At 41.2% G+C, this 144179-nt stretch overlaps 6 protein-coding genes across 8 annotated transcripts; 5 read left to right on the top strand and 1 right to left on the bottom strand.

Annotated features, from left to right (window-relative positions):
- Positions 1 to 7605: 7605 nt before the first annotated feature.
- On the top strand, positions 7606 to 25065 carry sap130a (Sin3A-associated protein a). The gene is made up of 21 exons (XM_083767774.1): positions 7606 to 7691; positions 8297 to 8431; positions 8552 to 8820; positions 8946 to 9113; positions 9467 to 9593; positions 9804 to 9919; positions 10007 to 10131; positions 10628 to 10778; positions 11012 to 11102; positions 11796 to 11900; positions 12100 to 12241; positions 13208 to 13314; positions 13834 to 14127; positions 14222 to 14399; positions 16122 to 16220; positions 18155 to 18522; positions 19086 to 19334; positions 19549 to 19674; positions 21477 to 21580; positions 22024 to 22137; positions 23000 to 25065. The coding sequence occupies exons 2-21, from the start codon at positions 8320 to 8322 to the stop codon at positions 23156 to 23158; spliced, it is 3204 nt and encodes a 1067-aa protein (XP_083623900.1). The 5' UTR covers positions 7606 to 7691; positions 8297 to 8319; the 3' UTR covers positions 23159 to 25065.
- A 12187-nt stretch (positions 25066 to 37252) lies between these two features.
- Positions 37253 to 77089, top strand: myo7ba (myosin VIIBa). The gene is made up of 44 exons (XM_083766352.1): positions 37253 to 37378; positions 38357 to 38541; positions 38954 to 39075; positions 39327 to 39469; positions 39577 to 39690; positions 39795 to 39948; positions 40443 to 40519; positions 40614 to 40733; positions 41339 to 41481; positions 42801 to 43011; positions 43362 to 43497; positions 43643 to 43812; positions 43974 to 44114; positions 44242 to 44400; positions 44808 to 44900; positions 45012 to 45106; positions 45712 to 45796; positions 45891 to 46109; positions 46617 to 46826; positions 46942 to 47154; positions 49375 to 49452; positions 50104 to 50222; positions 50540 to 50666; positions 50759 to 50878; positions 63063 to 63236; positions 63634 to 63861; positions 64413 to 64580; positions 65863 to 65980; positions 67743 to 67881; positions 68038 to 68201; positions 68406 to 68587; positions 68938 to 69053; positions 69524 to 69689; positions 70563 to 70705; positions 72226 to 72381; positions 72835 to 72940; positions 73408 to 73518; positions 73635 to 73722; positions 73904 to 74013; positions 74974 to 75159; positions 76040 to 76156; positions 76392 to 76475; positions 76691 to 76810; positions 76924 to 77089. The coding sequence occupies exons 1-44, from the start codon at positions 37268 to 37270 to the stop codon at positions 77008 to 77010; spliced, it is 6108 nt and encodes a 2035-aa protein (XP_083622478.1). The 5' UTR covers positions 37253 to 37267; the 3' UTR covers positions 77011 to 77089.
- Positions 77090 to 78614: 1525 nt separating this feature from the next.
- On the top strand, positions 78615 to 86345 carry gpr17 (G protein-coupled receptor 17). Of its 2 annotated transcripts, none has more exons than XM_083767445.1 (2): positions 78615 to 78819; positions 83537 to 86345. In XM_083767445.1, exon 2 carries the CDS (start codon positions 83549 to 83551, stop codon positions 84566 to 84568), a length of 1020 nt encoding a protein of 339 aa, XP_083623571.1. In that variant the 5' UTR covers positions 78615 to 78819; positions 83537 to 83548; the 3' UTR covers positions 84569 to 86345. The 2 variants fall into 2 exon arrangements, with proteins under 2 accessions (XP_083623571.1, XP_083623572.1); XM_083767446.1 differs by having other exon boundaries at positions 78615 to 78823.
- A 669-nt stretch (positions 86346 to 87014) lies between these two features.
- inpp5d (inositol polyphosphate-5-phosphatase D) lies at positions 87015 to 102495 on the top strand. The gene is made up of 27 exons (XM_083767261.1): positions 87015 to 87324; positions 88132 to 88195; positions 89884 to 90019; positions 90654 to 90777; positions 91301 to 91441; positions 91865 to 91955; positions 92305 to 92382; positions 92484 to 92561; positions 92667 to 92790; positions 92892 to 92998; positions 93380 to 93482; positions 93837 to 94033; positions 94999 to 95116; positions 95611 to 95707; positions 96079 to 96217; positions 97129 to 97237; positions 97465 to 97553; positions 98736 to 98817; positions 99285 to 99374; positions 99481 to 99591; positions 99686 to 99765; positions 99853 to 99940; positions 100374 to 100520; positions 100874 to 100937; positions 101037 to 101267; positions 101401 to 101873; positions 102031 to 102495. Exons 1-27 carry the CDS (start codon positions 87185 to 87187, stop codon positions 102075 to 102077), a joined length of 3348 nt encoding a protein of 1115 aa, XP_083623387.1. The 5' UTR covers positions 87015 to 87184; the 3' UTR covers positions 102078 to 102495.
- Positions 102496 to 106576: 4081 nt separating this feature from the next.
- Positions 106577 to 111507, top strand: smx5. Its single transcript, XM_083766289.1, has 5 exons — positions 106577 to 106617; positions 106878 to 106945; positions 107136 to 107166; positions 107263 to 107322; positions 110700 to 111507. Exons 1-5 carry the CDS (start codon positions 106615 to 106617, stop codon positions 110823 to 110825), a joined length of 288 nt encoding a protein of 95 aa, XP_083622415.1. The 5' UTR covers positions 106577 to 106614; the 3' UTR covers positions 110826 to 111507.
- A 7387-nt stretch (positions 111508 to 118894) lies between these two features.
- Positions 118895 to 126652, bottom strand: bcl6aa (BCL6A transcription repressor a). 2 transcript variants are annotated; one of them, XM_083768215.1, is made up of 9 exons: positions 126600 to 126652; positions 124249 to 124420; positions 123912 to 124133; positions 122818 to 123786; positions 121817 to 121992; positions 121506 to 121673; positions 121243 to 121373; positions 120300 to 120437; positions 118895 to 120194 (listed from the first exon to the last, which is right to left on the bottom strand). In XM_083768215.1, the coding sequence occupies exons 1-9, from the start codon at positions 126628 to 126630 to the stop codon at positions 120051 to 120053; spliced, it is 2151 nt and encodes a 716-aa protein (XP_083624341.1). In that variant the 5' UTR covers positions 126631 to 126652; the 3' UTR covers positions 118895 to 120050. The 2 variants fall into 2 exon arrangements, with proteins under 2 accessions (XP_083624341.1, XP_083624342.1); XM_083768216.1 differs by lacking the exon at positions 126600 to 126652 and adding an exon at positions 126217 to 126259.
- Between the last annotated feature and the right edge of the window lie 17527 nt (positions 126653 to 144179).

Genomic DNA, 144179 nt, shown 5'->3' with positions numbered 1-144179 from the left:
AATGCACCACCTGTCCCTGAGATGAACTAGGTGTGTAAAAGACTGGTTTATAATAATACTGTATAAAAGGAGACTGCCACCACCCTTTTTCACATAGGGACTAGTGAGGATATCAACAATGTTACCCAAAATTTACTCCCCACCCCTGTAGATTAAATAGCCTGAAGAACAAAATAGGTGGTTAATGTATGTTTTGTATTAATAATCTAAAGCCACAAAGGATAGCTGGCATGGCCAGACTAATATCAGATGTAAACAAGTGTAATGCTTAATTGGGTCGTCCACTCACAGTTAACAATCTTTGTATTGTGCTTGAAATGTACTGTAATTCTGCAAACTGTTAATCGATCAATCAATCAATGTGTCTGGTTTCCAGGCTAATATGTGACTAGTAACTAAAGTTTTCAAATAATAGTAGTGGAGTATGTAGTGGAGTATACTGTAAGTATAAAGTATTGAAAAATGGAAATACTCAAGTAAAGTAAAAGTAACTGTAATCAGGTACAGTAGCTACTAAATGCACAGTTACTTTAGTTTCCACCACTGCCACCTTTGCAGCATAGACATTAGTCTAGGAGGGAAATAATATCCTTGGTGAAACATTTTAATCGCTTCTTGGGGTGAGCCGCAGGAGTTCACTAGTCTGTCTGGATGTCTAGGATTGTCTGTGGTTTAGTTTACAATGAGTCAAATGAGCTGCCTACCTTGTCGAGATTGATTCATCATCTAAACTTCCTAAAAGAATACAGGTGTGAGTCATGTTTTGTGAGAAGATGTCCATTTAGAGGTGTTCTTTTAAATACATTGATTTTGTGCTATTAAAAAACGTTTAGTAAAAATTGTTACTATTATCATCATTAACTTTTAGCAGTGTGCTGAGAATGTTAGCTCATACACTTACATGTATGCACACAGTTCTTGATTGAGGGAGGGTAGGGGTCGAGTGTTACTCATTCACTTCCATGCCAGTCAGGGGGAAAGCACGCTTCTGTAATCTATACAAGGCCACTGCTGCCAATACAAGTGATTTATGGTAAGCTGTTCAAATGAATACAATAACAGGAGTGAGTAGAGAACACTATACTCTGCTTTCTGATGATGGCTACCAGGCACAACAACAACCAATCAGTAGAACAGTGTGTGTAATGACAACTCTTGGCAGTACAAAGAATATGCAAAAACTGAAAAACAAAATATGCATTTCACAGCCTGTTCCATTTCAGTAACTGCAAACACAGTTACACACTAGGCAACCTCTTATTGACATTTCCCAATGCCTTCCCCTCTTTCTGTGAATAAAAATTTCTCCAGAACTGAACGATGACCTTGATTGTTTCTCAACCTTCATTAGTTTCCCAATCCTGTATGTCTGCAGCCATATTCAAAGAATGCTTGCTATGAGTGTTTCACAAGTTCCCAGTTAAAACAACATACCATACCAACAGGTGTATGTGGGCGGGTAAGTACAGCTGGAGAATTTAGAGTTTGTTCACACCGTTACCACTGTAGAATGCAAGAATCAAAAGAGACCTTTTAACCCATTATGTCCCAGGTGTATGTATCTACTTTGCTATGATGGACCTGCCTCCTGTGGAATATTAGGACTGACAAACAAGCTCTAAAAATGGGTGACATTATGCCGTAATCATATTGTGCCTCACTGGTGACTTCTATTCATCATGTGTTGTGGTATCAGGGAGGGCAACAATGTCAAATCTTAGGTTTAAATTCTCATCATGGTAAGGCCCTCCTTGAAAGCCATTTCCTTTTTCTGAAGACAATATGCCAGTTGTGAGTTATCCCAATTGGCACTGATTCATTCCCTCAACAGTGTGTGCCTTCCACACTGTTGAGGGATTCCAGAATCAGAACACCTGTTTATATTGTGTATTTCGCAGCCGGTGATGGAATTGATTAACCATATATGAACTCCCTATTCTGGGCATGTCATAACTCTGCGAGAAATATCCTATTTACAAGCTTGATGTGCTGTGAGCTTGTAGATCGGCTAAGATATTTGGTGTTGAAGCGAAAACATGTGGGCCTAGTATAAACTTCTGGGAAACTCCGGTAAATGAAGTAAATACTGTAAATATAGGCTTAAAGGGCCACTTCACCCCTTTTGCAACCGATCTTATTTTAATGATGTTTGGGAGACAGGAAACACTTTCTTGGGGTTTTTATGTGGGTAATTTGCGTTTTTAGATATTTCAGTATTTCAAAGTGCATGTCCATGGGCTCCATGATGTCTCCACTGCTCCTTGTGGATAGGGGGAGGGCTGTCTTACTGAGACAACATGTAGTCCAGGAAGTAAGTGAGCCCAGTGTCCATGACATCATGGACACTTCGAAATACTAAAATATCTAAAAACACAAATTACACACATAAAACCCCCAGGAAAGTGTTTCTTGTCTCCGAAACATAATTAAAATAATATCTGGTTGCGAAAGGGGTGAAGTGGACCTTTAAGTGGTTAAGGCAAAAATCCATACTGTAAAACTATGAAGATTCTAATAGTTTCAGATTTCAGTATGTGTGCCTGCAGGCTAGACAAGGATATCAAGCAACCTCATCATATGCTGTTTTACTTTTGATCCAAAGATTTTCCGTAAGGGCAAGTGACAGAAATAACACATACCACCGTGAAAAAAAAAACAGCTTTGGCCTGCAGATCACAAATACCTAAAGCCAGGCCATGTATTCAAGATATACAGTATATGAGTTATGTAATGGTCCTCTGAATGTGGGAGTAACATGATACTGATGCCTGGGCCTATTGACTGTAATCTGCAGGCTTTTATAAATGTATGTCCAAATGTCCCCAGATCTCCTTGGTCATTTGGCATCAGACACTTTTTTTTATCTTTAACTTGGACTAATCTGCACCAATACTAAACTGTAAACCAGCTTAAGTTTGTATTTTGCTAAGATAAACTATAGTTCAAAAAGTTCAGTTCAGGGTTCCTTGTATGGATAATAATAAAAGAAAAGTAATAAAAGAAAAGATTCATACTCAAGAGAATCACATTGCCTTGTTGTGAAGATGCTAACATTTTGATGATAGTCAAGGGTCAATATTTAGAAATCAGCTTTGGCACAAGTTGCAACTAAAGAAAACAGTATCTAATGTAGGTTTTGGCTGGGTCTTCGGCTTATCAGCACTCAACAGTGGCGAAGCCATGTAAACTTCTGTGTAAATGTAGTTCTCAAACACAGGAGGAGACTAAGATAATTGGTTAAGATCTTATCAAACAAACCCTTGACACGCAACTAGTGACAAGCCTTGGATGTGGCAATGTCTCAGGAGTGACCATCTGGAAACCAAAAGGTTATCAGTTCCATCCCTGGCTTCTCCTGGTGTGTTCTTAGTTGTTGTTGAGGTATTGCCAAGTCATTTGCACATTTATGGCATTTGTTCTCTGCATGTAAACCATCTGAACTATTAGGAGCAGTGGGCAACTATTGAACAGCACCTGGGGAGCACTTGGGGTTCAGTGTCTTGTCTTGGGACACATTAGATCAGTGTTTCCCAAACACTGGGTTGGGACCCATTTGTGGGTTGTGGATACATTGTTATGGGTCACGACTCAGTAAATATTCGGTTACTGCATGCAAGCAGACACAGGCAGCGCTGTTGACGATCGCACCAGGCGATATTATATTTAATGTATCCTTTATTATAGATATTTAAACATATTAGCGTGCTTTTAGATCACATTTTAACGCACTGATGTTATTATATGCCTTTATCTTCTGGATGATTGAACCTCAATGGAAACGGTGCCACTTGTGTGTGTGTGTGTGTGTGTGTGTGTGTGTGTGTGTGTGTGTGTGTGTGTGTGTGTGTGTGTGTGTGTGTGTGAGAGAGAGACGCGCAACTTGGCCTGTTGTAGGGCCACCATGAGGCTGATTTGAAAATTGTCAAGTGGCATTTCTTCCTCAGCCTATAGTGGGAATAGGCATGCACGGGAAGCCGTGGCTATGCACGGCTTGGGATACACTGCCATGTCTTCCTTCTCAGAATGCATTTCTTTCATGTGGATTTCAAGGGATTCGATTTCCCAAAAGTCAAATCAGCCTCATGGTGGCGCTACAACAGGCCAAGTTGCGTCACACACACACACACAGTGCGTTAAAATGTGATCTCGATGTGAAATCGATTTGTTGGGAGCTTGTAGATCGCCTTGTTCTTACGGTGGTCCCTGGCTCAAATATTTTCAAATTAGGTTCCGTGGTCTATAAATACATCTCAATTTCAAAAATGTTTGAGAACGAAGCTGGCACAGGCCTAGATAGGGTAATGAGTGACAAGAATAATGAATAATAAGTATAATGAGAAAACATGAATAAATTGAAACAATATCAAAATGGCATCAACAATATAGTATACATCAGATAAAGATCCAAATAAAAATGGCCAATATAGGCCTATTTGTATAATTAGTGTGGTTTCCTTGTGGGATTTACTGCTTCCACCAATTATTTCATACTGTTCTTTTATGATTTCTATATCTGTATTATTTAGGAACATGTTTTTGTGAATTTGTAGAAGGCTGCCTTCTGTTAAAATATTCAGTTGGCTAGGCTATGTGTGTCAGTCTGTCAGACTCAAAACTCTGGAATCCCATTGTTTCATTTGTTTTGAGCAAGTAAGTAAGTACTTTTTCCCCCATTCCCCCACTGATTTAAAACCATAAAAAATGTGTGACTTGCTATTGCCATCTAGTGGATTATGTACAATATTGCTATTTTCCAGAGCTGCTATTTGCTATGGCATACACAGCATTAATTGGTTCCCAACCTTTTTATAGGCTATAAAGTACCACCATAATAACTGATGTTAAAATACAGGAACGTAAACGCACTTTATGTTCCATTCCTAAGCCAATAATGCTGCTGCTCTGACAAAACTCTGTATAATCAGTAATCAGCACAACTGATGTGATTAATCCGTTCGCAAATCTTCTATTAAGGTGTGCTCAGCTGTCATGCTCATTTCAGCGCGGCTGGATAGCTTGGTCAGAAGAACTACATGTAGTAGCCTAATATAAATATTTCATTCCACCTTTGTCTTTTTGGCCTTTGGCTCTAGAACCAGTGGTTGGGAAATTTGGGAACCTCTGGCATACAGGATTACTAGTTAGTTTGCGGCAGCATTGAAGCTCACCACCACCGCTTTCTATTTTGGATTCAGTAGTCGACTGGTCAGGCACGGGGAAAGATTTTTGTCCCGACCCAACACAAACATTAAATGCCATTGACAATGAATGGAGAATTTACTTCATGTGTCTGAGCAAATGATGATGTACGAATACGATGATAAGAGCGCCCCTCACTTTTCACACGGGTGTGATTTTTATTTGATAATTGCAGTCGAGCCGAAACACCACAACCCGCCAGCTCCAACCACCACATTCGTCCTGTAGGCAATCTAAGGTTTAACCTCAAACAAATTGCAAGTTGCAACACAAACTCTTTCAACTTATTTTTACCTATTTTTCATAAATATGGCACCAATAACATATCAAAAGTCCTAAGAAATCCAAGTAGGGGAACATATTGAAAAATGCCAAAATAGGTTTCCCCCATTGACGGCCATGTTAAACAGTGGTTTAAACATGTCAAACATGTTTTCTTGTCTAATTTCCACACAAAACTTAACCATTCAAGTGCCATTTCTGTAGGGCGTGTAGGCTATTATGTTTACAGTATGCACTCTGTATGTTCATTTCATATGCATTAATATTATGTGAAGTAAAATGTGATTTTGTTGATGGAATGCACTGCATTGTCTGTATGAAGGAATAATTATGTTTATCATCATCATTATCATTGTAGTCATCATTATCATAATCATCATAAGACCATTTCGTTTTTGTATTACTAAACCCCAAAATAGGAACTTAACTTTAACTGTGGTATGTAGCCTTTACTGTGGACCACATCCAATATGTCCAATAGTGGTAGGCTACCATCACTCAAGCTACTCAAGAGGATCTGATGTATTGTCACTGTCAGATGTCCAGCTTAACATCATATAGCCATACCATACCCTCATCAGTCATATTTCTGGGCTTTCCTTGCCAGGGTGACTGGGTGAGGGTAGCAGCCTCCCATCGATGGCTGGTGTCATAGGCTACTGTCATCTCATGAGAAGTGGACCGGCAGGTTGAACACATGGGTGGGCTTCAGGCAACCAGCTATGATGTAAAGGGAGCTGTTGATGGCAACGTTTTTGATTGATTGATTGAAATCTTTATTAACAGTTTGTAGAATTTACAGTACATTTTAAGCACGAACTCAATACAAAGACTGTCAACTGTGAGTGGACGACCCAATTAAGCATTACACTTGTTTACAACAGGGTCCACATTGTTCAATTCATCAAAACATTTAAAGACATACAAACATTTAGAGACATACAAATAGACATTTCTCTGTAGGTAAAGAACAGAACAGGAATTCATCATATGGGGAGCAAAAAAAGGGAAAAGATACAATATACAGTGAGGGAAAATGGGGGGGGGGGGGATTCAGATTTTACAGAGGCCAGTTTCGAAATGCAGCCATCCGTAGGTGCCCTTTGAGAGCGGTTTTGAAGGAGTCAAGGGATTCACATGTCTTAATGACTGTTGGTAGGGCGTTCCACATTTTGGTGGCATAGGAGCGAAAAGAATTTAGTCCCTTGTTTGTGCCGAATCTGGGTTGTACATGGTTTGTTGCACTCCCTCTGGTGTTGTGGGTGTGGACTTCGTTTACATTAAGGAAGTATTTAGACAGGTACATGGGTATCTTGGTGGTATATCGAATCTTGTGGACCAGACCCATTGCAAGATGCTGTACTCTGTCGTCGACCCTAAGCCATCCCAGCCTGTCAAAGTGGGCAGGGGTGAGGTGGGTTCGGGGGGTGAGGCCAAGTAGGAGTCTGACCAGTTTGTTTTGAGAGGTCTGGAGCCTTGTTTTAAGGGCCTTTGAGGTGCTGTGGTACCAACCTTTTTGACATTCGGCACTTGGATGGGGCGCTGCATTTGGCTGCAGAGAAGACCCAGGGCTTTTCTTGGTGGCGACTCACCGCGCAGGTCATGCAGTGAGACACTCTGAGTCTGACCGTTTGTGGGGGGTCAAAACATTTTGAAAACAACAATAATAATATTAATATAAATTTCTTAGGACTTTTGATATGTTATTACCAACATATTTATGAAACAAAAAAGTTGAAAGCGTTTGTGTTGCAATTTGTTTGAGGTTGACCCCCTTTTTTCTTAGATTGCCTATACTTTACGGTTGCTTTACAAAAGTTTACATTGTTTGCCATTCTTCCTGCCCTCCCCGCGCTCTTTCAGATCTATACAAGCTATCAACGCGTCGCATTTGACACTTGCTTTGGCAATGTAAACGTATGTTCTCATCCTAAAGCTCCTTTGAATTGAAATTGAATTGATAGCTTGTAGATCTGCTATTTTTTAGCCAGCGACACCCTCCCGCACTATTCCCCGGCCTCCCGATTGGACGAAAATCCCGCGAGCCTCTCTTCCGATTGGACAGAACACGGCATGGGCGTTTCGCTGCCTCTCGAGCGTTCTTCCGGCTTTACATGTTTGGTGTCGAAAAAAGAGAAAAGAAGAAGACGAATGGAAAAACTGTAGGAAAAAAATCAAAACAACGCGAGCCATTCCTGAACTAAATTACGGTAACGCACGAGCGTGTGTTGATATTTATGTATGTTTGTTTTTATGTCTCATCGAAAGTGTCGCCGCTGGAAGTTGTGTGTGGGGGATATTTTTGTTGTTGTTGCATTGCATGAAACGCAGTCACACAGTGTTAACGACTGTAAACGTTAGCTAGGCTAACATGCTAACGCGCTACTAACCCCACCACAGAGTGGTTCTGCTAGTGTGGTTTATGTGAAAGATTGGACCGGCTTTTTAAACACCCATGTTTAAACACCGTTGATCTAAACGACTCGTCCCGTGGTTCTTGACGGCTCACGCTTATCTACATAGCGTTGCAGTTACACGACCAGTTGTGTGTCCTAGTATTTACGTTGGCTAAGAAATCTGCGCCTAAACGGCGAGTTCTCTTGTCTCCTAAGAGCATTTTACCAATATGAAATCCTCTCAACATCAGCTACTCCGTCTCTGTCTAGTAACCAATCTGACGTGCTGCTGCTTACGCCTAGATGATGTTCGAAAATGTCCATGACATGTCTCCCCCACCCCCCTCAACACTGCCGGCTCCATATAGCGCTGGCGATAGCCAGCGTCAATGTTAATGTTAACGCTGTTTGTGTTCTAGGGCCAGGCCATTTATTGCCAGAAATGAGCTCCCAGCAATTCCCAAGACATGGGATGCCTGCCAACAGTGGAGGAACACCCCAGATCACTGGTAGTGGAAACATGGTTACTGTGAATCAACCATCCAACCAAACGGGTATATGAAGAAAAGTAGAACAAACACTGCATTGTTTGTTTTAAATTGGAGAGGAATATAACTTTCTCAGCCATGGAAATGGCTATGAAACATATCTAAAACGTCCTTGTCTTCCGTTAGCTGGGGGTGATATGGAGAGCGGCCGTGAAGCTGATCATGGACCACATGATCATCATCCGAGTGGGGCAGGAGGAACCATGATGTTCAGAGATGACAAGCAGGAGACTGTGGTGGTCAGACCTTACCCGCAGGTCCAGGCACATGGCCAGCAACAACAAGGTCTTCCCCAGGCAGTGCCCATCCAGCCTGGTGCCCCTGTGGCTGTGCCAGCCCCTCCTATCCACCTGCCACAGGGCCAGCCTACAAGCCTCACCGAGGGACAAATGAAGGTTAGACATGTTTGTCTTGTATGCTTGGCAGCTAGAAGGTGTAAATCCAGGCGATTGGTTGATATATTAGACCGAGGGGGGGAATTGTATAGATAATTTTCTTGTCTTACAATGCTTTTTTGAAGGCTGTCTTGAAGTCGCCTATGCCAAGTCGTCTTATTGCCCCAGCACCAGCTTCCAACCAGGGCCATCTTCCTATACCTCCGAAGGTGCCTGGTCACATCACTGTCACCCTGGAGAGCAGCATTGCTCCAACCCCTTCCATTCCTGTGGCAACTATCAGTGGTCAGCAGGTAAGCTCACTGTGTGATATATGTTGTTAGCAATTTTGCCCGAGCACTTCTGTATGTCCTCACAAAATTAGACCAATGCAATCACAGCTCATGCCACTACATGTATGACATATAAGAGCAAGTTAACAGTGCCCCAGTGTAACTCGCCGTGGTGCAGAACAGACAAGACACACCACCAAATGGCACAGAAGTGAATGATTCAGCAGTCAACTGAAGACTGCATTGTGATTTGTGTGGCGTTGTTCACGAGCCAAACACCTAGTAACTTGTGATCAACAGCTAAACACTGTAATTGCACTCTATTCCTTGTTTTCGTCCAAGTACTGACGTTACTGGTTTTGGGTGTGCTTCAGGGTCACTCCAGTAACCTCCATCACCTGATGCCAGCAAATATCCAGATCATTAGAAGCAGTGCCCCAGCTCTGCAGATCGGGGCCCCCTCTGTTCCTCCTCAGACGTTCACCTCCCACTTACCCAGAGGTATGTGTAGTGTAAAGCCTGTGTTGTGCGGTTGTCGTGCACCAAAAATAGCCGACCAACAAGCTCACAATGCAATGTGTTTGGACATTGTCGTTCAGCTATTTTCGGTGTGCAACACTGATGTAAATCATGCCCCAACAGTAACAAGTATGAAACCTTTTTTCTAGTAATGACTGCCTGATCACAGTTGTTGTTGTGTTTGTCCTGTAGGGGCTGCTGCTGCAGCTGTGATGTCAGGCAACAAAACTGTCCTGCGGCCAGCATCTGGTGCAGGCGCCGGCCCCGGGCAGCCCACTGTACAACATATCATCCACCATTCTATTCAGGTGCGTTCCTCTTTTCAGAACAAAGTAATGCATTTGTGTTCTTAGAGAAACAGAATAATAATAATATCATCCGTCATCTTTGCACAGTCCCGTCCTGCTGTGACCACCTCGACAGCTGTGCTGCCGACGGTGGTGGCCCCTATATCAGCAACCAGAACACAGTCTCCCGTTATCAATCCAACAGTCTCACACTCTGCAGAGATGGTGCATGGGTAAGTACTGTTAAAAGTCATACTAGGGGCCCGGACGATTAGCTCAACTGTCCGGGCAGCTAGGCTGCCAAGCCAGCCAGACGGCGTGCCGCGGGTTCGACTCCCGAGCCCGATGGCCTTTTCCCACTTGTCACTCCCCATCTCTCTCCCCCTTTCCTGTCTGTCTACTGTTCCCTATCAATAAAGTCATAAAAAGCCAAAACAAATCTTAAAAAAAAAAGAAAATCATACTTGGATCAGGTTGAATTGTATGACCTTCATGTCTGGGGGATATAATGTATCATTTTGAGAGTCAGGATATAAGTAGCCTGTGATGCTTTTTAAATCAGGATTAAGATTAAGATTTTTTGCTAACTTTAATGAACCTCTGTTTCGAGTTGGTGTTTTATTTTACGCCCACAAAGACCAACCATTCACTTCTGCATTCAATGAGCCATTATATGACTGTTTTACCCACGATGAAGACAGATGTTGAAGTGTTTATAAACTCTTGCAGGCGCCCAGGTCTAACCATCCACACCCCTCCTGCCACCATCAGTATCCAGAGGCCTCAGTCATCTCGTGACGTCCCGGCCACACGTATCACTCTGCCTTCACACCCGGCCATCGGGGCTCCAAAGCCACAGCCTCCACACACCATGACACAGGTCAGACCTCCCACGATGAAGACGTTTAATGTCTGCTTTTATGTGTGGTCGTGCGCTGTGTAATGCAACAAAAATAGCCAATCTAGAAGCTCACAGCGCATTGTAGGCAGCTCGTTGTGAGCTTGTAGCTTGATTATTTAGCGGCTGTTTTTGGTGTGACGCAAGCACGCAACCAAGGATAAATCAAGTTTAAGCCTGTCATTAAAATAATCTTTTTCTTTTTTGTCCCATAGAAATCAATATTCAGTTCTGTGACACCTGTAGCTGCAGCAACGGTGGCGCCCATAGTTGCTACTAACACTGTGCCATCAACTACCACAATAGGTATGGACTAGGTATTCCAATATCCAGAATGGATGTGACAACTGTCTTGTGACATTTGTGTTAAAGGACCATACCGTTGTCAATACATGTTCACAGGAAAAGAGGAACTAACCAGGTGCTCAACGGAGATGGCAAGACGGATCAAAACGGGATCAAGACATAGATCCCGTTTTGATCATAGATAGGCACTCAAAGTTAAAAAATGAGGAACGCCTTTATTAAATTAAAAAGGCAACTGCCAGCATGTTTCGACCTACAAGGTTTTCATCAGGGCGAGAATGATCACAGCTGGTCAGAGCTTCAGTCATAATTTATATTGTACATTTACATAGTAGACCATCTTCTAATATTGGACGAGAGATGCCATGTTTAATACGTCGATGGATGTTTGAATTTCCCTTACCATGTCTATGGGATCTTTAATGTTTGTTTGTGTATGTTGTTGTTTGTATAGAACACTTGTGATGTAAAACGTTTGTCAGTCAAGTCTATGCACCTATGATATAAATCTTTGAGTCTATGGACTTTAATGTTTGTTTAGGCCGTAACGTAGGACGTCATGTGTCCAATATAAATACTAGACACCACTAACCTATATCCACTCTGAATAGTAATGGATCTAACATTGAACCTAAACCTAAAACTAAGACATAACCCGTATAACCCGATTCTGTGTTGTTCCTCTGTCTGCAGGCGGCGTGCCTCACTCCCAAATGACCAGCAACACCATTGTCACCATGACTATGGCCTCACATTCCTCACACGCTACCGCAGTGACCACCTCCACCATCCCAGTCGGTAAGGTCCACCTTCAGGCAGGCTCATCGTTAAAAAGCATTATGAAACATTCTAGATCCCACAAGGGTGAAATTGGGGAGAACTATTGTGTTTATGTTACAGTTGACAAGTACAGCATTGTGATCTGATCTGAATTCAGAAGTGAAACATTTTCCATTCATAACCTGCTAACTTACCGTCTCTTTTCTGTGGCGTGCAGCCAAAGTGGTCCCACAGCCCATCCACCCCACCTCCCCCCGTGTCCAGCCCGACTACCCGGGAGAGAGAGCCAACCTCATCCCCATCTCAGGCCATCGCTCCTCTCCTAACCCGGTCACCATGGAAGCCAGAAGCGACAACCGGTGAGCTTCGGATGTCTCACGCTCGCTCACGTCCAAGTGACTTTTAGATGATGAGTTACAGACCTGACGACAGACCAGGCAATCCATTTCCATTGGTTGGCATTGCATTAATTATGGCCGTGCGAGTATTGACTACTCTGTATTCGCATGCTGAATACAATGCTTGCGAAAAGAGCACTCTTATCATTGTACATCATCATGACGTAAAATAGACTGTCTGTTTGCTCAGACACTATGATGTAAAATTGTCCATTCATTGTCAATGGGAATCTAATGTTTGTGTAGGACAAAGTTTGTACACACACACACAAAATGAACACTCAATGAATTAGAATATTTAGTAAAAGTTTGTTTTCTTCCGTAATATAATTCAAAAAGTGAAACTTTAATATATTCTCAATTCATTGTACGTGAAGTATTTAAAACCTTTTGTTTTAATCTTGATGATTATGGCATACAGCTCATGAAAATCCTATCTCAATGAATTAGAATATTTTACGAGACCACAAAAAAAAAAACGAGAAATGTATCTGAAAAGTATATTTATGTATGTCAGTCAATACTTGGTCTGGGCTACTTTTGAACAAATCATTTCATCAATGGGGCGTGGTATGGAGGTGATCAGCCAGTGGCACTGTTGAGGTGTTATGGAAGCCCAGGTTTGCCGTAAATTAATTTGTATTGTTCAGTCTTACAGTATGTCTCACACCTTCCTCTTGACAATACAACCTGAACCTAGATTCTCTGTGGGGTTCAGGTCAGGCCAGTTGGCTGGTCAGTTAAGCACAGTAATACCATGGTCAGTACACCAGTTACTAGTAGTTTTGGCGCTGTGGGCAGGTGCCAAATCAAGCTGGAAAGGTAAATTAGCATCTCTATGTAACATACTGAATTGAATGCACAGACATGGTTTAGTTGCTGTTTGCTGATGTCTTGTGTTTTTATTCTGTCCGTTTTCTCCTCAAGGCCGTCTGTCCCTGTGCAGTTCCAGTACTTCTTACCCACCTACTCCTCGTCTCCATACACCTACACCCCCATCACTAGCTCTGTATCCACCATCCGCCAGTATCCTGGTAAGCTGCATGTTTGGCCTGGTTTCTATCCCTTCGGAGTTTGAATCAAACTGTTCTAGTTTAAAGGGAGCCGAAGCCTAAAAGCTCACTCAATAACTCTATTGTAGTGTATGTAATTGCATGCAATTTGCGTATCGGGAACTCTGTATGTATTTGGACAGTAGCACATTGTTTGGTGTTCTGGCTCCGTGCTCATTACTTGAGAAAAGACACAAGCATGGAAGTTAAAAATGGAGGCTATCTGCTTTGACTTGGGGGTAATTTTAGCCACATCAAATCAGCAGTCAAGCGGTAGTAGTAATTTTCCATGCATTGAATCTTCATTTTCCCACATGAATTGATACAAGTCTCCCATTGTAGAATAGGAACATGGAATGTCTTAATATTCAAGAGATAAACAAATCAATAGCCATCTTTTGAACAGTTACACAATTGAGGTTAACAGCAGAACACAGATAGATTTTATTGTTCTCTATTATATACTTGCCTGCGTTTTAATCCCTGTGTCTTCTCACTCAGTTACTCCACAAGCACCGAGCTCAGCAATGCCCACCCCAGCCGGAGTGGGCGTGGCCACCACCGTCCACCTCAACCCCATGCAGCTGATGGCTGTGGACCGGATTGGTCTACAGTCTGCACAAATCAGCACCCAAGGGATCCAGCCTGCACCAATTGCCTCGCAGGGCATTCAGCCTGCTCCGATCGGGGTGCAGGGTCTGCACACGTCCGCATCAATCACCACACAGGGAATACAGCAGGCACCTATAGTCACCCAGCAGCAGCAGCAACCACAGACTGAAGCCAAACCTCCTGGTAATTACTGGAAGTAGTGGCCGTCTCGATGTTGACGTGAACAACAGTTCAACGTGAACACAGTTATTTACAATCTGCTTTCTGCTCCTTCCAGGGGTTGTTTTGCCTGACGGCTTCGTGGCCAGCCCCATCAGCACTGCGTTCAACTCCACCCAGCCGGTGGCCACCATGGTGCAGGCACATGCCCAGGTAGGAGCAGGAGTAGGAGGAGCTCCCACACTGGTCTCCTCCCCCCGGCCCAGCATCCTCCGCAAGAAGCCCACTAATGAAGGGTGAGTCACTTTACTGTCTATTAATGCTGAGCCATTGATAAAGATGGACTATATATCAAATTAATGCTTATTATAAAATCTAAATATTTTCCAGACTTTTTGAGAATAGAGAACGGAGCATTAGGGCTGTCAACTAATATTCCAAAATTAAATGATTACATAAAACGTTTTTGTTTCGTCCAGCTTTGAGAGTTTGTGTAAACAATGCCATTGACAATGAATACTGAATAGCCAGTTTAGAGTGTTTGTCCTAACACGAACATTGAACACATAACGCATACATCTTCACACGGGTGCCAAAGTTGATCTTGGTGTGTGGCCACCCTGTCATCTGTTGTCTTTGACTTACTCTATGATGTATGACTTCAAATATGGGCAAGATTTGGCCTTCCATTGAATCAAATTGAATTTGAAAATTAAAGTTAAATATTTCAAAAAGTATTAAATACAAAAGTATTTCTGTGGCCTACTGCCATTGTGCACTAGAAACCTAGCTCTGGACACGCAGACAGACCGACCTCTTATAGATAGACTTCTGCAGAGCCACGCCGTTAAAAAAGCACTACTACAGCAGCTGTCTGTCTCGCGAGTTCTTGTGTGGGCCCGACCCACTGCACTGGATGTACTGCATGACAGCAAGGACAGGAGCCACACAACGTCACGTTGCGTGCATTGAACATGAAATGTAGGTCAAGCTGAAACGATGAATAATTCAACAACCACCTTGTGGTAATGATGGCAGAGTTCACAACCCAGCTCGACCACAGAGAGCGTGACTTGCATTCAGATCAATCTAACAAGTCCCCTTTGGAAACACCTTACATTTTGGTCAGTACTTTGTTTAATTATATTTTCCTTGACATTATAAATATAACATAACTGTTTAGACAAAAGGTATCCTTCTTTGCAGACTTGAAAATAAAATAATCCAATTTAATAGTTTATTTGATGATGAGCTAGGCAAATAAATAACAGGAGCCTTGCTCATCATCAAATAAACTATTTAATTTTTCACCAAAGACGGAGGGCCTTGGATTCTTTTATTTTCAAGTCTGCAATTTACACTTTGACAATCAGTACAACTTGGAGGAAGGATACCTTTTTGTCTATATGGTTTTACCTGTATCACCAAAGAGCACCCATCTAAGAGACACGAACAGATCCCTGCAGCGCTTCCATTCCTCTATTTCTATAACATAACTGTTGTTCCATGTTTACCTTGTGGAGCTTTAATTTCTCACAACACAACATAGATCTTGCTCCAAGGAGACAGCGCCTTAAGGTGCGTTCAGACTTGGACGGTTAGAGCAGCGCGATTACATACAAAGTCAATCCAAAGACGAGAATTGTGCGAACGGGCACGGCGCAACCTGCAGTGGTACAAACGGGACGAACTGAGGCGCTATATATATTCAGGTCTGAACGCAGCTTAACATCAACCGTCATTTATGTGTCATTTACAGTCATTTACCGGAATTAGTTTTTCGGTATAGGACAGAATTTTGTTTGTTTTGAAATGTGTAGATATGCACATGATCTTTTAAAAGACTTGTTCTTGTTAAAAACGTTATTTCTCTTTATGGACAAGATATATGTGAATGGTTTGAACCGATTTCTTTTAAGAAAGACTATTGTCATTTTGGGTCAACTTTGACAGGATTGTAGAGTAGACCTGCTGATGACTGAACAAATATCTGTCTTTCTGCTGTTGCATTTTTTCAGTTGTGTTCGCAAGAACCTCATCCCAGCCCAGCCCAATGACGCCAACAGCGGCCGCATGGAGAGCGCTGTGCGAGGGGCAGGATCTCCACGGCCAGCAGGGTGAGTTGACCTGTCACCTTGTCCAGTGTGGCGTCCGGGGACACCCTGGATCCTTAAGGTTGTTCCAGGTGGTCCCCAGCAAACTTAGTTAATATAGTGTCAAAATCAGTTTAACCACTTTAACTCTACATGCAAAGTAACTCACAATGCATCAAGATGCATTATGAGTTTATAGATCTTCTATTTTATTAATATAATATAATAATTTTTTTAACCCATTACTACCGGGAAAAAATTTGCAAATCTATGATTTATTTTTAAACACACACACACACTAGGGCATAAACGACTTGAGATTTTTCTAAGTCGACTTGTCAGACGGCAAAGTCGAAGTTGTATCGATAAATCATTTTATGCGGCGGGGGGGGTCTTAACAGGGGCGGGTGGAGGTGCCGCGCGCGCCGCTCAGATACGGAGCATGTCAAACAAAGCACTGCGCATTCAGTCAGTGGCCTCTCCAATATGACACAGTGCATGTATCATCTATATCAGAGGTTCCCAAACACCGGTGCCGGTCCGCGGGACACGTGCCACTGGTACGCGAGAGGGGAATTCCAAGTTTTGCGTCGTTTAAAAATCCATTTGAAAACACTGAGAAAAGAGGACAAACACCAGACCTGATGGCCGTTGCGCGTATAGCGCGACACTCAATCACCCATTGGAATGCAAATGCTTGCCTTTCAGGCTGCCTTTATATGATCCTATACTCGTCTCTTTGAAAACGCTTCTGATTCTGATTGTGGGTGGGGCGGACGGACGACGGGGACCGAACGGCGGTGAAAAGTTGACTTCACTGACTGATTTATATAAACGGTTTTGAAACTTCCATGTTGCGTAGCACTGTCCAATCTTTGGTATCTTTGGCAGCAGCAGCTGTATAGGCTATTTTGTCACGATCGCGTTAATGAAACCAAACGCTACACGCGGTGCCGGTACAGGATTATTATTTCATGTGAATCATGTCAAAATGAAAAGATTGTTATCCAGGTAAAGTAGTGGTATTGGCACACAGCGCAGCAGCAGCACAGCGGCCCGAGAACACAATAAGAGATATAACATTATTATTCTCCTCCTCCTCCAACAACATTTTAGTTTGTTACTTATTTTCTGAGCCATGCAAATAAACAACAACCAGCACTGACCGGAGACGGAGAGGTTCATGTGCGTAAAGCGTAACCAGAAACAAGACAGTCATTGCGTCAGCACGGATGTAGCCTCGGAAACCCAGACGTTATATTTCCAGCACGGAGGTGAGGGGGGTATCGTTTGGGGGTAACGTTTGCGTGCTTCTATCTGTTACTTCTCTGACACAGCGCAGTTCAAACTCCAAATTCAGCCAGTCAATAGTGGGACACTGCGCGCTGAGAGCCACATACACACAGCTGCATTTGGTTTTTAATTAAGGGCGCGTTCTGAATGCAATGCAATGCAACCTAATAGGCGAGTGCATATGTAAAGGGAAAGAATGACTTCTGTCCGTGACAATAATCAATGCTACAGTTTGAATTCTGTACACTACACACGCAGTGACGCACACATAGAGCAAAAAATATGATAAATATGAAATGTTTCTTTTTTTTTTTTTTACTTTCGACTTATTCTAATCCGAATCGACTCGTGATAATTAATCGATAAATCGATTTTTTGATGAATGCCCTAACACACACACACACACACACACACACACACACATATATATAACGGCGATAATTACACAATAGTTTCTTATGTGGGTCGGCGGCCAAATAAATTGACCTGAAAACGTCTGAGAACTACTGTCTGTAATGCCCTCTATATCTCCCCCCTCTCTCTCTTTCTATGTTTCTACCTCTCTCTCTCTCCCCCCTCTCTCTCTCCCCCCTCTCTCTCACTCACTCACTCACTCACTCACTCACACTCACACACACACATATATGTTTCTACCTACCTCTCAGGGTGAAACCCAAAGCGGAGATACACATGGCCATGGCGCCCCCTGTCATGGTGGCCGTGGAGGCGTTGCCCTCCCAGGGAGGGGAGCAGCAGCAGGCTGTTTCGTCCCCCGCCCAGCAGCACCTCTCCCAGGCCATCCCCACCATGCTGGCTCCCCCTGGGCCCGTGCCTCCCTCCCAGCCCTCCACAGTGCTCTCCGCCTTGCCGGCAGCCATGGCTGTCACTCCCCCCGTCCCTGCCTCCATGGCCAACACGGTGGCGTCTCCCACACAGCCTGCCGCTAGCAGCACTGCAGCATGCGCCGCCAGCTCCACCTGTGCAGACATGAAGATCAAGCAGGAGGCTGAGCCTATGGACACCTCCCAGCCAGGTACAGATGGTTTTCGTGGTGGATTGTTATGGGTTGCAAGTTGCAACAGTAAATCGCATGGAAATGATTTAATCGATTATAAATACAAAAATATTTTAATGGAATAATCAATTAATAATCCATCCATCTTTTGGGATTTTCTGTATAGGTGAAACGTTTTAAAACAAAACAACAACAAACAAACAAAATGGCATGTAGATCTACTATTTCACTATTTTTGTACGACACAATAAAATAACGCTAATGTGGATAATCAGTATCTCAGAAGAAAATGTGATTTATTCTCCCCTTATATTGTTATAAAAACACAATAAGCAAACTTTCTGAGTTATTTCTTTAACCCATTCTAGACGGGAACCTTTTGGTGTTTTGACTAAGCATTATGTTATACTTTAGCTATTGAAAAATAGCAGATCCACAAGCTCATGTAGGTCTGCTATTTTTGAAAAATCGTAAAAATGCGGCACAAATCTTTCAATATATATTCTTTCAGAGCAAACTTTTTTTTTTTTTTACGTCTGGCCTAAATGGGTATATATTCGTGACATTTCTCTCACGCACAGGTTCCAACGCAAACCTACCATTGGCCCCACTGCTCACCGCGGCCCAGGCCTCCTCCCTGAGTGGCCCAGCGTCAGGGGACATGATCCCAGGGGCCTCGCCCAGGAAGAAGCCACGCAAGCAGCAGCACATCATCTCCACGGAGGAGAGTGAGATGGTGGAGACCAACAGCACCGACGAGGAGAGAGCCACCAACAGGCCCCTCACCGGCAGGGCCGAGAGGCGAGAGTCACCACCCAGGGAGTATGTGGGTATGTAGACCAGCTGCGCCACTTGAAGCAATCTCTTATGCACACTCGTTAATTGTGAATGAAGAATCCAAAAACAAAGAGAATAGTGAAGTCATTGGGGGTGATTCTTTTCCCCCATTGTATTCAAGCCATCACTGGGTGAGTCATTAATATAACTTAGCGTAGTAGAAGCTGTTCGGTTGGTTGACCTTGTTTGTTTTTATGCGTGTTCCAGATGAGGAAGGCGTGCGTTATGTTCCAGTCAGGCCGCGGCCACCTGTCACCCTGTTGCGTCACTATCGTAACCCCTGGAAGGCAGCCTACCACCACTTCCAGAGATATAACGACATACGGGTTAAAGGTAGGTCAATTGGCCATGTGCTGAGCCTTAACTGGAGCTCGGCCGATGTAGTCTACCTAAAACCGGACGAAATCCTCGCGTGCGTGCACTCGCACGCGGTCTTTATGTGCATCGCTGTGTAAAATGCGATGTTTGGGGCTTGATTAGAGCTTAATTTGACTTAGTTATTCAAATAAACGATGATCGCTTAGCATCCCAGACATCCGACTGTGTAGCACAGTGGAGAAAACTAGCAAATGTTGTGATCACGTGGACAGGAAATGACATCGCCAGATTCGCTGGCGATGTCAGGACTCACACCATCAGGACTAGGTATAATACTATAGGATTACCGTGTTAGAATGAGATATAGGGTCGTTTGCAAGAATTTAAGTTTATTAAATAAAGCTTAGTTTAGTGTTAATCATGGATTTGTTGATCAAGGATTAATTTTAATTTGAGTTGTGTTGCACCACTTAATTTTAAGCATTGCTTAAAACTGTTTAGTAGCCATAAACGTCAACACGTTTAATTGCCTATTAAGTAATGGATGCCACGGACGTCAAGACGTCTTCCCTTGGGAATTAAAAAAAATAATATATATTTTCATCCATATTTTGAAAATTCCTCTAATCTGGTGTACAGGTGATGACATGCACATTACATGCATAATAGAATTACAAATTCTTTGTTTCTTTATAATGGAAGAATTGGCACTCAAAGCCTAAACTGGTGACCACCAGGTGGCGCTGAAACAGATCTGTGATTAAATCCTTAACCTGTTATTAATATATTAAACTGTCATTAAAACTTTAAACTGTGATTAATTCATGGATTAAACAGAACTTTGTTGTGTGTCCGCCATCTTGGTTTTGCGCTGTGAATAAACAGCAGCAGTCGTGAGCATCATTAGCGTTACTATTTCATTCATATTTGAGAATGTTTAAATTAAATTATAGTGCCTGCAGCAAAAATATATATAATAATAAAAAACGTCTCGCTCGCAAAAAAAAACAGCAGACGTATAAACTCAGAGCGCGTCACTCTGTGGTGCCTGGTAGGTTTATAGATCTGTTCTGTCGATCACACACACCACCACTTCCTCCGATAGTTTCCAAACAACAACAAACATGTAGAGGTATATATGCTGCCATGTTGTTTTCATTTAAACCACCTCCTGCTGGTTTAGAATTAATCCCTTATTGATACTTAAATCAAAGTTTAAAGTAGTGGTGCAACAGGATTGACATTAATCCAGGTATACTGTGAAAATTAAAACCAAGATTAAAAAAACAAAACCAACCGCATTAGTGAAAACTAGTTTTAAAGTTTGGTGCAACTGGATTCATAGATAAACCTTGATTTAAACCAGATTAAGGCTTAATCTCTCTTGGTGCAAATGGCCCTATATCTATTAAAGTCATAATTCAATAAAATAACCTTAATAACCAAACTGAATAGGCTTTATAGTTGAAGTGCTTCAAAATAAATAAATAAAATAAAATCACACCCGTGTGAACTGAGTGGTGCAACCCCCCCTCCCTCCCCTTTTATCTCTCATTAGCAGGCAACAGTACAGCACTATCTCTCTCTCTGTTTCACAACTGCGCCCCTACTGGTACTGGTAATAGTCATGCTCATTAACGTCACATACATAGGTGAACGAACACGGACATTGCTGTTCCTTGGAGTGGTTGCACCACTCAAAAATGCTGTGCCAGATCGCAACACACTGTGAGCTTGTAGGAAGAAAATGAACGATCCTACAAGCAGCCCTACTAATAATATTTGAATGAATGGTGGTGATTTTTGTTTTTCCACAGAGGAGAAGAAAGGCTCATTACAAGACATGGCCAATCAGAGAGGAGTGGCATGTCGAGCACAAGGCTGGAAAATCCACCTGTGTGCTGCACAGCTCCGGCAGCTGGTGAGTATTAGCTGTGTGTGTGTGTGTGTGTGTGTGTACTGTACATGTGTGTGTGTGTGTGTGTGTGTGTGTGTGTGTGTGTGTGTGTGTGTGCGCACACTAGGCCAAGAATATCTGGACAAACAACATAGTTGGCGGTCTGAATGCTCTGATGAGTACAGGAGTATTATGTGGGATAGCTTGTGTTTATTTGGGATCTGGTGTAGAGGGAAGCGCTCGCGCTATTCAGAGGAATTGATATCTTATTTTGATTGTTTGCTACGGACAGTTGATACAGAATTAGAACCCTGGCTGATCACATTTGTTCTTTTGAATTATTTTTGTTTATTAAATCATCAGTTCTGCAACACGGACTCCTTTTTCTTTATAGCATAGAAAGAGAGCATAAGGATTACTCCGGAGAGGAGAGACACGGTGGTTATATATGTTTGTCTTGTCCACAGTCCAGTTTAGAGCATGATGTGTACAGCAGACTGTCCACCCTCCAAGAGGGCCTGATTCCAAAGAAGAGAGCAGGCTCAGACGATGACCTCCATCGAATCAATGAGCTCATACAGGTCAGTGGAAATTACCTTATCATGGTCACTTTGCTATGTGCTTTATGCCATTATTAATATTATTATTAATACTATCTGACATATTCTGCTGAGCAGCTGTTTAAAGCTTCACCGATTAAGGAAACAAAAAAATGGGGAGCTTAGTTAGCCCCTTACTATGTGAAAGCCCCCTGTGTACTAGCAGGCCTCCTCCCAACTGTTGCCATCTGGCATCACCTTTGAGTGTTATCTATATTGCTCATGTATTTACTTACTTAAGATATGTATCAATGCCGGGTTATAACTGGCTTTTGATGGTGACGTAATAAAGATAGGTTTCAGATTACATACATGTATACATAGACATTACCTTTAATTCACTCGACACTGAAACATATCCTAATTACATCACCATCGAAGGCCAGTTCTAACCTGACATTGAAACATATCTTAATTACGTCACCATCAACTTCAGTATATATACCTATACCAAGCATACGCACATAAAGAAGCCAGCCGACCACAGTATAGTACTTTCAACTTACAACTTACATACAGTACATGTATACATACATAGTTACCCGTTACCCAACCAATTTTGATAACCCAACTTTAGTATTTAATTTCAATGTTTTACAGAGAGACTGAGATTTGAAAGTTCGTAGCAGTCGACAATACCTGCACACTTGGCCTACTTGTGTGCAACGCGCAAGTAGGCACTCGACAGAGTGCAATTCTAGTTATTTGTATACATTTGGCAGCAATGTAGTTTTATTTATGAGAAGCAGAAGTCTTTAGAGTGTTATGAATGCAGAATGTTATTCTAAACACTTCTGAATGAATGACTTCAGAGCAGTCAACTCAAGCCGTGTCATTTCAACAGGGTAACATGCAGCGCTGTAAGTTGGTGATGGACCAGGTGACCGAGGCCAGGGACACCATGATGAAAGTCCTGGACCATAAAGACAAGGTCCTGAAGCTGCTCAACAAGAATGGCACCACCAAGAAGTCCTCCAAACTGAAACGGAAAGAACGTGCATGAAACGGGGAAACATGCTCCCTCCGTAGTGAAGGAGGAGCTTCTCACAATTGGGTGCTATGATTTGCTGCGCACAATCGCAGGCTCCCTCCCTAAATCTGCCTGGAGAGAAGGCAGAGAACAAGAGACGAGGAGGGTTTCAAGACCTCACAAAGCAGGAAAATCCCATCAGGAGTAGGTTCTCACTAAAAGACACCACGCTCTTTTCCTGAGCGCTGAGTCATCGTAGGTTGTACTGGACAGGCCAACTAGCCCTCCCTCTAAACATTATTTCTTATTCTGTTCTCTTTTTTTCCCCAATTTTGAAGACCCTTCCCCCAGAGACAATTTGTAGTAAAGAAAATGTTTTTGTTTTGTCTCTGCCTCTACTTCGAAGAGAATGTGTTAGAATATTAATGTAGAGTTCTATGAAATTTCACACTCCTCTATAGGCTATTGTGCTATGGAGTGGTCAATCTCGGATAAAGTTCGCCCTGTTAGCGGTAAATTTATTTCAGTTAAGGGAGTAATGCAATGTCTATCCTCTAGAGGATCTCAGGATGCTTGTGTTCACTTATGGAGCTAGAAGCAGCCAAATCGGCGAAAAATGAACCCTAGCGTCCCTATTATGGGCATGACGTAATAGGCGAGCATTTGACCAAAATGGCCGATGTACAAGCTTACAAGTTACAAGGTGTCATGACACATGGTGAGCTTGTAGATAGGCTATTATTGGCAAAGGGATTTGGTTTTACATTTTAGAGGGCTAAGTACAGACCCCGGTAATGAAGTACAGTATATAGAAACTATTTGGTTAAGTTGGACACAGTGTTACATGGAGTGAGGAATCTTGTCACAGAATTATTCTTTATCAAAACAAGCTACCTCAGGCGTATGGTACACTTGCGTCGAGGAAATTATATCATTCATATTCATAATTTACTGCATAAATGTTCAAGTTATTTTATGTTATTAAAGTAGAAATGTTTTTAGCTGAACAAGTGAAGGCAAGCACCCTCTAGTGGATAGAAGTGTAATTATTGGATGTCTTATGGAACTAAAACAATAATCTTAAAGGAATCCTTTAGTAAAACTGTTATACAGACTAATCTCAATCTTGACCATGTGCTCTTCTCATCAACCTGTGCCTTCATTTTTCGGTGTACTTGAGCTGGACAGAGAGTGTGAATGCTGTCCACATGCTTATACCCATCTAGAAAGATTTTATTGTGCAAAAAAAAGGTCAGATTATTTCATTTTTCTGAGAAGCGCCATTTTGATGTGCGGCTCTGATCAGGCAGGGAAAAGTCACTATTACTACTTGACATTCAAAAAATTCAAATTTAAAATATGATCTGTGTGGATTATTGAAAATAAATCTGGGGCGAACATTAGCTGAAAATAGCAGATCTACAAGCTTGCAGCGAGTCTCCGCTCAACTAAGTATAGGGTTTACGTTTAATAAGAAATACAACCCATAAGTGGAGACATCAAATTTGAATATACGAGAAAAGCTCTTAAATGGTAAATGTATGTGGTATTTGATAAAGACAAGATATTATATTATGCATTAATGCAGGGTTACTGATGACATTTCTTTTTTTCCCTATCAAACGGATATCATGTGTTGGCCACATTGTACATTTGCGTGCTTTCAGGTGCAAGTGCTTGAAAGCAAGAATGTTCTCGTGTAATTAGGATGGTGGAATGCATTGGTGTCCATGTAAAACACTGTACATGTGCTTTGTTTTTGTTTTGTTTTCCGTTGACTTTGCTCTTTTCAAGTTTTGTATACTTGATGAACCGTTATGTGCTGTGCGATGTGGCACTTCAACAGTGTACCAATAATGAGATGAAGTTAGGCTGGAGCATCCAGCTGTTGTACATTGTTTTCTGTCTGTGTAAGTATAGTAAAGCTACTTCCAACAATTCACGTCTAGTCTTTTGAAGGATTAATATCGAACAGTGGTTATCAAACCTTTTAATTTCAAGGACAGCCATAACTGATCCACTTGGTTCCCTTTATACACTTTCAGAGTTACACTACAACTACTTTGAGAACCACTGATGTATAGAATATTAATTTGGTCCTGGTCCGTGGCTCAGCGGTCCAGGCACCTTGGCAGATAGTCCGAGTCTGGCAGTGTGCTGCGGGCTTGACTCCTGATCCCGACGGTCTTTACTGCATTTCACTCCCCCATTTCCTGTCAGCCTATTGTCTGTCCCACCCGTGTGAACTGAGTGGTGCAACTCCCCTCTCTTCCCCCCTCCTCTCCTCTCTCCCCCCTCTCTCTCATTAGCAGGCAACAGTGCAGCGCTAATACTATCTCTCTGTTTCTGGCACAACAGCGCCCCTGGTACTCATAGTCATACTGGTGCTCATTAACATCACATAGGTGAACACGGACATTGCTGTTCTTTGGAGCGGTTGCACCACTCAAAAAATAAAGGTGAAAGGCGCAAAAATAATAATTGGGTTAATGGAGGCTTTAACTTAATTCATTATAGTCACTGACAATAACTTGATTTTTAAATAGATAGCATTTTCATATTTTTTAGAATCATTTATAGTTTTTATTTATGTTCAAGAGCATTGGAGTAAAAATGTATAATCTTTTTCAGCATGGCCAGAGGTGGATAAAGGACAACTTTAGTTTTTTTTCATGTTTTAGGTTGTTATTAGAGAAAGTAAAAGATGAGTGTATGTTGTTTATCATTTGCTGCTTTCTTTCGTTTTAGCGTTTTTAGCTATTTTTGATAGGGGGGTGGGGGCATTCGAACATGGTCCTTTTTTTTTTACAAACAAAATGGTGATTATTATTTACTACAGTTCTCCTAGACCCCAAGAAATTATATCTGGCCACAAAAGATCATGTGACAAATTGACATATTGGGATTGGGGTGGCGGTGGCTCAGGGGTAAAATGGCTGGATTGTAACCGCAAGGTTGCCAGTTCGAACCTGGGCTCCCCCAGAGTTAGTGTCAACGTGTCCTTGAGCAAAAAAATAGCAACTTAAGAAAGAAAAGTGTCCTTGAGCAAGGGTAAACAGACCACACCTCCTGATAGAGGATATAACCTACTGTATGTGAAGAATGATGTCTGGTCCATAACTGTTGGCCTCTGGATGGAGGATCTGCATCAAGATCAGCAGTTTTTTTAGCTTACTCAGGTAACATTGAGAGAAGCTTACATTTTTTGTTGATTCTAAGAACAATAATTGCTTTCCCTTTTTCTCCCGTGCATACAATTTGTTTGGCAATGTGTTACACCAATTTGTATTGCAATGCAAAAGTATGCAGAGCTGCACAAAAATTGTAATTATGTGAATTTCCTTATTACATTAGGCTACCTGAGAGAATCCACTGTCTGTCACATCTCGGGAGTGAATTTATGACTAGGCATGGCATTTCAGTCCTCTTCACTATCTGACCTTTACAACATAATTGTGTTGTAAAGAATGACGTCATTTTAATCTGCCTATGACGTTAAGAACAAGCTAGCTGGGCGTGTGATGCGACATTTTAACTTTTATAGACCTGCTTTACTCTTTGGCATACATTTGAGTTAACAAGGCAGACAAATGGCTTTGAAATCACCCTTTTAGTAATTTTCCTGTTAAATAAAATGTATAAAATAGTAAATACACAAGATTCTGACATGGGCATTATGCATAAAGAACATTTTACTACTTGGATTAAAGTGGGCTGTTATAGCGCCACCATGAGGCCGACCGATAACATAAGTTAATTAATTTTAGTAATTATTATGAACCTACCCTCCAAGTTTTGTAACTATAGTGCTTTAGGAAAATGTAATCAATGTCAGCCACAGACACGTGCGTGCGTCCGTGCGTACATGCGTGAACACAGCTGTGATGATCAACAGTGGATGATCCAATCACTTATCACTCTGACCAACGGACCAATGACGAACGGACTAGTTGAACAGGTGACCGGATCCAGTGGGCGGGGCTTTGGATTTAAATAGGAGCGGCCATGTTTTTTCCCAGCATGCTGTTTGGTTTGGGATCCAGGCTTTTTCACTGCATGCTGTCTGGGAGCCAAGCTGTTTGTTTCAAGGTAAGAAGCGTTTGTTTGAGAAACACGGTTTTATCCTTTAACACTGTTATTGTTTAGACATTAGAGGATTTATAGGACTGTTTATTGTGACACTAAATGGACGACAAGGTCAGGAATGTTTGTCCTTTTTTGCCCTGCCTGTGTTTGATGGCTGCCTCAATGCTTTTCCAATGGGAGGCACATGGTTTGACCAAACACTTGTGTTTGATTGACCCCCTCCCCTCCATCAAATACAAATGTTTGGTCGAACCATGTGACTTCCATTGGAAAGGCATTGAGGTGGCCATCAAACACGGGCAGAGCACAGAACATATGTTCATGTGTGAAACATTTGTCTTGTCTGTGTTTAATGGCCGCCCCAATGTATTTGCAATGGAAGTCACATGGTTTGACCAAACATTTGTATTTGATGGAGGGGAGGGGGACAGAACACAGCCATCAAACAAATGTTTGCTCAAACCATGTGACTTCCATTGGAAAAGCATTGAGGCGGACATCAAACACAGACAAGACGGGTGTTTTTTAAGTGATCGAGGCCTTAGAGAAGCAAACAAACCATGGTTCCCAACAGTGGTGGTAATTAAATCATTACCTGTATAGTGTAGGAAATGTACTCTTATTTGGAAACTTAACTACTAGTTACTTTGTAGATTTGTATTATTAAACATACAAGTAAGACGCGCAAACGCGTGAAGCGAACGCAGCTCGTGTGTGTGTGGTTGTGTGGTTGTGTGTGTGTGTGTGTGTGTGTGTGTGCTACAGCTGCGCCCTGTGTGTGTGTGTGTGTGTGTGCTACAGCTGCGCCCTCTGGTGGCGGGCGGGTGGTGTAACAGCGTGACACACACACACACACACACACACACACAGACATTCAGCCCTTGCTGTCATAGTAAGTGGCTCACTGCGTTCGCAACTAGCCTACATTGTTCATTTACCACTACAGCCATATTTTGGCCATTTGAAAATGGCTGATCTACAAGCTCACAATGCATTGTGGTTATCTGCTATTTTCAAAAGGTATATATTTTACAACCCCATTGTAACTTCAAAATCCATTTTAACCATGATAGATTAATCAAACGCTCAACTTTTTTCCTGGTGACTGATGGTGTCCTTCAAATACGTGAGTGGGCTGTGCCTTTTCATTTAGCCTACCGTTATTTATTTTGATTATTTTGGAAAATGCCCTCCAGAAGGAGGCTGGAACAGACTAAAGCATCAAAAGGAAATAACAACGGTAGGCTAAATGAAAAGCCACGGCCCCCTCACGTATTTGAAAGACCATCATCACCAGAAAAAAGGTTGGGTGTTTTCGATCAATCTATCATGGTTAAAATAGAGTTACAATGGGTTTGTATAGGAAGGGGGCGGGGCAGCTAAAATTAATATCAAATATCTAAATACTGAATCAAGCAACTTAAAAGCTGTCTGCTGTGTTCACATAAGCCTGAGTAGAGGATAAAGTGAAATATCCCTTTAATATTATATTGTATGACTTTTACAATGCATGAAATCTGGATAAAGAGTAATGTTCAATGTATGTGTCTTACAGGTAAATCATGTGACCTTGGATGGGGTCATCAGGAGATGGCTGGTATTGGTAATAGTGTCTACTCGGCTGAGCTGAAACGTATAACGGTGTCAACGAACGCTCTTCCTGAGATTACGAGGCGAACAGTGCTCGGGACGTACCTTCGTGGCTCTATTAATACCGGCTATCTTCAACCGAGCGACGGAAGGCCCCCCCCGGTACGTACCTGGATTACATGTGGCTGTAGTAGAAACTAGGGCTGTGTCACCATTACATGTTAAGTTGACCATTCATTGTCATGCATATGATTGCGATTAACACATTAATACAAAGTTTATATTTATTGATGGCTTTTAGGCTTCATAAAAAAGTTACACCAGGCAGATATGACTAATTATATGCATTAATTACTTTTATACTTTGCCAAAATACACTTCACCCCTTTTGCAACCAAATCTTGTTTTAATTATGTTTGGGAGAAACACTTTACTGAGTTTTTGTGGGTAATGTGTTTTTAGTACATCAAAGTGTCCATGATGTCATGGACACGTCCTTCCTACCCAGACTACAATTCCCATAATACTTTGGTGCACTGCTCCTCCTTGTGGACAGGAGGGGCTGTCTTACTGAGACAACATGTAGTCCAGGAAGGAAGTGAGCTCAGTGTTCATGACATCATGGAGCCCATGGACAGCTCTGGTTGCAAAAGGGGTGAAGTTGCCCTGTAATTTAAAGGTTAAAGCTGCTGTAAGCAATATGTCAAATGTAATTACTTAATTTTTTGGTATTCAGACAGCCAGCAATGGGTAAAACTAAAAAAATATTTTGTCTCTGACACATCTATGTGTCTACTTCCTGATTGGTTAGTCATTTCGAGAGTTTTCTTTTTCCGACCAATGACAAAGCTTCTAGGAACATCTTTGGCCCAATCCCAATTGCCTCCCTCAAGCCCTGAGCCCTGGACCCTCATTGACTTTAATGACGTCAGCTGTAAGTGCTTGAGGGTGAGAGGCTGCAAGGGCTCCAAATTGTTGTGAAAGAAATGGGACAGCACTTTGAAGATGAGTCCGCCATTCATGACACTTTGCATCACTTTATAAAGACTGTCCTTATTCACAGCCAGTGCCTACCTACATGCTTTGCCTATTTATACATGTCTATTATGTCTATTTTAGTATTTAAGCTGATCGTTTTATTATTAGTTTAATAAATACACTTTCCTGTGTGATATGAGTTGTAATATTAATATATAATAATATTCATTATACATTTCATTTCCATATTATTTTACTTTGCTACTTTTGTCATTTCTCATCATGTTTCCCTTATTATTATTGTTGTTATTAAATATATAGCCTATATCCTTCCATTCCGTCTCCTTTTGAGAACAGTGAGAAAGCACTATTGTGTTTGTTGACATTCTAACCGCGATACATAACTAATTTGCATAATTAAATGATTGACGTTCGGAGGATCCCCCTCATTCCACTGGTAACGCTATGAACTGTGGGTAATTTCTTTGCTAAAGTCAGCCCAAAGTCAGCATCGACGCTGACTTTGGCAAAGGGCACATAAAGGGGCGGGGCTGAGCCCTCACTGACTTACCGATTTCAAATGGGACATCCCTCAAGCCCTCGCAGACTTCACATGAACGCGCAGCTAAGTCAGTGAGGGCTCATTGAGTCAGCAAGGGAGTGGATTGGGATTGGGCCTTAGACTGCAGATTGTGGCCCCTAGATGTGTCACAGAGACTAAATCATGTTGGGAGTGTTACTCATTGCTGCCTGTCTGAATAAAATACATTAAAATTGACATTATTGCTTATAGCAGCTTTAATCACAATTTGTGACTAAAGTAAAATATTGGTGACTTAGCCCTGTCAGTGACTGTTATGACTTCCAAAATGTCATCCTGTAGGCCGAAACTAAATGTTTCCTTTTCCCCTTTCTTGTCATTTCAGAATGTGAAGCTGACAAGGCGACGTCGGTATTGAAGGTACTCTATGCTGTTGTTGCCACTGCTGGGTGCTGTTAGCAGTGAAGGTTAGTGTAATGAACCTTTTAATTCCTGCTGCTTGTGTAAGTGGGCTACATGCTATCATACCGTAGGTTGTCATTCGCACCGTGTATCATTTCACGTCATTTGTGTATAAGGCCACTCCACATGCCGCTATGTGATTTATTGTTTAACTTAATTTACGGGTAAAGCTTTCACGTCACATCACATATGTATGTTCTGTTCTAGTGTTTCTGTACTGTTTTCTGTGTCGAGTTATATGAGTTTCTATTGTCTCCTTTCTCTTTGCTTTTAATAAAGTTATTTGTTTTGGTTGTCTCAGGAAAAAAAAACACTCTAAAGTATTGTATTTATTTCTCCTTGCCTATGCCCTAGTTCTTCACTAGTGACCGTGTACAAATGTGATGTGGTGGTATGTGACTTATGTCCGGTATCATTATGGTAGCATGTAGCCTGCTTAACACTGTTTACAGCCTTCTATGCTGTAGATCTGTCCAAACTAACAGGAAGAAATTTATGGCAGATTTTCTTCCTTGGTTAGTGTGACTGTGTTTTGTTTAGTGGTGATATTGAAGGGAAGTGAGCGTAGTTTTTTTTTTTATCTCTGGCTGTCGGGCAGAAACCTTGTATCTTCATAGTTCAACCTTCTTTTGTAAATTAATTTCCTTACTTTGTCATGCTACAGTGTCACACACTAAAGTAGCAAATAGCTGATCTACAAGCTCACGATGCAAAGATCATCCATTATTGAATAACCTATTATATTTTTTTAAATGTATCGAACCGTTTAAGTATAAACAAGAGTTTGTGACTAAATAATAACATTGGAACACAGCTTATTATATAAATAATATCATCGGATCACAGGTTCAGAAAAGTAACTGTTTTGGACATGCACGGTTTCTACCCGACCTGTCATCTTCTCTTCTTTGCTTTAATAAAGTTATTGGTTTTTGTGGTCAGAGTTTTTAATCGCTTTTTTATAAGTAATTTCTTTCTTGCCTATATCACTAGTGTGTGTGTGTGTGTGGTGAGTCGGGTCGTGTCTCGCGTACAGTTTCTAATTTGGAGCTGTATCGTTTTGCGTCATTTGCCGGTATAAGCGCCATCACGTCAGTTTTCATCAGATATGAACACAGGCCTGGTATGTTATGTGATTATTTCACAAATTGCGGATAGCTCGTCGCACACCATACAAATTTTGTTCATTGCTCTTGTGTAGGCTACTAATGTCATCCGTAGTGTTGTATTGCTGACAAATACTGGGGTCCAAAGAATGCTGCTGCCATTGCATAATTTGCACCTCGTATAATTTATGTCAATCGTCCACAAATGGCATAAATTGTAATGTATATTTAAATGTGGGCAATTCTTTTGAAAACACTTAAAATAAAATAAACTGGCCACGAAGGCCAACTGCTTGGGCAGAGACCAAGAATCTTTTTTTTTTCCCTCTTCATAAAGCGCTCGAAGTGCTTAAAGTGAAGTCCAGCAGCAAACCTCTAGGAGTCATAAGACTATTGTTGGTGCTATATTATCAGATCTAATTTGTGAGTAAAGCTTCGTGATGTGTGTTTATGTCTCGTATCATTTCACATTTGTGAGTAAGGCTTCATCACGTCATCTCCACATCACATGATGAACTTAGGGTTTTGGTTAGGTATGTGATGTGGATTGATGTGATGTATGTCTTTTATAATGTGCGAGTGAAGCTTCATCGTGTCCATTCACATCACATTATGTGGTGTGTATTTATTTGATTTATTTGTGCTGCCATTTGCAGCTAAAACTTCATTCATGCTGGTCAGTAGACGAGGCATTGATGAATGATGATGGGCCTATGACCCAAAGGTTTTCTGCTGCACTTTTCACTTTTAGCACTTTATGAGCACGAAAAAATTAAAATTTCTTAGTTTATGTCTGAGGAGTTTTCCTTAATGTATTTGTGGCGTGAGTCTTCTGGATTTCAATTGTATAAAGATATAATCATGGCTATCATTTATAGTCTGTTATGATTCAAATTGTTATCAATGTGATTGCATTTGGACTTGTAAAATACAACGAAACCAACTAAGGCACTGGTGTGGTACTACTGGTTTACCAGACTGGGGTTCAACTCCCTGCGGTGCCCTCAATTTGTTGTCTTTACATGGTTCATTTTCTGCTCATTGTTGCCTTTTCATAGATTATGACCCCCAGGTTCTTTACTGTGTTTGTAGCCTACTTTCTACAGTTGGGTTACAAGTCTATTTAGGGACTAAGCCCGAAGGGACTCTCGGTTTTCTCTTCTCCTTCCACCAAAAATGGCAGTTCTGGCTGAACCGTTCTGTCGGGTTTTCTTTTGGCTCCCGATCAAATTCCAATCATTTGAAAATGACTATTGGCCCTGATTTCTGATCAACCTTTAGAGGGCAATGCTAAACGGTGAGGATGCGAAGCCCACAACTTGGCCAATCCGTGGCCCTATAGCACTCAACTGAGAATGCAAACTTTAAACGGGCATAGCTCATGAACCGTTTGACTGTGAGCAATAAATGTGTCTCCTCTTGCCTCACTTTCATGTTCTGACTTTTGACCTCTGACTTTAGATCACCTATTTTGAATTGTATCTCTCCTCCCGGGATCTTTGATCAAAATCCCCAAACATTTCTACACATGAACTTTGGCCCTATACCGATACAAGTCTAAAAAAAAGTCACAAATGACTTACTGTAATATCTGTGGGTTTACTATATAGGTCCATCCCATGTAATTAGAATATTTTGTAAACTTTTTTTTCTCCGTAATATGAGTAATAAAACTTTCCAACGTTGACTGCAGGCGGACCTGTGGTGTGGATTCAACGCCACTGAGCAACTTCCACTGACATGAATAGCGGAGGGGGCGGAGCTTCGCGCCAGATCAGTCTCTATCCTTTATACTCTATGGTCCACGGTCACACTCGGCAGTCAGTTGGAGTTGGGGAGGTCCATGGAACTGCAGAGTGGAAAACCATGGTCTCGGAGTGATTTTCATCTTTGTTTTCCAAATCCTCGTTTTTCGTTTTTCAGTATGCCGTCCGAGACCATGGGCTGTAGCCCATGGTCTCGGAGTGATTTGTCTTTCGGCGGCGTACTATAGCATGCCACGGACTCAAATCCTTGTTTTTAATTTTTGAGGATTTGAAAAAAAGACCAATCACTCAGATCATGGACTATAGCCCATGGTCTCGTCCCATAGTGAGGCGGCATAGTTAACCTATCGTTCATTTTATGATGGTGTTGATAGATGTATTGTGAACAAAACTAGATATTGGGCCATCCCAAATTCTCATCCTCGTGTGCGTGGCAGCCATTTTTCAAAATGGCCACCAGTCAAATCTGCCTAAACGACCTAGCAGCTACAATATTTGCTGTAGGAGGCTGAAGGTCAAGTGCTTTCATACCAATTGGCTAAAAGGGGTGTGGAAAATGCAATGGGAGTGGCCTATCATAAAATGTCCATAACTTCCAAGTAGACATACAAATTTGCACAGCATTTTCTTTTTTGGAAAGGTTGGTCATGACTCAAAGAACAGCAGATTAACTAACTAGAAAGGTCTACATTTTTTATTTTATAAAGTATATGTTTTTTAAAGACAAACGGACATTACACAACAACATAATAACAAATAAAAGAAACGGCTCAGGCACAACACTATTATAAATAAAAAGATTGAATATACAAAGACATGACAAGGACAATGAAACATAATGACAAGTGACTTTCGAATTTTCATAGACTCCCAATCAGGGAATACATCCATACAGTACATTAATACATATATTAAAAAGGCAGACAACAGTTATCATAGGCACCAAATCATTACAACTAGAGCAGACCCATGCATGCTCCACTCAAAGGCGGCAACCGCCACCCCCCCAGGCGGCAGGGCCACCGCCCCAAGAAGCGGCCGCAACGCATCGAGACCCCTGCCCGGGCGACCACCCCCCAAAGGGCAGACAAGCCCCCGCCCCAAAGCAGAGCACCCACTAGGGAAGAATGCTGGCATATAAGATATCTAAGGTTGGTACGGAAAACCTCCAAGTATCGTGGCAGACAGTGTGGTTCCAATATGATTCAAATAAGGGTCCCAAATTTTGTAGAAAGTGTCCAATTTAGAATGCAACATGCATGTAATGTATTCACAAAGAATACAGCCCATTATAATGTTATGCCATGATTTCTTTGATGGAGCAACATCCTTGATCCAAAACAAAAGAATATTTTTCCTAGCAGCAAACGTTAGGTCTCAATTTAAAAAAATTGCAAAGTGTGGTTGCCACAGTCTCTTACATAGGCCCCTCCCACTAGCGTTGCTAGTCAATTACAATTTCAAGTCACACCTGTGATCATGTGTAAGAGGGGATTTATCCCCCCAAAATGTTTTTGCAACAAATGGTTACATTTTTCACATGCGGTGCCCTCTATGGATGAAAATTGAATTGCTTTTGGAACTTGGTTGATTGAACCACCCAGGACATGTGATTCAAATTTGGGATGGATTGGACATTCCGTTCATGATTTGTGAAATTTTTGGTCAAATAGGCCCCTCCCACTAGCACTAACTTCGGAAGCTGATTACGACCAAACGATACGCACCAAAATTCCGCCTGTGGCGTTTTCATCGGAAAGGTCCAAAGAAGGGGCACGTGGCACAGTTGGTAGTGCTGTCGCCTCACAGCTAGAAGGTCCTGGGTTCGATTCCCGCTCGGTGCTGTGGGTGCTGGCGGCGTGTTTCCTCCTCCGTCATCAGTGCCCATACCTGAAGGCGGGGTTGGCGAAAGGGCCTTTCTGTGTGGAGTTTGCATGTTCTCCCCGTGTCCCCTAGGGTAGGTACCCTCACAAAAACATGCAGTAATCCTGGTCTCTAAACTGCCTCCCCCTATATGGGTAGATGCGTCATGACCCAGGGAATCCAGGGAAACACGACAGTGTTTTATAACAGTATTTTATAACAGTGTTAATCATTTATAAAACAATTTTCTCATGGAAATGCAACATTAGATTTTTACATCCATATTAAAAAGATTGTAACTAATAGAATATATTATAATTAAGGTTGTACAAGTATTTTGTAATGTACTGAAAGATAAGATAAACCTTTATTGATCCCTGGTGGGAAATATAGGTGTCATTTTCAGCAACAGGTAGGTAAGGTAGGTTAAACAAGTCAGTGTCTCTTAAGGCACATTAAACTGAATTGAAATTAATCTGCTTCTTTGGATATGGTTTGTTGGTTAGGTTTAACGTTTTTGCATTTACTCCTGTCCAGGCATCACATTGTGTGGGGCGGTTGGTTATGTGCAGGGTGGATCTACTCTGGACAGTCTGTTGGTTATTATGTGCAGGGTGGATCTACTCTGGACAGGAGCAAAGTCTTTTGGGCCATAAAGAACTGCTGTGCTGGCAAAGCTGTTCTTCCTGGTTGACATTCAGGGGAGAAACACACCTTAAAGAAGAGTGGCTGGCGGTTTCATTACACCAGCACGAGGAAAAGGGGGGAACAGACCCAATATAGTAATACTGACAGGTAAGAGATGACCCGCTAAAGTCCATGTAGAATTATTTTTAGGTTGTCAGTGCAATCATATAGCAGCGTACACATCAAGTTATTTCCTCTGCTTCGAGATTTAACTTTGCCTTCCACAGGAATTGTGCCATGATGTGTTCATTTTATTTTCATTTTTTAATTTATATTAGAATGCCAATTCATTGATTCAATTCCTTTCCTATCCTTTCAATATATTCTATACCCATTCTGAGCAAATGTGTCAAATAATGTTTTAGAATATGTACCTATATGTAAAAAAATATGATTTACAATAGCCTATATGCAAATCATATTGTTTAACCTGATGATGAATGATCTATATATACTGTACAGGTGCAGTATAACTAAAGAATGCTTAAAACAGTGTATGGAGTGGACCTAGAGAGCATACAGTATGTCGTCATGGGAGGTTACTGGAAGGATTTGGCACTAGACAACAGGTGTGGCTGATTTAATAAAATGAGGCAATCTCTTTCCAGGCTGGACACAAATCCATCTCAGCAATGCTGGCCCTGAGGAAGGTACTGCAAGAATAGTCTTTTATGAAAATAGGAAACACCATGTGCATGGGCAATAATTATATCTGGACAGATGTGACTGACCTTGCTTGCTTGCGTTTCAGGGTGATTTTGTGTGGGTGGACTCTGGCATCGGGGTGCCGATTGGAGCAGAGGTCAAGCTGACAGACACTGGCCAGCTCCACCTGATTGACGATGAAGGAAAGGTGAGTTTCCCAGTGATGTCACTGGAATTAATGTCATTAATCTTCGCATTCAAAGCAAAAACTTGATCTATATGATCTACAAGCAGTTCACAACATGGCGCATTGCAGTGAGTGGTGAGCTTGTATCTGCAATTTCCGCTATAAAAAATTATCATACTGTACATACAGGTGCACAAAGTCAACAAGCAGCTGCAGGTGCAGGTGCGGCCCATGCACCCCACCTCTGTGCACGGTGTGGACGACATGATCCGACTGGGCGACCTCAACGAGGCCGGTCTGCTCAGGAACCTCCTCGTGCGACACAAAGAGGGCATCATCTACGTACGTTCCTCTCTCTCTCGTCTTCATTTCATGTTTTCCTGCCTTGATGAGAGGGCTGCAACTGTTAATCTGTCCAATTTATCGATGATTATTACAAAAATTATAATCGACAATCAATTTTAATACAAATAATTGATGGACTTACTATACTTTTATTTCTTTCAAATATAAAAATAGAAGTATTACATAATCAGACTAATCAATTTTACCAATGATAAAAAAAAGTTGATTATTCGATCAATTGAAAAAGTTATCAATATAATAATCGCTACGAAAATAACTACTATAACTACTACTATCTACTATATTTTCCTCCCCTCCACATCACAACATCAATTGGGCCACCATGGAAATGAGCTTTTGGGTATTTTTTTGTGTCATCCTTTTAGCCAATGTGTGCAATTATGTTTGTACTATGTTTTGGTGTCAATCAACCAACCAACCAAGCCCTATTCGACGAACCGCCTAGTTGTTTTTATGGTGTCTAACTTAACTGTTCGTCTATCTCTTTCGTTTCTCTCAATTGGCCCCCTTGTCTTTGGACTTTACCCTGCAGTTTATCACAGTGCTGTTTGTCTCCATAGAGACGAATGGGCCTCTGTTGAAAGAGAGAGTCCTGCTGTTCATCCACTGCCGCGTCAAAAAGCACGCCAGTGTGTTATGAATCAGGCCATTTTGACAGGAAAACGCTGGGGGGAAAGTCTCATTGGGTGCACATATTCTGTTCATTGTTAGGGCAGATATTCACTGTATTGTTACTTACTAACCCCTTATGGGAATATTGTAATCTGATGTGTGTAGTGTAGTGCGCTATAGCGAATGCATGATGGGGGTCATCATGGGGGGGTGCTTGTTTGGATTCTGTGCTCATAATGTAATTACTTGTTTATTTATGACTTGTCGGCATACAGACAGACACACGCTTGTCAGCAGTGCTGTTTGTTGTGACGGATCAACAACACCCCTCTCTGTGTCCAGACCTACACAGGCTCCATTCTGGTGGCGGTCAACCCTTACCAGCTGCTGCCAATCTACACTGCGGAGCAGGTGCACCTGTACACGGACCGCCGGCTGGGCGAGCTGCCGCCGCATGTGTTCTCCATCGCCGACAGCTGCTTCTTTAACATGCGCCGAACCAAGAGGGACCAGTGCTGTGTCATCAGGTCCTGCTCTTGTCTACTACAGTACGATGTTTAGATAGTGCTGCAAAACAACTGCAGTGCCATGAATGTTCAATGTCTTTCTTCATGCTAAGAGAAAGGAGTTTTGGACGGTTGCATTCAAATCAAACTCACAGCTGCGAGCTTGCCTTGTACATCTGCTATTTTGAACCTTTTTTTTATTATCTTGAAAGTGAAAAATGTCGAATACATTTGAATTACTCCTGATTTATAAGGCATTTGTAGAATCCGCCTCTGGCCTAAATGGGTTATGGTACCATATTAGACTATAATGTATTTTTGGGGTTCACAAAAATGTGCACCGCTATTATAACATGGTTGGCGGTAGAGGGATATTGAGTTATTTAATATACTGTGACCTGATTTCCGTGTAAACAATGCGTTTCCTTCCCAGTGGAGAGTCGGGAGCAGGAAAGACTGAAAGCACCAAGCTGATGCTGCAGTTCCTGGCCGCTGTGAGCGGACAACGCTCCTGGATAGAGCAGCAGATTCTGGAAGCAAACCCCATCTTAGAGGGTACATACACTCAACTCAACACCACTGTGAAGCACATAGACTAGTCTAGAGCACTGGTTGTAATCAAATAAGATTATTTTGCTGGGTCACAGCCTGAAAAGGTTGAGAACCACTGCTCTGGAGGAAGATGATGTGCATGATGCAGTTTCGTGGTTGCTAAAGCATAAGTTATACTTCAATGACAATAACTAATTTTCAATTGTTTTATCATAAAATGCCCTTGTTGAAAAATATTTGCCCTTTTCTTGCAGCCTTTGGCAACGCCAAAACCATCCGCAACGATAACTCCAGTCGCTTTGGGAAGTACATTGACATCAACTTCACGAAGGGTGGGGCCATTGACGGCGCCCAAATTGAGCAGTACCTGCTGGAGAAGTCCCGTGTTTGTCGACAGGTAGAAAAATGGACGTGCAGTGCAATTTATATACCCTGGAATATTGTATGCTTCACATTAAGCTTGCGTAGGATGAGTGATATGTATTTAATATTGTGCATGTGCAGGCACCCGAGGAAAGAAACTACCACATCTTTTACTGCATGCTGATGGGCATGTCAGCTGAGCAGAAGAAGATTCTTTCTCTGGGGAATGCAGCTCAATACAACTATCTCACCATGGTACTGAAACACTTAAACAAAGGAATTGAACACAAAGCCATATCCTAACATATAGAAATGTATGCGCGAGTGAAATTGTGAAATAAAGTCAATTGCTTGTGCAGGGTAACTGCACCAGCTGTGAGGGGCGTGATGACATAAAGGAATATGCCCACTTCCGCTCGGCGCTTAAGATCCTGATGTTTACAGAGAATGATTCCTGGGAGATCTCCAGACTGCTCGCTGCTATCCTCCACCTGGGCAACGTGGATTTTGAGGGTCAGGAGAATGCTATTTGTACTTTCGGATACATGAATATGTGCTCCAAACCAGGGGTGGCAGGGCTTTTCTCTTCCCACCCTCTGGAATGCACTACCCAACCATATCAGAGATATCCCTCTCTTTCTTCAACTTCCTTTACTTTGAGTACTTAGAAAACTGCATTTCAGGTATTAGTGTAATGTATAATAGTGGTTTTCAAACATTTTCATGCCAAGGACCCCCAAATTGATGTATTTGGACCCCCGTCTGAAAAGATTTTGTGCCAACGAACCCCATAAAGGAAGATTTGGGTTGTTAAATTATTTCTAAATTATTCAACATTTTCCAAATGTTTCGAATATAGCCAAAATATCAAATAGGATTAAAGTGTTTAAACTGTTCCTCATTTTGCTGGGGCCCCCCAAGCACCCCCGGTCTTCAGAGCCACTGGTCTATAATAGTTTCTATTTTTACCATAGTTCTTGAATTATTTTTTTTATGCACAATTCCAGGCACCATTGTAAATAACTTGGAGGGCTGTGGCATTCTCACATCAACCCATTTCAACATGGCCAGCCAACTTTTGGAGGTATTGCTCAACATAAGAGTTCTTACTATGCTATTATTATCCCAGAGTTTAGATGAGAAGGCAAGGCATAATTTAATTGGTCTGCTTTACTCAGGTGGATCCCAAGGAGTTGGAGAAGAATCTGATCCAGCGTTCCTTCTTGACCACAAGAGAGAGTGTGACCAAAGCTCTGACGTCTGCTCAGGCCCTGGGTGGCAGGGATGCCTTTGTCAAAGTAACAGTGATGCTTGATCTTACCAAGTCGTGTAAATGTATAAGAGTCATTTCCATCCTATCAATTGATCTAAACTTAAACGATCACTCAATCTTAAAAAACAACAATACATTAATACATTAAGCCAAACATTTGCAATTAAATGCAGTGATATTAGGAATCAAGTTCTGAAATAACTTGAAAAACATAGAGTGCCATATTTATTACATATTTCTGTATGGAAAAATATCATCTGTGGGTAAATTAACAGCTACTGTTTCTCCTATATGCAATACACCTTGTCTGACATTTGAGGTATTTTACAAGAAAAGTTAGAAATTAACCTTTTTTTATAATCTTATATCTTAATTATATCTTATCTTAATTTTATAATCTTTTTTAATGGTTTTTTTTGCGGCTTTCGCCTTTATTTTATATTTTTTTTATAGAGGGACAGACAGTAGGCTAGGAAATGGGGGAGAGAGATGGGGGAGTGATTTACAATAAAGGCCGTATGGATCGGGAATCGAGCCCACGGCACACTGCCAGACTCGGGCTACCGGCCAAGGTGCCTGGACCGCTGAGCCATGGCCCAGGCCTAATTAATCATTTTTGACGTTCTTCAGGCCATCTATGGAAGGCTTTTCATCTGGGTGGTGGAGAAGATCAATGCTGCGGTCTTCAAACCCCTACCTGAAGACTCCAAAGAGGTCCGACATTCAATAGGCCTGCTGGACATCTTTGGCTTTGAGAACTTTGACAAGAACAGGTCTGAACGGTTCACCAAATGTTATATTTCAGCTGTTACTCACTCTTCAGATCATCAATTCTGAGTAGGGGTGTTAATGGAGCTATCGACCTGTCTGAAGTGAGTGGTGCAACAGCATCCCCTGTTGGTACCCTAAACATAGGGACATACATAGGGAGGGACATTGCTGTTCCTTGTGAGTGGTTGCGCCACTCACAAATCTATCAATCATCGATCCTATTATGGGCATGTGATGTCATGTCATATAGGCAAAAAGCTTCATAAATGTAAAAAAACTGTTAAAATATCCAATCTACAAGCTCGCAAGGTGTCATGAAGAGCTTGTAGTTAAGCTAATTTCCATTAAAATTAGTACATTCAAAATAAAGCCTAAAGGTATATTCAGTGATTTAACTTAATTCAAATATCACTTATTTTTTTGTTTTGTTGTGATAATCCTCCCTACTATAGAGTGTGCTGGCCATATAAGGAGTTCCTCCCTGTCCCCAGTTAACCCCTGGGGGCCAAAAAACCTTAGGTTTCGTTTTTGACTCTCTATCCTGATTGGACGAAAGGCTGGGTCCCACAGTGAAATCACTGAATATACCTTTAAAGCGCAAATAACATGCATTTTAAAACTGCTTTTAATATTTAATATCATATTGTCTATGTCCCTCAAAGTTATTTCAAATGGTTTGAGCCTCAATCACCACTCTGATATAACCAGGCCTTGTCATTTCTTTCTGGACTTTGAACGCAGTTTTGGCTGCAGTATCACAATGTCCTGAGATGGTGGAGGTGCTGATATGCACATTATTTAATATTTGCATTATAATACTGACGCTACATAAAACCAGGCTCGTTTCCATTCCAGCTTGGAAAATCAACAATGGTGGACATTGTAAACCAAGTGGAAATACAAATTTGGAACTAAAGACTGAAGAAGAGGAGGAATTATACAAAGTAGGGTGACATTGATGACATCACGATGAGGCCAAAATCAGTTGAGCTGTTCCTGAGAGCAATTTCCATTAAAACACCTATATGATATGAAAGCCTGATTGTTCAAAATTGGTTATTTGTGGGAATAGAAAACACATATGGGAGCCCCAAAAACGCAAAATAAATTAAAAAAGTTGAATTTTATGTTATATGTCCTTTAAAGTTGTTAATTGATTCGTTAAAAACGTACTTCTCGTTTAATCAAAAAAGGTAATCAATAGAATGATAATAAAATGTATTCATATTCATATTAATGCCCTTAGTTGTACGTTTACTGCAATCTTTTACCATTCTTTCCTCTTTTGATTTGTGTGTGTCTGTGTTGGGCTGTTTTGCAGCTTTGAGCAGCTGTGCATCAACTATGCCAACGAGCAGTTGCAGCAGTTTTTTGTGCGGCATGTTTTCAAGCTGGAGCAAGAGGAGTACGCCCGCGAAAACATCGTGTGGAAACGCATCGACTACAACGACAACCAACGCACGCTGGACATGCTGGCCAACAAGCCTCTCAACATGCTGGCCCTGATCGATGAGGAGAGCAACTTCCCAAAGGTTACCAACCTCTCTTGGATGTTTCAAAGCAGAGAATCCACCTTAAAAATCACAACCGTGTGAAGTGAGGGGCGTTAATATATTAGTCTAACTCATGTTGATTAGGTGATGTAAAACAAACGGTGCCAACACAAACATTAAACGCCATTAACAATAGAGACAATATGATGTAATGAGGCACATTATGACGTAACTTTTCCCTTCATTGTCAATGGCTGGGTTTCCCAAACGCATATGGTGACTGTAAGACTTGTGCTGCACATGCTCAGATGCCCTCTGGGCCGCACACAGAAGCCTGTGGACATAGACATTTCGTGTGTGTGTGTGTGTGTGTGTGTGTGTGTGTGTAGGGTACAGACGTCACCATGGTGCACAAGATGAACCAGGTCCATGGGAAAGGCGACGTTTACATCCCCCCAAAAAACAACTATGAGACCCAGTTTGGAATTAATCACTTTGCTGGAGTGGTCTACTACGAATCAAAAGGTAGTTTGAAAGAAAAGACCCCGAAAGAGACAGAGCACACCACCATTGTTGAGGCTCACATGATGTCCTGGTTTGTCTGACCACCCATTCCCCCCCCCCCCCCCCCCTTCCTTCTCGCTCTCTCTCAACTCCGCTTGTGGCCCAGGCTTCCTTGAGAAGAACCGTGACGCGCTCAGCTCTGACCTGATCCAGCTGGTGGAGACGTCCGACAACAAGCTGCTCAAACAGATCTTTTGTGACATGCTCTCCTCCAGCGTGGCGAAGAGCAGCTCCAACCCCAAGATGTTCATCACCACCCCAAAGAACTCCCTGCGAGTCAGTGGACACTTTTCACTTTTTAGAAGCACTAAAATAATTAACTAATAATCAATCTATCCCTATATTTTATCCCTATTAGAGGCATTGTAAGCAGTAGATTTTCCAACAGTGTGCCCACTGCCCAGTGATAGATTGTGTTGTTTCTGTTTGTAATTTAGCAAATGGTTGATGCTAAGAAGCGCGTGCCAACGCTGGCTGGCCAGTTCCGCCAGTCCCTGGACGCTCTGATGAAGACCCTGACGGCGTGCCAGCCTTACTTTGTCCGCTGCATCAAACCCAATGATTTCAAGAAGCCTATGGTAAGGATGGAGGCAATACCAAACTAAAACCACAGCCTCCCTTGTGTTTGACAAATTGGGTTCATGTGCAGTTGTCTTATATCACAAAATATGTAACACAGTTTCTATATTTTGTTTTTGGTGTCAGCTGTTTGACAGGGAGCTGTGCTTGCGTCAGCTGCGTTACTCTGGGATGATGGAGACCATCAGGATACGGAAGGCCGGCTATCCCATCCGCTACACCTTCGACGAGTTCCTGGAACGATACCGGGTCCTGCTGAACACCTCCCTCTGCAATCCCAAAACAGTGAGTCAGGGCCAGGGGGCCCCGTGCTTTAACACAGTGGTTCTCAATCTGTTCCGTCCGTGGCCACCCCAAATAATCATATTTCAACTCTGACAACTTGGAATTGTAGGAGCTGAGGAATTACATTTAGTATGACTCGGCTCCACAGATAAATATTGTGAAAATAACCGATCTACAAGCTCACGAAGCCTTGCAGTAAGCTATTATCTTATATTATTTGACAATTTAGCCAAAGTTTTTGTAGTATAGTTTGTTGATTACTGATTATTTTTTCTCTCTGTATTAGGTATTAAAGGTCCTTGAATTGTCAGTTTAATGGCATCTGGGGACACTTAACATTCTCATCGACGTGCTTCCTTTAATCTCTCACCATGGCTTGCACAGTGACAGTCCTTTCATTCCAACAGGAGACGAATGAGCGATGCTGTGAAAGCATCTGTGAGAGCTTGCTCCTCGGGGAGGGCGACTGGAAAACCGGCAAGACCAAGATCTTTCTAAAGGTGCTGCCTGATGATTATGTGCACATTTGTCTTTTTGATGCTTATCTTTGTCAAAACATCATATGTGGAAAAGCTAATGTAATGTGTTTATGTCTTTCTAACTACTCTTAGGACTTCCATGACACCTTGCTGGAACTGGAACGAATGAAAGAACTGAACAAGAAAGCACTTGTGATACAGAGAGTCCTGAGAGGCTACAAGTTCAGGTATGAGACCACTTAAGCCCCATATACCTCCTTGACCCGAGTCCTACAGGGCTGAGGGCTCTCTACTTGGCCCCCCTCCTTTTATCCTCTACCACCAGATCACTTTGCCGAAAATAACCGATCTACAAGCTGTGGATTGGCTGTTTTCGATGAAGGCTCGCCTATTATGAGTATGACAATCCCAGAATAGGTACGATAGGGCTCTTATGGTTAAAGCCATGTTGTACTTTGGTAGAAGCTTGGGTTTACAGCTAGCTGGGAAAGGCGACGTTAATCGATTGTTAATCGTCTTTAGCTGTTAACCTTTATTGCTCTGTGGTTGAAAAAGATAGACGTAGTGATTCCATTCACTCTCATTTTATGGCGGAACAGGTCTCAACAGCCTCACTCACCTTACACTGTGATTGGTGATATGTTGGCAGTTTTGTGTAAAAGTGAATCGAGCACAGAGGCAATAGATCTACAATATTAAATGTAATATACAGGATAAACAATCAATATCATGCCCAAGCCAATGTTCAAGCCAAAGTTCAACATGACACTAATATAATTTCCTTAAATCATATGACTTGTCCACTGAAGTCTACGTTTGATGCCCCTTGTAGGAGAATATTCCTGAAGAAAAAGGCAGCTGCCGTCGTTATTCAGAAATACTGGAGGGGCCACTGTGGCAGAAAGGTCTACAGAGTGGTGGGTCATCAATGTCCATTTAAATGCACACTCGTACGGTACTGCAAGTGTGACTTGCATTAAACATTGGCCCATGTATTAATCCATCATACAGGTCCAGCTGGGCTTTAATCGACTGCAAGCAACGGTCCGATCTCGCCAGCTCAAGTTCCAGTACTTCAAGGAACGGGAAGCCATCGTGGTGCTGCAGACTCGCGCCAGAGCATTTCTGGCTAGGAAGGAATGGATGCGCAAGAGACGTGCTGTCATCCTCCTGCAAGCACACACCAGAGGTGTTCTGGCCAGAAAAGCTGTCAAAAAGTTGAAAAGAGATGTAGGTTTCAGTTAACGTGATTGTAATCCAGTATTAATTAACGTTTTCCAAGTTTGTTTTTCATTTTCCTGGCCTGATTGTCCAGGGGATTGTGAGACCCGTCCAGTGGTTAGAGCTTTTGACTGGATGTTAACTGGTTCCTTAGATACTGTAGTTGAGAAAATCTGGGAGGAGGAAGCGGAAACTACCAATGAGCAAGGCACCATATCCCAGACTTCTCTGCTGCTTTTTCTAATTTATAGTCCCACGTAGCCGTAATGTCTAAATTCAATGTATAGTAGGGGCAAAAACTGTGTGAAAACATTGCAGAACCAGTGGGCTTAGGTTTGTCAGAGGAGATTGTTGCAGATGTGCTAGCTAGCCCATACTTTGAATTCAGACATATGGGTACAGGTAGGAGGAGATTTCTCATAATCTGGCTATGCAAGACTACTTGCCTAATTAATTCAATAAGGTAGAAATCTGTATTATGTCTTTACATGGACTTTTGTATGCTACTATGTTTAGGTGTATCTCTCCGCTAAAGAGAAAAGAGAGGAGGAGTTGAAGAATTTGGAGCGACAGAGACACCTGCAGGAGGTGCTGAGGCAAAAGAAAGAGATGGAGGCCAACAGCCAGGCAGAGAGCATTACTGATCAGGAGATGGTGGACAGCATCTTTGGCTTCCTCCCCAGTATGGTTGGAGGGCAGGAGGGTCAGGCACCAACAGGATTTGAGGTGAGATACAGCAGCTTCAAGACCCACATGCCAGTAATACGGATGCTAGGGTTCTGTGGTTAAATGTTTGATATTCCATGCCACCGTCCCAGCATAACAACTTTGTCCATTTCAGGATTTGGAGGGCAGAAGGATGATTACTGAAGACGTGGACCTGGATGACCTCCCCATGGTGGATGACCTTCTAGAGGACGACTACGATGATCTGGACGAGTACACTTTCTCCAAATTTGCCTCCATGGAATTCCAGGGCGCTGCCAGCCCCAACCACATCCGTCAGAGGCTCAGACAGCCTCTCCTCTACCACGAGGATGAGGGAGATGTCCAGGTATGACTCCTTCAGTCATTTTTCCCAGCCACTTGGCAGGGTATGAGCTCTGTGTATAACTGTAGTCCTGGGTTTGCGGAAGGTGGCATACCTGCAGTTCAGTGTTCCATAGGCTATAGCTGAATTTCAATACCCCAAATCTCAGCCACTCGCTCACTCTCACTCACTCCAGCATGGCGGTGTTACGGTGTAATTGGTGACCTGCTGAAACATGAGACAATCGTGTGTGTGTGTGTGTGTGTGTGTGTGTGTGTGTGTGTGTTCGTGCGTGTGCTCGTGCGTGCGTGCGTGCATGCGTGTGTGTGCTGCCTTCAGAAAACCATTGGGACTCCAGTTATACACACAGCCTATCGCAATCACTTGCTCTGTGTCTTTCAGTCTGTCTTTGAAGACAATTACTACAGGTGCATGGCCAGGTTTTCATGAAACTCGGTGGGAATGATCAGTACATTAACTTTTGAGCCTCAGAGGTCAATGTCAGGATTAAAATGACATAATTGGCCATATCTCTGTAACTTAAAACAATCATTCAAACAGTGTCAAAAGTGTTGACGGGGCTAGCCGGGGCGCCTGATGGAGGGGAAAGGAACTGGTCGTAATAACGTGTTCCTACCACGCGCTACGTCCGGCCAGGGAAACTCTCCCCTGTCAGGTGAAAATAACCAGCTTAGACTCCTCATGCATAGAAGGAAGCATGAGGTCAGTCCGCTGCCCCCCCCCCCCAGGTTGGCAGAGGAAGTGTAGCGCCCAGGATTACATTAGATAATTGACACTGGGTGAAAACATTTGTTACAAAATTGTGGGATAAAACATTATAAAAAAAAAAGAAAAAAAAAATGTCAATGTAAAAAACAAGTGTAGTGTATACCATGGGTAGGCAACCTTAGGAACGGGTGCTAACTGCCAACATTGGCACAGTGAAGGGTGATCACTGGCACACTGGCATAAGTGTGAGATTTTAAAATAAGCTCTCTCAAATGCATGCAAATCCTGCACATAATTCTACATTCATTGTCTCCACCAGGCCGAAGGCATGGGGGGAGAGTATGTTTTGCACTCCGTCCGTCCGTGTGTCCGTCCGTGTGTCCGTCCATGTGTCCGTGAGCAGCTAATCTCGGCCACCGTTAACTCGGTCGATGCCAAATTTTGCACACACACTCCCTGGATGCCAACGATGAACCTCTGCCCCAACATTTCCAGAACGGCCTGTTATAGCGCCACCAGGAGGCCGCTTTGTGCAAAACAAGTTTTTACACAGTACACCTACAGATTTTGTCCAAACATCGCGCAAATTGGTACACAGTCTCTCTAGTTCACATCTGGCTTTTAGAGCGCCACCAGGAGGCCGACTTTTGTAAAACACATTTTTGGATATTACTCCTCCGGATTTTGTCCAAAAATCCTGCAAATCGTTACACAGTATCTCCATAGTCATGTGCTCAAGACGGATGTGTCTGATATTTCATATTCCATCCTAATTGGCTAACATTGGCTTTCAAATTTTGCAGGATTGGCCTGTTTTGAACAAAAAGCCTCAAATCATGAACGCAGCGTGCAATTTGACGTGAAATCTTTCACGCACTTTCCTACTAGGCTGAGGAATATAGCCCACCCATTTCACATTGGCCTGTTATAGCACCACCAACAGGTGGATTGTGCATGCGTGCGATCAACACGGATCTGCACCATACTGTGACTGAGTCTGGCAGATAGGTGGGTTATTTCTAATGATCATTACAATGTCCTGATGTGAAATAAAATAGTCCAGAAATGTTATATTTATGGACAATCAATCTGTTGGAATTGTTTTTATTTTTAAGTGGTGTCATAACATAATGTTCAAGAAAATCAAGAAAATCAAAACACGGCACTTCATGTGAAAAAGGTTGCAGACCCCTGGTGTATGCATTGTGTTTTCACCAGGCATCACTGACCCCCTGGTGTATGCATTGTGTTTTCACCAGGCATCACTGACCCCCTGGTGTATGCATTGTGTTTTCACCAGGCATCACTGACCCCCTGGTGTATGCATTGTGTTTTCACCAGGCATCACTGACCCCCTGGTGTATGCATTGTGTTTTCACCAGGCATCACTGACCCCCTGGTGTACTGTATGCATTGTGTTTTCACCAGGCATCACTGACCCCCTGGTGTACTGTATGCATTGTGTTTTCACCAGGCAGCACTGACCCCCTGGTGTATGCATTGTGTTTTCACCAGGCATCACTGACAGTTTGGTGGATCATTCTGAGGTTCATGGGAGACCTTCCTGAGCCCAAGAAGCAGGTCCAGACGAGGGCTTCCTCCATGGCCGACCGATCGCTCCCACAGGAGCTGGAGTCCAGAAAGGACAGGCGTTTCAGTCACATGGTTGGCCTGGACCAGGTGTGTGCACTTGTGGAAACACTAGTCTTATTCATCACAGTTATTCATCACAGTAATACTTCATTTTACTCTGAAAGTGTTGGAAAAAGAAGGGACTCCCGCATACTGTCTTCAAATGCAGTGAAGTATTGTATCAGCGAACCAGCAACGTTTCGGCCTGTACGGCCTTCATCAGGCTATCTTTATGAACAGGAATGAGAGGCCATCTTTTGTAGGCTGTCTAACCTAAGGTGGACCTATCAAAGTGTGACATCACTCATTTAAGGTGACAGGTATTCTCATATGGATAAACAAGAATAAACAGTTTATTAAACACTACGAAAGTGATAAATGAACACTTTGGCTGTGTTTAATTGTGTTAAAAACACAACCAAATGGTTAAATCCGTACACTCAGTTTCACAGAATAAAAATTCTGTGAAATCTGTGAAAACTATTTATTTCGTAGAGGGTGCTGAGGAATAAGAAAGACGCGAACGTTCCTGCAGTCTCCGGGAACAGGAAGCTTTCTGCCATGCCAGAGGAGGTGGTTCTGAACCGCAAGGCCAAACAGCCCACCTTGCAGAGCGTGAGTGAAGACAACGACATCATGAACAGAGATGGACCTACCCTGGATCGGCCCATGACGTCTCTCGAAAAACTCCACATCATTGTGAGCTATGCCATCGTCAGGCGAGACCTGAGGTAACAGAAAAATGATTATCAGTCATATAATCTGGAAACAACAATAATTTAAGAGAGCAGATTCCAAGAAAGAGGGTTGTGCAGTGTGAACTGCACAGCAATCTTACGACTATCTGACTATCGTGCAGTGTGTGTAGGGATATTAATGTCCCCCTGACTGCTCCCGATAAGCAGTTTGGTGCCGTGCAATGCGTGCATGGTTGCCCCTGCCATCCATGTGTGTGAATGGTGCAATACACATTGGAAAAAGTGCTGTGGATAAAGGTGCTATATTAATGCCTCATTTACCATTTCATCAACCTGATCTCTCCCTCTAGAGATGAGATTTACTGTCAGATCTGCAAGCAGCTGCAGGATAACAACTATCGAGGCAGCTACTACCGTGGTTGGATCCTCCTGTCGCTCTGTCTGGGTATCTTCCCTCCCACTGAGCGCTTCATAACGGTAAATAATGCCATGGCAGCCACGCTGAGCCATTGATTTGGGATAATTGACCTGTTAGTCTGATCATCACTGTTTGTCTGCTGACTTTGCAGTATCTCCAAAGCTTCCTCCGTTCGGGTCCTGTGGGCTATGGTCCCTACTGCTCTGAAAGGCTGCGGCGCACAGTGATGAATGGAGTGCGAGGGGAGCCTCCCAGCTGGTTAGAGCTACAGGTAAATGGGATTCACACACACAGGTGCTCCTGAAGTAGGGCTGTAACGATACATCCTACTATAAATGCGCCACGTCTCTGCGTGCGTGCGTGCGTGCGTGCGTGCGTACGTGTCTGCGTGTGTATACGGTTGTAATGCACGTACCTTGAGAACCGTTTGCCCCACCGACTTCATATTCGACACAAATGTTCCAAACTGAATCTTGTTGAATCTGTGTGAAACATTTATTATTATGGATATAAATAAGTAAACACAGTGATTCTCTCGCAAATGGACCTTGTATTTGAACACATGGACAAACCCGCAACAGAGAATACACATTTATCGAGAGACGATAGACCAATTGGGTAGCGATTTTGAATGAAAAAGTAATTGAACCCCTCTTTTACTTTTAAAAAGTACTTAGTATCGATACAATTTATTATTTGCATTACAAAACAATGTATACCGATTATTTGCATTGCAAAACGATACGACACGATACGTTGCTATTTACATCGATATACTTAGATTGTTTATTAGTGTGGTTGCCCCAAAAGGGGCAACCAGACTCTAGTAATTGTAACACTTTATTATTATTATTGTGGGCTCGCCTCAGCGAGCACACAATTGTTACTGCCAGTTTATATTTATTTATTTATTGTGGGCTCGCCACAGCGAGCACACAATAGTTATTGGCAGTCTATATTTATTTATTCTTATTTGTTTATTCCACCCTTTTTTTTGGCACCTAACTACTTCCGCATACTTTATACTAGAAATTTAGTTCAAACTTCAAACTGTTCAGCTCTTTGCAGTTATTTATGCTTGTTTTTTTTTTTTTACAAAGTTTTATACTTTTTATACTTTTTAACTTTTTAACTTTTTTTTACATTCTTTATAGTGAGAGTCGATGGAAGAAAGGTCCCATTTTTCACAGTTAACTTTTTTGAGCTCTTATTACTCCGTCATACTTTCACTTTGAAACTTCATTCAAACTTTATAATGTTCATCTATCTTTGAACTTTCATTGGTGAAAAAGTTGTTTTGAAAAAGTTTATACTTTTTAAAATATTTAACTTTATTTATATTTTTTTCCTCCCATTGACAATGTATGGGATTTATCTCTAAATCAACCTCACTTTTGCAGCCTCATTACTCTGGCATACTTTGTCGTAGAAACGTGATTTAAACTTTAGAAAGCTCACACGACTCTGGACTTTTTCGTGGTTCAAACCGTATTCGAATACGTTAAACGGTTTTTCCGAAATCGCAGTTCAATCGCAGGCCGTTTCGCCTAATTAGTGCCAACTTAGAGTGGGGGCTTCTTTCACTAGAGTGCAGGAACTGATTTTTTTTTCCTTAAATTTACCAAACAAATTGCCGTCCCGGCCAAAATATTCATTTTACACGCATGTCCTTTGGTCATTTTGTAGCCACACATGTCCTCTTTCACACAATGTGACCACCAAAAAACAGAGACATACAGAATGTGAACTACGGCCTTTTAAGTGACACAAATACAGTCAATCTGCTCATTGACCTCAATTGTAAAATCCTTACGAGGAAATTATCGCGATGACAATTCTTAACTTGCTCTTATAACCACATTTTCGATCGTACCAACACCACAATCGCACATGGTGTACCTCAATATCTCAGGCCACTCACAGCGAAAAAATTATTTGCATTCGACTTTTACTTTTTGCGATAGAGCAATTTGTTCGGGCATAGTTTCCCCCCATTCAGAACCATTGTAAAATAAGAGATCAAGTTGCGCGCCACTTGTTTGTCTTTTACACTTCCACAGCTGAGACATATAAGGGCTTAATTACAGGGCTGAAATTAAAGTTACAAGATCTCAATGAGTTGCTCTGCGATACCTTGTGGGCTTGTAGGTCTGCTATTTGTGCAATTGGATGGCCTTTACACAGCTTTACACATGCACGCACGCACACACACACCCTGTCTTCCTATTGGCTGGCCTTTACACAGCTCTCGCACGCACGCACGCACGCACGCACGCACGCACGCACGCACGCACACACACACACACACACACACACGTTTATAAAAAAATATTTTCAAAAAAAATAAAAAAAAATAAAAAAATAAATAAAACTTAAAAAAAATAAAAAAAAAATTAAAAAATTAAAAAAAATTAAAGAAATTAAAAAAAATTAAAAAAATTAAAAAAAATGAAAAAATTGAAAAAAAAATGAAAAAAATGAAAAAAATGAAAAAAAATGAAAAAAATGAAAAAAATGAAAAAAATGAAAACTTAAAAATATTTTTTTTTCTTTTTTACTTAAAAAGAAAAAACTTCAATTTTTTAGATTTTTTTTTTTTTTTTTACATTTAAAGAAAAACTTTAAAAACACTTCTACAACTTCCACATACTTTATTCTGCTTAAACTATAGTTTTTACACATTTTCATACTTTTTTTAACTTTTACTTCAGCTTTAATGCATTTTCTACTTTTCTTTACAATATGCTACAGTCCCGAAATTTTGATTATAGATTTAGAACACCAATGGTAACACCATTACTCCGGTCCCCGAGTTTCAAACTTGACACGGCAATAACTTTATACAAAGCATTTTACGCGAGCCCACGCAGTTTCTACAGGAACTGCTTTCTAGTTTATTTATTTATACTTCTTTATTCCAATTTCCGCCACTTTTTTTGTCACGTAACTACTTCCACATACTTTATGCTAGAAATGTAGTTCAAACTTCAAACTGTTCAGCTCTTTGCAGTTATTTATGCTTGTTTTTTTTTTTTTACAAAGTTTTATACTTTTTATACTTTTTAACTTTTTAACTTTTTTTAACTTTCTTTATAGTGAGAGTCGATGGAAGAAAGGTCCCATTTTTCACAGTTAACTTTTTTGAGCTCTTATTACTCCGTCATACTTTCACTTTGAAACTTCATTCAAACTTTATAATGTTCATCTATGTTTGAACTTTAATTGGTGAAAAAGTTGTTTTGAAAAAGTTTATACTTTTTAAAATATTTAACTTTATTTATAGTTTTTTCCTCCCATTGACAATGTATGGGATTTATCTCTAAATCAACCTCACTTTTGCAGCCTCATTACTCTGGCATACTTTGTCGTAGAAACGTGATTTAAACTTTAGAAAGCTCACACGACTCTGGACTTTTTCGTGGTTCAAACCGTATTCGAATACGTTAAACGTTTTTTCCGAAATCTCAGTTCAATCGCAGGCCGTTTCGCCTAATTAGTGCCAACTTAGAGTGCAGGGCTTCTTTCACTAGAGTGTACAAACAGAAAATCTTTCCTTGAAAATTTACCAAACAAATTGCCGTCCCGGCCAAAATATTCACTTTACACGCATGTCCTTTGGTCATTTTGTAGCCACACATGTCCTCTTTCACACAATGTGACCACCAAAACACAGAGACATACAGAATGTGAACTACGGCCTTTTAAGTGACACAAATACAGTCAAGCTGCTCATTGACATCCATTGTAGAAATCTTACGAGGAAATTATCGCGATGACAATTCTTAACTCGCTCTTATAACCACATTTTCGATCGTACCAACACCACAATCGCACATGGTGTACCTCAATATCTCAGGCCACTCACAGCGAAGAAATTATTTGCATTCGACTTTTACTTTTTGCGATAGAGCAATTTGTTCGGGCATAGTTTCCCCCCATTCAAGACCATTCAAGATCAAGACCTTCAAGTTGCGCGCCACTTGTTTGTCTTTTACACTTCCACAGCTGAGACATATAAGAGCTTAATTACAGGGCTGAAATTAAAGTTACAAGATCTCAATGAGTTGCTCTGCGATACCTTGTGGGCTTGTAGGTCTGCTATTTGTGCAATTGGATGGCCTTTATACAGCTCTCGCAAGAGCACGCACGCACGCATGCACGCACGCACACACACACCCTGTCTTCCTATTGGCTGGCCTTTACACAGCTCTCGCAAGTGCACGCACGCACGCACGCACGCACACACACACACACACGTTTATAAAAAAATATTTTCAAAAAAATAAAAATAAAATAAAAAATTTAAAAAAACGTAAAAAAAAATAAAAATAATAAAAAAAATTTAAAAAAAATTTAAAAAATTAAAAAAAAAATTAAAAAATGAACAAAAAATTAAAAAAATGAAAAAAAATGGAAAAATTGAAAAAAATTTGAAAAAAATGAAAACTTAAAAATTAGCATGTTAGCATTAGCATGTTAGCATATTAGCATGATAGCATTAGCATGTTAGCATGATAGCATTAGCATGTTAGCATGTTAGCATTAGCATGTTGACATTAGCATGTTAGCATGTTAGCATGATAGCATTAGCATGTTAGCATTAGCATGTTAGCATTAGCATGTTAGCATTAGCATGTTAGCATGTTAGCATTAGCATGTTAGCATTAGCATGTTAACATTAGCATGTTAGCATGATAGCATTAGCATGTTAGCATGTTAGCATTAGCATGTTAGCATGTTAGCATTAGCATGTTAGCATGTTAGCATTAGCATGTTAGCATGATAGCATTAGCATGTTATCATTAGCATGTTATCATTAGCATGTTAGCATGTTAGCATTAGCATGTTAGCATTAGCATGTTAGCATGATAGCATTAGCATGTTAGCATTAGCATGTTAGCATGTTAGCATTAGCATGTTAGCATTAGCATGTTAGCATGATAGCATTAGCATGTTAGCATGTTAGCATGTTAGCATGTTAGCATGTTAGCATTAGCATGTTAGCATGTTAGCATTAGCATGTTAGCATGTTAGCATTAGCATGTTAGCATTAGCATGTTAGCATTAGCATGTTAGCATGATAGCATTAGCATGTTATCATTAGCATGTTAGCATTAGCATGTTAGCATGTTAGCATTAGCATGTTAGCATTAGCATGTTAGCATGATAGCATTAGCATGTTAGCATTAGCATGTTAGCATGTTAGCATTAGCATGTTAGCATTAGCATGTTAGCATGATAGCATTAGCATGTTAGCATGTTAGCATGTTAGCATTAGCATGTTAGCATGTTAGCATGTTAGCATTAGCATGTTAGCATGTTAGCATTAGCATGTTAGCATGATAGCATTAGCATGTTAGCATTAGCATGTTAGCATGTTAGCATTAGCATGTTAGCATTAGCATGTTAGCATTAGCATGATAGCATTAGCATGTTAACATTAGCATGTTAGCATGATAGCATTAGCATGTTAGCATGTTAGCATTAGCATGTTAGCATGTTAGCATTAGCATGATTAAAAAATAAAAAAATGAAAAGAAATGAAAAACATTAAAAAATTAAAACTTTAACTTTTTTTTAAACTTAAAAGGAAAAAAATAATAATAAAGAACTTAATATTTTTTATCTTAATATTTTTTTTAAGAAATATCTTAGACCATTATCAATAATCATTGTGTTTATGCTTTTAAAGATAGGCCTATATGCTATTTGAACCTTCTATTTACATGTAAAAGTATGCTATTTCTGTTAAGCTCATGAATGCTTTTATATGTATACTCCATTGGATTGACTATTTTTTTTCTTTTTTACCTTTTCTTGATTCATCAAGAATACATTGTAAAGCATTATTCATACATTACAAATCATTAGTAGACAGTAATACTTTACTTACTTTATTCTGCCCCTTTTTGGGCATCATACTACTTCCACATACTTTATTTCCGCTTTATGCAGTTATTTATGCTTAAACTATAGTTTTTACAAATGTTCATACTTTTTTAACTTTTACTTCAGCTTTAATACATTTTCTACTTTTCTTTACAATATGTTACAGTCCAGAAATTTTGATTATGGACTTAGACCACCAATGGTAACACCATTACTCCGGTCCCCGAGTTTCAAACTTGACACGGCAATAACTTTATACAAAGCATTTTACGCGAGCCCACGCAGTTTCTACAGGAACTGCTTTCTAGTTTATACTTCTTTATTCCAATTTCCGCCACTTTTTTTGTCACGTAACTACTTCCACATACTTTATGCTAGAAATGTAGTTCAAACTTCAAACTGTTCAGCTCTTTGCAGTTATTTATGCTTGTTTTTTTTTTTTTACAAAGTTTTATACTTTTTATACTTTTTAACTTTTTAACTTTTTTTTACTTTCTTTATAGTGAGAGTCGATGGAAGAAAGGTCCCATTTTTCACAGTTAACTTTTTTGAGCTCTTATTACTCCGTCATACTTTCACTTTGAAACTTCATTCAAACTTTATAATGTTCATCTATGTTTGAACTTTAATTGGTGAAAAAGTTGTTTTGAAAAAGTTTATACTTTTTAAAATATTTAACTTTATTTATAGTTTTTTCCTCCCATTGACAATGTATGGGATTTATCTCTAAATCAACCTCACTTTTGCAGCCTCATTACTCTGGCATACTTTGTCGTAGAAACGTGATTTAAACTTTAGAAAGCTCACACGACTCTGGACTTTTTCGTGGTTCAAACCGTATTCGAATACGTTAAACGTTTTTTCCGAAATCTCAGTTCAATCGCAGGCCGTTTCGCCTAATTAGTGCCAACTTAGAGTGCAGGGCTTCTTTCACTAGAGTGTACAAACAGAAAATCTTTCCTTGAAAATTTACCAAACAAATTGCCGTCCCGGCCAAAATATTCACTTTACACGCATGTCCTTTGGTCATTTTGTAGCCACACATGTCCTCTTTCACACAATGTGACCACCAAAACACAGAGACATACAGAATGTGAACTACGGCCTTTTAAGTGACACAAATACAGTCAAGCTGCTCATTGACATCCATTGTAGAAATCTTACGAGGAAATTATCGCGATGACAATTCTTAACTCGCTCTTATAACCACATTTTCGATCGTACCAACACCACAATCGCACATGGTGTACCTCAATATCTCAGGCCACTCACAGCGAAGAAATTATTTGCATTCGACTTTTACTTTTTGCGATAGAGCAATTTGTTCGGGCATAGTTTCCCCCCATTCAAGACCATTCAAGATCAAGACCTTCAAGTTGCGCGCCACTTGTTTGTCTTTTACACTTCCACAGCTGAGACATATAAGAGCTTAATTACAGGGCTGAAATTAAAGTTACAAGATCTCAATGAGTTGCTCTGCGATACCTTGTGGGCTTGTAGGTCTGCTATTTGTGCAATTGGATGGCCTTTATACAGCTCTCGCAAGAGCACGCACGCACGCATGCACGCACGCACACACACACCCTGTCTTCCTATTGGCTGGCCTTTACACAGCTCTCGCAAGTGCACGCACGCACGCACGCACGCACGCACGCACGCACGCACGCACGCACGCACGCACACACACACACGTTTATAAAAAAATAAAGTATGAAAAAAATGAAAAAAATGAAAAAAAATGGAAAAATTGAAAAAAAATTGAAAAAAATGAAAACTTAAAAATTAGCATGTTAGCATTAGCATGTTAGCATGTTAGCATTAGCATGATAGCATTAGCATGTTAGCATGATAGCATTAGCATGTTAGCATGTTAGCATTAGCATGTTGACATTAGCATGTTAGCATGTTAGCATGATAGCATTAGCATGTTAGCATGTTAGCATTAGCATGTTAGCATTAGCATGTTAGCATTAGCATGTTAGCATGTTAGCATTAGCATGTTAGCATTAGCATGTTAACATTAGCATGTTAGCATGATAGCATTAGCATGTTAGCATGTTAGCATTAGCATGTTAGCATGTTAGCATTAGCATGTTAGCATGTTAGCATTAGCATGTTAGCATGATAGCATTAGCATGTTATCATTAGCATGTTAGCATGTTAGCATTAGCATGTTAGCATTAGCATGTTAGCATGATAGCATTAGCATGTTAGCATTAGCATGTTAGCATGTTAGCATTAGCATGTTAGCATTAGCATGTTAGCATGATAGCATTAGCATGTTAGCATGTTAGCATGTTAGCATTAGCATGTTAGCATGTTAGCATGTTAGCATTAGCATGTTAGCATGTTAGCATTAGCATGTTAGCATGATAGCATTAGCATGTTAGCATTAGCATGTTAGCATGTTAGCATTAGCATGTTAGCATTAGCATGTTAGCATTAGCATGATAGCATTAGCATGTTAACATTAGCATGTTAGCATGATAGCATTAGCATGTTAGCATGTTAGCATTAGCATGTTAGCATGTTAGCATTAGCATGATTACAAAATTAAAAAATGAAAAAAAATGAAAAACATTAAAAAATTAAAACTTTAACTTTTTTTTAAACTTAAAAGGAAAAAAATTATAATAAAGAACTTAATATTTTTTATCTTAATATTTTTTTTAAGAAATATCTTAGACCATTATCAATAATCATTGTGTTTATGCTTTTAAAGATAGGCCTATATGCTATTTGAACCTTCTATTTACATGTAAAAGTAGGCTATTTCTGTTAAGCTCATGAATGCTTTTATATGTATACTCCATTGGATTGACTATTTTTTTTCTTTTTTACCTTTTCTTGATTCATCAAGAATACATTGTAAAGCATTATTCATACATTACAAATCATTAGTAGACAGTAATACTTTACTTACTTTATTCTGCCCCTTTTTGGGCATCATACTACTTCCACATACTTTATTTCCGCTTTATGCAGTTATTTATGCTTAAACTATAGTTTTTACAAATGTTCATACTTTTTTAACTTTTACTTCAGCTTTAATACATTTTCTACTTTTCTTTACAATATGTTACAGTCCAGAAATTTTGATTATGGACTTAGACCACCAATGGTAACACCATTACTCCGGTCCCCGAGTTTCAAACTTGACACGGCAATAACTTTATACAAAGCATTTTACGCGAGCCCACGCAGTTTCTACAGGAACTGCTTTCTAGTTGTGGGCTCGCCACAGCGAGCACACAATAGATATTGCCAGCCTATATTTATTTATTCTTTATTCCACCCTTTTTTTTGGCACCTAACTACTTCCGCATACTTTATACTAGAAATTTAGTTCAAAGTTCAAACTGTTCAGCTCTTTGCAGTGATGGTTGCTTGTATTTTTATTTTTACAAAGTTTTATACTTTTTATACTTTTTAACTTTTTAACTTTTTTTTACATTCTTTATAGTGAGAGTCGATGGAAGAAAGGTCCTATTTTTCACAGTTTTTTGAGCTCTTATTACTCCGTCATACTTTCACTTTGAAACTTCATTCAAACTTTATAATGTTCATCTATCTTTGAACTTTAATTGGTGAAAAAGTTGTTTTGAAAAAGTTTATACTTTTTAAAATATTTAACTTTATTTATAGTTTTTTCCTCCCATTGACAATGTATGGGATTGATCTCTAAATCAACCTCACTTTTGCAGCCTCATTACTCTGGCATACTTTGTCGTAGAAACGTGATTTAAACTTTAGAAAGCTCACACGACTCTGGACTTTTTCGTGGTTCAAACCGTATTCGAATACGTTAAACGGTTTTTCCGAAATCGCAGTTCAATCGCAGGCCGTTTCGCCTAATTAGTGCCAACTTAGAGTGCAGGGCTTCTTTCACTAGAGTGTACAAACAGAAAATCTTTCCTTGAAAATTTACCAAACAAATTGCCGTCCCGGCCAAGATATTCACTTTACACGCATGTCCTTTGGTCATTTTGTAGCCACACATGTCCTCTTTCACACAATGTGACCACCAAAACACAGAGACATACAGAATGTGAACTACGGCCTTTTAAGTGACACAAATACAGTCAATCTGCTCATTGACCTCCATAGTAAAATCCTTACGAGGAAATTATCGCGATGACAATTCTTAACTCGCTCTTATAACCACATTTTCGATCGTACCAACACCACAATCGCACATGGTGTACCTCAATATCTCAGGCCACTCACAGCGAAAGAATTATTTGCATTCGACTTTTACTTTTTGCGATAGAGCAATTTGTTCGGGCATAGTTTCCCCCCATTCAGAACCATTGTAAAATAAGAGATCAAGTTGCGCGCCACTTGTTTGTCTTTTACACTTCCACAGCTGAGACATATAAGGGCTTAATTACAGGGCTGAAATTAAAGTTACAAGATCTCAATGAGTTGCTCTGCGATACCTTGTGGGCTTGTAGGTCTGCTATTTGTGCAATTGGATGGCCTTTACACAGATAGATCAGATAGAGATGAAAAAGTATTTTCAAAAAAGTCTTTTCAAAAGTATTTTCAAAAAAGTCTTTTCAAAAGTATTTTCAAAAAAGTCTTTTCAAAAAAGTATTTTCAAAAAAGTATTTTCAAAAAAGTATTTTCAAAAAATATTTTCAAAAAAATGAAAAAAAATAAAAAAAAATTAAAAAATTAAAAAAATTAAAAAAAATTAAAAAAAATTAAAAAAATGAAAAAAAAATGAAAAAAAATGAAAAAAATGAAAAAATTGAAAAAAATTAAAAAAATTGAAAGAAATGAAAAAAAATGAAAAAAATGAAAACTTAAATTTTTTTTTTTTCTTTTTTACTTAAAAAGAAAAAACTTCAATTTTTTAGATTTTTTTTTTTTTTTTTACATTTAAAGAAAAACTTTAAAAACACTTCTACAACTTCCACATACTTTATTCTGCTTAAACTATAGTTTTTACACATTTTCATACTTTTTTTAACTTTTACTTCAGCTTTAATGCATTTTCTACTTTTCTTTACAATATGCTACAGTCCCGAAATTTTGATTATAGATTTAGAACACCAATGGTAACACCATTACTCCGGTCCCCGAGTTTCAAACTTGACACGGCAATAACTTTATACAAAGCATTTTACGCGAGCCCACGCAGTTTCTACAGGAACTGCTTTCTAGTTCGTAGTATTATTATTCCACTGGAGTAGTCTTTTTTTTGTCGCTTTATACCTCCCACACTGTACGCTGTACGCACTTGAGCCATATGTCAAATTGACCGGAAAAATCGGGAATCGTGTGCTTGTATTTTGTTAAGAGAAATGTTGTATAGTTTAATTGATATGAATTTATTAGTGAATTAAATTTCCCCATTGACATGAATGGGAAAAGGCAAAAAATCACATTCAAGTATTTTTTCCTCGGAGACTGTAATCACTATAGTTACAAAACTTTTAGGGATATTTCTTAATTTTGACTAAAATTAATTAAAATTATAATTTTATAGGTCGGCCTCATGGTGGCGCTATAACAGCCCACTTTACCTTTTGGCTTATAACTCTTGAACCGTAGTTCGTAAAATCAAAATTATTTTTTCCCTGGATTCCTTGGGTCATGACGCATCTCCCCATATAGGCCACGCCCATTTCCGCCATGATGGATTTTCCGCCATTTTGAATTTTGTCCAAAACAAACTTTTTGCTTTTCCTCCTACATATTTCGTCCAAATCTCACAGAAATCGGCACACATGATCTCTGGACATATCCGATTAAAACACCAGATGCAGAATTTTGGTAGTGCGTATCGTTCGGCCGTAATCGTCTTCCGAAGTTAGTAGGAGGGGCCTATATCACAAAAATGCCATAAATCACGAACGGAATGTCCAATCCATCCCAAATTTGAATCACATGTCCGGGGTGGTTCAATCAACCAAGTTCTAAAAGCAATTCCATTTTCATCCATAGGGGGCGCCGCAAATGCGAGAAATGTAACCGTTTGTCGCAAAAACATGAATTTCGGGGGTTAAATCCCCTCCAAATTACTTACGCATGATCTAAGGCGTGACTTGAAATTGTAATTGGCTGGCAATACTAGTGGGAGGGGCATATGTAAGCCACTGCGGCAACCACACTCTGCAATTTTTTTAAATTGCGAATTTTCTAGTATTGACAATGCAGATGCGTGTCGTTACACCCCTATCCTGGGTCACCATTGACATCTCTGAATGACATTCAACCACTTTAGGGCTGCTAAGTTTTATACTGTATATCAACTAATCAAATTGAAAACTACTATTTTTTTAAATAATTAGAGTTAGACTGATTAATTACCTATTTTATACTTTGTCATATCGTAGTCGAAAATAGCCGATCTACAAGCTCACAATGCATTGCATCGTGACATGTTGTGAGCTTGTAACATGCTATTTTCAGTATTTATTTGTATCCATTATATTATCAAAATTGTTTCTTTTTTATATAATTGATTAAATCAATTAGTTTGATTAACAGCTGTTGCATCCCTTGTAGCAACCTTACCGTGTATATATTTAATGATGTTTCTTACTGATTCATGTCAGGCAACCAAGACCAAGAAACCCATGACTCTGTCTGTGACTCTAATGGATGGCCGCACGATCAGCTTGCCTGCTGACTCTGCGTCCACCTCCAGAGAAATCTCCCAGGTTCTCTCTCAGAAGGTCAAACTCAAAGACAACTTTGGCTTTTCCCTTTACGTGGCATTGTATGAAAAGGTAAGCAACCGTAGCCATAGGCATGAATAAAATAAAATCACCATTGGCCTCGCATCTCACAACAAAAAGGAATGAACAGGTGTCATTGAGCCCATTACATTTTCATGTCAAGGACCCCACATTGTTACTGTATGTACTTGGCCACGGACCCCCAACTGAAAATATTATGTGTCAGGGATGGCCATAACTAAGAGAAGATTTGTATCTAAATGATTCAAAATTTGTCAAAAACGTCCATACATTTCTTAAACAAAATAGGGTTTAACGTGCTTAAACTGTTCCTCCTTTTGCTCGGGACACCCTGGATCAGCCTCAAGGACCCCCGGGGGTCCTCAGACCCCACATTGAGAACCACTGCAGTGGTTTAACCATTTTTCTCCCTCGTCTTCCTATGAAGGTGTGGGCTCTGGGCAGCGGTCGGGAGCATGTGATGGATGCCATCTCCCAGTGTGAGCAGGAGGTGAAGAGGAGAGGTGGGCAGGAGCAACACGCTCCCTGGCGTCTATATTACCGCAAGGAGATCTTCACCCCCTGGCACGACTGCAAAGAGGACAGCATCAGCACAGACCTCATCTACAAGCAGATCATACGTGGGCTCAAGTTTGGAGAGTACCGGAGTGAAAAGGTGGGAGGGAGCGTGTGTGTTCAGGCCGTCACTATATGGCTAGTTTGTACATATTGAGACATTTTATTCATTTCCAGCCAATGCAATTCACTGGAGGTGTCTGTCAACCTCTTTGAGGGTAACTGTTTTTCAATGTTCCTCTGTCCAGTGGTGGAAGAAGTAGTCGCAATACCAAAATATTAAAAATACTGTTAGTAAAAGACCTGTATACCAACTTTTACATGAGTAAAAAACTACAAAAGTATTAGCATTCAAATATTATTATTACTATTATATTTATTTATTTATTTATTTATTTATTTATTTATTTATTTATTTATTTATTTATTTATTTATTTATTTATTTATTTATTTATTTATTTATTTATTTATTTTTTTATTTATATATATATATTTTTTCAAACACCTAAGTAACTTGTAAGTATAGTATTGAACATTGAAAATGCTAAAATAAAGTAAAAGCGCCTCACAAGTTGAGTGTACTTAAGTACAGTACTTGAGTGAATGTACTTGGTCACTTCTCACTTTCCACCACTGCCTCTGTCACACAGGAGGATGATCTTATTGAGCTCGCTGCAAAACACTTGTACGTCCAACACGGTTCAGACGGCGGCCCAGAAAACGTGAAAGCGGTCGTTCAAGAGTGCATCAGCACCTCTCTGCTGGACGCCAAGTCTGAGGCCAAATGGCTGCAGATGGTCAGCACCGCACATGCTCAGGTCAGTTACATGGATGAACACACTTTAACCACCTGAACCCCAATCCCTATTCTGGGCTAGTCATAATATATATATGAACCTTTATTGAGAAAAGGATATCCCCCTTGAGATGTATCATCTCGTTTTCGAGGGGATCCAGCATAATAGGCAAACATCTGGCAAGAATTGGTGAACAGTCAGCCAAAATAGGCGAACATTAGCCCAAAATACCGGGTCTACAAGCTCACAATGTGATGCATTGTGAACATTGTGAACATTGTGAACTTATTTTTGGCAAACAAATTTGGCATAGAGGGATAAAAGGAGGAGACCAAGTATAGACCCCTGTGGGACCCCAGTCAACGAAGTATATAGTTTTAAGTGGGAACCTATCAAACTGTTGATTAATTCCCACAATGCTTTTTATGGGCAAGAACCGTAACTATTACATGAACCTGATTCATATTTTTCTGACGTCAAGGTAAAGGTAAACAGAGAATTAGGACAATATAGTGACCACTGAGAGTAAAAGTTAAAAACGTAAATAAAGGTTGTAGTTTTCACATTCACAGATATGTACAGTGTAGTAACTGCAGTTATTATTTAGTCGCAAGCTCTTGTTAATACTTTTCATCCACAGACACACTTGATCGGAGCCAAAACTTACATGACATGTCAATGCAATGGAAACCCAATCTGGCTCATTGAACAACAACAATTCACAGTTGTATACCTGCCCACAACTATAACTAGGAAACTGACATGTCACATGAGTGTCTGTTGATTGATTAGATCAGATAAAGAGCTGAAGAAACAGTCACTACTTAGAACTAGACTTAGAACAGTATGCGGAAGTCAAATAGATGACATAATAAACAACAATCATGTGAATCCTCACTAAAGAGAAGCAGTCCCAAAGTCCAAAGGTTACTTCCTTTAGGCAGAATCATAGAATGCAGCTAATGGAGAAGAGTTACTTTTATATGGGATATTATTACATGTTTACTTCTCAGAAATCCTCCACACCAGTTACACCTTAAACTTAGTTGTCCCACAGGGGGTCTATCCTCTACTTTCTTCCCCTCTACACCAAATCTTTGTTGAAAATATTGCAAATAATGCATTTGTGAGCTTATAGATCGAATATTTTCGCTGAATGTTTGCCAAGACATGCCTAGAATAGGGATGCTAGGGTTCCTGTGGTTAATGACTGTGTAGGTCATACCAATACGTGTCCAGCATCTTCTAGAAAAGCAAAACTAAACTAATGTATTGTTTCTTTGTGTTTGTTACCTCACACAAGGGTTCATATGTCAGTTCAAAGCAGAAGGCTTCGTCTGTGAAGGCAGAGGTTGTTGACTACACTCGTCAGAAGTGGCCCATGTTCTTCTCTCGGTTCTTTGAGGTTACAAAGCTTTCAGGTTAGTGTCATTAGAAACTAGAAAAAGTGCCCTTCCGGGCACAGGTCTCCACCAGGTTATCCACAGATCCGTGCAGTTAGAGGTAAAAGCACTTTTCGGCCAGTTATAGCGCCACCTTGAGGCTGAGTTGAAATTGTTCATGTGGCATTTCGTCCTCGGCCTAGTGGGAATGTGGGTGCACAATTTCACGGAAATCACGCGATGTGTTCATGATTTGCAGCATTTTGTTTGAAACTGAGCACTCCTGTGAACTTTGGAAGCCAATCTTAACCAATCAGGATGGAGTCTGATAAATCTGAAAGACCCGTTTCGTTGAATGGCTCTAGAGAGACTGTGTACCAATTTGCGTGATGTTTGGACAAAATCTGTAGGTGTACTGTGCAAAAACTTGTTTTGCACAAAGCGGCCTCCTGGTGGCGCTATAACAGGCCGTTCTGGAAAGTTTGGGGCAGAGGTTCATGGTTGGCATCCAGGGAGTGTGTGTGCAAAATATGGCATCGACCGGGTTAACGGTGGCCGAGATTAGCTGTTCACGGACACACGGACACACGGACACACGGACACACGGACACACGGACGGACACACGGACGGACGGAGTGCAAAACATACTCTCCCCACATGCCTTCGGCCTGGTGGAGACAATTATTAGATTATCTGGTCATTTTTCAAGATAACATTACATAACATCTACATCTTAAAAAGCAGTGTGAAAGCAGGTTATTTGAGGTTACAAAGCTTTCAGGTTAGTGTTAGAAATGATTAGATTATCTGGTAATTTTTCAAGATAACATTATAAATATTTGTATACTTTGTATAAAAACTTATACAAGACCTCTAACAATGTAGGTGACGGTTATCTACATCTTATAAAGCAGTGTGAACCGAGCTATTTTAATTTAATATAAATAAGTCAGCCGTGCCATAAAATGCAGTCAGAGAGTATCAATCCAGAGTAAAGTGCTGTTGTAAGTTTGTGGCAGGGTTCCCATAAGCACTTCTATTAGGCCCAAGTCAAATTGCCTTAATGACTGTCAAATTATATGATGTATAACTAAGGTCATTAAACTATGGTCCTGTGTAATTCTGATTATACATTAGTACATGACTTATCTACTAACAAAGGAAGATCAAAGTGTTGAAAGGCTCTTAATGTTATATGGGTGTTCACATTCCGGGTTAAATACAATTTAATACTGGAGCAACTGAGATAATAAAACATTTTAATATAGAAAGCAATGCTGAAACTTCTGTAATTTGTGTACACCCTCTGAATACTATAACCACAAATGCCGTATATCATACGGCCTTTGTATTTGTTCAGATTTGTCCCTGACCCTGATGGCATGCTAAGCATTACCAACCATCCAATTTCAGCACCACCTTTCCAACAGCAATAATACACACCGTTTGGTCTTTATATTTCATCATTGTCCTAAAAGTAATGACAAGTGATGATACAGCTTGCATACACCCACACTACGGTCCCTTCAGAGACAATAATTAATTAAAGCTTCCCCACCCCTCAGGCCTAATGTTCAGCTGACACATTCAGTCCAGAGTATAAAGATAGAGCCCCTCAGCCGTGGGTGGATGACTGGGCCTTTATGAGGCATTTATGTTGCAATCAGGTTTCCCCTCTGGGCTGCCTTAAAGGATACATACAGGAAGGGAACTCTTATATTAACAGGAATACATCTCCTGTTTCCCCCATGAGTCATGGCTTATTGGGTCTTGTTTACTCCACGGATATTTATTTAACAGGTCCTCCTCTCCCCCAAAACAAATTCATTGCGGCCATTAACTGGACTGGTATCACATTCCTGGACGAGAGAGAGAGGAGACTGCTGGAGCTCTCCTACCCAGAAGTCACTGGGGTCAACACCATGAGGTACGGGAAAACGTTGAAAACGTTGCTACTGCATGTGAGGATATTGTAGCATATTATACCTGATTATATACCGGTAATAGTACATCTATACGTGACACCGTCGTGCGGCACGTTGTGTGATGAAGCACTAATATAACAGGGTTAATAATATCTCTGCTCACTGGCCAGGGAGAAAGCCTTTGCCCAGAGTGTCTCCCTCCTGACTCTGAAAGGTGACTTCATCCTTGGCGGGGCCATGGCCGAGGGCCTGGCCGAGTTGGTGCACATGTTCCTGTGCGGGCTGAGAGAGCGCTCCCAGTACGCTGTGGCCTTAAAGGAAGTCAGCAGGCAAGGTCAGACCACCGGAGAAGCACCGAAGGGGATTGGGGATTTATAATGTATTTATACCGGGAGGACATATACTTTAATTAATATGATACATGTTTTTGCTCTCACATGGCTTACACAGCTGAATCCATTATCTTTGTATGTTTTGTTAGAGCCGCGCTGGCCGCTCTCTGAGATTCATTGGTCGTCTTGTTTTTCTGTCTCTGCAGACGACCCCACGTTCCTGCGCTGCAAGAAAGCAGATCTCATCATCCTCATTAAAGATGATGAATATTCCCCCGAACGAGGCTGGATAAAGGGCAAAAACGACCGCACAGGGAAGATAGGTGCCATACCCAGCGAGGCCATTTTAGTCCTGCCCACCCTCAGCAAACCCACCAAGGAAGTCATGGTACGTACAGATGTTTCTGCGGCGTAACTTAGCTATTTGTAGAAGAATAACTGTGTGTGTGAGTGAATAGGAAAAAGCAGAAGCAAGATATCCACTTGATATCCTGGGCAAAAAAATCCGCGAAAATATGTGAGAATTTGGCGAACATTAGCCAAAAATAGCCGATCTACAAGCTCACAATACATTACACGTTGTGAGCTTGTAGATCCTCTCTTATTGGTGAAGAGATTTCATGTGGAGGGAACAAAGGTAACGGTCAAGGATAGACCGCTGAGAGACCCAAGTCAATGAATGAAGTACATACAGTAGTATGTAAGTGGTTAAATATGGTATGTGCCTCTCTGTTTCAGTGCCTGATCAACCTGTCTCCTGACCAGAGGAAGAACATCATACATACCTCCCAGACGGGCACCATGGAGAGAGTGGCCCCCGTTACGTTACAAGAGTTCTCACTCGAGAACTTCAGGTACCTAGATAGATTACCTCTGTTTTTCCAAATGGAAATGCTGGATCATTCATATCAAGTTTGTCATTTTGCCAGAGCAAAATTATCACAGCCCCCACATGAAATGTGAGCCCTAGTCATTTCTGTCTGTCTGTCTGTCTAGTGTCCATGTGTAGGAGGAGGGAGGCCTGCACACTGTCACTTGCTGGTTCAAGTTTTTATTTAGATGAATAACAAACGTTTCTGTCTTGCGACCTTCCTTCCTCAGGCTTGTCTGTCTGTCTGTCCACAAATGTTTAATTTTTAAAGCGCTGGGGCGACCTGATAGCCGAGTGGTTAGCATACCACATATGCTCGAATGCCTGACATGGCTGACAAGCGAGACCCTGGTTTGCTGCATGTCATTTTATAACTTTGTACAGTTTATAATGAAGTCATCTAGGCTATAGTGTATGGATGTCTCTGTGTCTTGTGGTCTGACCCAACAACAGGCAGCCCACTAAGGATGTGAATAGACAGGTGATTTCCAAGAACGCAGCTCCTGAGAAGCTGTGGCTTCACTCCAGAGAGCCGCTCCGACAGCCACTGCTCAAGAGACTACAGACCAACTCGGATCTAACTCACAAAGCCTGTCTGGCCTTCACTGATATCCTCTGCATATGAACATTTTACTAAAGCATCAACATAGTGCTGTAGGGAAACAGAGATGGTGCAGCAACAGACTGGGATGCGCAGGTAAGAAGGCCCATAGCAGGAGTTGGTTGTAGCCAGGTCAGGAGATAGAACATAGGTTTAAGAAACGGTGGCTAAAAGGATAACCCAAACAAGGCCGCAGGGCTGGTTTCCGTTAAGGTCCTGTGTATTCAATTAATCGAGTGAGGAGTCATTTAGAGACGAACAATAATCATATCATAACATATATATGAGTAGAAATAAGAAAGAAAGATGTTGAGGGGGTGGGGGGGGTCATTTCTGGTGATAAACTTAAGACTTATACACATGCATATGGATTTGGAATTGAACATGGCAATCTGTCAGGTCTGTGTTATATGTACAGTAGTCCTATTATATTATTTAATATAAAATGGAATAATTTACTTAGTAGACATACAGTACAATTAAAGTGTGTGTATGTAAAATACACTTTTAAATGGTACTGTAGGTCTGCTACGTAAATTATTTAATTTATTTATTTCTCATATTTAAAGGTATATTCAGTGATTTCACTCAAAAAACCTTCGTTTTTGGCTGGGACCTAAGCCTTTCATCCAATCAGGATAGAGAGCCAAAAACTAAATATAAGGTTTTTTGACCCCCAGGGGTTAACTGGGGACAGGGAGGAACTCCTTATATGGTCAGCACACTCTATAGTAGAGGATTATCACAACAAAACAAAAAAATAAGTGATATTTGAATTAAGTGAAATCACTGAATATACCTTTAATAATCATATATGATTTAAATTATTGTGCAATGCTTACAAAGTCAGAATAGTTGTTCTTCCGTGACTGCTGTGTACCAATGCTGAAGTATATGGGAGATTACCCCACCAAGCAGCTGCAGAGCTCTCTGGAACTCACAGACCAGATCTTTGGGCCCGCCACTCAGGATAAAATGCTCAGAGACGAGATCTACTGCCAGATCATTAAGCAGATGAGCAGCAATAACAACCGGTAAGTCGCTGGCACTGTGATCAGAGATGGGCAAAATACATTGAAAATTTATTTTGATACAAAATACAAATACTGGGTCAAAAAATGTATCTAAATACAAAATACAAAATACATCTTCCATCCCGATCGAAATACAAATTACAAAATACAAAAAAGTATTTCAAATACGTATTTCAAATACATGTATTTCAAATACTGCCCATCTCTGATGGGCAAAATATATTGAAAATGTATTTTGATACAAAATACAAATACTGGGTCAAAAAATGTATTTAAATACAAAATACATCTCATTTCTTCCATCTCAGCGAAATACAAATTACAAAATACAAAAAAGTATTTCAAATACGTATTTCAAATACATGTATTTCAAATACTGCCCATCTCTGACTGTGATACACTCACTGTCAATAGTAGTTCACTCAACGCTGGCACTATGTGATACACTCACTACACTCACTGTCAATAGTAGTTCACTCAACGCTGGCACTATGTGATACACTCACTGTCAATAACAACTGGTACGCTGGCACTATGTGATACACTCACTGTCAATAACAACCGGTACGCTGGCACTATGTGATACACTCACTGTCAATAACAACCGGTACGCTGGCACTATGTGATACACTCACTGTCAATAACAACCGGTACGCTGGCACTATGTGATACACTCACTGTCAATAGTATAGTTCACTCAAAATATTCCTATTATCTTCGGTCATTGTTACATGGAGTAAATGTAACATGATTGTAATATGATTGGACCTCTTGTATGTTGAGGAAGTGGTCTTGGGTTGGAAAATCACTGTGGAGGAAAACGTATTTGGCACTCACTGTTTCCAGGCCATGTCACTCACAACTCAAAGAGAAGTTAAACACACTTTGCTCTAATTGAAAAGTGATCTTAACTTTAACTGTCTTTTCTCAATTCAGAGAGTTCAGCTAATGTGTAATATAATTATTCTAGAGGATACTACAATAATTAACTTATGGTAACTGGTATTATCTGTAAACTGTTATTATCCGAACACCAATATAATGTGAAATCATGTATTTTTATGTAATGGAAAATATGTAGTTTGGAACGGTACATTTATTTTCTCATGTACCATGTAAGCTACTGTTGCTGGCCCATTGGCTGGCTTGGACATGGACTTTGTAATTGACTATAACACTGGATTTGGTAGCAGACTGTAGTGCACATTGGAAAGACACATGGTCTCACCCGGCCACCCCCCCCCCCCCCCCTCCCCTTCAATTATTTATGTTTACTGTAGTGTAGAGACAGTTGTACAAAAGGTTGAGAGGGACAACAGGGGAGCAAGTTATAACAGGCACGGGAGGACACACACACACACACACACACACACACACACACACACACACACACACACACACACACACACACACACTATTCATTCAGTATGAACTATGAAGACTCCATCTATCTACTACTCCAGCTCATTAACATACACATTAATCACACACATGTTGAATATATGTCCGTCCCTCCACAGATTCAGCATGGAACTGGGCTGGCAGCTGTTGTGGCTGTGTTGTGGACTCTTCCCGCCAAGCCAGTCGCTTCTCAAGCACACTCAGCGCTTCCTGGAGTCACGCCGCCGAGAGCCCCTGGCCTCCGACTGCCTGCAGCGGCTGCAAGGCTCGCTGAGGTATACAAAGCAACAGAGTCCTATTGTGTCACCAAGCTCTGCTGCATACACAGCCATTACTTTCAGAGCGGTGCATCATGTGAGAGGTGTCTCCACAACATCAGTGGGTGGGTTGACGCCTGCCAGTCTCGCCAAAGCACCACGGCTGTCAAGTTTTGCGCTAAAAGTAATTTTGAGAAATTCAGGTGCATACAGGCGCTATTGGAAAAATACAAAATTGAATGATGCTTGATTAACATGTTAATGTGACAAATGTAGGATTGAAAGACTAGGGATCTAATTATGCACATTATGCATTTGTTTTGCGTTTGTTGTTTACTGTTGTCTTTTGTTTGTTTCTCTTTGTTATTGTTTATGTAATAAGGATAGGCATTAATAATCTAAGCTTCTGCCGATACCTTTTCGATCACGTTAATTCTATGATGTATCTAAAACTGTGGCGTCTCGGGTTAGGATGGAGCCCAGGAAACTGCCGCCACACCAGGTGGAGGTGGACGCCATCAAACAGAACAGCACCCAGATCTTCCACAAAGTCTACTTCCCCAACGAGACAGATGAGGTACAGTCACAAGGTCATGAAATCACTCTATATATAAAGACAGTTGACCCCCTTTCACACTTCTGACAGCGTGGTATAAGTGATAAAAATACATTAATAAACATTTTTGTTCAATAGTTAAAGCTCTTTATTTGGGTAGTAATCACATAGTATAGTGTTTATTCAGGAACAGGTTTTGTTTTAAATTGGAATACCAATTTAATCCAATCAGGAGATATAACCCCACGATGATAATTTATCAGCTTCAATTTTACTCTTCCAGTTCCAATTTTGTCTGCTCCTTGTTTGTTTTCACTTCCAGTTGTACTCATTTATCCCATATCCTGTATGTGTTCTCTCCTGAGTTTACTAAAGAGCTAGGGAGATCCCTGTTACATGAACAAACAAGTCTGTATCCTATTAACGGTTTCGAGTTTTAACAACATTTCTTGTTTTGATGGTTTTTATGGTATCGTGTCCCACCTCAGGTCTTCGAGGTGACCACCAGCACCAGGATCAGAGATCTCATCCAGACCATCAGCAGGAAACTCAATCTGATTTCAGCGGACGGCTACAGCATCTTTGTCAAAACAGACAAGGTCACCCGGCCGTTAACTGTCAGCATCTTGTGATTCAAGACGTTCATAGCCCTGGAGCTAGATCGTAATGTTAATGCCAATGGTTGTAAACAGTTTTCCCATTGTGCCCTTTGTAGGTTCTGAGTCTGAATGATCCAGACTACTTCTTTGATAGTCTGAGGCAGATCACTGACTGGTCCCAGAGAGCCAAGAGGGGTAAAGATGGTGAGATTAGAATTATCTAACTGGGGTGCCATTGTTACTCAGCATGGCTCTTTGCGCTGACCTTTAACAAACGTCTTTGTGCATACTGTATATTTGTGTGTGCGTGTGCGTGTGTGTGTGTGTGCGTGTGTGTGTGCGTGTGTGTGTGCGTGTGTGTGTGTGTGTGTGTGTGTGTCCGCAGGGGTGGCAGTAAGCACGACTTCATACCAAGTACACTTCATGAGGAAGCTATGGTTGAATGTTTTCCCTGGAAGAGATCTGGAGGCTGATCTAATCTTCCATTACCCTCAGGTACACTCAGTCACATTATCAGGGCGCCCAGTGATTTGCAGCTTCAGGGCCTATTTCAAGTTTTCTCCACACCATTTTTGAAGTAGCTAGATGTAGCCAAAACACCCCCGAGGGGATCGACAACAACGGGAAGTATGATTACTTCTAACGCGACAAGCGACGGGATCGCGATGTAGACTGCTGCGCTCCGTTATGATAATTATGATTAAAGACGTAACTTTTGATTAATCTCCGTCCTGGGCGCGCAGCGGGATTATTTGATAGGACGGATACCTCCAGTTTTCGAAAACAACAGGCCCGAAAATGAAGGCCCGGCCCTACCTATATATATATATATATATATATATTATCTCAGGTACTATGGGTACATGTCTTTGTGGAAAAGAGACCCTTTGGTTGTATGGCTGTACAGCCTGTAATTAAGATAAGAGAAAACCAACAGATGCACTGTTTGTAAGACAAGCTTCTAAATGATCTGAAACCCTTTACTTGTACTTTTGTGGTAATAGCATTCAAACTTTCTTCTTTCCTACCTTGATCTCCTTAACCCCACCCCCTTTCTTCCCTTCCTGTATTTCTTGGGAAAAATGACACGATGGGAACTATGCACAAAATGAATTTCACCCACTTTTGTACTGTCACTGCAGTGATGATTCTGAATGCATGATCCAAACTTAAACAAATGGATAGCCATAACAACAAAAGTTATTAACAGGAATGGAGACAGTTGGTTCACTGAGTTCTAACAGGACTAACAGATGATATTTGAACCTTATGTTGTGTATTTTTGTGCTGTAATATGTTTAAATTGGTAATATTTCTGAACAGTAAACAGATATTTAGATTGATTTTCAGGGTTCCTCGAGGGGGTACCAAATGGACCCTTATACAGGTCTGTAACTCTGAGAGTTATGAATCCTTGCTCTAAGTTATTTCTTCATCTCACACTGTGTTCACCAGGAACTGCCCAAGTACCTAACAGGCTATCACATGTGCTCCAAGGAGGACATGGTCAAACTGGGAGCCTTGCTCTTTAGGATCAGGTTCAACAATGACAAGAACCAGCTTGTCATGATTCCCAAGATACTGAAGGAGCTGGTCCCCAGTGACCAGCTGAAGGCCATGTCTGAGAACGAGTGGAAGAAGGTAAGATACTGAAGGAGCTGGTCCCCAGCGACCAGATGAAGGCCATGTCTGAGAACGAGTGGAAGAAGGTAAGATACTGAAGGAGCTGGTCCCCAGCGACCAGCTGAAGGCCATGTCTGAGAACGAGTGGAAGAAGGTAAGATACTGAAGGAGCTGGTCCCCAGCGACCAGCTGAAGGCCATGTCTGAGAACGAGTGGAAGAAGGTAAGATACTGAAGGAGCTGGTCCCCAGCGACCAGCTGAAGGCCATGTCTGAGAACGAGTGGAAGAAGGTAAAGACGTCTATGACCCCAGCAGACATGATGGGGTCTATATCTTGCGCCACCCCTCAACCCTTATCCCAAAACTTATTTGCCATTGTTTACTATTTAGAAAAAACATTTAAAATAGTTATAATAGTTATTTTGCCAATATTAAATCAAATCAAAGGGCGCTGCAAACTGCTTTGCTTTGTAGACAGCACTACACATCCCCCATTTTGCCATTGATCAGAGTCGAGCTCTATAAGCCAATTGTATACCCAGTTGCGCGATGCATTGGCAGTTTGTAGGACTGCTATTTTCTACGCGTGGCAGCATTGTGTGACTAAGTATGAATCGGGGTTAAGGCTTGTTTTGTCCGCCTGATGAATTTTAAATTCAGCAGGATCCCTTGATTTGCATATATGAACAACAGCAACTTTCCTTTCTTTGTTTTATGGCTCCAATCAATGACTGCACTGTAATAGGCTACTGGTCAGAAGTTCACTCAAAGTAATAAAAAATGCTCTTTATGAGATGAGAACATTATACACTACCTCAAAAGCGGATGTTGAATACTAATGTTTCTATATTTATTTCCAGAATATAATTTGTGACCTCATTTCTATATTAATTTCCAGAACATCGTTGCCGCTTATAACAAACAGCCTGACATGACGGTTGAGGAAACCATGGTCACATTTTTGAAGGTGGTTTGTCGGTGGCCAACGTTTGGCTGCGCATTCTTCCAAGTGAAGGTAAGGCTTGATTTATATTTCGTTGTGCACCAGTGTCTTGTACCATAAATAGCAGATCTACAAGCTCAATACGCATCACAGCATGACACGTTGTGAACTTGTAGATCTGCTATTCCCAGTGCAAGACACAATGTGTATTAATAAGGCACAAGGACTAAGATGAGTGCATCAGTCTCTTTATACCTCTCTCTCTCATATATAAACCTTTATGGCGAATTATTTTCTTCCTCTGCAGCAAACTTCAGATCCTAAGTTCCCCGACATTGTACGAATCTCTATTGGCAAGCAAGGATTCACAGTCATCCACCCTAAGACCAAGGTAAGAGCTTCCCATATTCTATTTAATATCTTACTGGATATGTTTTCATTGAGTATACAGAAATGATGCATGGCTCCTAAGCATCAGGGGTGAAGCAGGGGTCAAATTCCTAAGTAATGAAGAATGGCATTTGATTCATGACTAATTGGGAGAATTTATTTTATATATCTATTAAAAAGTGAAGGATTTATGCACAGCTTCTTTTTTTCCTGCAGGAGGTGTTGGCCACTCACCCCTTCAACCGCATTGCTAACTGGTGCAGTGGCAGCACATACTTCCATATGACGGTGGGCAATTTAGTCCAAGGGAACAAATTCCTCTGCGAAACGTCACTGGTAAGCAATTGTCATTTTATACTGAATCTGTCAAGCAGGGTTTGAATTTAGTTTTGGTCTGTACATTTATGTTAATTTATCTTCTTAATTTCCCCGTCTCTTCATTTTAAAAGGGCTATAAGATGGATGACCTCATAACATCCTATGTCAACATGTTCCTCAAGGAGAGGAAATCTGGGGCCCAGCGCGCCAACATTTGAATCTCAGATTAAACAGTGTAATCACTGTCAGGCACCCTTCTGCTTTTGTAGCCTCGCGAGCGTGCCTCCAACCTCGCATCACTCCGAATGGAGGTCTGCAGAAACGGCAAGCAACTCACTGCTGCACAGATACGTACATAACCATTTTGGTATTATTTTTAATTTTTACTTATATGCACATAAGGCATCTAAATTAAATAAATTCTCAAAAAGATGTGTCCCGGACTTAAAACAAAGAAACAGGTTAATATTCTTTGGAAAATGGAGATTTATACATGATTACTGTATTTAATGAGGATTTAATTGTTGAAACATGGTTTTTTTTCTTTTGCTGCCAATGCTGAATCTGACAAATAAAGCCTTTTCTGAGTTGATTAATTTTGGAGAACTCTGATTGTTTGGTTAGTTAGACCTTCGCTTGTTGATCAAAATCTTCAGCAGATGGGGATTCTTTTTAATCAACCTTCATATCAGTTGGATGTGAATAACATTTATCTATGATGACAGGCGGTCACACCACACCATGCTGTGGGGCGATGAAATGCACAAATCAGACAAGAAGCATAAAGCCTGATGGAAATGAGCCGATCTACAGGCTCACAACGCGTCGCAGCCCATGGCTATGTGGCTGATTGAGGGTGTAGATGTCGGTGCGCAACACCCACGAGCAACTGAGCATAACTCAGGCGTAACAAAAGTGGGGGCCCATCCCAATTAGTAGCTGGCAATAGATTAACAGAGCAGTGTGATCTCCACAGCTCTGCCTGCATAGTGGCTCCATTGAACGGCTACAGATTACTATTTGCATATCGATGTATCACCCCGCGGGGGAGAGACAAGAAAGAAGTGTCCAAAACACACAGCTGGGACCTCCAGTCCTCCACGTATGAAAGAAATATTATCCTCTGTCTGACACTCTCCCCACACACACACGCGCACACAGACACACACACACACACACACGCATGCGCACAGACACACACACACACACACACACACACACACACACACCCCCCACATCTGTCTCATGGCTATGTGGCTGATTATTTTGGGAATTCCAATTCAAGATGCCCCCAGGAGGCAAGAGACCAACAAGGGCCTCTCTTTCCATCAAGTCCCCCCCCCCCCCCCCCCCCTTCCCCTTGTTTTTCTCTAGTTCTCCTAAGGGGGCACGGGGGCCCTCTTTGGAACTTTGTGAGCAGAACGTCTCTAAAGGATCATCTCTGAGACGTTTAGTCATAAACTGCTCAATTAACTACCAGTCTTGTATCAAGTGATGGGGGAGGAGGAGAGTCTGGGGGTCTTCATGTTAAGAGCATTTGTTCGGTACACCGCCAAGCCCCGTTTCCATGGACTCATACCCGACGACTCATTGCGACTGAGGCATGCCATTCTTTTCCCCGCTGCTGAAATGCGCCACTTAGTCTGACTCGGGGCTATTGTTGAGCGCACAAGTGGTTCTCTGAGGAGCAGTGATGGAGAAGAAAAGGGCGGGGTCAAGGTTCAAACGAAAAGACTCCCATCGGGAGTCCCTTTTTCTGTTATCAAATTTGTTGAGACACAAAAAGAGCTTCAGTCTCATTCCCGGGAACATCTTGACAGAGAGTAAAGGGGGTGATAGGACAGCATTCCTCCTGTCAGAGCGCCACACAGTTCACACTACTCCCAGCCTTCACTTTGCATCGCTCAGGGACGGCTGCACAGCCCTCTGCTCTTCCACCAATTGTTGCTCCGTCTGCAGCAGCCACTGAAGCACTCCTCCTTTAGGAAACCTACAGTAACCTTCAAGCACTCAAAAGCTCTGCAGAGGTGGGTAAGTCTTTCTTTTTTGTATTCTTTATAAAGTAAACGTGTTTACTTGTTTTGTGACAACTTGTCTTGTATATAGATGAACAGTAAGTTTTGGTGAAGCAAAACTATTCTGAACTGCTAAAAAAAGTGCTTATTACGCACATTATTTGTACCCAATACAATTATTCAGCATCAGAATCTAGCATAGTTTTTGATAAATTTTTCTTTCATTTAATCATACATTTTTCATTGTCATCATAAAACTTGCCCCCCCAAAATGCCTGCCTCTAGATTTCAGATAATTTCACAAAGCATACACTGTCATCTTCTAATTCAAGGGTAGATGGATGAATTTGATGATGGATGGGTGAATTTGTATTGATAGAGAACAGTGCTATTTCAGTGTCATTACTAAATCACACACTGGCTTGGTTGCACCTGCGTGTCAGTGTTTCTGTGAGAATGTTTAAAATTGCTGGGCTGAACAGCAGCAGAGTGCGCTGCATATTTGCTCACAATGAGCTACTTTCAATAATCTCTGAAAAGCCCAACACCAAGACGCGAGCAATCCTCTTTGTCACTCTTTACAAGAGAATGCCTGTACAGATTAGTCTAACCCAGATCACTGTGATGAAGGCATTTGTCTCTTCAGGATTAAGCCCGGTGGGGCGGGGTGGGGTGGCTTGGTATTCGTGTGAGCTTTTGCATTCAAGTGTGCTGCCCCCGGTCTGTTGTCCCTGAGGAGACGGCGAGCTTTTCTTTCCAGGACTTGTGCTCCTTAATGCCAATGGCCAGGAGTCAGGTCTCTGGCTGAGAACTGACCTTCCTTGTGAGTCCCACAGCTCCACTTTGCGTGCCCCCCCCCCCCCCCCCCCCCCACACACACACACACGATGTGCACAAGTGGTGCTGGTACATCTGGCGGGCTCCTTTAGGGACACCGGCCTCTGGACAGTGTGCTGATGAGACGGTGCTGTGGCTCAGGCAGATAACGGATGTTTTCATCCTCCTGTCAATTGTTTCCACAGATTTTGTATGGAGGGGGGTCAGGGCCTACAATGGGCCTAGCAGCGTTTGTTGAATTAAGTGGGCAATGGGCATTGAATGTTTTGTATGTTCATTGTCTGTGGAAAAACACATTTTGTCCTGTCACATATCTCCTCTTGATTTAATGATCTTCCTACAGACAGTCTGTTTACGATCTGTGATAAGTTACATTTATTGTGCAGTTGCTGTGGAAGAGACAAATGCAGTACAAAACGTATGCAGTTAGAATGACAATCCACATTTTCACAACACATTTTTGTATATTACTCCTACAGATGTTATCCATACGCAAATCGGTACACAGTATCTCTATAGTCATGTGATCAACACGGATCTGTTCCATTTTCCATATTCCATCCCGATTGGCTAAGATTGGCTTTCAAAGTTTGCAGGATTTGTCCATTTTGAACAAAATGCCTCAATTCATGAATGCAGTGTACGTGAAATAAATCTTGCACGCACATTCCCACTAGGCTGATGTCAAAATAGCACTATACCTGGCTGATTAGCATTTTTACCTATAACTGCACTGATCCGCGTAAAACTTTGCACGCTAGACCCTAGACAAGGAATTCCTTTGACTTGCCTTTTATAGCACCACCAGGAGGCAGACTTTTGTAAAACACATTGTTTCATATTACTCCTTCAGATTATGTCAAATCATGCAAATTGGTACACAGTATCTCTGTCATGTGAACAAGACGGATTTCATTTCATATTCCACCCTAATTGGTTAACATTGGCTTCCAAAGTTTGCAGCACTGTGCGAAATCCCACCCTTTTCACTTCGGCCTGTTATAGGGCCACCAGCATTTAGATTGTTGCTAAACACATTTTTGGAACAAAATGCCTTAAATCACGATTGCAGCGTCTAATTGCTGTGAAAGGCATAAGAAATGGCAGCCTTTTCACATTGGCCTATTCTTATAGCACCATCAGGAGGCTACCAGAACCTACCTGACCTAGTGGAGACCTGTGCTCCGAGGAGCACTTTTTCTAGTCTGATCCAGGCTGCTTTCCACACATTTAACAGATTTTTACTTTTGTCTGCTTTGGTACAGAACATGTTGAGATTTGAGGTCCAGTAAGGCCATTTGCCTACTGTGATTATCTGAATGTATTATGGAGTTGTTGGTTGCTTAGTTGTTGGGGTAGAGACAGAAATAGAATTGCGAAATTAGAAAGAGAATTGAGTGTTTGAGAAGTGGTGCAGCTGGACGGATGGGGCCTTTCAGGGACACTGCTGAGTGGGAGGGAATTTAGTTCTGGGTGTGTGAGGATTTCTTATGCTTTAAACAAATATTTATGATGGGATTGTTCAAGGAGGGGCGAAGAGTAATCAAATGATTGGTCTGAATAACTGCAAGAAAATGTGTGCCAAAAGGTTAAACTTGAGGATTATTCTTGTGCAGGGACACTTTGGGGACGTGTTGCACAGTCACATGGCTGTCCTAGTTGGATGGATAAACGTAAGCCTATCCAGAATGCTGAAATAGTGGGAGTGAGTGCCTTTCATAACACTATTGGTGTTATTTCCTGTAATTCAATGGAATGGAGTTCGTTATTCAGTAAAAATCATGCTAACCTGCATTGTTTTAGAAAAGCTGGAGAAAAATGATACTTCCTTACTCTCTTGCTTTTCACATAGGCCGCTACAGTATTTACAGTACTCACTGCCAGGGTTGGGAAGTATGTAATACATGCAAGGAGTTACGTAATTAAATAACAAAATAAATATAACTAATCTCAGTTACAATTACAAAGGATCCACATGGATCCTAGCATCCCGTTGTGATCTCATAGATTGGCTATTTCAGCCAAGTATAGAGCCCTGAGGGCCCCCGGCCATTGAAGTATATAGGGTTTAAAGGGTTCAAAAACAGGTAGGCCTACTACTAAAATGTCTCTTGACAGTGTAAAAACCACCATAATTGTGAAATCAAAAAACCTTTCCAGGCTGTACTACTACTGTATCACATTTTAGCATCTTGCGGGTAAAGGTCAGGGAAGCAGGCAGGCAGCATTATCAACGATGCAAGATAACGTTGTATCCTCAGAATGCCCGCCTCTTTGTTTTCACAACCTTCACTGGTGTTATGCTGAAGAGCTTTAAGTAAAACATTCTTGACAGTAAACAAACAAATTTGAGTACGCTGTGACTACAGTATGTGTTATACTCAAGGGGCCAGTGAGGCGCTCCAACGTTGAAGCACTGGGCCCTAGTGGTAAGAGGAAGGACTGCAGGCGGACCCGTGGATTCATGACGAGGAAACCCCGTGCAGCTGGGCTTTAACATTGAGTGCTCGGTTGCACTTCCACATTGGACCACCAAAATTTGGTGGTCCAATGCGGAAGTAGACTTTTTGAGACGGTCCCTTCCGGGTGCTTCAAAACACCACTGAGCAACTTCCACTGACATGAATAGCGGAGGGGGCGGAGCTTCGTGCCAGATCAGTCTCTATCCTTCTTTATACTCTATGGTTATACTAGGTCTAGGACATAGTTTGTATGGAGTTCATATACAATATCCTGGTTTAAATTAAAAAATTCAATTCAAAAGCATTATATTACTACAACAAATTACATTTCAAAGTTAACCTTCCCAGCCGCTTGGGTGCCTGCCCAGCACCACGGAGGTTATGGGTTCTATTCCACTGTGGTGCATCCGCCATTGTCAAGCATCTACAAAAAAAAAAACACAATTGGCCCGTGTTCGGGGGAGGGAAGACGGTCAGGGGCCGGGGAGGGTGATAGTCACTGTACGTAATCCTACACAGACACCTGTCAGCAGGGAGTGTTGGGTGGGAGGAGAAGGATGGACGCTCGGCGTCCTCCCGGTGGGGCTCCTCACTGGTGAGTCAGTAGTACAGCAGTGACAACACAGAAATGTGTGTGGGGAGGAATCAATTGGGGAGTAACCTTCCCAACCCTGGCTACTGCATGTCACAGATGGATAGCTACACACAATACACGGGGGCGTTTACACATGGCCTTGAACTAAATGTGACATGGGGAGTCAAACCACTTTCTAACATTGGTTGGACAGGACACTCTGCTGCCTCTGAGGGTATAGGCTCATTAGGACCTGAATGGAAACAAGACCACTATCCTTTTAGACTATATACTGTAGGTGTTTGACTGTACTCTGTGCTGTTTAGTGTTTACATTTCTGTTTAATAACTTAATAAATCAAGGCTGGTATAAGACCAGATGAGCTAGTGTTTAGCCAGGTACGGTACATGTAGGCTTGTATGGACCAGTTGAGTTAGTGTCTAGAAGTGTCTACAACCAAATTGCCCGCATCTTGTCCTTATCTGTGTGTGTGTGTGTGTGTGTGTGTGTGTGTGTGTGTGTGTGTAGAATGGTGTGGGCGGATAGAGAAGTATGATTTCCTGATTTCAGCGTGTTTCACCAGTGACCTTAAAACATGTTTGTTCTGTAACAATATTTAATTCACAATTCATTCATTAAAGCAAATAATGAACTGGCTACTGAATCTGCATAAACTTATGTATAACTTATGCCTGATTTATACTTGGTTGGTGCTCATCGAAAATAGCAAATCAACAAGCTCACAATGTCACAGTGCGACTTGTTGTGGACTTGTATCAGCTGTTTTTGGTGCGCGCAACCCATGCATAAATCAGACCTTATTAATTTATCTAGCTGTCTTTTTTTATCTCCTCAGCTTTCCAAGAGAATGGAGTCCACTACGTTAGAAGGCCCCATCCTGCTGTCCAACGGCTCCTCAGAGGCGTGTTTGGCGGGGGATGACGTTGTGGAGAACATGCTGTTTGGAGGCTACTACGTCCTGGTGTTCCTCCTGGCGCTAAATGGGAACAGCCTGGCGCTGTGGATCTTTTCTCGCCAGAGAGGTACCTCCTCACCCGCCAACGTCTTCCTGCTGCATCTAGCTGTCGCCGACCTGTCCTATGTGATCATCCTGCCTCTGAGGGCCACCTACCACCTCACCGGGGGCCACTGGCCCTTTGGCGAGGTGCCATGCAGGTTGGCTGGTTTCCTCTTCTATGTCAACATGTATGCCAGCCTGTACTTCTTGGCCTGTGTGGCAGGGGACCGCTACCTTGCCGTGGTGCATGCGGTCAGGTCTCTTAAGGTCCGCCGTGCCCGCTACGCGCACATCGCCAGCTTCTGTCTGTGGGCCCTGGTCACCGTGGCCATGGCGCCCCTGTTGGTCACTCACCAGACCGCAGAAGTGGACGGCGTGACGGTGTGCCTGCAGCTGTACAGGGAGAAGGCCTCACGGCGCGCGCTCGTCTCACTGGGTGTTGCGTTCACCCCGCCATTCCTGGTCACCCTGTCCTGCTACCTGCTCATCATCCACAGCCTGCGGAAAGGCTCCAGGCTGGAGCCGGCCCTCAAGATGAGGGCCCTGCGAACCATTGGCCTGGTCATGCTCATCTACGTGGTGTGCTTCCTGCCTTATCACGCCATCAGAGCCATCTTCATCCTGGGCTACAACCACCCCGACATCTCCTGCCAGGCTCGCAGGGGTCTCAGCCTGGCCAACCGCCTTGCCTCCTCCCTCACGTGTCTGAACGGGGCCATGGACCCACTGGTCTACCTTTTCGGGGCAGAGAAGTTCCGTGGCACCATGATGCGTCTCTTCTGCAGAAATAACGGTGGGCTCTCTGCAGCCACCAGCGGAGAGTTAAAGGGAACACGCGAGAGCTCGTTAAGCGCCAAGTCCGAGTTTTGAGGTGGGGCCTTTTTTTATTCAAGTCATTTGGGACTTTCTTTAAATACTGCCGCTTTCATGGCTTTGGTAGGCTAAAACAGGGACATGTCTGGTGAACTTATAGAACTGTATCAGTGCAGTGTCCCTGCAAAAGCTGTAAAAGCCTTGATGGTTATTAGGTTATGCTGAACATAAAAGCTGGTTTCACGTGCTAATTAAATCGGATCGTGTTACTGCCTCGCCGAAACATTCTATAAGTCCCTGTAAGCTTCACTCTGCAAACCAACAGCTTAGAAATGCTTCATAACAATATAGTATATTTCATGCTGACACTGGGTTGTTATTTGTCATCACACACAATGCAATCCATAGTGTTGATTTAACTCTCATAGTGAACAAATGTAACCAAATGGTTCTCTATCAGAGTTGCACATGAAAACAATTACATTGGGACACTGATTTTACTATGTAACCATGTGTTCATATTTTGTATACTTTCAATGTGTTATGCTATAATTATTTTGTAAGTGTATGCCAAATATCTGTGTATGTTATTGTAACAGTGTAACTAATAGTCGCAACTCTTTCATCTGGTTTCCTTTTGTAACTTTCTTTAAAGGACAAAAGTTACATGAATATACATTTTATAACTTGTGGCTTAACATATCAAAGTGTAATTCTTTATAAGTTGACCAAGGACTGCAGCGAGAAGGCAGTATATTCATTTGGTTTCTGCTTGACAAATCTTTTGATGTTTGTCTGTCTAGTTGTAAGAATGTATATATTTTCTTTAAGAATCTATTCTATGCATTTGTTAAATTTGTCATGGTTATGTTATGTTATTGCACTACTGTATCAAAAACGTATTAGTCAATAATTCAACTAGTAAGCAAAGGTTGACTACAATTAAATAGAATGAAGGAAACAGCAGCAGCTATATTAGAGTCTGTGACTTAAAGTTGTAAATGAAGAACTTTTGTATCATTACATAATCTCTGAGTTACCTTTCATTTAATGCCCTCTTGTGATAATAAAATGTTTTTTTATGCAGCACAGCATAGTATACAGTCTTTACAAGAAATGCACGTCTACAGTATATGAAATGTTTTGAGTATAGCAGCAGTTTTTTGTAATTGGTGAGGTCATTACACTATCTCTGCTTTGAAGCCTGCATGAGGGTGTGTGTGTGTGTGTGTGTGTGTGTGAGAGAGAAAGTGGTAACCCCTGTTTAAGACACAGGAACAGGATGGAAACCTCCTTGGCTGCATTGCTTTGTCACAGCACCAACTTTATTTTGCATGTCATGTGACTCAGATTGCGGCTTGTTCTTATTTGAGCAAGATTTCCTGTCCATCACATTAACATGACAAACCATTCTTAACTTTGTATGTCCTATGAGTATACTTCAAACGCAACCTAAACTCTTATAATTCATATACAATCATTTGATTTGAACAAAAAGTATTTCAGTGGTGGCTTTCTTCTACGCCAACAGGACAAAGATGCACTAAACTTTATAAATGCTTTTGATGAATTGGGCCTGGTCAGACCATTTGCTTTTGAGGACCTTACTGTATGTATATTGACTAACTGTAGTGGGTTGACTGGAGTAAATATTGGTGCTTCTGCAAAAACTCCATTGGATCCTCAAACTATCTGCCAAACTTTCTTAACTTTGTTAAATATATTGAACCAATGAAAAGTATTAAAAAGAGCTTCGACAAAAACCAGTCCACTTGAGCTGGATGTTTTTTCATTTCTTGAAAAATGTACATTTTGGAGTTAGGTGGTTTCTCCCATACAGCATGCTATACTCTACTCTATTGTACAATAAATAGCCAAAATGTCACAAGCTCATCTTGTAGATCTCATCTATTTTTGCTATTTCTGAAAATGTAGAATTTATTTTAATGTTAAAAACATCTCGCCTATAATGTCCAAAATAGGGATGTCAGATAGAAAGTGGTATAAAGTGTTAAATCAAAGTGATTGCACTAGTTATATATTTATTTCTATGGCTTACAGCCCACAGGGTCAAGGGAAGTTCCTATAATTTTGAATAAATTAATTGGAAAAAGTAATTGCAGCTCTTAACATACAGTTAAGAGCTGTGCCACCCCCCTTTTCTCACTTCCTCTTTCACATAGTAAGCCTGCCATACTCCCCCCCCCCCCCACAAGAAATGCTGCATTAAAAGACATTACCTCTTTTTATTGGTCAGTCCTGAGTGGTCTACGGCAATTGGGAACTTCTAGTTTGGATTTTTGGACATCTTGGTTAATCATTATAACTGTGTGATAAAGGTCTGTGCGTGGCTGTGTGCTACAGTAGTAGCCCTACAGTAACAGTGGCAGGCAGTGGGGCCCTCCTCTCAAACCACTCAAATGAGGAAGTTGAGTGCTGTGTTGGTAACAGCTTCCTTTTACTGCTTTCGCCCTGCTAACAGGAAGAGAGAGAGGATGAACGAGTGAGAGAGGACCTACAGACACACACACACACATACACACACGCGCGCGCACACAAAGTGAAAGATGAAAACAGCCAGTAAGAAACACTGAATCAACTTTGGTTTGCTGTCGTGTGTTTTTGGGAGCACATGCAAAACGTTTGAGCTTCGGCACTTCAGTGAGAAACAGGATGCTAAGGAATCGACAGTGGTACCATGGCAATATAACTCGATCCAAAGCTGAGGATCTCCTCTCGTACGCAGCGAGGGATGGAAGCTTCCTGGTCAGGGGCAGCGAGTCCATACAAGGAGCCTATGCCCTCTGTGTTCTGTAAGTACAATTGTGTGTTACTAGGCACCCCCTGTGTTCCAGTACTGTGAATGTTATGCATAATGATACAGTTCAACAAAGCCTAGGGTCGTCATTCTTGTGCAAGAAACCAAATCTAAATGCAGCTTGTATTCACAAGTGATCTGAACTTATGGCAAATAGCCCAGGAAGTGTGTATGTGATCTAAAGGGTAAGGTGTCCCAAACCTGAATACATTGGAATGATATTCTGTATAAGATTTGTTTTCTTTATACAAAGAGATGTTCACTATTATCATGTCACAGACTCACATGGTTTGCATACCTAAGCCAGTTGAGCCAGTTTCCTCTTAACTGCATACTACACTACGAAGTGACAATCTTAGGAAGTTTTGTTTGTTTGTTTCTTTTGAAAAACTAACAACTAAAGTAATGCAAACTGGAACAACCCAGTTCCAGTTTGCATATGGTTTGCAGTGGTATATCGGTATATATCAGTGGTACTGTATATTGCCAAACTGCTATCCACACACGTTTTTACTTTTGTAAAATGATTTAGAGTGCTTTGGTTTATCTGTTATTTTTTTCCATAAACCCTAGCGCCCATAATCTGAGCATTTGGTCAAAATATACAATGTACATGGTCACAACACAGTGCGTAGATCACCTTATAGATCGGCTATTCTCGGTGAAGAGGTGGAAAAAGAGGGAAAACGAGAAGTAGTACCAGTCAACAAAGTTGATACTGTAGGGTTTAACTGGTTAATACACATATGTAAATTATATATGCTTCAAATCTGATTTTCACATTTTCACGTTTTACTAACAGATTCCAGAACTGTGTATACACATACAGAGTCCTGCCCAATGAGGAGAAGAAACTATCTGTCCAGGTGGGTCAAACAAGGTGGAAAATAGAAGCACATGCTATGTTTCACACACCAATAAGCTGTATTTCATAGCATATGTGGTTGAGACTACAGTTTCACTGAGCACTTCTGCTTTTGACAGTCTTATGAAAGGTAATGGCTGACAGGCAGATGTCTTAAATGTCACAGCGGTGGAAGAAGAACTCAGAAATATATGTAAAAGTAAAAGTAGCAATAGCACAATGTAGAAATACTCTGTAATAGAATGTTTACTATTACTATTACTATAAAAGTGCAAAAGTATTGGCATCAAAATGTAGTTCTGGTACCAAAGAAAAAGGACGGTGAATGCCCATTTCACTTTATTTTCTAAATGTTTCTAAATGTGTCCAAACCTCTTTTTTTCACAGCGCCTCAAATTGTGGCGTATTGCGAGCTTGTACACCAGCTATTTTGGAATAGACAAAGTATAAAATAGGGCTTAATAATTAATAATTATAAAACATATATGTACCAATTAAGCCTTAATTGGTCTATGTATGTTTTGCAATAATGAAATCTAGTAGTAAAGTAAATTAAAGCTAAAGTTTTAAAAAATTAATGTGGTGTAGTAGCAATTTCTTTCTTGAATGAGTCAGAATTACATGTTGTTGAAACAATAGCATTAGCACACCAAACTGAGGTTAAATGTACGGTATCTTTTAGATGTAAACATTTAATATTTCCTCACCATTTGAATTACTTCTATTTTGTTCTGGCAACAAACTGGTGCAGCTGGTACCATGCGTACCATTTCATTTGAAATGGACTCGTACATATTTTAATAGAGATCTCAAATAGTTAACCGAGTCTAGCAATGTGCAACACTTCCTCTAGCAAATCAATCAGGGTGTATTCTCTGTATTTGTTATGCAAGAATCCATTCCCAGTTAGCAAGAAATTACATCTCACATTTCAACACCAAAGATGGGTACATTTTGTTTGGTATTGTCTGAAATAATAACGCCAAGTAGTACAAGGTGCAAGAAACATTATTCATACACTTTGCAACGTGTAGAAGGAATGAGAACATTAGCTGTCGCCTGTCATTACATCTTTAAACAATTTCGCCTCAGATGACCATTGGGTGATCTGAGGTGACAAAATAATCGTTACAGATAAAGAACCAGTGAAGTTGCATGTCAGACATTTTGCTGTTTTATGTTATTTAACCAATTAAATATATCCATAGGTCACATATCACATCAACCAAAAAGACCTCAACTGCCCTGTGTTTTGTTTGAAATGTAAGTCTGTAGTCACACTAGCTAGCTAACAATAATAATAGTATTGCAGCTGAACTATAACTTCATTGCTGGAAGAGTCGAAAAATAAATGGCCTAGAGGCCGAGATGGCTATATGCACTTAACAGGCAGAAAACAATGCACCAATGAACCAAATGAACCCTAGCATCGCTATTCTGGGGGGTACATTCATCATAAAAATACCTGATCTACAAGCTCATGCGACGTCTTGTAAGCTTGTAGACTTGTAGACTAGACTTTTTGGCAAAGAGATTTTTGGCAAAGAGAGGACAATGGAGGGGGCCGTATATAGGGGACGCAAAATTTGCGTAGGAGAGACGCAAAAAGTTCAAACTGCGTGGGAGACAGAGAGAAAGGAAGAGGAAGGGAGAGTTAACAGTATGCTTACAGTATGTTGTGCTCCACAGGCATCTGAGGGTGTCCCCATCAGGTTCTTCTCTGATGTGTCGGAGCTGGTGGACGCCTACTACAGTCCTAACATGGGTCTGATCACAAACCTCCAGTTCCCCGTCGCCAACGAGGAGGAGGCAGAGGAGGAACAAGGTCAGAACCAAACCTTATCCTAACTAAACATGTCTGTGGTTCTCAAAGTGGGGTTTTAACTACTTTAACACTATTCACATCAAATATTTGAAAATAGATGATCAACAAGCTCACAACTCACAAACCTCTGTTTTGAGGTTGTAGATTTTTTTTCAGAAAAATATTTAAGACGGTTTGTTATATTATTTTTTGAAATATTTTAACAACACAAATCTTGTATGGGGTCCCTGGCCCAAAATATATTCAGATGGGTTCCGACCGTGTCCAAAATCATACATGTGGGTTCCTTGGCTTGACATGAAAATGTTTGTGAACCACATCATCTACTATACAGTATGTAATAAGACAGCGCTGTTTGTCAAGCACAGCTGGCTGTTATCCTACAGATTAACCTACACACTGGTCTACACAGTGAACAATACACTGTTAATTAGAGAGGGTGAAACCCTATGCTGATTTTGTAGTTTGGTTTCCAGTTTTGTTTACTGGGAATACAGTATTTATTCAGTGTGTGGATATTTCACCTTGCTGCAGTTACTTCATTATCCAGCCAGGCTGAACCGTTTTCCCCCCCAATGTCCTACAGATACCTCTAATGTCCTCTAATGGCCTCTAATGACCTAATGTCCTACAGATACCTCTAACCAGCCACCACAACTACCACCACGGAACCTCACAGCCAACGATGTGATTGAACCCAGCGAGCTCTCCCTGTCTGAGACCTATCTGCAGAGACTGCAACACATGGACATGTCAACGTACGATCGCATTCTATTTTATTCTCTGTTGTGCAAAAATATAGGCACCAATAGTGGATCTATACGGATCTGCAAAATATCTTAGAATTGTAGATCTGTTATTTTTGCTACTTTTGAAAATGTGAAAATAGTGAAAATAGCAGATCTACAAACTCACAATGTGTGTGTCATTATGGTGCGTTGTGGGCTTGCCTTGTAGATCAGCTATGTTCACTTTTTTTAGATATACAGACAGTGTAACGTTTTCAAAGGACCAAGTTACTGTCTCCACCAGGCCGAAAGCACAACGAGAGAGTATGTTTTGCACCCTGCCTGTCGATTTTCCATATTCCATCCCCATTGGCTAAGATTGGCTTCCAAAGTTTGCAGAATTTGTTATTGGTTGGTTGGTTTGAACAAAATGCCTCAACTCATGAACGCAGCGTGCGATTACCATGACATTTTGCACGCACATTCCCAATTTGTACACAGTATACTGTGCGAGTTACGTAAGAATGACTAACTTGATCCTGTGTTATCCCAGATTACCAGAGGAACACCAACAGGCCATTGAAAAATACTTCAGGACATCCATAAGTTTAGATGCAGAACAAGTACAGAATGGCATTCCCTACCTTCCCTACCTGAAGGAGCTGACACTGGCGGTCTGTAAGAATCTGAACAGGTGCAGTTTGTGGCATATTGTGGAGAAACTTTGCCTGGGACCCAAACTAGTGAAAATAGCAGATCTACAAGCTCACAACACGTCACTTCACGCCACATTGTGAGCTTGTAGATTGGCTATTTTCACTACTTCTTAAACATTTGTGGTTACATTTTTCTTTTAATTCATGACATTTTTAACTTTTTTGGGATTGTTTTCTGAAAATGTTTTGAAATAATAATAATTAAAAACAGGAACCCCGTAAAAATAAAGGGACCCGTAAAAATGTATCCCTGACACAGTGTTATTCATTTCCACTGTCTATATTATATTATTATCTAGTACATTTCTGATTTATTCTCCACACACATCCCTCCATACATTCCATGTTTACACTGACATTGAACCTAAAGCCACTCATGTGCTCATGTCTTTGTTTTATAGTGAGATTTCCAAGATCCTGCCTACTCTGGAGGCCCTCCAGAGGGTCTTAGACCAGCAACTTTCTCCTGGGCCTGGGCGTCTCAGGACTCAAGTGAGTGGCCCTTTAAATCCTGTTCAGTTAATCACTGTACTATATCACTTATTTAGACAAATGATATGCATTCGCAAGGAATCTCGGGAAAGCTTGCCTACTCTCGAGAAGCACACACCCCAGACTGCATGAGTGCTACCTCATAGACATGACTGAGGGAAATAAATAAAAATCTAGTGGCTAAATACGTGTAGCACATTTACAGGGATGCTGCACATTTTGACACAGCTTTTTTCACGCGCACGCGCACACGCACACGCACACGCACACACACAGAGAGAGAGAGAGAGAGAGAGAGAGAGAGAAAATAATTAACTCATTTATGTGTATGTTTTGTTTCCATTTCTAGGTTTCTATTGACTCAAGTCAACTTATATCATTTAGGCTTGAGCAAATAACAACATTGCTGTACTCAATAGAGGAGAAGGTACTGCAATAAACAATTAAACAATAAACACATACCGGATCTCTCACAACTCCCAATATCAGACTTGACTTTTTCTTGTTTTTGTTATTTTGTTTTTTCAGGCCAAAAGTGCTGTGTTTGAGTCTGTTGGATATGACGGAGGCCACAGAAGGTCTCTCATCCCCCCTGTGTCCTTTGAGGTACTCTGTGTTCAGTTTAAAACATTAATGTTCATTGCAGGAAAAGTTAACATATATTTTTGGTTTTTAGTATGATGGACAAGCATTTCTCTTTGATTGTTACAGGTCAAGACAGAATCTCTTGGGATATCCACAAAGATGATCCTCAAAGTGGACGTTGAAAGTGGCAAACTCTTCCTCAAGAAGTCCAAAGATGGCCTTGAAGACAAATACTATGTGCACAATAAAAGTAAGGGCTCTGTTATATGCAATAATGTTTCCAACTATTACTGTATACAGTACACATGCAATGCTGTGAATTCTTAGTAAGTGTGTAATGTAACTCTCCAGTCCCACAGCTGGTGAAATCCCAGAAAATGCACGCCAAACTCATGATCGTGTTGGACACAGATAAAGAGAAGATTGTACGCAAAGAGTTTGTCTTTGATAACACAAAGGTAATTTTTGAATGGAGTTCACTGATGTGGCAAAGGCATCCATGCCTACAATATGAGTCTGGAACTGATTTGGTTACATTTCTGAGCACGTAGAGCAATCAATTAATAAGAATGAAAGGTTCATCGGTACATTACAACACAGTGTTCCCCATGTGTAATTAAACAAATAAATCTATAATATAATTTGTACCTCTATAACGAATGATAACAACAACAAAGAAATACAATAATTATTATGACATTGTTGTTGTTGTAATAGTAGTAATAGCAGTATTGGTATTAGTGTAGTATAGTCTGTATATGTCTTACAGTCGTTTGTTGTAGTAACAGACAGTCTTATTGTTTGTTGTTCCTGTGATGTTTGTTGTGGTGTTTCGGTAGAAGAGAGAGGGATTCTGCCAGCTTCTCCAACAGATGAAAAACAAACACTCTGACAAACCCGAGCCTGACCTGATCACCATTTTTGTTGGCACCTGGAACATGGGTACTATTGGTTTAATATTTGTTCTCCTTAACAGAAAACATCTAATCATTATTAAGAATTGACTCTTCAGTTACGTGGTGTATCATAATAGGGCTGCAGCCTGCGACTCTCCATTATTTTCTTAGCGATTATTCATTTTTTTCCCATAAATCAATTAATTGCTTAGGCGTTATTTTATACTTTGTCATACACAATGCTGTCATGAAAAGAATATGAAAATAGCAAATCGCAAAATGCTTTAAATAGAGATTGATTATTATGATTATTTTATTCAATTATCGGTTATCAATGTAGTTTTTATGAACAATGAAGTCGATCAGTTGGATTAAATGTTGCACCCCTATGAACCCACAGGAGGATGCAGTCCTCCCAACAACATGGACTCTTGGTTCCAGTGTAAGGGCCAGGGAAAGACAAGAGACGACACCGCCAACCACATTCCACATGATATCTACATCATTGGAACTCAAGAGGACCAGCTGGGAGAGACGATTTGGGTTGACACCTTGAAGAACACACTGCGGAACATCACTAACCTCAGCTTCAAACAGGTGAGTGACACCCCCTTGCCGTTTTTCTTTTTTTTCCCCCACCACACACAGAGCCAAGAAAACTCGTCTTTACATTGAGTCACAGACTCACAACTCGCTTAAATCTCGCCCATTTAAAAAAAAGATTGTGCGTATAGGCTGTCTCTACGGAACGGTATGAAGTGAAAAGGAAAGTTCGGTAAATCGGATTAAACACCATTTTCTGTGCTATGGGGTGATGAACTAAATGAGCAAATGGAATCGAGCACGCCGCACAATGCCTGGCACAAATTACTTGGACAATGGACACAAGGAAGTGGCAGGCACTCACTTCTGCTGATTATAGGAAAATTACAAAGAGATGCAATATGAATAAAGAGAGATGAGGCAGCCGGACTAGTCTGTGCCTGGACATCTCCATTGAGGCGCGCGCCGCTCTACCAAACTAATTTGGGGCTTACGGGTGCTTTGAAAATCCATTATCACTTATTCACTTTCCCAAATGTATGTGACCAAAACAGCAATTTAGGGGCCAACACGCCCATGACAACACCTCTAGGCGCATATAATACCGGTGTCGGATAAATAGATAGCGGGTGACGCTGGACCAAAATACCATTAAGGGACAGAGTAAGCTCCTACTTGTAATGTTCGGGCGGCGGGTGCATTGCGGGCCGCGTCGCGGGAAACGGCGGCAACGAAATTGGAGCCCTAGGTGTCCAGACCATGCCAGTTGTCTGGACCATAAACATTTATTCTCTCTCTGTCCCTCTCCCTCTCCCTCTCCTTCTCTCTCTCTTTTTTGAGCATGAAAATGTAAGAAAATAAATCCAGAATAGTGAAAATAGCAGATCTACAAGTTCAACACATTGCACCCCGACACGTTTCTCGTCAAAGCCATTTCAACAACAAGAGGCTATTGGCCTCGGCAAGGAAGCGTGTGGGAACCCCTGTATAGGACATAAACTATATCTTCTAATGTCTAGGTGGCGATCCACACTCTCTGGAACATTCGCATTGTGGTCCTAGCGAAGCCAGAGCATGAGAACAGAATCTCCCACATTTTCTCGGGCAGCGTCAAGACAGGGATTGCCAATACACTGGGTAAGTGATTACCAAACCTCTCCATAGCATTTAAGTAAGCCAGGGGTTTTCAACTGATTGTGAACGAGGGACCACCACCATGACTAAGAATCAACCTCCGGGGACCACTGTTGTGTTGGGTGGGGACATGGGCTAAGATTAGTGCTTTTGTAACACTAATAATAATAATGACTCAACCAGAGAACCAGCTCTTTCCCTCTCTTGAGATTCTAACTTCCACTTTTTGTTGAATTTCTTGGACGGCCATCATAGGTCACCACCAGGTTATTCAGTTCACAGTTTCTCAACTAGTGGAAAGAAATTTATTTATTTTTTAACAAATCCTACATTACTAAATGCATGGTCATGGACCACATGCAATACCTCCATGGACCACCAGTGGTCCACGGACCACCTGTTGAAAACCCCTGAAGTAAGCCAACCCAACATAAAGAAAGAGATGAGATGGATAGTTACGTTCTTTATACTGTACTCACCACATGTGTATTTTGTAGGAAACAAGGGAGCAGTGGGCGTGTCCTTCATGTTTAATGGAACATCCTTTGGTTTTGTCAACAGTCACCTCACCTCTGGAAGTGAGAAAAAACTCAGGTTAGCTACAAGTCTGACTTATTCTTTTCCCCTAATTTCTGTCAAATCTTCCCCTTTTTCTCCCAAAGGGGTAGACAGATCCGATAAACATTAAGTCTGAGTTCTGATGTCAGCATACTTTGAAATGACTGTATCTTTGAATAGACTTTGCATTGAAATGTCAACCCATTTTTGTCAAAACATTTGATATTATTATTGATGTACCATAGGTCTTAAGACTCTGAATTGAAACGTGTTCGCAAACAAACCACAATAAAAACAATATGTTGTATTGCTGCGTTGCTTCTTCATGGAGAAGTTCAAATATAATGTGACTGAAAAGTTGCAAAAATGCCTCAAACCAATTTTTTTAATATTTGCTGACTTTACAGACGCAATCAGAATTATCTCAGCATTCTGCGCTTCCTGAATTTGGGAGATAAGAAACTGAATCCCTTTGACATCACACATCGATTCACCCACCTCTTCTGGCTTGGTGATTTGAACTACAGGCTGGAACTTCCATCTGCAGTAAGTTCCAAAGATATTTACTGTAACAACAACGATAGATAATATGAGGTCCAGCAATTTTCTCAAAACACAATTTAATTTATTAATTTATTTCATTTCAGGTATGGTTTTACATAGTTATATTCATTTTACTTTGTACTTTTTCTTTTACATATTCCATAACAGAAAAAGAAAAGTAGCAGGAAGATTCAAATAAATTCTTATTAATACCTGCCCCTATCTATCATTTAAAAACATCGAATTGATGCTGCTATACCAACCATTAACAATGTGTTTGTAACATTTGAGAACATTATTGTCACTATGGAGAGGATTGAAGAAGATATTTGAAGAAATTGTTAACCTCATTGTCCTCATGTAATATATTTGCGCCAAATTACTAACTTTAATTAAAATATCTGGTCCCAATAAATTGACACAATTCAACTGTGACGCAAATCACAAATAATATGATATTTTCACACAGAATATACTCTTCCTACTTCCAGAGTCAGGGCTGCTATTGTGCATGTTGGTTCACTGGAAACACTGCTACACCAGTGGGTCTTAAAGTGTCCTTGAGTGGGTTCCAAATGGCCCTGTATGGGTGTGTAACTCTGAGATGTATGGGGATTGGGGGTCCTTGAAATGTAAACGTTTATGAACCACATTACACTAAAATTGGAACAGGGCCTTAATTAGTATCATCTGTAACACCTGTGAAGGAAGTAGGAACTTAGGAAGAGTTGTTTAAAAAATGGCTGCTGTGCATATACCCTATTGCATAACACTGCATCAGAATTCATCACAAGAGTAAGGTTGTTTGGCCTGTGTCACTCTTGTCATCCCCTAGCAGTCTAGCAGTCCTATACAGCGGCTGCTGACGTCACAAGGCAGGAAGAGCCACTGATTTGCATTGTTTGCCTTTACAGGAAGCTGAGAACATTGTGGCGAAGATCAAACAGCAGTTGTACCAGGAACTCCTCTGCAAAGACCAGCTCAGCATAGAACAGCAAGATGGGAAAGTCTTCTTGCATTTTGGTATGCCATTATAAAATGCAAAGACGATAGTCTATCCATCATGTATACAGCTATACAGCTTGTCCACTCAGGATTTTATTGTGTAAGCATAAAGGTTTACAGTGTTTGGCGTAACTGAATTTATAGGCCTACATGGATTTGATATTTTTATAGTAACTGCATTGATCATTTGTCAGCATATACATCAAATTGAATACACCTGTCTTGTTTATTTCCCTTGACTTTAGATGAAGAGGATATCACTTTCGCACCCACGTATCGCTTTGAAAGAGACACGCGGGAGAAGTATGCTTACACAAAGGCCAAAGCCACAGGGGTAGGCTTCACAAGTAATTTTCCTCTATGGCTACTATTTGTGTCATTGTCACTACACTATTAAGCATAGTGTAGTCATGGTCACAAATCAGAATGCAACAATAAAAAGTTACAACTTGTGACAGGTAGCTATGACAACTGTCCCTTGATGCAGAATCAGATTTTGTTTCAAGCCATCAACATCTGAATGGCTACATCTGAATTCCCAAGATCCCCATCATTCCAAAGAGATCTATAATAGATTATTATTTAAAGACAGGCAAACTTAACATAATGTATTTGGATGTATGAAATTAAGAAAATACCTGCAACAAGCATGAGAATAAAACTCCAAACAAATCCTTGCGCTGCACAGCAATTATCACACAAAAATCACACACGTGTGAACTGAGTGGTGCAATTCCCCCCCCCCCCCCCCCTCTCTCTCTCTCTCTCTCTCTCTCTCTCACTCTCTCTCATTAGAGTCACTACCCCTCTCACTGTTTCTGGCGCCCCCTACTGCTATTATTAAGTCACATACTCATGCTCACACAGACAGACAGACACACACACAAACAAACAAACACACAGACACACAAACAAACAGGTACGAGGACATTGCAAGCTGGTTGTAGGAGTGGCTGCACCACTCAAAAACTGAATCTGTACATACGTACGGTATAAACTAGGCTGCTTTTGCATAACTGCCAAGAACATAATCTTGTTATGAATAATTAACTTCCCATTGAATGAGAAAGTGATTTTATGCACCAGGAAAGGTTTGAGATTTATACAACTATGAGATTTATTCTACTGTTGTGTTGTTCATTTTAAACTAAGAATTGTTCACTTGTTCCCAGCTTCACATACAATCTGTGTGTGCAGGGCTTCCATCTCTTCATCTTTTCCATTTTATTCTCTACGTGACATTCTAAACAATTCATGTTGAATGAAATCATTCCTATTGGATTTGGAAGGAATGCCATAACCAGGATTATGGAAGATACTAATATAATGCTGTGGACTAACTACATCATCACACCCATAACCATCTGACTGAGACGCTTGTCTCTGTAATGCCTGATTTATACTTTGTTTGTGCCATTGGCGCATAAGTATAACTAAGTATTAAATCACCTAGGGCCAGGTTTGTATAGAACACAGCTTTTGAAAGTTAATAGCTAGCTACTTCCCTACTCCACAGACAAAATACAACCTCCCATCATGGTGTGATCGTGTCCTACGGAAGTCATACCCACTTGTTCATGCTGTCTGTCAATCATATGGTGAGTAACTTTTGAGTAGAAATATAATAATAATATAATATTGGGAAGTGTTTTTTACTTTTTAGACTAGTGGTTCCCAACCCTTTCTGGATCAGGACCCACTTAAATATCTCGATAGCGTTCATATCTGACCATATCTGACCAATTAACTCTAGAGGTCAGAATTGGTCAGATGGGTGGGCTGCTGCATTTTCAGATAAGGTTTATTTTGATGATCAATCAAATATTGTGTTCTGGCTTGGATCTTCCCATTTATCTGTATCACAATGACAGCTCATTTTTCAAGGTTTTAAAGAGAAAATACTGTCGCTGTCCGGCAGAAACCTATTTTTTATTTTGGAGTTGGCTGGATTTCTGCCTGAGAGCAGAGATATACAAGATAAAATCTTCAGCCCACAGGTTGGCAATTGCTAAAGTATATTAGGCACATCATGGTCATAATTATGTGTAAACTTCTCCACTTGTAGGGTGCACTAACGATATCATGACAAGTGACCACTCGCCGGTTTTCGCCTCATTTGAAGTCGCTGTGACCTCGCAGTATGTCTCTAAGCATGGTAATTTTAACTGCAGTTAAAACGTCTTCTACAAACACTTCCCTTCAAAAGTTCATGTGACAATTATAGTTTATGGACTAATTTACTTATTTTTTGTCCCTCCCAGATCCAAACAGCATGTCTCAGGGTGGGATCAAGTTTATGAATTGCGTTGCCACCTTAAAGACAAAATCAAAGACGAAGTTCTTCATTGAATACCATTCCAGTTGTTTGGAGAGTATGTTGCATGAATTGAGCACATAATAGCAGCTGACATAGACATTACACGTATGTAGGCTAATAATTACAAAGATTACTCTCAATCTCTGCAGAAAGTGTCAAGACCTCAGAAGGAGAGAACACAGAGGAAGCAGATGGCTCGATAAAAGTTCGGTTTGGAACTCAGGTTGAGGTAAACTGAGGGTGGAGTTTTTTCATTGTGTATTTATCTGACGATGGGGAACCACAATTATTTATTGTCTCCATCTTCTCCCTCAAGCTCGTCCCCATCATCTCTGATCCAGAGTATCTTTTGGATCAGCACATTCTCATCTGCATCAAGTCAACAGACTCTGACGAATCCTATGGTAATTGAACATACACACGTTAAATTGATACATTTTGTGATCCTCCCCAAGGATACTTCCTTTCTTTACCCATCAAATGTTCGTTCTTAGGAGTATTTCCATGCTTGACTGAGGCCTGAGGGTCTAAAGAGGTGTGTGATTGTTTCCTCTGTTATATGCACGCCTGTAAAGCCCTTTGAGACTGTAACAGTGATTGAACCACTTAAGCCCTATATAGTTCATTGTACAATGAATAGCGATCTATTCAATTTAAGTTCTTTTTTACTCTTAGGTACCTCTACAAAAGATGTAACAATAAAGAACACCTTAAAACTTTAACCTTGATGAGTTGAGAAATTGCTGCCTTGGGAATAGGACCTTTGGCAAAGAGAGTATACAGAATTAGATCTAACAAACCTTCATGAACTCCCTTGTTGTCGTGCTGTTCGTACAGGAGAGGGCTGTGTTGCGCTGCGAGCTGCAGAGTACTGTTACACAGAGTTCCATGTCACTCTGACACACCACGCAGAGAAGACTGGCATCTTGACGGGGGGCATTCAGTTGCGTACTGCAGAAGGGAAACAGACAGAAAAATTATATGGTGAGTCTGAAAAGCAACACTATGGCACAACATCCCCTGCTACACTGGTTCTCAACGTGGGATCCGGGGACAGTCGGTGATCTAATGGGTCTGTAAATGAGAGTTTATAAATGGGGTCCATTACCGTTCCATTTTTTCACTCTCAAAGTTAAATTACCAGAGTTTTACAGTGCTGATTGAGGTCCCAGAGATGAAAATAGAACCAAATGGCAACTGGGGGTTGAATAAAAAATGGTAGAGAATCTCTGAGCTATTACTAAATGTCAGCAAAGTGCAAACTGAATTTGCAAACAATTTCAACGTAATTTATATTCCAGTAAAAACATCCATTTTCTATCTTGTTCCCTCTAAAGATTTCATCAAAGTTGAGAGAGACGACACTGCCACCTCGAAAAGCAAAGGAATTGACTATAACAAGTATGGAATTACTTTTGTCTCATGGCTTTTTTTTGCCAAAATGTCCTAAACATGAACTTGGTGGGAGATTTATTTTGTATGTTCCTTTGTGTTGAACAGATTTTCTGATGTGAGTAATTATGCATATGACATCAGTAACCCCAGTTACATGGGAGTGGGCATCAAGTCTTGCACTGCTGCAGATCGGGGCTGGAGCTACAGCATGCCACCAAAAGCAACAGCAAGTGCTGGGCAAGCGGGCAAAGACCACAACATGGGCAACATCTCTCCTAAAAGATCTGGTTTTGACGCCAGCATTCACAGCCCCACAATAAAAGCATCAAGTCCTATGTAAGTACTTGTTTTGGTAACATTGTTTATTAATTATAAATTGTTTATTATGGCAATTTACAGTTTATTAGCTTAAACAGAAAATTCAGTGTGAATCTGAAGCTTGATATCTTATATTCTGTATCTCCTATAGAGACGAGGATAAACCAGCAAAAGAGATGTTTGACAATCCCTTGTATGGTTCGATGGGGAAGGCATCAGCATGGGGCAAGGAACAGGAATCCCAGCGCAAGGACCACCTTACAACCTCAGATCCCTTCTTCACCTTTCCCAAAGCCTCAGACATGGATGCCGAACGTCCCCCTATGCTCATGCCCCGCATCCGATCCTTCACGTGCACTGAGAAACCTCAGAAACCTGAGAAACCTCAGCCATCGGCATCCGGCACCCCACTGCGCCCTACCACTTTCAAGAAGCCAGTGATGACCTCACGCTCAGAGGGTGGGATAGGGCCTGGCATCAACCGACCTCCCTTGCCAGCCAAGTCCCGCACAGGCCAGTCAGAACCTCAGACCAATAAACCCAGAGATTACAGAGACAGCTCTGAACTCCCCAGTAATAAACCACGACAACCAGCGAGGCCCAGCCAGCCACCCCCCAAAGAGAGTAAGATATACTTTATTTCTCTCATGGAAGTTACATTTTCACAGGCCAGTCTTGGCCTTATACTAGCTGCGAAGTCATGGCAAAAATTAAAAAAAAATCATATACACTGATATTGTCTTTACCTGATGCAACACTGAACTCTATGATCTTTCTTTAGTACATCACGAGACTCAGCCATCAACAACGGGTCGCTCTGTGAAGTGAAGTCACAGCTGTTCAGCCAGAGCAGCTTCCCGCACTGCAACTGGAGAAAACCAAAGACATTGAACAAAACCTGTAATAGTCATTAATTTTCTTAATTGGGAAGGTCAGGCTGGTACTTGACTTATCATTTGCATTAATAGAATAGGCCTCCAAAGGAATCTATCTCTACTGAACTTTGAAGAAACTGGGAAAACATTCTGCTAGTAAATAATTCTGTTACATTTAATGTATGCAATAGAAAGCTTATTATTACCACTCAGTATTTACTTGCACAGACATTTTAATACCGGCTTTGAATGTGTACATTAGAATTATCAATAAATGAATAAAATGTCAATGCTTAAACTGGCTTCATATTTTATATTTTACATGGTCTACTACTCTCTGTGCCATAAAATAACCTGTACTGTACTGTGGCATTTGCTCCCCCCTTAAAGAACTGAATGTTAAAAGTGATGTCTCTTTATCTGCTATCCAAACTGGTAAAAAAAAGAATATATATATATATATAATATATATATATATATATATATATATATCAAATAATTTGAGAAATGTTAACTTTAGAATGTTGTCCTTTGTGTTACTCAATAACATTTTAATTTTCGTTTTCCTACTATCTTGATTTATTCAGAGAAGGAGTGAATTAATTGCAGCATGTTACCCAGCAATCACCGTTCTCGCCGCGTTGTGGTCACAGAGGAATGCGTGACAGCCCTACAACGATGGAGAGACGTGCGCTTTCTCTCGGAAGGCGTGGCGATGGGAATAGTTGCATCCAGGAAAGTAATTACCACGGATGCCAGTATGACTGGGTGGGGTGCCACTCACGAGGGCAGGATGGCCAGAGGTGTGTGGGATATTGGTCTACAGACCTCCCATATAAACTACCTAGAACTCATGGCAGTACTGTTAGCCATGAAGTATTTCCTGCCTCTTATCAGCAACTGTCATGTCCTAGTCAGGACAGACAATGTGACAACGATGTGTTACATCAACAAGCAAGGGGGACTTCGGTCCCCAACACTACACACACTAGCACACAAGCTGACTGTGTGGAGCGACAGACACCTGAAATCGATCAGAGCCACCCACGTTCCGGGAGTCCAGAACAGGGGGGCGGACTTACTGTCCAGGGGTGTATGTCACTACGGGGAATGGTCCCTACATCTGGCGGTGGTGGCCCAGATTTGGGACAGATTTGGCCAACCGTGAGTGGACCTGTTCGCTTCAGAGGAGAACACGAAGTGCCCGCTGTTCTTCTCCATACAAGGAGCGGCCCCTCTAGGGCTGGACGCCCTAGCACACAGTTGGCCGAGAGGGCTGTTGTATGCATTCCCCCCACTGTCCCTGATTTCTCCCACATTGGAGAGAGTGAGAGCTCAGGGCCTAGAACTGATTCTGGTGGCTCCGAGGTGGGGCCACTGGATATCAGAAATAATGCCTCTCCTATACGGCCATCCGTGGCAACTACCACTACGCAGAGACCTGCTGACACAGGCGAAAGGAGAGATATTTCACCCTCAGCCAGGACATCTGGCTCTTTGGGCTCGGCCCGTGAGAGGCTGAACTTAGGCACTGTGGGCCTCCCTCAGCGCGTGATTGACACTATCCAGGCAGCTAGAGCCCAGTCAACTAGAGATCAGTATGACAGGAACTGGCGGGTGTTTGAAGAATGGTGTGAGACGGCCAATGTGGTGGCTTTCGAAGCCTCGAAAGTGCACATTTTGTCCTTTTTACAAGAATTAATGGACAAAGGCAGGGCCTTCAACACAATTAAGGTCTATGTGGCTGCTATCTCAGCATGCCATATAGGGTTTGAAGGGAAACCAGTGGGGGAAAACCGTCTGTTACGTCAGTTCATGAAAGGTGTTAGACACCTTCGACCGATCCCAAATCACCTGGTCCCAACCTGGGATTTGGCTGTAGAGTTGGATTCATTGTCACAGCCTCCTTTTGAACCATTGGAGGAGGTGGACATGAAGTTCTTATCGTTTAAAACAGCACTATTGGTAGCACTGACGACCACGAAACGTGTCAGTGATATCCATGCACTCTCGGTGAGCCCAGAGTGTATGCGTTTCTTAGATGGGGGACACAGGGTCATTATTAAACCTAATCCGGGGTTTATACCTAAGAATCCTTTGGCAAAATGTGTTCCTGTCGAGTTGGAGACGTTCTCTCCTCCTCCGTTTTCATCGACAGAGGACAGAAGGTTACACAACCTTTGTCCAGTAAGGGCTCTAAGAGTGTACACAGACAGGACTAAGGTCTCGAGAAAGTCGGATCAACTGTTTGTGGCATATGCCCCAATATCAGTGGGAAAACCCATAACGAAAGTAAGGCTCTCCCAATGGATAGTGGAGGCCATACAGATTTCTTATACCAGTAAAGGAATGTTGCCTCCCGAGGGGTTAAGGGCACATTCTACAAGAGGTATGTCCGCATCCTGGGCTCTTTGTAGAGGAGTCTCGATTCAGGGTGTTTGTACTGCTGCAAGTTGGTCATCACCTTTGACCTTTGCTAGATTTTATAGACTGAATGTGGCTGCATCGTCCCTGGGACATGCTGTCCTCAGTGTAGCTTCCAGACATGGGGATAACCCTTAAGCTGTGATTTCGGGATAACAATCAGGGAGTTTATTATGTTCCCAGTGCGAGTCACTGAGCGTAGTATTAATTATAAGAACTATAGGTTACAGACGTAACCCCGGTTCTTTAATAATACAAGCGAGGTGACTCGCCAAAACGCCCTTCTTGTTTACTTCAACAAGAAGGTGCAAATGTTATCTTGAATGAGGGAGTAAACCACGGGCTCCTGCATAATAAGGAGGGAGGGTGGGCCATGCAGGGACCACGTGGTTTACACCCAGCCAATTAAATTGTCTGGGAGCTTATCATATAATGCTTCTGTGATCACGCCAGATGGTGCTCTTTCCCAGTGCGATACACCTCGCTTGTATTATTAAAGAACCGGGGTTACGTCTGTAACCTATAGTTATTTCTTATGGCTCCACTTTGGAAACAAACGTATAGCTGCTACAGTTACAGTATTAAGATCAACATTTATATCAATAGATATACTCAGTAACATAAGCATTAGAAATAGCCAAAATAAATGTATTGTAAAGTATTTTTTTTAACTTAAACTGCAGTGAATGTGTAAGCCCCGCAGTTTATCAAATACATTAAATTTGCATGGTATTGCAGACAGTTGCACCCAAATTGCGATTAATCAGCACTATTCATCATGAGATGAATTAGCCTAGGCTAATTCATCTCATGATGAATAGTGCTACTGGTCACAGTGGTCAACAAAATTAGGTTGAATTTGCCATTTCAGTTTTTGTTCTTATTTATTTTGGCCTAGTTATCATGTTTCGTTTTTTTGGGGCCGTTTTTGAACATCTTTATAGATGGCCAAAATAAAAACATTCTCAAACAAAGATAGGCCTACATTCAATGTTACCTTCGATCGGTCCTGAAACGTGGAGCCTTCGACTTCAAGACAGATTGATGGTGACTTTTAAAGTTCAGACTTGTTCAACCCTAATGTTTCAACCAGAAAGTGAATCATAACTGGCACCAGTGCCAACCAACCCATAACTCTATGGTGCCACCCAGTGGAAGAATGTATGAATTGTATGCATAGACTGTAAAAAAATAAATAAAAAAAATGATTGTATGACGTCTGATCCATGATCCCATAAGCCAGAGGGACGGTCACACTGTGATTGGAAGCTAAGGATTGGAAGCCATGTGTGATTTATTGTCACAATTTGATTGAATACTTTTACTGGTGCAAAAGATTGGCTGTTTTTTGTACAAGCTTTGATTGATTGATTGATTGAAATATTTATTAACAGTTTGTAGAATTTACAGTACATTTTAAGCACAAACTCAATACAAAGACTGTTAACTGTGAGTGGACGACCCAATTAAGCATTATTTACACTTGTTTACAACAGGGTCCACATTGTTCAATTCATCAAAACATTTAGAGACATACAAATAGACACTTCTATGTAGCTAAAGAACAGAACAGGAATTCATCATATAGGAAGCAAAAAGGGAAAAGATACATATACAGTGAGGGCCGGGGAAATGGGGCGGGGGGGATTCAGATTTGACAGAGGCCAGTTTCGAATTGCAGCCATCCGTAGGTGCCCTTTGAGAGCGGTTTTGAAGGAGTCAAGGGATTCACATGTCTTAATGACTGTTGGTAGGGCGTTCCACATTTTGGTGGCATAGGAGCGAAAAGAATTTAGTCCCTTGTTTGTGCTCACGAAGTAAAGTTTAATAAATAGTCACTGCACAAACATGTAAATACCATAACTCTTTATGTGGACACTTGGCAGCAATTATAATGTGTTTGTTTACACAAAATACTAAATAGCCTTTGATACATTATAATGTTCAACTATTATTATTAACGGTTAACTCACAAGCAATGGGATCGTGATCCCGTCGCAGAAATGTGACGCAACAAGATACGTCAACGTCATCAACCTCAGACGAACGGCGGAACTTCGTTCACAATGGTGAGAAACTGAGCGTGTTTTAACGTTTTAATGTTTTATTACAAAACATGAGATGAGATATTTAGTCCGAATAAATTACAATATCATTCAGCCCACTGTAATTACATGCACGAAATCATTGCAAATGCGTTGGTCGGTTGGTTTACTTTACACAGACTACCATCCTCTCTTCCTTCTGTCCTAGTAGTTCTACCTTTGGTTGTATTTGTTTATTAATTATTATCGTCTCAGTGCTGTCTAATTGAAAACTTTGTTTTCAGCTTTTCTACTCGTTTTTCAAATCTCTGGTGGGGAAAGATGTGGTCGTGGAGCTCAAGAACGACCTGAGGTCAGTGCACATGCCGCCACCACCACCGTGTGTGTGTGTATGTGTGTGTGTGTGTTTGTGTTTTTCAGTGACCATCTGGTGACAGATCACCTCCTGTACACAGCACATGAAAATAAAGCCTCTCATAACTTCCCTGTTGAAAATATGTAACCTATGATATACAATTAATATTATTTATTATTCATTCCAGCATCTGTGGAACACTTCACTCCGTGGACCAGGTTTGTATACAATTCACTCACTTTGCTTATTTCCTTTTGTTTTATTTTCTGTAAATGTATCTGATATTAATGTTTGTTTTCTCTTGTGTGTTTCAGTATCTGAACATCAAGCTGACAGACATCAGTGTCACAGATCCAGAGAAATATCCACACATGGTACGCTCAGCTTTACATTCACACGTCATTATACAATACTCTTCATGTCTTCAATTAAAATAATTATCATGCTTATTGGTTGCAGCAAGAAATTTAGATTCTATAATCTGGTATCTACAGTAAATTGCAATAGCAACCTTTGACCTGCATAGCTCCCGTTTAGAATATGCGCTAGCCCTACAAGCAGAACCCAATGCTACTGAAGTTTCTGACATTTTTGTGACCCAGATAGCATTGGGTCCTATTCCACCTCCACCCTGCCACCGGGTACGCACACATAAATAAACGTAAATACCTTCGGATACGTCCTTCTACGCTCTTTGACGGCTTTTTTTCGTTTGAGGGCTTCTGCATGTGTTAACTATAAGTACCTATAAATACCGCTGCGAATATCTCCTGTGGCGCGGAAGCCGTTAAGTATTTTGTTTGACCGATTTGGTCGCTTTGATTCTTCTTTTCCTTCCTTGTTTATTGACACCTCATTGTACCGCCTATCTGGCTAGCTAGTGGCGCTATAGCTATGACAGAGCAGATCAGAGGCAGGAACGTAGCCGGCACAATCCAACCCCGCAGCGGGAGGCGGTACAATTGGATGTCAATAAACAAGGCAGGAATCAAAGCTTCCAAATCGGTCGAACAAAGATTAAAAATACTTAACGGCTTCCGCGACACAAGAGAATTCGCAGCGGTATGTATAGGTACTTATAGTTGACAGATTCAGAATAACTCAAACGAAAAGAAGCCGTCAAACGGCGCAGACATGACGTTAACGACGATATTTATGTCCGCGTTCTATCATTTCAATACGAAAACACAGTAACGCACGGGGACCCTACGCAAAGCGACATCCAAATTTCAGAAAAGCTTTACGGAGGGTTCCGAGAGGGGCTAAATATGCGCATAATGCAGGAGGCAGCAAACTAATCACTTGCACAGAATTCACTAAAACTGAACAGATACAAAGAGGAGCTTTAATGAATGCCAGTCACATCAGTCAGTTTCATCAATGGTTGCGGTGATTTAAAGCTTTATAAACCAGCAGTCTAGTCCGTAATCTCTGTTTTTAAGGAAACGGTTTGTGTTGATGCAGCCAGTCCCGAGGTTGGGGCATTGAAGTGTCGGTACCCTAGGGTCCCTGATTAACCCACTCTCCGTTCACGGAGAGCCGTGCCGCCGCTTGAGTGTTGGTGAGATGTTTCAAAGATGCATTATAAAGCCCTGCACACACCGTCTGCGAACGCCGCGCGTCAAAACAGCCGCCTCCGTTATTTTCAATGAACCTATCGCACACCGGCGGCGTCCGACGCGCGCTGACGTCTCGCCTGACGCGCCGATACACCACTGTTCTATTTTCCAGGCGTTGCCGCGCCTCTGCGCACCCGGTGTGTGCAGGGCTTAACACAGCTATAGGAGACAATGGAAACGTGTGCGAAACAGCATTAACCGCCGTATTTACTAACCTTTTTTTTTTTTTTTTTTTTGCTTCACTGAACTTCTCTCCTCTCTCTTCCTTGACTTCCTTATTGACTTCCCATTGTACCGCCTCCCGCACCGAGACTCAGCCTGTGCACAGCCTGTGCACTTCCAAAGGAAGCTGTGTTTTGCGTCATTTCTGTGTTTTTAGTCAGCTGGTGGATGGAAATGAAGCTCCACCCATGCGGCAGAATGCCGCTGGGGAAAGCTTTTCTGGGAATTTGTGGGTGGAGCTTCATTTCCATCCACCAGCTGTCTAAAAACTCGGAAATGATGCAAAACACAGCTTCTGTCTGCGCATGGAATCTAAAGTGTGCTCAGACCCACTGGCTAGCTGTGCGTCCTAGTTGCTGCCTCTGATTGGCCGACCGCGTACATGCAGAATGTTTATAATGCTGTTGTGTCGCGGGAAGTGAGGAAGAGAGATTTTCAGAGAAGCCAAAACTTCTAAAAATACTTAACGGCATCGGCGGTTAATGCCGTTTCGCACTCGTTTCTCACCAACACGGCACCAACACGGCGCGGCTCTCTGTAAACAGAGAGTGGGTAAATCTGCGTCCTATGGAAAGTGGAATACGCGATCAGGAATCCTAGTGTACCGAAGTCCAAACTTCAGAAAAGGTAACCGAGGGTTCCGAAAGGGCTAAGCACGTGTAGTAAGTTTCAGATGCTTTTTCCTCCCAGTGTGGAAGAAATAGCTTTAGGATGTCTGTTTACTGTGATCTCTACCTGTTGAAATATATACCTTGGTTCATGTTGTTTCAAAGCATTTGTCCCCCCAAACCACACCTCCTTGATTGTGCAGCTGTATCCCCTCAAACCTAATTTATACTTTGCCGGAGGTGTTGCGTGCAGAGAACAGCAGTCCTCCAAGCTCACAGCGGCTGTATCCACGTGACACGACGCAATGTGAGCTTGTATGTCAGCTGTTCTCGCTAGGAGCGTCTCACCAGCCAACAAGAGGTTGAATGAACTGAAACCAACGCTCCCCAAAACAACAGGTTTGGGGATCTGTTGTGAATTGATTACATGAAACTGGCACCTGTCAATGTTTGTAAATAAGAAACCTGTCTGTATGATGCAATCTCAGATTCCCCTATGGGAATTCCAATACTAAAAAGCTGCGACCCAGAGGAATGGCAGATCATGGCACCCTCTAGCGGCAGTGATCATGTCTGTGCTCTATTAAAATAGATCTGCTTTTTTTTGTCAAATTAGTTTTTATTAAGAACAGGTTATACATTATTATATAATTGGTAGTGGTACAGTTTTAAAAAAAACATTTTTATGAAAAGAAAGACCAAGAAAGCCCTCAGTCCCTCCCACCCATACTGCTCGTAGATCTTTTTTCGAAGGTTTTTGAGGGGCTCCTATATATGGCTTTAGCACCCGTTGCTTAAACAAACATTATGTTGTAATTGATGTTGTAAGATGATAAGAGCGCCCCTCACTTCACACGGGAGTGATTTTTGTATAATGTTTGCCTATAATTGCATCGTATGCCCCAAATAGGGACGCCGGGGTTAATGTAGTTAATCGCCTTCTTTACTCGATCTTCAGAACTCCACAGACTCCATCTTAGCCCGTAGATATTGCCGTAGCACTAGCCTTGACGACTTTACAGCCATACAGTATGGTAACTTTGGTAACTTTTTTATGTAGACATAGCACTCTATAGTGTATTATTTATGCATTGTTTCATTATATAGATATTCCACTGTTAGCTTCCACGGTTCTTAGCTTGCGTATGAGTCTTGATAACCTTTTATGTATTTGATGAATTGCCATGTTTTTGTTCTTTCCTGTAAGTCGCTCTTGATTATTTAAGACTGTGCTAAATGCCTAAATTGTAAAACTGACTGGATAACACATATTTTTATCACCTTTTCTTTACTTTTCCCCAGTTGTCTGTGAAGAATTGTTTCATCCGTGGGTCTGTGGTCCGATACGTCCAGTTACCTGCAGATGAAGTAGACACACAACTTCTGCAAGATGCCGCTCGCAAAGAAGCAATGCAACAAAAACAGTGACATGCTTGCAGGGTTGGGCTGGCGCCAGGAAGTGACAACGTCTGCAGGGTGGGGTTGGGGACTCGAGGGGTACAACGTTTGAGTTAATGTGTTGCGTTAATGCAAACCAGATATGTGTCAAATATGTCGGCGTTGTCGTGAAGCAATAAAGGCCATTACCCAATTATGCATTCCTAGTGTTAACATGACCCAATTATGTACAATATGTTGGGGATGGGATCTATGCCCGTCGGTATCCCCACACATCCCCTGTGTGTTCTTGTATCTCACATCTTTCAAAGGAGTGTAGGATAATGGCCACTACTGCTTCAGCTATATTTTGTTCCCTGCATATTTGATACTTTTGTTTTTGTGTAAATTGTTGTGCCACAAACAAGATGTGACTGCAAATCCATGTATCCTGAGTTAACATCTGTTTTAATGTCTATTTCTTGCAAACCACAGTGTTACTTGTAGTGTAAAGATTTATCCAATTATGACTTGTGGGTTTGTAGACATTTTTGTTTGGTTTTGTTTTTGTAACAACATTGTGGTTTGGCAGATCAGTGCATGGCGGTGCACAAGGGTTCCTTCATTTTTGTGCCCATCCTGAGACATTTTGTTTTTGTGGATAAATTGTTAAGAGTTAGGTTTATAGGTTTTTCACGGTTTGAAATAAAAGTACAATTATTGATATAAATTGTCTTTGTTTATTCGACTCTGTATTTCTATTCACATGGAAATAACTTTGATTTGAAATTCTGACATTAGAATTATGATGATCTTTTCTTACTGTTTTGGCCATTAGTTAAGAGGATTATTTAACGTGTGAATATATGTGAAATTATGCTGTTCATCCATGGAAATATTCAGCATATATATATAATAGAGCCTTGATCTATGTATACAATGTTAAAGATTAAACGGTGCATCTGGGCTGATGAAGCATGAGCTTTATTTGCACAGACAACTAGAGCCACTTCCATGAATGAAGTTGAAGAAATTAGTCAAAACTGTAACAGATAGTTGATTGTAGAACTGAGACCATTTTTAAAATGTTCCCATGTGCTTGTGTGAACGTGTGAAACAGTAGACCATTTTGATGATTGCAACCATGAGAAATGTCCAAAGGCCTATGTGGATTCTATTGTCTTCCACATGTTTCCAGTGATTGTTTATGTCAACACCAGAGAAGATGTAGAATGAGATACAGATACTTATATGATGAATTCCTGTTCTGTTCTTTAACTACATAGAAATGTTTTGATGAATTGAACAATGTGGACCCTGTTGTAAACAAGTGTAATGCTTAATTGGGTCGTCCACTCACAGTTAACAGTCTTTGTATTGAGTTTGTGCTTGAAATGTACTGTAATTCTACAAACTGTTAATACATATTTCAATCAATCAATCAAAAACGGAAACTTGATTAATTTAGCAGGTATCACGTAAGGATAAAACAAAAAGAGTTTGACAGGGGATTTCTGATGTTACCCTGACATTAAGGACATCATTCTAAATGCCATTCATATAGTAATACTAGGGCTAAAGTCATAGTTGAATGTTACAAATTACCTTACACAGGAAAACTAAACACTACACACTTTTCCTCCAGGAAAAAAATAATAATCATAAGATGTGAGGAGTGCGAAGAAAAGGAGGGATTCTGAAACGTCATCTCGCATTGTATCCACTTACTGATATAACATGTTTTTTCTCCATTGTACCTCCTTTTTGATTATATAGAAGTGTAGCCTATATTTGTACGTCTCTAAATGTTCTGATGAATTGAAAATGGTGGACCCTATTGTAAACAAGTGTAATGCTTTATGGTGTCGTCCACATTTAACAGTTTTTTGTATTGAGATGTACTTGAAATGTACTGTAATTCTGCAAACCGTTAATAAATACTTCAATCAATCATCACCAACATGAGTGACATGTTTACTTTGTCTATTTAGACATCCCTACCTCAATATGTAACTGTTTTTAATTTATGTTTGTCTCATTGTCTATATTATATGTCTTTGCCTTACATGAAGATTTGTTTATGTATATAACCTGCATATCTTTAAATTGTTTTATATAATGTATGTAATGTAATCTCGTCAGCATTGAAAATGAGGGAGAACCTCAATTGCTCTTTCGAGAATAAATAAAGGTTTCAATTCAATACCGTTATATCAGTATGATAGTTTAATCTGTGCAGTATGCTATAAAGTTAAATATTCTCTATGCAATTGTATGATCTGAATAATCTTCATGCATGCTCAGAAACCACTGAGGAGTGACATAGAAACGTTAAAGGTTACTTAAGTCTCATGTTGCAACGGCACTCTGCTTAGTAAGTTATAAATAAATTGAACGAAATACCTTTCGTTTATGGGTAGGTTTCCTTCAAAACCTAGCTGCAGAACATTATTTTATGTGCTCCCAGGACAGAAAATTCTAGAATTTTGCTGTCCTGGGCTCTTGGGGGTGACGTAGGAAGCTACGCCCACGCCGTATAAAGCGGACGTGGCTACGTCATCCCTCATTCGGAACTTTTCTTCTGCTATAGAGAACAGAAGGGCGTTCCACGAAAGGTATTTCGTTCAATTTATTTATACAACCGTGGTTACTAAAGTAACCTTTAACGTTGTATTAAATAGAAATTTCACGAAATACCTTTCGTTTATGGGACTTTATGAACTCCCGTGAACTCCCGGAACTTCCAGTGGGTCCCAGGTAAGTCTTTTGGGAGGGGCTCGGACCCTTTTAGGTCCAGAACCTAGTCCTTGTGGAGAACAGGAGGCAGCGCTATGCTGCCCTGATGTTCTACTGAGCCGCTGCGCCCAAGACTGCGTGCGCTAACGAAGGCGCTGCCACATCTAGGTTATAGTATGTAGCGATAGTCGAGGGTGTAGACCAGCTTGCTGCTGTGCAGACTTCCTGAATAGAGACACCCTTGTAGAGTGCCCAGGAAGCTGCCACGCCTCTCGTGGAGTGGGCCCTCAGGGCTTGAGGGGAATCCACTCCTTGGCTAGTGTAGGCCAGACGGATGGCTTCCACTATCCAGTTGGAGATAGTGACCTTCGTGACAGGCTTTCCTTTGGTCCTGGCACCCCAGGACACAGAGTTGGCTTCCTTGTCTGAAGGGAGCCAGTCTATCCACGTATATGCGTAAGGCTCTGACTGGGCAGAGGCAGTTTAGCCTCCTGTCCTCGTCAGAGGCGAACGGCGGGGGGTGGAAAGCCTGTAGGTTCACTGGCACACACACACTGAGAGAGCGTTTTTGGGAATGAAGGCGGGGTTTGCTTTTAGGGTGACCTTGGTCGACCCGTCATTGAACCTCATGCAGTCTGGAGAGATCGAGAGCGCATGTAGGTCGCTGACCCTTTTTGCCGTCGTGAGGGCGATCAGGAGAGCCACCTTCAAGGTTAGGAGCTTGAGGCTCACTGTTTGTAGTGGTTCAAAAGGTGCTGTAGCCAGAGCCTTTAGAACCAGGGACAAATCCCACGAGGGGACAAGGGATCTGCATGTCCTGTGTTCCCTGCGTACATCCTTCATGAACTGTTTTACCAGCTGGTGCTTCCACACCGTCTGGTTATCAAGGCCCGGGTGGCAGGCGGAAATTGCTGCCAGGTGGACCTTGACTGAGGAGAGGCCTAGACCGTTGTCTAGGAGCTCCTGTAGGAATGTCAGGACGTCGATCACTGAGGCCTGGTAGGGGACAACTTGGTCTGGTCTTCGTGAGCACCACTGCTCGAAGACGCGCCAGGCTGTGTCGTAACGGTCCCTAGTTGACTGGGCCCTGCCTTTCTGAATTGTTTCGATAACGTTCAGAGGTAGGCCCACTGCGGTCAACATCACCCTTTGACGGGCCAGACCCATAGGTCTAGGTCCTGGGGGTGAGGGTGAAAGATCTCCCCTCTCGCTTGGGAGAGGAGATCCGCTCGAAGAGGAATTTTCCACGGCTGGTCGTAGAGGAGGGGGGTTATTTCCGACCTCCAGACCCCCCAGGACGGGGCTATTAGGAGCACCGTCAGACCCTGAGTCCTCACTCTGTCCAGAGTGGGGCTGATGAGGGATAGCAGGGGAAAGGCGTAGAGAAGGGTTTTAGGCCATCGGTGTGACAGAGCGTCTAGCCCCGATGTTGATGGTCCTGTGATTGCGAAGAAGAGGGGACACTTCGTGTTCTCCTCTGTGGCAAAGAGGTCCACCCTGGGTTTCCCAAACCTGCTCCAGACCTGGGACGCTGCATGAGGATGTAGCGACCAGTCTGCGTAGCGGAGAGGTCCTCTGGACAGCAGGTCTGCCCCTGTGTTCAGAGGACCTGGGATGTGACACGCTACTATAGAGAGAAGGCGTATGTTGCACCACAGGATTAATTTCCGAGCCAGCTGATGAAGACTAGGGGACCTGAGTCCGCCTTGTCTGTTGATGTAGCACACGGCGGTGGTGTTGTCTGTCCTGACTAGGACGTGGCAACCCCGGATGCACTGCTCGAAGTGTCTCAGAGCGAGAAAGACCGCCATAAGCTCCAAGTAATTTATGTGAAGGGCACGTAGTGGCCCCAACCATAAACCTCTGGCTGTGAATCCTTCCAGCGTGGCTCCCCAGCCTGTCATGCTGGCGTCTGTGGTGACGACTTTCCTGATCAGAGGCTTTCCCATAGGGACGTCCTCTGACCGCCATTGAAGGGCTAGTATGCATTGTGACGTCACTGTTACCTTCTGGTGGCGACGGTGCATTGGTACATGTAGAGAGCCTATCCATTGTTGGAAAGGTCTCATATGTAGTCTTGCTAGGCGGATTAAATAGACCGCTGAGGCCATTAACCCCGCCATCCGGAGGCATGCATGAAAAGGAATCGAGCGTCCCCTTTTGAATGATGCCACGCACTGCAATGTTGCCTCTATTCTCTCTCGGCTCAGGCGGGCCGTGTAGGAGATTGAGTTCAGTGTTATGCCTATGAAGTCTATTGACTGCGTCGGCATAAGCATGCTCTTCTCGTGGTTTATTAAGAACCCGAGCGAGGTGGCTGAGCACGTGATGTGTGTGCGACAGTGCTTCTCGTGGAGAGTTTGCAAGTAGGATCCAGTCGTCCACATATGTTGCGAGACGGATTCCTTGCTGTTGCAGGGGAGCAATAGCTGCCACGGTGCATTTTATGAAAACTCTCGGACTCAGAGACATTCCGAAGGGAAGGACTGTGTATTCGTACACTTTCCCTTTGAACCCGAAGCGCAGGAATTTTCTGTGCGGGGGGTAAATCGGAATGTGGAAATATGAATCTTGCAGATCTATTGACGTAAACCAATCCCCCTCGCGGATTAGGCGCAGGAGGAGTGGTGGTCAGCATTTCGCAGCTTTTTCAAGTGACGGTTCAGAGCTCTGAGGTCTAGAATGGGACGGAGTCCGCCCCCCTTTCTCTTTACCAAGAAATAACTTGAGTAGAAACCGTTCATTGATTGATCGGGGGACACCTCTGTGATTGCGCCTTTTTGCATTAAGGAATTGATTTCCTCTTGTAAAATGGCGGCTTTCTGCCCGCTTGCCTCTGAGAAAATAATTATCCTGGAGGTGGGTGGTTTTGAGGCGAACTGTAGTCTGTATCCTGTCTGAATAGTACGGATGATCCACGGGGAAGCCCCGGATATCCGCCATTGTGACATGTAAAGTTGCCCGAACGGCCAAGGCTCCAAGAATCGACAGTCCAAGAATGTAGATCTTTTTTGGTATTTTATTTACCTTAAAACACAGAGTGACCGGCCCATGCTGGATTTGACTGTGCAGGCAAAAATAATACTTCCCGAATAAAGACTTACAATACACTTTCAAATAACAGAAAGTAAGAAAACACTTGACAACTCAACTAAGGAAAAACAACAAACCAAGAACTTAAGAAACTGAAAACAGGCTATGCCTTCCTGGCCCTGCCAGCTCTCCCCTGGAGTTGTCTCCTTTGTTAGTCTCAAGCCAATCTGAGAATCCCATCGTCAAATATTCGGGAAAACAGCCTCCCAAACATTTCCACAAGCCTCCCTTATATACCAGGTGAGACCCCACCCACAATGATTAGTAATTGGACCAATCTACTCAAACCAGGTAAACCATGACCCATGAGTTAGACCAACTATACAATTACACATTTAGAGTCTGAATGTTTTCCAAGGTATCACATCAAACACAACACAATTATGATAGCATTAGGCAACCCAGATAAGTAGTACAGTATATGATGCTACACATAGCCACACCTCCAAGGAGCTTGATGACAGTCAATTAATGGGAGCAGCTGTGCAGTGTGCGTTTGTAATGTTCAATTTCACATTGTGGAGTCTTCTAGTGTCTATAGGGCACGGGTTGCCAACTTGCCCCGTGACATGACAGATGACGTGACACCACGATGACGTGCACCACGTGCACCACGATGACGAGCACAGGGAACTGTGCTCGTCATCGTGGTGCATTGCCTGCCTAGTGCCTAGGGGGAGACTTACCTTGTGTGAAATGTCGCCCTCTAGTGGATTTATCTGGTAGTGAGGAATCTTTTTGGCGTGGAGTTTCTGGCCTGTGCCAGCCTTTGCTGACACAGTGTGGGTTATCTGTCCCACTGGGCTTTTGCCCTTCAGAGTTGGTTTTATTGTTGTTTTTTGTTTTTTTGTTTTCTTTATTGAACAACTTAAAACAGGTACATGTGGTGAATTGCACATTTGAACAACATTTTGGGTCTGTACAGCAGTGTTCACAGCACTGTGTACAGCCCATTTTAAGCGCTTTAGCGCAGGCTCTGAGGTGAGATCCGTGATCCCCCCCTCTGGCCCTGAACTCTGAGTGTGGGGAAGATGACCCGGCCCGGACAGGTCATTTACGCTTCCCCTGGCCTCGGCCCCTGGGAGCGCTCTTGGCCTTGTAGGGCGGTGGAGAGGTGCGGCGGTCTGCTCTGCCACGTCCTGCAGGGTGTCGCTGTCTGTCTCCACTCCGGAGACAGACTGGAGAGTGGCCATCTCGTGGTTCAAGCGGCGTAGCTCTGCGAGGTCCTCGGGCAGTTCCGCCAGCAGGACAGGAGTGGACTTCCGTCCCATCTCAATGAGGAGGCGCTTGGTAGAACCTTGGAGAAGTGCTCCTGCGTTGAGATCGCTTGCCGCTAGGGACATGTGTCCGTACTGCCACTTGTTTATTTTTGAGGCCTCCCTCACGCTGCTGGACAAGAGCTGAGGGTCCTTAGAGTGGTGGTCCACTCGAGGAGCTGCCGGGTTGGCCAGGTAGGCCGCGATAGCCGTGACCATCTTTGGCATGACGTTCATGGCGAGGTCTATCTGGCTCTGATGTGGGACGTCGTGGGGCCCCTTCACACTGGCCGTGGGTGTAGCTTCCTACGTCACTCACCCCCAAGAGCCCAGGACAGCAAAATTCTAGAATTTTCTGTCCTGGGAGCACATAAAATGTTCTGCAGCTAGGTTTTGAAGGAAACCTACCCATAAACGAAAGGTATTTCGTGAAATTTCTATTTAATACAACAGAACTCTCTTTCAACCTCTCCTTTTGACTAAGGGCCGATTAATACTCCTATTTTACCACTGTTTCGGCGCTGTAGTGCCGAAATGATTTCGGCTCGTCAGAAATTTTCAGTAGCACCGCGAAGAGCCGACTTTAGGATGGTACCCGCCCCCCCGAACCTCAAATGATGTCACATTGTAGGCTCTACAGCGCCGAAACGACTTTTATTCGGCTCTAAAATAGGAGTATGAATCGTCCCATAGTCAAATACCACTAACAGTGTGCAGAGGCAATCTGGTGTGCCTTAGGATTTTGTGACAGGCACACATTGTAATAACTACTATCCTTTTTTTTTTTTTACTGTATCAGTATTTTGTGCCAATTGTGCACACACGCTCTGGGGTGTGGACTGGCAGAGGCCTTCAAAGATGCTATGGCTCATAGATCTTTTCAAATAATTAGTGTGATTTGGTCAGAAAATCCCTAGCAGCTGTGTACTCAAATTTATGAAGATTTTTATACTGTCCTGATTACACCTGGTTCAATTGTTCTTCAAAGGTCAACGCTTCACTCAGAGGTTAATACATAGAAATTCAATACCTTTATTTTACATTCATACATCAATAAGGTTGTACAATAAGTTTAATGTAGTTTAAAAAAGAAAAGCTCAATCAAAAAGAAAATCCTGAAGATAAATTTACAGCTCAAGCAATGATGAATTTGCATGTTTAGAGACGGAGCATAAAAACTATATACAAATGCGCACGCACTCCCACACACGCAGGAATTTAGGACAAGTGGTGTCCTTGAGTTGTACCTTAATAGAATTGGGCTGAATGGAAATGTATTCAGTCACCATAGATAAAGGCACATTGAATACACAGTGTATGTACAGTACAAACAGATTGACACTTACACGACTTTACTGTAGGTTCTAGAACAATGACCAAAACTGTAAACCTTCACTTAAGAAAAAAATAAATCACATCAATACAAATACAATTGAAGCAAAATATTTTCTTGGTCATAACAAAGCAGTACCTTGAAATGCATATTTCAACACTTAAGTTGCAGATTGGCTCTGCCAGCAGAGAGCAATCACATAGATATAATTACACATTATGTGACAATAGTTATGCAGTTGCCCACTTAATGTATGTTGACAGTTGGCAACAGCAGTAATGCCTCATGCAAATCCTTTTTTAGTTTGAAGAGCAGCAGTCTGATACGATTTAGAATAAAACCCATTGTAATATCAATTGAAATTATACTTTTGTCCCAGTCTCTTTCACACGAGTATGGCAACTTGACATGTTCTACATGTACATAGATAGAAATGTATAGACAACTATTTTATACTGCCAGAAATTCCATTATCTTAAAATATATGTACCACCCGTCAATCAAAATTTCAATACTTTCAGAAAAGTAAGTTCTTTGATATAAAATACTGTATCCTCAAAAAAATGGATTGTTTACATTCCATCCTTCAACAAAATAAAGCTTCATATACGTACCTTCAAAGCTTAGAAACACTCCCATAGCTATATATTCATATTTATATAGAAACAATAAAGTGACTAAGATGCCATAAATGGCTCTATGTTCACATGTAGTGGAAACCCGTTTAGATGGCATTCATTGCCAGTTAATTCCTCTTTTTTAAATCTAAATCAACACAGTGTGGCACTACAAGTTTGGATGATTGTACAAGTTGGAGAACTTCAAATGCCATGGTCACGATTGCACCCATCCCATTGTTCAGCATGTCTTTGTCAAGTCTGTTGGCATGTCCGTGGTAGACAGACGGTATTGGATCTTTGTGTTTGTAATGGCTCCGTGCTTCTGTCGAAGATGTAGTCGTAGCTGACTTTTGTGACGGAAGTGCAAGTTGCATTTCTCACACTGGTGGGGGAAAGAAAAAAATCATGAAAAAGGTACATTATAAGTTTACTGTATGTATACTACTGTATCTGAATAACTGTTTTGTTTGACTACTACTCGACTTACATGATAGGGCTTTTCTCCTGTGTGTATACGCAGGTGACTCTTAAGTGTCTGCAGGTGACGGAAGCGTGTTCCACAGATCTCACATGGATATGGCTTCTCACCAGTGTGAATCAACACATGGGCACGGAGATGAGCAACCTAAAATCACATGTGAAAAGCCATTAATCAATGAGAAGAAGCTCACATATAGCTCCTGATCTTTTAAACTATGCCAGGTGCACAACTGTGACAACAAAACAAACGGGTCAGCACACTCATGGATCCATCATCTTCAATGTATAGAGAGTATGCACCAGGACACGCCCCCCTCATCTAGACTGAGTGGCAAAACATTGAGTAGCATGGAGTGTTGTAGTCTGGAAGCGCTCGTTGGAAATCACTCAACCGTCCTGCGTACCACCTGTTTCTAAATGTCACATAATGCAGGAGGCAGCAAAATGTTGAGTTATTGAAAACAAGCACTTCCAAACTCTGACAATAATCAAATGCAGGGCATTTCTTGACAGAAAGTAGCTCATAGCGTTTCTATGGTAGATGTTTATGAAACAAACTTTGCAGTTAGAAAGAGGATAATTCAAGCTTTTCGTACAGCTGCAAGCCTGCAATGTTGGTGAGTTTAACATTGATTAATGCAATCAGACAGGACTTTTCTGTTTGGATGAATGGGCTGTCAAAGCCAGAAAGTAGTTTTTTGCCACTCAGTGGGCATTCCCGCATAACTTCCAGGTATGATGATGTCACACGCATACCCTCTATTGAGGGCAAAAACTGAACACTTTGTCTTCAATACATTGAAGATGATGGATCCATGTGCGACGTGCGTTAGCATTCTGTTTTGTTTTGTTAAAAGCCATTAGTCTCTACCTTATACAGGGAAAAAAAAGAAGGAAATCCAAAACCTTAAGTATAGTATTAACATTGAGCTACCTCAAGAGGGGCTCACCTGTACAAAACGAGCTCCGCATGTCTCACATTTGTATGGCTTTTCTCCTGAGTGGATTCGAGTGTGGGTCTTGAGGTTAGCTGGTCGGTTGAACTGAGCGCCACAGATATTACAACGATACGGCTTTTCTCCTGAAAACATAGCAACATTTTCAGTAATAGACCTAGCAAGAGCACATGCCTTCAGAAGAATGTGCCACCATTACCACCAATAGATACAAAATAAAATAAATCCAAACTTAAGTTTGTTGTTGTTCATGTTACCTGTGTGAACCGTCTTGTGGCTGGCAAGGTTTCCCTTGTAGCGGAAAGCTGCCTGACAACGGTCACACTTGTATGGCTTGTCGCTGTGCATCTGAAGCATGTGTTGTTTAAGGGCTTCATCGTCAGCAAACTTTGAGTCACATTCGTTACAAAAGAATGTACCGTTTTCTGTTGAGGGTGGGGATAAAAACACCATTGAATTGATTTAAACGTTTTGGAGTAAATTAATAATAGTTTGTCGATTTATATTAGCCAAAGATGGAATTTTGTATCTTGGAATTTTGCACTATAAATCAGTCAAATGTTCTCACCACAGCTGGAGTCAGAGTATTCTGAGTGCAGTTCTCCCATCTCCTCTGTCAAACGAGACCCTGATGTGTTGGGGCAAATTTCAGAGTGCTGGGGAGACTGAGAGCCACAGGAAGAGCAGTTCCTCTTGTAGTGAGAAGGATGGCTGTCACCATTCCTCTGTGATCCTTCCAGTGCTCTGGAGAACATAGAAAAACAAATAGTACACATGTGATAGAACTGTCTTACAAATAAATGGCACCCGTACTGACCACAGACCACTGGAACTCTAAAAGGGCAGTAGCCTACATTTCAAAAGCATATTTGTTTTTTGATCACTTGAACTCTATCGCCCCTTTTTAGCCCCCTTTTAGCGCCCCTTATCTACAAGCTCACAACGTGGCAGAGCTTGTAGATATGCTATTTTTTGTTGAAGAGATTTCTTGGGCAATCCAAGTCAACTAAGTACATAGGGTTTAAATGTTGTCTAAGGCAGGGGTTCTTAACGTTTTTGTCTGGGGACCCCCGGAAATGCTTTGTCCATGTCCTGTGACCCCTGCCCCCTCCCCACCCCCAATACAAATTGACCGCTACAATAACCATAATAATAGAGAAAATACATCATAAAAATTAAGGAAAGTGTATGCATGTACTATGTGTACTGATATAATAAATCATTTGGCGACCCCGCCCCCCTGGTCTAAGGTACAGCACCACCTTTAGCTGGAAAGGAGATTATTGAAAAGTTCATGTGTTTAACATTATACACATTGGGTAAATGTAAACTGATGAAAGTAATCATCCTGTTCTCAGTGTTAATTTACTCAAGAGTGTAATAAAGTTAAATTGACAGGGGATCTTGCTTTGTATTTCAATTTTCCAGTAACATTCAAAATGAAAGACACAATCATGTCATTTCACAGAGGCTGTGCATATTGCGCCAGTGACTAATAATCGATCTTCGCTTGCTAGCTTTTCAACTTTGATGAAAGTGCAGTTCTGCGTCTGTAAGATTAGAGCTCACCTGTTAATGAGGCTGTTGAGGCGACTGGCCTGGGGGGCCGGTAGATCCTCGCCATGCTCGCTACTCTTGGTTGTCGTTTGCGGGTCAAGGTGCTCTTGGTCATTGGGGTGGAGGTAGGATGTCAGACCGAGGCGTGGGGGCGAGCGCATCCCAGGATCCCGCAGTCCATCGGCCTCGTCCTCCTTGGACGTCTGGTTGAGCACAATGAACTTGTACTTCTTCCAGTTGCGGGCCTTGGGGTCCTGCGTCCCTTGCGGGGCTTGGGTGCGGGCAGCCTGGGAGAGGCCGGCGTTCTTGCTGCTGCTCGACTCTGTGGGGGAGTTGGGCTGGCAGTCCGATTTGAGCGGGCTCTGCGGGCTGTTCATCAGGCTCTTGCGGCCAGCAGAGGAGGCAATCCCCAGGGGGTAATGCTGATGAAGCATGTCCTCCTCCGTGGGAGGAGGCAGCTCTTTGCCCATGTCCTTCTGCTGCTGATGCTGCTCCAGGGACAAGCCAGGAAACGTGCGCTTCCTGGGGCCGAGACCAACAGACTGGCCGAATCCCTCGTGAATCTCCTTCCTCATCTCGTCGTCTCTCCCTACCTCCCTAGAGGCGTAGGTGGAATGGATGATGCTGGAAGAGCTGTTGCTGACTGCTCTGGTGTAATCGGCCCTAACGGCACTGTCGTGCGGAGAGCAGTGCTTGTGAATGCCACCCTTCGCCAGGTCTGTAAAAGTGTTTTTGGCGTCTGTCAGCTTGCAGAGAGGGAAAGGGAATCCCGGCATAGGAAACTGACCGTAGAGATGATAGTTGCTGGGCGTGCCGACCCCACTGAACATGTTCGAACCATAGGGCCTCCCGTCCCTGAACTGGGCTACGCGGCCGTGCAAACTGTCAACTACGTCATGGGGTCGGTAAGCGTGGACATCCTGAGGTAACACCAAGGGGCTAACCAAAAACTCATCTCTGGCCAGCTTGACGGACGGATCACTGTGGAGAAAAATGCAGAGTGAACACAACAACGCTGAGGAGCGTGCAACAGGTGTCAGACACATTTTACCATTGGGCTCCATGTCAATCAGAGAACAGGCGCTACGACCACTTTGTTCACCAACCTGGATTTGATGAATCTGTGGCAGGTGTCCACAACATGGTCCATCTGCAGGTATATGGCTGTGTTCATGATAGCCATGATCAGGCTCTCTTTCAGCGTCAGACGGGATGTGTACATGAACTCTAGGAGAATGGCAAAACCCTCCGGGTCCACTTTTTGGTCCAGACTGATGGCGTTAAGGTTGCACTTGTGGGAGTCGGTAAAGATTGTGTAAAAGAGCCCACTGTAATCATCAAACAAAAAGGAGAGATAATGGTCAGTCAATTAGCTCTCAAAGCAGTTTCTGAAAACATTGCTCTCATCAGACTTTACACACATGCATGACAAATTCTACACACCTGCAAGCCATGAGAACAGTCTTGTGTGCACGGAACTGCTGTCTGTTAACCAAGATGGTGACATCTGTAAGAATATCCCTGCTACGCAGACGGTTCAAGTTGAGCAATACATCACTTGCATGGCGTGTGAATTGTATGCAGCTGTCGGCTGCGCAAGCCATTTTGTCAAGATCTGGAAAGAAAACATGATATACTTATTAATCCACTGTTCCAAGTTTATGTGTTGGTGGTGGAAAGTGGGGTGAGAAGGAGTTATGGTACCCAAACCATGTGAAGACCCAACGTTTGATAAAGTAATATTCACCAATTAGCCTATTTACTGTATAACCACTCTTGAACTGTCAGACTGTGCGAAACGTTTGCCAGAAGGCGGCGCCATTCTACTGCCAATAACATTTACAGAATCAACCACCGGTTGACAATTAGTAGCTGCTGTAAATGTTTCTCATATTTTACACGCATGGAAAGTTACGTATTTGATATACATACAGTGCGTGATAACGAACATAAACCTGCCAGTCTTATCAATGACAAATATAAAGGAATGCATTGGACATGACAGCTGATGGTTTTAAGTGGGTGCATCTCCTATGTAATTTACTAATTTTCTAAATTAATATGAAAATATAATTTTGAGAACAGTGCCATTTAGAGAGCCAACAATATATGTTCCATTTCTCACTGGATAGCTTAAGCTACAACAAAAAGGGTGTTTAGCATATCATTTTGACTTTTTCTGGAGTTTCCATTCGGTGAATGAGGCGACGATTTGACACAATTTAGGATGAGGCAGACATAATAAATGACAATGTTATGGCTGACCAGACCAAAATTACCATCACATTGTTTTATAACATCTAAAAATGGCACAAGATTTAAGATTAAGTGAAATAGGCACAATTGGGCAACATAGCCCGCGTTCATGCGTAGCCTACTGACTATGACCGATATAGACACTATAGGCGACTGTTTATCAACACAAAGTTGTAGACAGGCCTATTTCTTAAAACGATTAACTGTATACTATTGAGAGGCGTCGTTTTACAAACTCAAAATAGGAGTAGATTCCATAACAGACAGATTTACGAGAGGATCTGCTCTGTTCATTGCCAGGAATCTAGCCTGCAACTGGAAGCACTACGAAAATAAAGTTAAAGAGTTGAATACAGCATACATTTAAATAATATAATGCAACCTTAAGTTAAATAATCGAATACAGTGTAACTTACAGTTAAACCATATAATGCAGACATGTAGTCTAAACCGATATTGATTGATCCAATATCTTGATACAACAGCTATTTTAAGCGATATCATAGCAATTTTATTCTCACAAATTAACGTTATCCCTCATTATCATTGACCGTTTTTGACAGTTTTAAATCCAATCCACTTCACTACCAGCTACATTAACGGTCACATTTCAATTAAGCGCTGTTTAATTGGAGTGGGTCGCAGCGTGCCAGCCAGGCTGTGCACAGCGATGTGACTAAAGTTAAGTGCGACAATGTTTCTTCTTGAGCGGAGGAAACATTGTAGCAGATGTGAGCTCCAGTGTTTCCGCTACAATACATTGACCTAACGTCAGCCACGGGGCTTGTTTCATGCAACCAAAACTAAAAACACCATCTAAAGGATGTTCTCCGGGTGCATTTGGTTCTATTTGTACACTCTCTGAGTTAAATATAATAGACATGTTGCCAGGAAAGTTCAGCTTTGACATGGACGGCGGGCGAAGATGCCGTCAGATGCGTTAAAAAACACAGCGCTGTCAAAGCAAATCAGAGCGCAGCTAAAAAGCTTTAGACACAACAACAACACCATGCACCATCACATATGTAGGACTGTTACAAGTTAACATTCTGTAAAAGCCACTAACTCCAAAACGCATCTACGGCTTTTTGTTAAATCTATCCAAGTGATTGCTCTCGATTAAGATTTTGGCTTTTTTTTTTCTATTATTATTACGGCGTCATGCCCGATGGAGAGACGGGTTTACTTCCATTCCAATTTCCAGCCCACCAGAGAAGGACTAGTGCAACGCGATCTGATCTGTCAACGCCACTGTCACTGTCACTAGAGAAGGAGCCATTCAACAGTATGGATCCTCATTCAGCGCAGCTCCTGTCTCCTAACGTGCAAAAACTGAACCTCCAAACACAAAACCCAAGATCACACGCAGCCGCACCGGGCTCTTAGGATAAGAAACATTTTACACTAAAATAAAAAATTATCGGACACATGAAATGCAATTTAAACATAGCAAAACGAAAAAACATCAGCATTGAGGTGACAGTTAAAGTCAACTACTTCGCGCCAAATTAGAGGAAAAAGGGAATTTAAAAAATCACCTGGTAGTGCTTTCCTAGAAACTTCTTGCATCACCACTTCTAAGAACCCCAGTTCTAAGAATCATCCGTGCTCAATTCTCGGAATTTGAGTCTGCGGTCGTACCACTTTGACAAGGCAGGGGAGAGTCCTTTTTCTCACGGGGTCAACACGTGAACTCTCGAAAGTGGACAAATAGGCGCATCTTGTGCGCAGGACTTTTGTAACGGTTATAATAAATTATAATTATCCAATTACGGATAGAAAATTATTTGTTTTTTCTGCATTTTAGGATAAATTGTCTTTGTATGTTCTGTGTCCCCCCCTTTTCAATTGGTTGCGTCCAGACATAGGACGACAAGCTGACGACGTAGACGGTTCCTTAAGCCCCGCCTCCTAGGTTCTCAGAAGAACCAAAGCCTGGATTTGTGTTTCGTTGCGCGGCGAAAATAGTCGAGCTACAAGCCCACGACGCGCGAGCCGCGCAACGCGTCGTGGGCTTGTAGATCGGCCATATTCGGCGCGTTACACCGTCGTGCGACGAAGTGTAACCTGTCTTAATTCATATTCCATGACATAAGCACATGTCCCTGCGCCGCTTTTGCCCCGATTGAAACACATTGGATGCCATGTATCATGCTACACTGTACGCTGGATATCTGATGTATTTCTCAACCTCATGTGGACGGTTTTTTTCCCTCTCCTTTTCATTTTTAATCTATTTCCAGTCTCCTGTCTTCAAACAAAGCTCCGGACTGCTGCGTATCATCACTGTGGGTTTGTCGTAGAAGGGAATGGGATACGGAATAAGGATCATGAAATGTAGCCCATAACTGCTGCGGCTGTCGATGTATGTACTGTATGTGCGTGTTTTACACGTTTAAAGGGTGCGCTGCATCCATACCTACTATGATCCATACTGATACTGATACTAGAAGAGGATATTTGGCGAGTTTTGGAGTAGCCGATGATGCCGATCTGTCAGATTCGTGGCGAGAAAGTGGCTGATGTCCTCGGCTCGGACGATAATAAATTGGGTTATTTTTCTTCCTTTTTTAAAATGTATTTATTATATTATTTTATATTATTATATTATTTTAAGCTAGCTATCGAAAGCAACGTCAAAGACACGTATGAACTGAAGCTATATGAATTATGTTAGGCCCATATGCATTTAAAATATGCTCCTTTTCAATGATATGATATTGTATGCATTTGAACTTGTTCAACAGGTCATTATGTCAAGGTCAAACGGGTGTGGGGAAAAAGTAGAAAAAAACGTACCACATACAGTATGTTTACTCCAACAACACCTGTGGTATTATTATTCAACAAGTTAAGGTGTGTAGGCTTCTATTAACAAATACAACTCAACTACTATAAAAGCTCAACAGAGCTACACCACTTTGGCCAAGTAGGCAAGTGTACACACCTATCACCTGCCCAAATTGTATGTGTATGTTATATGACAGTATAAGACTATATGACAGTAAGACTATAGCCTATACCAGGGGTGCCCACATTATTTTGACTTGAGAGTTACTTTCAAAATGACCATATCAACAAGATCTACCCACCCAAAAAAATATTGATTGCTGAAAATAGCGGCGCTGGCGTTACATATAAGACAAACACACTTGGAATGGGAAATAGAAAGGGGGGGTATAGTTTTTCTTTGTAATGCTATAATGATGTTTGTGCAACACTCTTGAAAACAAAGTATTGCATTATTGTTTATTGGGAGGTGAGCTGACGGGCCTTTTTTAATGTCAATCAAGTAAGTCACCTTTATTCAAGTGGCAGGTACAAATTATATATATATATATATATATATATATATATATATATATATAGTGTTATTCCTGTATATCCTTTGTGATCTACTGTAGATCACGATCTACCCCTGGCCTATACTGTAGGACAGTCTACCTAAAGAAAATGTACTTGAGTTTTTATTTAAAAGTATATTTGGATACTTGACTTTAACTCCATTACATTCTACAAGCTACAAGCTCACAACGCATCACAGTGTGAGGCATTAACTTGTAGTCGATGGTCGTAGCTCTGATATTTCAATCACTCATTTATTGGAAAATCTCTGTAGAAGTTTTGCTGCTTTCACGCATATGATTCATTTATAGTTAAAGTGGAAAAAGTCCTGGAAAATGAATTGCATGCATTGCTGCAGAATGTGTCCTTATGCTGCATCAACTGTCAGAGCTGGACATGAATAAAAGCGGGTATTTATTTCCCAGTCTACTTCTTAATAGTGTTTTCTCTCTCTCTCTCTCTCTCTCTCTCTCTCATTCTAAAGTTAAATAAGGGTATAAAACATCTTGTTGTGGAATTGAGGACTTAAGTGAAATTACATAGTTTGGGTACATATTTTACAAGACAAACTAACTGGATTGATTAAATTGATAGCTGGATCACCTCATAACATTTGCATAATTAAAGTTTCAGTAGTAGATTTGTTTTCTCACCTTGGAAACTGGTTTTGTGGTGGTTCCATGCCACTGATTGGCCCTCCTCTCTTATCCTGTTGACTCCTTGACTCAGAAGGAACATTTGCTGAGCTGAGAAGAGAGCACAAAAATGAAATTAACCCTAGCATCCCAATCCTGGCCATGTCATAATAGGTGAACATTCAGTGAAAAACAACGAAAATAACAGTTCTACAAGCTCACAACATATTTTGATGATGAGATTTGGTGTAGCCCTAAACAGAAGAGTGAAATATAGACCCCTGGGGATAGAAATATCCTAAAAAAAGGATCATATTATAATCTGCTAAATCTGGGACTAGACTATTTGACATTCAATGTTATTTTTTCACAAATGAGTCTTGAAAAATGGGGGTCGTCTTATAATCAGTCTTATATTCGGGACAATACGGGTAGGCTATATTCTACTTTTGTTCAAATAAAATACAGAAACAATTTAATCTGCAAACAAAGTAGAATGAACAGTGTAAACAATATGTACATGCAGACCATGCAGTGAGAATGTACTTCAAATGGATTGAAGCTCAAAATAGATTTAATACTGAAATAAATGTTTGTCAGCGCATAAAGAATATCATATACTATACTACAGATATTGCACTTTAGATGTCTTAAAATGACATTGTGAAAGTTCACATTTTGTATTGGGATTGGTTCAAACCACACAATATACAAACTACTAATTTAAGATAAATATTTTATACTCGAGAAAGGAGACTTCCTTTTATCTCTGAAAGGTAACAAGTGAAAACAGGAAGAGACGTTATAAACATATAGCTTATGTATGTGTTCTGCTCAGCCTTCTGTGTGTGTGTGTGTGTGTGTGTACTGTATGTATATTATATTTATTGACTGCAAGTCAAGTCAATTTTATTTGCCAAATCACAACAAGGTTTTCTCATGACACTTAGAGCAGGTCAAGACCATGCTGTTCATTTACACTTTCTCATAGTTAAATACTGGAAATTCCCATGATACAGGATTATATAGTCATCGTCTATTTGGTCTGTGTGCACTTGTTTGGGTGCACAACATGTTTGCATATGGACTGTACCTGCTTGTGTGCAAGCGTGTTTGAAAACAATCCGACTGACCATAACTCTACTTTCCACTGATTGAACTACATAGTAGTACTATTGAACTGTCCTTTTAGAATCTTTGCACAAGCCGTTCATTCATTATAATTGCTAGGAACAATGAGGCACATTTTCAGCTTTCATTGACTGATCTATGTTGTTCTGAAAATTACTGGAAAGAGATGTCACGTTTTCTTTATATTTCCTGTAATTGTTAGCTAAATAATTGTTTGATGTCAGTGACAGGGCTATTTATTATGATCAAGTTCTACTTGATCATAATCTACGTGGATGATTTTCATTATAATTACAGTGTATCACAGGTTGCATTATAGTGCCATTGTTTTTCTTCACCCTTTATGTGACTCTTTTATAATGGAAGAGGCATTTCCCTATGGATTGCTCAAGCATCCGCCCATCTGGATCTGGCGTCCCACTAAAAGCACTCCAGGTGTTCACAAACCAATGGGGAACAAGTCTCCAAAATAATTAAGACCTAAACTTTCACAGCAATCTCCGATTCAGCAATGCCAAATAAAGACTGTCGAGCTCCAAACAAAGAGCAGCGTCAACTTTATTTCAATCCACTTGGGGGATGTATAAGGCGCTCCAACACAGTTATGCATAATGCACGGCCATAAACCATCCAGGAGTTTGAAGAGAGATGTGTAATTTACCAAGGCCCCATGCTGTGCCCGGCTATACAAGGATGAGATAATTACTGCAAAACCTTGGCAAACTTACTCAACCGATACTTAGTAAAAATAAATGACCCACTTACAGAGGATTGAGAAAAGTATGGAGGGTAACCGATCAATGTCCTTACATCGCTCCCCCCCACCCCACACACACACACACACACATGATGCAGCACCCACTCACTGCAGAGAAAAGATTGACAGCTTATTGTCCCGTTATGAATTGTCTGTGGGTTAATTCAACATCACTACACAAGGGCCCGCAATTCATTGATTTGTTTTTAAAGGTATGCCATTCAAAGACAGTCAATGTCAAAGCCGACACAGGTTGGTTGTGACACTGACACAAGCTGACATGACCCAGTAGCTTCATAGGGAATTTCAGACTCAGACTCACACCTCACGCTTGATTTATACTGGGCTCAGTGCACGACACCGGCACACAAGTAAGTATTAATAATCCTTAAGTGTGAAGCATTTCTAAACCGCTCCACTGCTTTCACTTGGCTCATGATAGGTCACTGAATAGAAATGCCCACTGACAAAAGCCTGGGGCCCGGAGGTTGCCTCACTTCTTTTTTCTTCTTTTTTTTCATAAACTGTACACTTTTGTCTCGTTTCACAGCTAATTTCTGCCAACTTCAGTGTTCGTTGTCAGCAAAGATGGGAGTGTGGAGTTCTGTTCTGAGAGGCATGATGCAACCACACTGTAACACCAAACAGATAATGCTGGTAGCTACAGAGGGCTTTTTAGTTCCTTTCTTTAAAATAAATTCTTTTCAAATTGTTAAGTTTCACTTTTTTTTAACTCCTTGAATCCCAGCTGCTTTTTGTCTTCTCATGTTGAAGATGATGAAGTTTTCTTATGTAAGTCAAACAGCACCATATCCTTAGGTCTAATTTTTGACATGGCCACGGGCAAACAAGTGTTTTCTCTTCTCTTCTTATTAGAAATGGTGGAAGTCTATGGGTATCTACAGTATACTGACTGTACATTGTTCTTGATTGTTTGCAGGGAAAATAATAATTTGTATATACTAATGAGGTCAGTTAAACACCCCTAGTGTAATGTAGATTAAAGGCAAAAACTCTGATTCTTCAAAAGAAAATTATTAATGAGATGGTAAAACGATGTTATGTGGAAACCCCTTCCCTCTGCCTGTCTGTAATTAGCAGATGATCTAGTCACATTTTTGACATGTACTGTATTTGGTTGCAGACCCCCATCTGAAAGTATATGTGCCATGCATGGACCCCCATACAAGATTTGTGTTAAAATGTTGAATAGCAGATCTATAAGCTCACGTTGTGTACTTTTTCAAATAGCTGATGTGTTTAAGGTTCAAGTGGTTAAAACAGATTTTAATGCCATATTAACTAATTTGGCTGGGAACCACCTGGAACCCCCCTAGGACCCCAGTTTGAGAACCAGTGATGTACAGTATAAACATGACAGTGTGTGCTGGTGCTGTTCTGCAGCGTTCTAGTCAGTACAATGGGAAATGGTCAAGATTAACAGTTCTGACTGAAGTGAACATGAAGCAAATAAGTTACTTTGTGTAAATGTCACAAATAGGTACCCACCCACCCACTCAGATTTATTGTTTTTGGTTGTTAAAATAAGTGTTAAATAGCTTTACATTCTAATTGCTGTGTCTCTCCAGCTCTTTAGTATACAGAAAGTAAATGTTCAGGGATACCAGGAGAGAGAACTCATATAGTACACAGGATAAACTGTGAAACTGGAAATGAGCCTACAAAGTTTTGAAACAAAAGCAAATATAATTTCCAATTCTAAATAAGGATATAAGTATGCACTATTGTCAAACTGGAGTTGCAGTGAGAGTGGTATCTAATGAGGATTGTTCAGGACTGTATCTGACCAAAATCTAATCTTAACAATAGTTTTGACCAAATACCTCAATATCGATGTTCTGACTAAATATCGTATTGTGAAAGTTAAAAAAAAGCAATTTCTTTGTTGCCATTTAAAAAAAACAATGTTGAAAGTTTTAAAAGTATAAAGACAACGTTACATCACAATATTGCGATATCCAAAATCCAAGATGATATCAGTCTCATATCAAAACATACGGATATAATCGATATATTGTCCAGCTATATATGTTTTGCTGAAGAATCTTGTGACTTCACCACAATCCCAGTATCCCAGTAGATAGCTGGTGGGTGATTGTGTACTCCGTCAACAAATATACTACTGACTACTACTCACACTCAAGTTAACCACATGAACCCTAGCATCCCTATTCTTGGCATGTCATGCTGCTATCTTGTTTTCTTATTTCTTACTTTAATTTATTTCATTACAGTCCATTACTATTCCTTTATATTTTGTATATTGTATAATGTATTGCTGTTATTGCAGGACCAAATGTCATCTTCTTCAGTGACAAATAAATAAACCCCTTTTCATAATACGTGAACATTTTGGCAAAGAATAAGTGGACATTCAGGGAAAAGTCTACAAACTCACAGAGCATAGCAGCAATGCATTGTGAGCTTGGTGTAGAGGAAAAAAAGGAGGGGGGCAAGTACAGACCCATGGGGGACCACAGTCAACAAAGTATAAAGTTAAGTTAAACAAAAATGACTAAGCTTTTATGAGATTTGTTTTCTGACATTTGTGGTCAACAGTAGACTTGAAAATTCTCTACAAATAGCTTAAGTAAGCCAAGTTCACTACAACGTACCTTATCAATATAATATCATCAAAACCTCGAAGTACATTTACCCAGATCGTGTCTCTGTGGTGGCATAACCTCGAGTTCACCAAGCTTGCATGGGGTACAAACAGAGCAGAGCATGGCAGAGGCATGATGGTGGGTTCGAATACCAGTTTTGTAAATTAAAAGCATATAAATGCAGGGATTTCTCAAGGCCGGTTGAGAGGTGCTTAGGAATGCAGCCTGCAGAGGGGAACTTGATGGAATTTTCCATGCATGCCAGAAATGTTACCCATGCCAGTGTGCCATCTGGTGGATGCTGGGTCAGCTGCCTGTAGATTATAATATGACATACAGGATGGGGATATACAGTAGCATGATCAATGGTCAATGTTACTCAACTCTTAGTGAACATTGCTCAGTCAAATTTGTACTTGACTCATATATTGAAATCTTCCCCCAAAAATTGATGAATTAAAAGAATATTGTATAGTGGAGTCAAAAGTAAAATATTTGTCTTTGAAATGTAGTAGAGTGAAAGTCATCCAAAATACCAATACTCAAGTAAAGTACAGATCAAAATCTTTACTTGAGTATACAGTACTCAAGTAAATGTACTTAGCCACTGATAATGACACATAATAGCTTAAAACAACACTTAAAAGTTACCCTATTCCATTGCTTATGGGAATGTGGAGATTAAAACATTCTGGAGGTCAGTGGTCCATTATGTGTCAGAAAAAATTATATATACTCAGTATTTATCCATTAATTTGTACACTAAATAAAAAAACAATAATGATTGACCTTTGCCTGTTATAGGCCAGACGCTCAGATGTTGGAAACATGTCAATGCCCCTATTGTAAAGTTGGCCAACTGGCCATAAAGTTACAGAAACCAGCAATACCATTTAGGGTGTTTTATTTTTCCCCGATGCAGGTTATTTACAGTGGAAAGGCCTCGAACAAAACAAAAACACTAAAAGACTAAACTTACAAAAAGACATACAACATAGAAAATCACTTGAAAACAAACAAACAAACCCAGAACTTGAGAAACTGTGTTAGACGAATACTGGACTACTCGCCCCGGTGCTTGCCCGTTTTTCCTCCCGGAATTTTCCCCAGTGAGGGGGATAACTTTGTAATATGCTATTGGCTGTTTGTATTCTTTTTGGAAAAATATAAAAAGATACTCCTGTGGAAAGGCTATATTATTTGACTTATATTGAACCTATAAACAATTTAGTATTATTTAGTATTTTTTTGCCCCCTCAAATGGTACCTCGTCAGATAATCCCCACATATCCTACAACAACTTCTGTGAACAGACTTCACTGTAGTAGCTTTTCATAAATTATATTTGTACTTAGGCTGTTCTGCTGTTATGAAAGTTTATAGTTAGAGAAATTCAAAGTCCAGCCGTCTGCTGTCCAGCCTCTCCCACCCCTCACTGGGGAAAATTCTGGGAGGAAAACAGAAACGGGGCGAGTAGTCTTGTTACCTGTTAGACAGGCTAGTATAAACCCTGCAATCACCTCCCCCCCTCTCTGCTCATATCAGAATTAACTGAAACTTCAACTGAAAAGAATAATCAAAAAAGGTTGTCAGTCATAGCCAGACCTGTTCCTAAAAGTCGAGGTGTACTTCATTCCAGAGTCAGACGAGGTGTGATGATGAGAGGAATGGTAGGAAGAGATGAGAAGATTGTAAAGGAGGAAAATGGTATAAAGGTATACAGAAGAGGAGATGATATTAGGAAGAGGAGATGTATGCGAGGAAGATGACATGGTTTGTGAGGAAGTAGGCCTATACGAGACAGATTGAAAGAACCATTTTGGTCATTACAGAGGAAATATACTGTACATCATGGAACAACTAACTTTTATTCTTAGACTACAAGAGGACAAGTTCTATAAAAATCACACCCGTGTGAAGTGAGGGGCGCTAATATATTAAAGTCTAACTCATGTTGCTATGATTAGGTGATGTAATGGTGATGTAAAACAAACACAGACAAAACAAACATTAAACTCTCTTTATTGTTAATGGCATTTAATGTATGTGTTAGCGACTAAACAAACATTAAACTCTGTCCATTGTCAATGGCGTTTTTAATGTTTGTTTAACTAAAAACAATATATGTGCCCCTCAAAAAATGGGAAAATGGGATCTCTTCCTCCAGCCCATATTGTATGAGAATTTCAAACATTGTTTTGATTGTGTATTGTAGTGTATATCCAAGGTTCGATTTCCGCAGGGGACGTTGTGGGTGCTGGGGATGTGTTCTCTCCTACCTGTCATCTGTGACAGCGCCCATACCCTAGGTGGGGTTGGTGAAAGGGCCTTTCTGTGTGGTTTGCATGTTCTCCCCGTGTCCCCTATAGGTTAGGTACCCTCACTAATCCTGCTCTCTATCCTGCCACCCCCTGGTCAGCCGGAGAGCCTGATGGAGGGGAAAATAACTGGTTGGAATCAAACTCATAGAAGTGGCCTTCTTGAGCTCAGTTCGAGGCTCTCCACAAGTTGGCAGAGTGAGAGTAGTGCCCAGAATTACAATTTAGGCAGTTGGTGCCACATGAAAAAATGGGTTACATTTGTGGGATAAAAATTTAAAGAAAATATAGAATTATTATTGATATATATTATATATATTATTTTATTTTACAATCGATTAAATCATTTGGTTTGATTCATTGTTTCACCCATAGTTTCACCAAGGACTCGACTAGAATTCAACATTCTTGTGTCTTGCTTGAAGGGTTTGCCTCGACATCGTCAACAATACTGGTAGACCAAATTCTGTTGACACTAATGAAACTTAGGCAGAAGTTTATTATAGCTGATTTAGCAAGACACTTCAAAAGGTCACCCCGCCAGGTCAGTCAAATATTGCAATATTGGATGGATGTAATTGCTGAGCACACCAAGGATCTTATTCCATGGCTGCCTCGTGAGACCATAAAGGCTATTATGACAGTTTTTTGCCGGAGAACATGTTCATATAACCTAGAACGCAGGGTTTCTGGATTGTTTACGTGCTGCTGCTAGAGATGAGGTGTTGTGGAACCATGGCTTCCAGTGTTTACGGCTAAGCAATGCCAGTTGACCAGTGGTGGAAGATTCACTGATTTATTTTACTCGAGTAAGAGTATTAATACCACAATATAAAAATACTCTGTTACAAGTAAAAGTCTGGTATTCAGAATTTACTTTAATAAAAGTACAAAAGTATTGGCATCAGAATACATTTTAAAGTACCAAAAGGAAGGTCGCAAGACCGAAACGATGCTCTTTATTTATTTAATAAAAGCTCTTGAAGCAGCAAGTGGCAGTGTGCAGGTCTCCCTCCTCCTCCTACGTCGCCTTGTCGCCAACGCACCTGCTTTAAACTGAACTGGGTGTGCATAACTTTTCTCTTCAAAAGTACCACAAGTAAAAGTCATTATGCAGAATTCCCATTTCAAGCTTCCAAAATAATCTCGTACTGCACTATGTCACTATGCGATGCGAGGTGAGCATGCATAGTGCCTCCTCCTAACAGTATAAACACTGACTGCAACCGGTCCACAAGGAATGATACAAAAAATTCCTCACTAAAATATCTATTGAGCATGTGAACAAGCATGTCGGCTGATCAATCGGCCCAATCATCAAAAGGTCACAGGAAACTGCGCAGTGACGTCCATCTCAGAACGTCTGAATGTAGGACTGGTATCCCAGTCAAAAAACAAACGGAGAGAAACTAAAGTGTATATGCAAGTATTTTAAAATGTACTTGTGTATTGTCCTTTTTCTTTGGGGTGAAAATTCAATGTGTTTACTCTTTTATGTCATACTTGTTTATTTAAGAGAAGCTGTTAATGTTAATTATTATTTTTCAAACTATTTCAATAATGCTTCTGTGAAAAAAACCAATAAACAAAGTTATAAAAAATAAAAAAAAGTACTTGTGTAAAGCCTATTAAACACTGTCAAGCATTTGTATACTAGCTGTCATTGTTCAAGCTCTTGACATTGACCTCATTGTCTTTGTCATGTTTAGTTGCTGTAATTCCAGTGCAACTTGTGTACAAATAAACACATGAACCCTAGCATCACATGTCATAATAGGCAAATATATGCATTGTGAGCTTGTCAATATTATAGATCTGCTATTTTCGTTGAATTTGTTAGACGCAGCTTCCTAGCATCATGTCATAGCTGTGATTTAGCATTTTGGAGCTGCTTGTACAGGAGATAATGCGGAGGCTGTGTGTGACTCAGGAGGTAGGGCAGGTGGTTCAATGATCTGTGGGTCGGCGGTCAAATCCAGGCACATCCTGTCTACATATCGAAGTGTCCTTGGGCAAGACACTGAACCCTACATCCTCCAATGAGTCGGTCTGTGTGAGCTTGCCACCATTAGTGTGTGAATGTGGGAAGTGACGCTTGTGTCGACTGTTGCTGCTTCACCTCCCAAGTCCCAATGAATGAACCATTGTAAAGCACTTTGGTCAAAAATGCCATTCATTATTATAGTGAGATGTAGGCGACATAAAGCATTGTGCATTTTCTGCAGGTTAGCGTTCTAGTGACAGTGTGTTGCTGTGTTCGTGTGGGCTGAATCATGCTGACTTGGACCTGCCTAGCTTCTGCTGTCTACACAGTACATCTGCTATGTAACTGAGCTGATTTGACAGGAGCTGAAATAGCATGGGCCATGCATGTTTGAGGAGTTGAAAAGGCTTGTGAACTCTGCATAGTTCCTAAAAAGTCACTAAGTGCTTTAGCTTCCTCAGCTATACACTATCTCCCTCATACCTGAGTTCCACTTCCTTTGCACATTAGTGCATGCCATACCTGTTGTGCCATGCCTAACCTATGTTTCCCCAAATCTCTCCTGAGAACCCGTTATCCTGCATGTTTGAGGTCTCAGGCCTCATTCACACGTACCAAACACCAATCAAGCAAATCTTTGGTTGTTTTTTTGGGCCACCACAATGCTTTTTCAATGGGAGTCACATGGTTTGACCAAACCACCAGCAATCAGCAATCAAACACAAAATGTTTGATCAAACCATGTGACTTGGAAAAGCATTGTGGTGGCCCAAAAAAACAAAAACGACCAAACATTTGTTTGATTGTGAGGTGTATTTTCTTTTCTGAAGAACAAAGACAACGTGCAGCGATGTAGGAAAAAACCGGGTCAGGTCCAGATGAAGTGAGTTTAAAGCAGCCGTCTTTATTTGCAGCCAAAAGAACAGTCTACAGTCAAGACAAAGGCACAAAGGAAAAACAGTCCTCTGGGATCTCTGGATTAAAAACACACAGTACTTCGTTTAGCCGAAAATGAGCACCCTCAACCCTGTCCTTATATTGTAACTATAGGTCCCTCCTCTCCCGGACATACGGCAGGCTTTTCCTGACTTTTGACCAATGAGATAGCTCTTTCCGGTTGGAGAGAGGCGGGACCTAGTCATTGCTAGCAGAGAGGACAAAGGAACCTGATCCTGTTTTAACTGGAGTCCTAATTTTTAGACTATAAACAGATATAATGAATACATAGTTAAAACTTTACAAGACTTAAATGTAAACTGACTCTTATGAACATAGTTAATCATAACTAAAAGTATATGAAACGGAAACAGACTTATAGTTAGGCAATGTTTAACGGAACTACAAATGGAACTGAACATTCTATTTTAAGAAGTGAATTAAAAACGATTTAACCCAATGGAGCGAACACTATAATCTTATAGCACATTCTAAATCAGTAGGCCTACAAGTTGCACTCACTTTCACTAGTTTCATGACAGATTTAAATGATAATTTCCCCTCAGGCAGCTTCAGTGGTCGATAATAATGTGTTTATTATTTTAATTATCCGTGTAGGAGCAGGGAGAGATATAGTAACAAGGACAAAAGGTTCTGTAGGCGAAGTTTGGAAAACACTGATATAACCAACCAAGATGAAGCTTGTAATAACACTTGATTGATTTGTGGTGCCAGACCAATGATATCACAATAAAATCACACTTTAGCCTACTTGAATGACCTTACATATAATTGTTACTGCATGACTACAAGAGTGCCCTATAATACACAACCCACCCTATATGACACATGTCATTGATGATAGAGTACACACACCTTGCGAGGAGATACAGTAGGGTCTGACTCGATTCTATGTTCTAATTCATTTTTCCCATAGCTGTTTCAGAAAGTATCTATTTAAAGTTGGGCCGAACAAATAATTAGAAAGAAGAAGGGCTGGGTACAACACCTTTTTGTTGTTTTTCTTCTTTCTAATTAATTGTTCGGCCCAAACATTTTGTTCATTGTCATGATTTGTCACCATCCGAGTTGGCTTTGTCTGAGGCTTACAGGTCTTTAAGTTTAAATAAATATTTTCTGAAATGTCAATGGGAAAAATGTATGGGAAATTCTCTTCGGGGCCGCTCGTCATCATGAAAGGGGCGGGACTGCGAGGTGGTATGCCTGATGCCTCTGAACTTTTCCAGATACTATTACTCATCACTTCACATCACAAGTAGTCTTGCATAGCCAGACAACTATTCCACAATCTCCGAATGACGGAAGCATTTGAAAATTGTGAGAGCTAGGCAACAGTCTGGCAACGCGAGACTACATCACAAGCTACGGTTTTGTCAAACCAGAGCCAGAGTTAAGACATTGAGGGGGCAGCCTGGTCACGTGGTTCATGTACTCGTGCGAGCCCATAGACTCCAATCCATTCCGTAACTTCCGGTTGTCCCTATTTGAAGCCTTCAAATAGGGACAAACCAATAGAAGTATATGTAGAAGAGCCTGGCCCCATGAAGTGAAGGGAGTTGTCGTAACTCTATGGCTCTGCGTCAATCTAACAAAACGTTGTTGTACGTAATATGAGGTAACTTTTTCTCGTCATCTTCCCAACCATCAATTATGGAAGGCATGGTAGTCTTAATGGAATGTTTCCATCTCAGGTTTGGTTTTGATAGTGTACTGTATAGGGTCAAGTTATAAGACCGCAATGTGCCGATTAGAGATTTCATGCATTTAACATTCATTACAGTTAACCAAAATGTTTCTGAATTGTACATTTTGTTCAATACAAATACAGTTTTCAGAAAATCATCTTGTTGTGTCTGACAAGTGACAGACATTTGAGGTGCATCTCCAAGCTACAACATTTAGCAAATTTGGACCGCACACAACATCTGTCAAATACAGCTTTTTTCATTTTTAATTTAATTTATTTCTTCCTTGTCCTTTTGCCTTTGCACCTGGTCCAAATTTCTAAAGTTCATCTCCTTTTCGGACCATTCCTAGTTCTTCAATGTTACATAACTCTTCCAGCTGAGTTCAACAATTTATGTGCATGCAATCTAAAATATCGGTGCCACTGCTGGCCCCACAGGCTAGCCAGGCAACACAGGAAAAGCATAATTTGACATCCAGGTTGTAGTTTGAAAAAACCCTGTGTTCTTTGTTACTACTAAGACACGCCCCAATTTTACAGGCGATTTGATTAACTCTGGCGATTTGCTATTTGATTAATTATTTGATATAATGTATATAAAATAATACATATTTTTAATACATATTTTTCCCTTATCATGGATAAAACAGTTCTGTGGAATAAATCTCATGCATAGTGTGGTAAAAAAGTATTCTAACTATCAAGTCCACTACAGTTAAGAAGTTGCCTGTATGCTTGTATTATATCTGCCATATTCTCTGGTTGTATTTGTACTCTCTGGTTGTATTTGTACCGGTATGTCATGCATTTGTTTTCCTGGAAGAAATCTGCCATTTACTGTCAACATATTTCATATTTGGGGGGGGGGGGGGGAGAGAGTGAGAGAGAGAGTGAGAGAGAGAGAGAGAGAGAGAGAGAGAGAGAGAGAGAGAGAGAGAGAGAGAGAGAGAGAGAGAGAGAGAGAGAGAGAGAGAGAGAGAGAGAGAGAGAGAGAGAGAGAGAGAGAGAGAGAGAGAGAGAGAGAAAATTCCATCTGGATCAAACATCTGAGCAGCATCCATTAGTGTATAGGTGCAATTTCATGTGGGCTATTTTGGTTTCCTCCAGCCACGGCAATAAATGGATTTAAACCCAGCATGGAAACATGGGATTTGGTATAGGATGAAAGCAATCCCAAGTGGCCCCAGAAATAAACTGCTGTACCTAAAAGATATGGAGGAAGTCAAACTTTCAAGGATGACTTAACAACTTAACCCCTATACTTTGTTCTATGTCACACAACCTGTCACATTATTGCAACACATTGTGTGCTTGTAGGCTACACACAATGTGTGTGTACAAGCTGAGCTGAGCCAATTTGTCACCAAACATTCACCTATAATAACATTCCCAGCGACATTAGGGATGCTAGGGTTCTTGTGGTTAAACCAATATTCTCCTACTTTTTAAGAATCTACATGAAACTCATGATTTGTATCTCCTTAATTTCACTCCGAGTTTATTTGCAAGCAGAGATGTTTGTCAGAGACTATTAGGGGTAATGGGGCTAATTCCTTTTTTCTCGCTTTTCTGTTCTTTCATTTTTTTTCCAGCAACCAAACTTTTTGTTGTCAGAGATCATGAGAAGGGCATACACACTGACTGATCTGACCCCGGCTACACGTGTAGCCTCTAGCCAGTCAGTTGGCCTAAAGTAGCACTCCAATCCAAACTGGTTCATATGAGGCCATTCTATCCTGTATACTGTACATGTTTGCAATGTCGAAAGTTCGAAACATGCATGCCTTATAGTACTCTACAGATTGTCAGATTTATGTTTTATTGCACTGAATGCACATTATTTGCTACTGTATATGGTCTCCTCAATCCATCATACAGCATAGTGAACAATTGCCGTTTGTTTACTGCATGTTCATACTTTATAATCTTGATATCATAGTTTCTCCTAGAAAATAAGGGCTAAAAGCAATCCATTGATCACTATGAATACTAGAAGCTTTGAGAGCTCAACTGAATATTCACAGCAGCACAGTCATCATTAGACCTTCCTAAATTCATCATCTGCATCTTGAAAACAATGATTTACTTGGCAGCACACAACAACATTAACATTATGTGATAGACCAGGGTTTCTCGCACAAGGGCATGAAACAAAGCGTTAACCAAAATTTAACAGTATACATTTTGTACACCGTAATACTGAAGCTAGGTTTTTATCTTTCCTCTCCCTGTAACGCTGAATTGAAGTACGCATTCCTGAAAAAAACATCCTTTTAATAAAATGGAAGAACAAGAGTTTGTGAATTTCAAGGGCAGAAGGTTTGATAGAATTCTAGTCATAACTCAGACTTACTTTGGTTTACGTAGTTTTTTCTTTTGTTGTAGAACAGTAAATGTTAGTACTGAAAATATTTTTATATCTTACCAAAAAATGCACATCTCCTTCAACTGTTTGGAATTTCATAAACGCTTTACAGCAACAAAATACTCACATCTGGCTGTCACATAAAATCAGTCCTTTTATCGAGAGCTGCGTCTGACACATATAGTAAAGCCTTAGATGTCTTGTTTTGATGTGTTATTGCAGGCGTAGTCTTATTTTAAAGTTAAGATCTAGAATTGTCACTTGAAAGTTATAAAATGTAAAAGATATCTATTTTCTCTCCAATAGCTAAATCATCAAAAAATGGGGTATGCTTTTTTATTTTTCTAAACCATTATGTATATGACTATGACTGGCAGGTTCTTGCAAAAAAAGAAAAATCTGATTATACTTATTTGACATGTCTCCTATGTGTGTCATGACATTTCCATGTTATGCAAATTAAAGCTCTTGAACAGGAAAGCTATAGGCACCTCGATGTGAATTTATAATATACAGTATATCACCCATGCGGTCATGACATTAGGCAGTAGGCACAGTATGTAATAAAATAAATATATTAAACATACTGTATACAAAATGGTTTTATAACATTTGGATTGCAGTGTTAACACTGATACTAGTATAGTAATGTCTGATTTTTACATAGTCGTTTCATTGTCTTCCACCAAAAATAGCATTGACGTGTTGCGAGATTGTAGATCTACAAGATGCACAATGGTTGCGCAACCAAGTTTAAATCAGGCTTAATTGGAAGTCTCACCTTTTTTCTGCTGGAAGGAGTGTGGCATGATGGGATATGTAGTGATGACCAAGAAGAGGCAGTGCAGAACTTCAAAAAAGGTTCAGGAAGCAGGCAGGCCTCAAGTCAGGTGTTTTCCGGTGGGCCGTGGGCGTCAGACGTGTCAATCACAGCAGGGTTCGATGAGATCTCCCACCTGAAAAGTACGAGATCCCAATACAACCAGGCTAATTTCTCACCAAGGCTTATTTATGGAAAGGAGCTAGTTGATCCGGTAATTGAGTCAGAGGGTCACTGGTACGGTGGTACCCACTATATGCTGAGTGACATGTGAAGCTAAAGGGACTCAGCTGCCTTCAATGCAGCAAGAGCAATGAAAAGCAAAGAAAGCTCTGGTGCTGCTCTCTGGTAGGACGTCAACCCTTCTAGAAAACCGGCACGCACAGCAACGGGGCTGAAGTGAGTCAAGTCGGCTGAGCACGCTTCACATTTGTGAGAACGGTCCACGGGGCATCACTAGCTCCCTCTAAGCTGATAGGCCGCCTGCACTCT

This window comes from Protomyctophum parallelum (assembly GCF_964188405.1).
Source record: "Protomyctophum parallelum genome assembly, chromosome: 6".
NCBI lineage: Eukaryota > Metazoa > Chordata > Actinopteri > Myctophiformes > Myctophidae > Protomyctophum > Protomyctophum parallelum.
This window is presented reverse-complemented; position numbering and strand designations above follow the sequence as displayed.

Bases quoted from the DNA above. Each gene is read 5' to 3' on its own strand.
- sap130a (XM_083767774.1), top strand. From the start codon at position 8,320: ATGAGCTCCCAGCAATTCCCAAGACATGGGATGCCTGCCAACAGTGGA. The intron at 11,103-11,795 runs GTATGGACTAGG...CTCTGTCTGCAG, and splicing joins GCCATCAACTACCACAATAG to GCGGCGTGCCTCACTCCCAA. The intron at 14,128-14,221 runs GTAATTACTGGA...TGCTCCTTCCAG, and splicing joins GACTGAAGCCAAACCTCCTG to GGGTTGTTTTGCCTGACGGC.
- myo7ba (XM_083766352.1), top strand. From the start codon at position 37,268: ATGCACCCCACCTCTGTGCACGGTGTGGACGACATGATCCGACTGGGC. The intron at 43,498-43,642 runs GTAGTTTGAAAG...CTTGTGGCCCAG, and splicing joins GGTCTACTACGAATCAAAAG to GCTTCCTTGAGAAGAACCGT. The intron at 50,667-50,758 runs GTAAATAATGCC...CTGACTTTGCAG, and splicing joins CCACTGAGCGCTTCATAACG to TATCTCCAAAGCTTCCTCCG.
- gpr17 (XM_083767445.1), top strand. From the start codon at position 83,549: ATGGAGTCCACTACGTTAGAAGGCCCCATCCTGCTGTCCAACGGCTCC.
- inpp5d (XM_083767261.1), top strand. From the start codon at position 87,185: ATGCTAAGGAATCGACAGTGGTACCATGGCAATATAACTCGATCCAAA. The intron at 96,218-97,128 runs GTAAGTTCCAAA...TTGCCTTTACAG, and splicing joins GGCTGGAACTTCCATCTGCA to GAAGCTGAGAACATTGTGGC. The intron at 100,938-101,036 runs GTATGGAATTAC...TGTGTTGAACAG, and splicing joins AAAGGAATTGACTATAACAA to ATTTTCTGATGTGAGTAATT.
- smx5 (XM_083766289.1), top strand. The intron at 106,946-107,135 runs GTCAGTGCACAT...TATTCATTCCAG, and splicing joins GAGCTCAAGAACGACCTGAG to CATCTGTGGAACACTTCACT. The intron at 107,167-107,262 runs GTTTGTATACAA...TGTGTGTTTCAG, and splicing joins CACTTCACTCCGTGGACCAG to TATCTGAACATCAAGCTGAC.
- bcl6aa (XM_083768215.1), bottom strand. From the start codon at position 126,630: ATGCAAGAAGTTTCTAGGAAAGCACTACCAG. The intron at 121,993-122,817 runs GTGAGCTCTAAT...TATGTTCTCCAG, and splicing joins CTCAACAGCCTCATTAACAG to AGCACTGGAAGGATCACAGA. The intron at 121,674-121,816 runs GTGAGAACATTT...CACCCTCAACAG, and splicing joins ATACTCTGACTCCAGCTGTG to AAAACGGTACATTCTTTTGT.